The sequence below is a fragment of the Boleophthalmus pectinirostris genome, unplaced genomic scaffold (genome assembly GCF_026225935.1).
Source record: "Boleophthalmus pectinirostris isolate CB_2022bp ecotype Guang Dong unplaced genomic scaffold, ASM2622593v1 HiC_scaffold_7, whole genome shotgun sequence".
NCBI classification, from domain to species: Eukaryota; Metazoa; Chordata; class Actinopteri; order Gobiiformes; family Gobiidae; genus Boleophthalmus; species Boleophthalmus pectinirostris.
Window position 1 is genome coordinate 26,458,131 of NW_026571473.1, and position 144,179 is coordinate 26,602,309.

General features: G+C 38.6%; 3 protein-coding genes across 4 annotated transcripts; 1 reads left to right on the forward strand and 2 right to left on the reverse strand.

Moving 5' to 3' along the window:
- Positions 1-32,640: 32,640 nt before the first annotated feature.
- LOC110154910 (kynurenine--oxoglutarate transaminase 3-like) lies at positions 32,641-40,742 on the reverse strand. The gene is made up of 13 exons (XM_020918957.2): positions 40,615-40,742; positions 37,699-37,760; positions 37,473-37,617; positions 36,531-36,680; positions 36,376-36,462; positions 36,147-36,269; positions 34,946-35,066; positions 34,807-34,883; positions 34,632-34,721; positions 33,466-33,652; positions 33,090-33,160; positions 32,781-32,867; positions 32,641-32,691 (listed from the first exon to the last, which is right to left on the reverse strand). Exons 2-13 carry the CDS (start codon positions 37,752-37,754, stop codon positions 32,641-32,643), a joined length of 1,245 nt encoding a protein of 414 aa, XP_020774616.2. The 5' UTR covers positions 37,755-37,760; positions 40,615-40,742.
- A 3,985-nt stretch (positions 40,743-44,727) lies between these two features.
- On the reverse strand, positions 44,728-55,897 carry LOC110154758 (kynurenine--oxoglutarate transaminase 3-like). 2 transcript variants are annotated; one of them, XM_055165046.1, is made up of 14 exons: positions 55,863-55,897; positions 54,124-54,214; positions 51,733-51,794; positions 51,521-51,665; positions 50,274-50,423; positions 50,119-50,205; positions 49,914-50,036; positions 48,826-48,946; positions 48,683-48,759; positions 47,879-47,968; positions 46,790-46,976; positions 46,190-46,260; positions 45,621-45,707; positions 44,728-45,547 (listed from the first exon to the last, which is right to left on the reverse strand). In XM_055165046.1, coding segments are annotated over exons 1-14 (1,356 nt in total). In that variant the 5' UTR covers positions 55,865-55,897; the 3' UTR covers positions 44,728-45,484. The 2 variants fall into 2 exon arrangements, with proteins under 2 accessions (XP_055021021.1, XP_055021023.1); XM_055165048.1 differs by having other exon boundaries at positions 55,821-55,874.
- A 3,504-nt stretch (positions 55,898-59,401) lies between these two features.
- On the forward strand, positions 59,402-88,323 carry lrrc8db (leucine rich repeat containing 8 VRAC subunit Db). The gene is given in 6 exon segments (XM_020918854.2): positions 59,402-59,514; positions 68,102-68,244; positions 78,502-80,730; positions 84,800-84,803; positions 85,767-86,457; positions 86,459-88,323. Coding segments are annotated over 5 exon segments (4,908 nt in total). The 5' UTR covers positions 59,402-59,514; positions 68,102-68,106; the 3' UTR covers positions 88,305-88,323.
- Positions 88,324-144,179: the final 55,856 nt, after the last annotated feature.

Below are 144,179 nucleotides of genomic sequence, written 5' to 3' on the forward strand. Positions count from 1 at the left end.
TCAATAGAGGCTCACAAGCAGAGGGCACTGACGGGAAGAGAGCATATCAATGTGCTACGGGGCTATTTTAGAGAACAGCTAAGTTATGTCATAGCCCACTCTGCTGCTATCATTTATTCTGGATCATTATTAGTTAGTACCTCAGCCATAACGACTCTTCCTGGGGTGCTACATCGTTATATTTAAGTGCTTATAAAAATGTAAAATTCTCATAATTTGGAGACGTTATCGCTTACCAGGATTATTCCAAAATATGGCTCTAAAGCAGAACTAAACACAAACTTTTCCACTACTAGTCTGTGTATGGTGTTTTAATAGAATTATCTACAGTTCCTAGCAACTTTAGTACAAACATTTGCAGCTTTCTGGTCAAAAAAACGACTAAATCGAAGTTTGTGGTGTCTTCAGTGGCCTCTGCAATTACAAGTAGTTGGTGACATCACGCAAAACTACCCTGATTACCTGGCTGCAGTTTCAGGCTATGTTTATATGATGACACTCTGAACAGAAGACACAAAAGTAGCGTCACGTCTTCACTTTTTATTCAATGTTTATATGAGTGTTTTTGGGAGGAAATCTGCGCGTATACGGTGACTCAAAAGTGTGGAATTTGATTGGGTATGCATGCAAGGCTCAGATTTTTGTGTTTTTAAGCCCCAAAAACACTGACACCGTCTAAATGAAAGACACTTCTGATAAAATATTTAGTTGTTTTTACCCACAAGCAAGTTTAGGTGTTTAGCCTTACTATAAACTTATATTTTTTTCAATTGCAGGTGCTGTTATTTAAAAAAAAAAAAAGTACAGTACAGCACCACACCCGTCCATTAAAGGTTGTATAGAGGATTTTTTTAAGGGAAGAGAAATACAGCGACAGTCCTTGTGCACATTCAGAATTACTGTTGAAGTTTCCTGTCTAGAAGTAATTCAGCGAAAGACGCGTCAGTTTTTAGACCCTTCGTCTGCTTCGGTCGCGCCATCGCTGGACGAGATCTCCAAGAATCACCTCAGTTTGGCTTTGCTCCTTTTCCTCTTCTCTTCTTCTTTCAGCGACCTCAAAAACGGACTTTCTTTTGCGGCGAACCAGTCGTAGATTCTCGTCCGCCATCGCGACAAACTTTGTGCGAAATGCGAGGAAGCGACAGTTCGAAAAATCCTTTAAGAACCGCTGCGTAAACCACGTAATCCCTGCGCTCCGACGAGTCAGTTATACTAGGGAGTTTGATTAACAACCTAACAGCCAATAGAAAATGAGGGAGCCTCGTTTTCTATTGGCTGATGTTTATCTGGCCTCAACACGTCCACAGTTGATAGATTTTCGTTCTTTTTTTTTTGGTCATCATAATTACAAAGCTGCTGCGTCTCTGTAATGGTATTTTAATCTTTCACTGACAGTTTGAAACTAAAAAAAATCCTCCATACAACCTTTAACACGTGATTAACATTCTACCCCTTACCGGCCTGTGCCTGTGATATATCGGGGTCAGCCCATTAGTCCAACAGCCCAATAGTCCAGGACTAAACCAGGACTAAACCAGGACTAAACCAGGACTGAACCTACGTCGTGTCATTAGTGAATTATAAACATATATATACGCCGCAACCGCAGAGCAGAGGGCCAGGACTATACCAGGACTGAACCAGGACTGAAGCAGGACTGAAGTAGGACTAAACCAGGTCTAAACCAGGACTTAACCTGGACTACACAAGGACTACACCAGGATTGAATCAGGTCTAAACCAGGACTAAACCAGTGTCATTAGCTTAAATATATACACGCCGCAACCACTGAGCCGATTGCCAGGACTACACCAGGACTGGACCAGGACTAAACCAGGACTGGGCCAGGACTGGACCAGGACTAAACCAGGACTGGACAAGGACTAAACCAGAACTGGACCAGGACTGGACCAGGACTACACCAGGACTGGACCAGGACTAAACCAGGACTAAACCAGTACTGGACCAGGACTGGGCCAGGACTGAACCAGGAGCGTAGTCACTGAGACGATCACCTGTAGTTAAAATAAATGCACTAGACTCTCTCTCAGCCTGGTCCATTGTTTCGGGAAAAGACCGGGAAATGTCACTCGTTTCCAGGGCAACGGACGTCCTGGACACACGTCAGGTATTTTTCTCCCGCTTGTCGTTCATTTGATTCACCTGACCCGCCCGTGTGTAATCACTACCCGCCAGCACACCCGCCGTAAAATTCAAGAACGTTAAAACCTGCCTGTTTCAGCAACTATTTGCGGGTACCCGATCTGCTACAAGACTGAACAAAAATCTGATTTATTGACTTGTTCCACTGTTGTGAAGCTTCGCCCAATCAGCCTCACATATTCATTTGAACGTTTTGCCTTTTTTTTCCCCCTGATCTGATGTAAACTTTAAAGGTTCTATATTAAACAAATATAGTCTGGCTTCCTGTTAATTTTAGAATTGATTTTAAGATTTTATTATTGGTTCTTAAAGCTCTGAATGGACTGGCTCCACAATACATCTCGGACCTCATCCAAATTTACACCCCTGCATGCGCTCTGAGGTCCGAGGGCCAGCTTCAGCTCGTGGTCCCCAAAACTTAAAGACTTAAAACCAGGGGGGACAGGGCCTTCTCTGTGGCCGGCCCCAAACTCTGGAACGTTCTGCCCCCCCACGTCCGAACAGCCCCCACAGTGGAGTGTTTTAAGTCTCGTCTTTTATTCTCTGGCTTTTAATACTGTGTGAGTTTATTTTATTTACTTATTTATTTATTTATTGTTTTTATCTATTTTATTTTTTAGTACTGCTTTTATGTATTGATTTTATTATTTTAGTTCATTGATTTTATTATTATTGTTTTATTTATTTTTCTATTAGTGTCTTTATTAAACATAATTCTGCAGATTTTTTTTTTTGATTTTTTTATTTTTTTTAAGTATGTTGTTGCATTGCTATGTGAAGCACTTTGGAAACTGTTTTGTTTGTAAAATGTGCTACACAAATAAAGTTTCGAGTTTTTAGATGAGTTAGAATGTTGTTACCTCGTCAAAAACATACCAGAGTTGTGTTTGTTTCACTCACATATGTTTGAGTAGCCCTTTATTATTAGTCTGTCTGCATCTCCAAAGCTCAAAAATGTTTTCGGTTTGAGAGAAAAAATCTGCTTAAATATGCATGATTTGTGTGTTAAACGTGTGAATGAAACAAAAAACAACTCTGGGTAAGTAAGACAATTTTGATGGGGAAACAACATTGTAACAATAAACAAAAAAATCAAAATATGGACCCATTAATCTTGTCAAAGCTACTGAAATCAAGACTAACCCTATATTTTTAGTATATACAGTGTGTTTTGTCACCATTATTACCTCTATTTGACACACAGAGGCTAATGTATGCGGATCGGTGCCAGAACGAGGTGCTTATGTTACCATTGGAGTCCTGCTGTTCTGTGAGTGGCGCCATGAGCTCATAGCTAATGACTGAAGATCGATAGATAGGGACTTGACTGTGGTTTCCTCCGTGTTATGTTTACCATACAGCGGCTGAGGCGGTACCACGGACACATGCCACCCCTGGGAGAAGGAGCGCAGACATACCAACACATATTGCGATGGTCTACTTATTCTTAATGACAATCCTGGAATACATTAGTGGAGCAAGACAGGATCGAACGTAGACAGTGCCATTAGGTCTAGCTTTAAGGTTTGACCTAGGTTTCTGACATGGTATTATTTACAAGGCTCCCTGAAGTCCTGAATAAACTTTAGTATGTAGGATATACAAAGAAAATGTTTAAGGTAAGTTATTGTGCTAAATGTTTTTGGTTTTAGCCGTCCTTTAATGTCACTTGAGAAAACTGTCAGTAGAAATGTTTGTGTCGATGATCAAAATTCCTTATTAACAGAGGGGGGAGGGGCATTGCACCTCCTCAGCTCTTTTACCGCATTTTCTTAAGACATTCAGTCTCGACTAGATATGTTCATATGGCAACCAGTGTCCAAAATGAGACTACAATAAAACAATAAATCCATATTAGGTTTTATAAATTACTACAGGGGCTAACTAGTAGGGATGGGGGTGTGCTCACATCCATAAAAGGCTCTAAATCAGGGGTCTCCAACCTTTTACCCCTGGTGAGCTACTTCTAAAAACTGGAAGTGGCAGAGAGCTACTTCTTTTAGACATTGCATGTAGTTGAGCCAATATAACTGCCTTTAGATGGGATGTATTTAGATGCCTGTAAACATAAATCATAAATCAATATATCAGTGCACAATATTAGACAATTATTCTATGATAACAGACATGTGATTGATCAGATTTAATTTATTCAGTGTAATATTTTTAACTCCTACATCTTTTGGGGAGCTACTTGGAATGGACTGGAGAGCTACTGGTAGCTCCCGTGCTACAGGTTGGAGACCCCTGCCCAAAATGAATTGTTGTACTTTGTGTGATTATTTTATCTTTACAAGACATTTAGTCTTGTAACTAAAACTCACTTGGTTTGTTAGTTAAAGAGTGTGAAAGACCCTTCAGTGTAAACTCTTCCATTCCCTTTTGTTTGCTAATCTTCTCAGGAAGGGACAAATCCGTGTGAACATTCAGATCTCTCTCTCCTTTGAAATATACCACAACTTGTATTGTTTTAACTCCTCATGTAACATCCTGAAGTGAACCAACTCAAGAAGACCAACAGGAGCACACCTCAGTAGGAGTCATCATCTTTTCACTTTAAAATGTATGTCTTCTGGTCATCTCAGTGTATAGAAACCTGGTGCTTTGTATCATTCGGGGTCTGACGTCTGAGGGACATGCTGCTGGTTGTTCTGTTGGACCTATTTCTTGCAAGAAATAAACTCTCTGTCTTTGCTTCAACATCAGTGTCTACAAAAGGAGTCTTTTACCACAACACTCCCATTGAAGAACCTAACACCCCCATAGCTCCTCCAACTAAAAATGTCTGGTGCCACCCCTGCTCACCAGTACTGTATCACACTGTAACAGTTGGGAAGAAGTAATAGGTTGACTTGGACTGGCAATAAAGGGTCTGTTTCAGCTTCTGAGAAATAACATGATTCATGATGAACTCTCAGGCTACATTCAGACTGCAGGGCTTAATGCTCAATTCGGATTTATTTGTTGGGATTGTGAGGTTGTTCACATTTCCAATTAAATGTGACTTGTATGATCCCCAATGTAAACTTTAAATGCCCCAAAAGTGTCCCGCATGCACACTGGAGGACACGACGACATCACATGAGCGAGCATGCTCATTGTTCACAGAAGTAGCCTAAACATGGACACAAGCACTGAGAACATGGCGATTTTAAAGCTTCTGTTGTACCGGAGCCAGAACATGTACATCTTATTTGTTTTATTTGCTTCGCTGCTTCACTGACACTGAGTTGATACACAATTTCCATATGACAAGAAGAACTTTTGTGTACATTTGTGAGCTTGCTGATAACGTGTAGGTGGGATGAGTGTGACCTGGCCGTTCAGACTGAAGTCGCACGTTAAAAGATTGGATATGTGTCAGTTTTAGAAGCACATATCCAAGTGGCCTGGGTCACATTTGAAAAAATCAGATTTGTGTCGTTCAGACTGTCATTAAAAGACCAGATGCAGGTCGCATAGGGGTGAAAAAATTTGGATTTGGGTCACTTCAGGCTGCAGTCTGACTGTAGCCTTAGACCCGGTACATTTTGTAACCCTTCTTTCAATCTGATGTGGTTACAGACTGTTGTTTCTACATATTTTTCAACAAACATCATCTCTAATGAAATACAATTGTCTCAAGTGTTTTAGGTGCTGTATTGTTGGTTTTCAGATGTGATGGTCACACTCTCAGAGGAGGGAAAAAAGGGGGGATTTTCCTTACACTGTACTTTTCCATGAAATATCTAAAAAGTGAAAGCACAAATGTTGAAGCTGTTAATTTCTGCTAGTGATCCAAGAACTCACTGTATGACAACAAATATCTGCATTTTAACAATATTATTTTAGCTGCCCCATCTCTGTTACACATTACCTATATATATAAAATGTTATGATCAAAATTGTAAAGGTTTTTTTTTGTTTTCCTTTTCTATACAGAGCTACTTAAAGGGTTGCCAGCAGATCAGATGTACAGCCAAATGGCAAGTCGTTATGTCCTTGTGTAGTAAAGGACAATCAATCACTGGTCCAGACAGGTTTCCTTGGTGGCTTTGAAAGATGGGTCAAATGTAGATAACCTTCAAGGGCCCATATTATGATGTTTTATGATCTATTTTACAATCAGTTTTATGATCTGTTTTATTATGTTGTTTCCTCATTGTTGTGTTTTGGTTCATTCAGACACGATTCACATACAAAACCTGCTTATTTAGCCTGAGTTCTTCTCTCAAACGCTGAAACCACTCTGTTCCACCTTGTGATGACAGCGTTTTTAAACTTAATACATCTTCACTAGAATAATTTGGATAAGTTCAGCCTTGGAATTGTCAGTCTCCACAAAACAAAAGTTAATACGTAGCTGTTAAATTGAAAACTAACTATCACTTCATACACATTTTGAGACTAATAATACAGGTTTACTCAAACACGCACGGTGAATGAAACAAAACACAACTCTGGGTATGTTTTGTGAGGAGGTAAAAACATTTTAACATGTCTTAAAGTCAATCATCATATTGGAAAAACCTTACATTGTTCTTACTGCTTCGAATCGGCGATCTGAAAACTGGTACTTAACAAAGCAGTTTTTAGATCACCAATTATGTGCATGGCTGCTGCTGTAACAAACTTTCCATAGACTTGTCACATACTCCCTCGGGGCTTTATTTAGTAGATGCTGTGTAAGTTTTCGTGCATATTTTCCCTACCTCAATTCAGGTCAGTGTCCTGCTTTCTCCTTCCATACGCTTCACTTTTCTCCGCGTTTAGATTTCCTATAACACAAAAAAGGCACAAATCGCTTTTATTATCCCCGCCGTGTTAAACTCAGAGATAAGATAGATTTGATGACTACAAGCAAAAACGGAATCGGAAAGAAACCACAAGATCGCAGTTAATAAAATAAGCATCAAGGTCCTGTCACTTTAATATCTGAACATGGGTTTTGTAATACATTTTTCCCTCAGTGCGGCGGATAATTGGGTGATTTTGCGCGTTTCTGGGGTATATCGTATAAAATACTCTCTTTCATTAAACTAGAATGACATGATGATTTCAAGTTCTCATTTTAGCAAAAAAGTGGGACTCGGGATGGAGTGCAGTTCAAGCCTGGGGCCAATCGGCAGGTCTTTTATCTGCACTGAGAGAGGGGGATCTAGCTCAGGGTGTCTGGAGCACTGAGGGAGAGGAGGAGGAAGAGGAAGAAGAGAAGTGTGGTGTCTTTTTCTAAGGACATTATTGCATTTTAGTGGCATTTATAACAACACTTTACACATGAGACTGAAGAATAAAAAAAATAATAATAATACAACCAGGAAGAATGAATTATACATCATAACCAATCACAACCTGTGACCTTGTCTATCATCCAATCACGTTGCTGGCCACAGAGCCTTAGGACGGGTACACAGTGACAGACACTCAGGTATTCAAGTATTTGGTCAGGGGAATTATATACATTTTAGCTGCCCTCTTCATAACTTTATTTTCTAATAAAAGCACCCGAATAAACTTCACATTTGAAGTTCTAGCCAAATAGAACTGTCTCTTTTCATTGTGACAGCATCATCTGCTACTGTTGTTTTGTATACTGACTTTTTTTGCACCATAAAAGCATAAAATCAACTTCAGCTTTCTGTTTTACTACAATCAAATGTGTAAACCAGATTTGGAGAGACAAAACCACATCTGAAGAGTCTAAAGCAGAGAGAATTATGTATGAGTTTTTCCCTAAAACAGGTTAAACCATTGTTTCCCAAAGACTGGATCACAACCCTCAGGTGGATTGCAAAAGATTTTTTTGGGGGTCGCTTTGTCACGATCTGCAAGTACGTCTGCAGTATACAGTTCTACAGATTATTTTGTTCCAGTATTGCTGGTTCAATTAAATGTTGAAAAGAAAAAGAAATGGGTTACATTTAATGTTGTAATAGGCGACTTATGGATCCTTTATTGCTGGTTCAATTACTGTTTTTCATTGTTTAAGACTGTTCAGAGACACACAATCACTCAGTCAACAATAAAATATGTTCCAAATATGGTTAAATCCACCTTTATTTCGTGATTTACGAAAAAATGTCTATTGACTTGGGTCGCAAAGGTTTGTGACTTTTAAAATATGGGTCCCCAGAAAAAAACTTTGGGAAACACTGAGTCAGATGACTGTAACATCCTGTTCACTGTAAGAGAGCAGTAGAACATCCAGAACACTGCTGCTCGGGTCCTGACTAGAACCAGGACGTACAAGCACATGTGTCCTATGCCCAGGTGTCTGCACTGGCTCTTGTGGCTCAGAGATCAAACTCTGCAAGTCTCTCAGTTGCCTAGCACCAAAGTCCTCCAAAATAATAAACCAAATCAAGAAAAAAGGTGCCAAGATAAACAATAGGAAATTCGGTTAAGGAAAACACAATTTAAAATATATGAAATAAAAATACATTCATTTGTAAATGAATTTGACATAAACAACAAACAAACTAAGAACTAGTCTTAGAATAAACCAAACTGAGGACCTGAGGGGCCGGCCTCCTGCTGGTGCCCAGAGTCAGGACTAAACATGGGGAGTCAGCGTTTCAGTTTTATGCCTCTAAGGTGTCTACTCTCACAATTTTAAAGTTTGGCTCTGGTTCTGTTTAGATGTACATTTGAGAGGGTTTTATCTGCACTCTCCTCTAAAGTGGGACTAAACGCCTAAACTCCCACCACAGCCACATTTCAAATCGAGCCGCAAACTTTGGCCGAACCTGGAGAACAAAAGGAGAGAGACAGAAGGGTAAGAATGGGCAGGGTCTTAAGGTATGAGAACAGACAAACTGGTCGAACTAGTATCCATATTTTAAGCTTGTAATCAAAAACACTTAGCTGTAATCAGGGCAGTCTTGCATAATGCCACATAGCACTTGAAATGACACTGGCCAAAGTCAGGTTTTGGCCCGTCTTTGACGAGAAAGCTGCAAATGTACCTAGTTTGCATTAAAATAGACAATCCTACAAAGCTGACAAAGTAGATTTAGTGTTTAGTTCCACTTACATGTTGACTATATTTATATTTTTCTTGATTTTACCTATAATCATGATTGTTGTTGTAATTTCAAATGCACTTTAAAACTAAAAAGCACTTAATACATGAGACTGTCCACAAATTGCACCCCAAAAAATAAAATTCATCTGGGTTAATCTGGCCAAATGGTTTTGTAATGGTCAAACAAGGTCAAAAAGAGCCACACCAATTTACAAACACTTTTTTAGACTACTCCACTCCCTAAATACAACCCAGAACCCAGCTAGTATGAATAGTCTTTTCCCTGAGATCTTGTAATGAACCTCTGAATACCAATGAGAAAGGGCCCAGGAAGCGACGGCGTATTTGGGGCAATAAAAGATGTATCCGATGATAAAACGCGCTCCCTCTCTTTGCCCAATCTAAAAAATACAACTTTGTCTCATCCTCACCTGGCATTATTTAAATGATTGCATATTCTCTGCAAAGTAGGACACCGCAAGACTCCTTATCCATTACGCGATTAATTTAGAGACTTAAAACATTGCTGCAAATTGCTAGTGGAAGTAGTTGTACTAGCCAGCTGTAGCATGTATTTTTTCTCACCTAGACGGGGTTAGCACTTGGGGGCAGTCCCTGAACGCATTATGTCTTATGCCAATGCCCCAGCCGTATGGAAAAAAGGTTGGAGAACTTGGCAACGCTCTGGCTACATTGAGATAATGATGTACCTGTCCTTAACAATAACGCTAATCATGTCTCACCTCTAGGGTACGGCTTTAAGGTCATAACAAATTCACTCCCATACGTTAAGCTCCTTGTATTGTTTTAATGAAGTGGTCTGCGGTGCGCTCGCACTTCTAATAGGCTTTTGTGTGTGCGCGGAAAAATGCCAAATTCGTATAGCTCACGCCACGCAACAAAATAGTCCGAGTATTAGATTGTGACATATAAGACCGCGGGCGTGTTTTTAATGAATGTGAAACCTGGTGTAAAATTATGGCCGTGTAACACCTTTCCAGTGAGGGCGGACGCATGCAAAAAAGACAAACTGAGATTCTTGGGTCAACATAAAGTACAAAAAATAAAGAAATAAAAACTTAAGCGGATATTATGACACCAGGATTTTAAAGATTACAGACATGTTTTCAGATATGATGGAAGTTCTCTGTTCATCATTATATAAGTTTATCAATATTCTAACAAACTCTACTTAGTTTTCTAGGGCTACAACTGTGGTTTTGTAATTCAACTGTCACGAGCACTGATAAGATATAACATTTTACCATTACTTCTTTTGTTAATGCTAAGGCTACGTTTACACATAGTCTGGTATGTTGAGAAACAAATATTTCCCTCCCTCTATTTTCCAAAATAACATCGTGCACATAGAATTGTTTTCAAAAAAAGTTTTCGTTTACATCAACCTGCATAAATATGTCATCGAGCGCCATCGTAACTACACCAAGCCTCTGGGCGCCACCTGGATTAGACTCAAACCTGTAGCATTTATTTCATTATATTTGTACGTATTACTCAAAAATACCTTGAAAAACCTGCATTACTGAGGGGGCTCGCCTCTCCACAGATCTGTTAAAGAAGTTGCAAAATTGCTGACCTCCGAGCCTCATTCGTCTCTGGTGATGGACATGACACATCAGCTGTGTGCAAATGCAAACACATGAAAAGTGCAGTTTTCCAGATTCTCAACTCTAGCCAGAGTTTTTAGAAAGATTTGTTTTCAGAGGTGAATTCACCGTTTGGAAAGGGAAATCTCTCTGTTTATAAAAAATACCCATGTACATGTAAACGGTGCCTCAGTCAAGTTCTGCTACTATTGATACTTTGCAGTGAGTTCACACTGGAGGGGTTCTACATGTATGTGTATGGCCATAATGTTACCATGGTGACACATTGCATACATTAGCAAACACTGGCCAAAAAAAAAAAAACTCAAGACAAATTACAAAAAAAAGATTCATACGTTTTCAGGAGACTGTGGTCAAATCAAGTGTTTATGGTCTTGAATTTTGTTAGATTTTTACAGACAAAAGATGAGAGTGACTAAGTGACTTGGCTAATGCTAGCTTGTGACCCTGCATTTTACTGAATGTTGATCGATCAGTTCTCCTGATATCCGTTGTAAATGCGTTCCATTGCAACAGTTGGGGAAAATATGGATGCTCGAGAAAGTTTAATGCAACGTTAACTTCTGCTAATAAATAAAGTCTGTTAGTTAACGTTAGCTGTTGGTGACTCAATTCTGGCAGTTTGACTATTACATGCTCAGAAAAAAACTTCTGTCTATTGTCAAATGATGTGAAAGAAAGTCTAAATGTCACTACAAAGTTTTTGAAGACACTTTCTCTACACAAACACAACGTAACATATCAAAATGACAATTCTCCATGTTTGCGCTGTCATTTTTGCTGTGACGTAAATCCAACCGTCTTGGTCTGCACCGAACCAACTGGATTGGTCATTCCATTGCACATTCTCGAGGTAGAGGTCGGTTTTCCTTGAGTCCTGAGCGCAACAAAATGCAGTATAATATTATTTGAAACAGACTTGTTTATCAGCACAAATCATCTTGCCTGTTGTAGTTCCAGCTAAGTGAGTTCTCTCTGCTCAGACTGTATTAAAATAAAGCTTAGATTAACGTCTAACAAAGACTCAGACAGAGCAGTGCCTGCAGTTAGCATCACAGCATCACCTCCCCCTGGGACTGTATCAATAGGCTGCCTGTTGTAGCTTGAAGTTCAGCAACAACTTACTCCTGCAGTTTAATATCGAACTGAAGGTCATAATTATAAACTGGATGTTGCTGTGTTACGGTCAGATTGCAAATTCCTTCACCTGATTTATGGTTAGTGTCTCTGTAAATACTGCGCTGCCTGTCCACATGAAACAAAAACTGGCACTAAGCTCAAAGTCCTCTCAGTCAACAAAGTGGAGGTGAAATTCTTCAGAAAGTGATGCCATCATTCAACCCCAAATATGTGGCACTTTTTTGGATGCTTCAGCAATTATACTCAATTCATTTATTATCAAAACCAGTAAATCCTCCACAGAGTTACAATATATAGGCCCTTGCCCTCCATCTGAGATATAATGACCTCCTCAAATTCTAGAAAGTGAATGCAACATAATTTATTAAAAGTTCTACGTATATTACATAAAAATTGACTCTTGTGAGCTTTAAGCCATGTTATAATGTTATTACTTCATTCACTCATGACTGAATAATTTATTATTAGTCTGTCTAAATCTCGAAAGCTCAAAATGCTCTGTTTCACCTTGTGATGTCATGTCGTGGTAGTTTTCAAGTTAACAGCTACTTTTCACCTTTTAGTTCAGTAGAGATTGGCAATTGCAGGCCTGAAATCATCCAAATGATTCTAGTGAAAGCGCATGGAGTTTAAAATCACAGTAGCGTGCTTCCTGTATTACCATTTTTTTTTTTTTTTTAAAGACAAAAACTCAGGATTTGTGTGTTAAACATGTGTGAATGAAACAAAATACAACTAAAAGTATATTTTTGATGCAGAAACAATATTATAAGAGATCAGAAAACAGTGTAATATGGGCCTTTTACTACAAAACAAGGCAATACTTTACTAGATCAATCACAACTTTTACTTTAGTTACTACTTCTTTAACTGCTACTAGTAAAAAACGGATAATTAAAATATCCAACTTCGGCCATTCCTGGTATTGCACTACTGCTCTAACTGTAAAATTCCCAAAGTAAGGTTGATTTTTTGACACTTTTTAGGATTTTAGAGGTCGGACCAAGTCGCTGTTTTTCAAGTCTCATGTAAATCTCAAGTCTTTGACCTCAAGTCAGTGGTCGAGTCAAGTCAAATACAGGCAAGTCCAAGTCAAGTCTCGAGTCACTGGCCCATAAGTCCAAGTCAAGTCGTCTGCTTTGAGCTTCAAGTCATTTCAAGTCTTTAAACCAAAGTACCAAATATAGCTAGATTTTTGCAATTTATATGATTTTTAAACTAAACTGGTATATGAGTATTTATATAAGTTGTTATAAGAGTTGTAGAAAGCTTATTTTTCCTTTTTAAATGTCTTGACAAAAGTGCAAATTATTATGGTCAGAACAGAAAGAGTTAAGATTTAAGAGTGCTTAATAACAGTTCATTTGTCAACTAGTCTAAGCATCAAGTCTTCTCAAGTCACAAAGCAAGTCCCAAGTCACTGACGTTCAAGTCCTAAGTCTTAGTCCATTTTATCAAGTCAAGTCTCAAGTCAAAAAAATAGTAACTCAAGTCTGACTCGAGTAAGTCCCCAACATCGCTACTTCCTACATTAACAATTTTTGAAAACAGAACATTTAATAGTGTAATTAATATCTTACAGCATTCACAAATAACCGACGGTAAAGACGGCGCGGAATAGGCCTATCTCTCAACTGATGGCCGACGCAAAGAGGGCACCGAGTCTATGTACATCCCATCTGCGCCGCCGCTTGGCCTGATGGGACTTTCTCATCGCCATATATTTATGTTTCTGCCTCCCATTACCAGAGCTTTAAATAATAAAGTAAAATAAATAGCATCCATTAAAGCGATCACATTGTGCTAACTCAAATTGTGTTTATTATGCTAATGGTACATGAAATTAAGAAAAAGACCTTGATGCCAGTGGATTTAATTAATGGGCTGTGGGAGAGGCGCTCAGACATAATTCATTGCGGAGTAAGTAAGTCTCATTTGGCGTAGCCGGGCTCTGGTGCTGCCGCTGATTGCCTGAGTTATTCTTGCAGATGTGCGACTCACAGCGTGTCCCTCCATTAGAAATGAACACCTCGTTATATAAACTACCTAATTAAACATAATACAGCTCCGCACTGGCTCATTAATGCGTAGCCTGCTTCTTCTCCTTCTTCTGTGCGGAGGAGAGAACAGCGAGGGGGAGGTGGGAGGAGGGAGAGATGAGAGAGGGGAAGTACGGGCGGTCTACTGTAGTTGTGGTTATGGTGGGTGCAATGAGAGAGATGTGTAATAAGCATCTCTGTGGGATGTGGTGATGAGAAAGTAAACTTGCAGTATTTAAATGTCCTACATTACGCATAATTGACTCTTGTGAGGTTTAAGCCGTGTTCTGATGTTGCTGCCTCTTCAAAAACATACCTGGAGTTGTGTTTTGTTTCATTCACACATGTTTGAGTGATCTTTTATTATTAGTCTGGCTCCATCTCCAAAGCTCAAAATGTTCTTTACCTTGTGACGTCATGTTTGCCAATGTCGATATTAAACTTTTAAACTCTAGTACAGACTAATATTCTGTTGAGGTACAGTGAAGTTTACAAATTAACATTGCTTTAGTAAAAATCATAAAATGTGTTCATCTGGGACATAAATTCAGGTTTTCACAAATTTTGGCTACGTCCACAGAACAATGCAGATTTTTTGTTTGTTTGTTTCAGGTTGAAAAAAACTGGCGTCCACACATGTGTCAGATCAATAAATATTCACATCCAGATGACAATGGAGCACAACGGAGTGAAAATGATGTAATACATATGCTACATATATGTGCTATATGTGGCACTGTAAACAGGATATAGCCAGCGCCACTGAACACACAATACTCCAAAGAGCGTGTGCGCATAAGTCCTTCCTCTTCCGCAATAAACAAACCCACGTGGCTATGACGGGATGGTGACGTTATTGTTTTCCAAAAGCTGCGGTTTGCTTGTCCACACGACAGCACAACGCCGACATTCTCGGATTTCTCCACTCTCGAACCTGTCTTCAAACAACACCGTTTTCGTCCACCCAAAACGCCGGCTCTGTGTGGACGAAAGGCCAAAACAAATAAAAACTTCACCGTTTTGATCAAAAAACGTTGTCGTGTGAACAGGCCCTCTGTCTGTTTGTAGTGGGACTGTTTGTTACCGGTGCAAACGTGATAAACCAACATAGACAGTCTTCTTGTATGTTGTTTGCTGTATGTTTCTATTTTACAGATAATTTCCACGACACTACTTATAATTCAATATATGATAGCTGTATTTTGAGCCCTAAATATATTTACTTACTTATTTGTTGCAGCTCAGGCCTGTCGATTTCAAAATTGGTTTTCAAGGTTTTGATCAAAAAACACTGTATGTACACCACCTCAGCCTGCTCTAAAAGACAAATATGATGAAATGACGACAAACTGGGAATAACACATGGGTACAGAGAAACTAGGTGAGTGCAGGGAAAAATATCGGTGCCAAATATCGCAAAATTTCAATATTGAAACAATACCGATATCTGTGGAAATCCTCAGAAAACAGATATATCATTCTCAACGCCAACAATTTTCAAGCTCAAAAATGTACTTAATGAAACTGCATGGGGACCTATCTTTCCCAAAGTCATCAGTATTGTTCTGCATTACATAAATTAAGTCAGAATTCCCAAACAATATGCCTTCTTTAAAAAAAAAAAAAAAAAAAAAGAAAGAAATATAATTGCTACAAAAAGCACAAAATACATAAACCTCTCAGTACTCCCTAATTTGCTGAGCACTGTCAAGTACCGTTTTCCTTGACCTTGACATTCTCTATTGAACTTTTTTTTTTTTTTTTTTTTTTTTGACTGAATAAGATCTCAAAACTATGTCATTTATTGTCAAGTTCAAAATTGGGGCAGTGATTAGCAAACAAATAAACAACTTAACTTTTCCGTGATCCTTGTCTCCGAGTTCCTGCATAGTAACAAGAATCCACAACAACTGCGAATGTAGATAATTAGTCTGCGATTGCTAGAAATTAGGCCATTATGAGAAGTGCAGCCACCCCGCTGTCAGCTCCACTCTGTGATTAACTGTTCATAATGAAACATCTCGCAAAACTACTAAACTACTGTTCCTGTTGGCTCCACCGCCGCCCAGACTAACCACCAGCTCTCCTACTGAAGATCCTGCTCTCATTAAAACACATACTTTTATAAGGTTTGTTCAAAGTGCAAGAAGTTATGATCAACTACTATTTCTATTAAAGTTATCGTGTTTGACCATAGACTGTATGAAGAAGTCGACTAAGGGAGAGTGACATCAATCATTTAGCTCCAGTCAAATGAAGCTCATGAGGATAGCAGTTATAGAGATGAATTTGGAGTCAAGTTGCATTTAAGGGATAGGAATTTATTTATTAATAAACAAAATAGAGAAATAAAAACTTTCGGAGTATGTAAATCTGTGTATCATTCGTTCATTCGTTTTTCAAAATAAAACCAAAAATAAAACAAAAAAACAGCTATTTTCTTCATTATTTGTCTCCAAAACCAAAATGAAAAAACTGAGTCTCAGTTCTTGTCCTGGTTCCAGTTTGGTCCCAGTCTCAGTCCTGGTTTCGTCCTGGTCTCAGTCCCGGTCTCAGTCCCAGTCGGGTCCCGGTCTGGTCCTGGTCTCAGTCCTGACCACCCGAAAGTCTACGCGGACGCACCTCCGGGCCCGTGCCAACACTCAGTCCTGGTTCAGTCCTGGTTTAGTCCTGGATTAGACCTGGTTCAGTCCTGGTTCAGTCCTGGTTTAGACCTGGTTTAGTTCTGGTTGTCCTGGTTTAGACCTGGTTTAGTCCTGGTTTAGACCTGGTTTAGACTAGGTTTAGTCCTGGTTCAGTCCTGGTTCAGTCCGTATGAGGCGCAAAAGTCCAGCATCACAATTTAAGTCACGTAAACGGGAAACGGCCGTTGTCCGTTTTTTCCATTATTAATTTAAACACAAAATGGAAAACTGAAATCTGTTTTGTCATTTTGGTTTTGGAGACAAATAATGAAGAAAATAGTTCTTGGTTCATCATTTATTTTTGGTTTTATTTTTAAAAACGAATGATACACGGATTCACGTAGAGCGGAGTTAAGACTAAAATTTTGAGACCAAAATGACAAGGCTCACTGCAGCAGTTACAGAGAGTGACAATTTTTCAAGGTAAAGTTTAAAATTGGAAAGAGCCAGAAGCGCCCCAATGCTCATTTTCTATTTGGAACATGGTGGCTAGCAGGTTAGTGATGCCCTTTTACATTTCTCTGTATGTTTCTGACACAAAATCCCTCAAAATTCCTTTACAATTTGTCTACACAGGCAACAGGTCTGTAGACATTCCCCATCCAATTTGGTCCTCCACGTCATCCTGCAGCACTCAGACTCCCCAGAGCCTGCGCCAGGATCCTGTTTGTGGACTCCAGCTGTGTGCTCAATGTCACCCTCCTGCTTCTGCTCCAGGAAAAGTTCTCTCTGCCCGGTGTGCCTGAATCAACCTAATCAACCTAGAACCAACTACCTGATGGACCAGTACACGTCCAGTGTACACCAACTACTGCACCTCCATCCATGACTCTGTAAAGCTGACAAAATTTTGATGACACCACTCTCCACTGACTCAGACAGTGATGAATCTGTTACTGGCTGGTGACTTGGTGCACTGGCAACAACCTGGAGCTCAACACCCAGAAGATAGAGAAGATGATGGTGGACTACAGGAATGTCACAGCCGCGCTGCTTACCACCGTGGACTCCTTACGCTTCCTCTGCACCACCATTAGCAAGGACCTCAAGTTGGGCCAAGCTCAGATTCCTCATTACAAAAGCCCTATCATATATGTTACAGATTTTTCTATTATTAAATCACTGGATCATCTTTTATGCAAGTATAGCCATAGCACATTCCTATTTTAGGAATTTTGCTCACCAACAAAGCTTTTCTAGCTTTGCTATTCACTGCTAACACTAGGGGTGTAACGGTCCATGTATTCGTGCCGAACCATTTTGGTACTGGACCTTTAGTTCATGCAGGGCATGCAAGTTGTCTGTGTTTACATTCTGCCACTACATGTGCAGCTGCACTAAGGCTCAGCTCTTTAATATTCATGAGGAAACTCGTCTATGACTGGGGTGGCAGTGTTTCCTGCGGCGCTTTATAGTTAGGGCAGCCGCCTTGACAACAATTGCCCCTTGCCTTGACTATGTCCCTCCAAACCACGTAAATCCTTGCAAAACTACGGTCATCGCGCTCTGGTCCTCACTTTCGCTTTTTGAATTTTCATACATTTGTTGCTTATTTCAGAATATTTTATTTAACTTATTAGTTTTTCCAAGGAGCACTTTGCATTTATTTTATTTTCCTGTTTGTATAAGGTTAAAGCAAATTGTCGGTTTAATAAACACACAAATAAACAACAAGCAAATAGTTTTGCATTTTGTTCCCATATTGTACCGAAAATGAACCAAACCATGACCTTAAAACCGAGGTATGTACCGAACTGTGATTTTTGTGTACCGTTACACCCCTAGTGTAATTGGTGCATTTTTGTTTTTTTTGGTTAGAAAAACATGGCTGTAATCAAAAAGTGTAAGTAATTTTATTTTAATTTAAATATGGGGTTCTAGAAATTGTTGGGATATTCAAAGTAGAGACAAGTAAATACTACCCTAAGTACTGTCCTTCTATGAAACGAGTGACTACTTTGCCATAATGCCGCCTTTTTCTGAACCCAATCAACAGTTTGGACAAAATTGCACACGATTAACAGAAATCCAACGATTACAACACACAAGGGCCTCATCGAAAACTGCACAGGCTGGATGTCATACACGCAGAAAATGGCCGACGCTGTCTGTCTGCTTGACATTGGAGATGATAGACGCCTATATGATGAAATAATCTGGTAATTAGGCTGTGTTTTAATTAGTGCGTATTTTGATTGAGTAAGCCAGTGTTCGTTAAGGCTGTGAATACTGCGGAGAGCGCCTCTGGTCACGGCATGCCAGTCTTTTCAGTGTGAACGCCGGCCCTCTCTCCTACACTCCCCAAAGCTGACAGTGCTTGACATGCTCCGTGTTAATTACAGTAATGGCGCGGATTCTCATTAAGTCATTGTTTACGCGTCCCGGGGCGGTGGGGAGCCAGAACGGTGGTCCGGTTAGCTCTGCCTATGTAAGACTATGGCCCTGCTTGTTAGCGCAGACAGCTGTTCCTCCGAGCCACAGCCGGGACAGGACGAGTGGCGCCCCCCGCTGTACGAGCTGAGGGAGAGCGACCGCAGTTTGAGAAACGGCCAGGAATAAATAGACGCCACAAGGAACAGGGGGAATCATTAATAGATGATAAGCAGGAAATAGAAGCTTTTCTGGTTGGATTTGCCTCTCCCACTCATGACAGTGTCTTATGACTGACATTAAACACGCACGAGATAATTGCCTTCTTTGGATAAGACAGAACTCGTGACGTAAAAGGAATTATCTAAGTAAAGATTTGAGGTTTTGCGTGGTTATTACTCTTAACCGCAGACAGAGGGCATTGGAGGGAAGTCCAGTTTCAGTCTTTTTCATATACATTATCTTTAAGGACACATATCATGCATTATTTTATTATTTTTATAGGCCTTTAAACATGCTCCTGGGTATTTTTGCTTTCATATTTTAGAACTTAAAATAATTCCAATGTACAGAAAATGCATTTTGTATCAGATGCCCTCCTACTGTAAACTGTGCTGTGCTAATATTCACGCTGTTGTAATGAACTCAGTGTGGATTTCTGCCTGTGACGTAACAATCCATGGAGTGATTTCTGAAAAACTGCCTTGTAAACATGATTAACGGACTAAATTACTACTCCAAGTATGTTTTTGATAAGAGAACGGTATCAATGTTGTAAAAAAGCACTTTCAGTTTTACATAATGTCCTTTAAGTTAGAGCCAAAAGAAGCTCAAAAGCCAGCAGGATGTGTAATAAATGTTAAATGGTCACATTTTTATATAACTTTTCCAAATTCAAAGCACTTTACAACAAGAAACGAGACACACATTCACATACACACACTCATACACCAATGTACGCAGACACTAGGAGCGAGGTGGGTTAAGTGTCTTGCCCAAGAACACAATAACAATCTGTGGGAGCTGGAATCACACCGCCAATCTGTGGGTGAGTGGATCTGACTGCTCAACCAGTGATATTTATGTCGAGAGCTACTGTCGATCCATCTAATATAGAACCTAACTAATGGTGAAATTGGATGTATGTAGTGTACAAGTTCAATTGACTGGATTGGTTATCTTATATACTTACACTAAACTTCTGTGTGGACTTTGCATGTTCTTCCTGTGACGTGATGGCTGCTCTTTTTTCCCCAGTAGAAAGCATGCCATTTTACGCTCTGAGGATTTTGCACACAATATCTCCAGGTGTCTGTTGCTGCTGAGATGACAGACGCTTTGTTAAATAGTTAGAGTAAAAGTAAGAGTCAAAATTTGGGTTGTTAAAGTTACATTTTTGGGTTGCCACTATTGAAGTTATTCCACCCCAAACACATTTGCCTCTAAATACTACTAAACCGCATTTTTGTTGTGGCATTTCCAGGTAAGTGGGAATCCCATTCTTTTCAAAATGAGTAAAAAAAGAATTTGGCGGGGAAAAAACATCGCTAAAATGTGATATAAAGTAAGTTGATTTGTGTCAAAATATTTAATGTCCATGTTCACCAAAAAGTCAATGCACTCTCTGGAAGGATTTCAGCAACTTTGTAGACTATATAGAATTTAGCTGTGGTCAAGATTGGGAGCTCCAAGCAAAATAATACAATACAACCAGAATGTAGGGATGTAACGATACCCAAATCTCACGGTACGATAATTATTGCGATATTTTGGAGGGGTTAACAGAACTGTACATATGCCATTTTTTCCTTTTTAAATACCTTGATCAGTCTTCAGTGTGAATCATTGCTGACATATTCCAACGATATAAGATTTAAAAGTGATTAATAAAGTAGTAAAGTAGGTAATGAATCATGGCCTATGCAGTTCATTCTTTTTTTAATACTTTTAAGTGAAAAACCTTGCAATTCCATATATTGTGATGGACCACGATATTATTGTGAGTTCTGACGATAAGATATCACGATATATCAGTTATTGTTACATCCAGAATCAGAATGACAATAGGCTCTATGCGCGCTCACGTCACAAACCAGACAGACGTTTGGAAACATGCGATGACAACTTCCGGTGTAGTTACCAACACTGACTGTGATGAAACCCATTGAAGTAAATGTGATCAGAGGTAAACTGAAGACTGCATGCGTATGTGCTGTTTGGAATCATCTTGAATTTGGCGCCTCATCTCTTCTATTCGCATGTACCCAGTGCGCTCGGAGTTGCGCGTTAGTTGGGAAATGATGAAAACTGAGGTATGGTTGTAAATGTTGATTAGCTGAACATAACAAAATGCTACAATGACATGGAGATGAAGAAAACTGGGCCATTTTCTAGTGATGGGCAAATGAGACGGCGCTCCGGAGCACGTCTCGTTCTTTCCGAAACAAATTGCTCCGAAGCAACTGCCTCGGAGCTCGTCTCGCAGCAGCCGCTCACGTGACCAAAGTGTCGAGGTGTCCATCCCTCCCCCTACTGCTTCGCTCTGCGTGTCAATAGCTTCAGTGTATCGAAGCGTTTCATCGGCTCAGCGAATGTTCCGCTCTGCGATTGGTTCAGAGTGCTTCAGAGTGTTCGGCGCACTTCCGTGGTTTGACAAGCGCTAAACTGCTACAGTATAAAAGATGCACCAATATTTCTTAAAAATGTTGAGTAGTGAGGAGTATTTTGGTGACTTTTGGCGACTTTTGTTTCATTTTCGATGGCGTCTACAAGTGGAAAAAAGCGATCCATGGTTTGGGATCACGTTGATCTAATTCCACCTAACGAGGTAACACCTATTTTCTTATTTACAGCAGCTATTTATGTTGCGCTTTACATATTTTAAATCATCATTATTATTGTTGTTGTTAGGTACAGTGTACGCTCTGGACACAAGTATTGTCTTACACTAACAATACTTCATCGATGCTGAGACACCTGCGTGCCAATGGTTAAATTTGTCCACTAGAGGTCAGTGTTTCTCCAAGGCCTCAGACAATATTGCGACTGGGGTGTCAATGCTTCACGAGGCTCCATTCGCCCATCACTACCATTTTCTAATTTCTCCTAGATTTTGTCAGACTTACTACCGCGAACAGAGCCCGTCGGAAGTTGTCATTGCATGTTTCTTAACATCTTCCTGGTTTGAGACATAAGCGTGAATAGAGCCAACTTCTGGAATAAGGTGAATACGTGAAGTTTTGCCTGATCAAGATGGTAACATGTAGCCAGGCTGGCTCCACCTAGTGCTCCGCTCAATTTCATTTCTCTCCAGGAATCAGAATACACTAGACAGTTCGCAAAAACCCCAGAAGTGCAAGTTCGGACACCAGCCAATCAGCGAAGAGCCATACATTCTCTGTTGCTCTGTGTTCTTCCCGAGATCGAGGATTTAAAGATGGAACAAAGAGAATGTTTGATGAATTTTATCAAGGGGAAAGACGTTATTGCCCTTCTTCCTACGGGATTTGAGAAAAGCTTAATACACCAGTTAGCCCCGTTAGCGGTGCATTATATACGTCACGACCAAATAGCAGCGATTGGTTAAATGATAAAAAGTACCCGCCTACTGTCGAGTGATTAGATTCTAACACTGCGATCAAGACTTGATGAATCAGGCTGGGTAACATGAAACTGACACAGAAAAAAAGTTATACAAAAATTAACTAATAAAAAAATGTAAATATAGTGACCATGTTTAGACGATCTGTAATTATCTTAAACACAGATGTAAAATACGCACATAGAATTTCATAAACCCCTAAACGCACTGTAGAAATCTTCGTAATTATCACGTCAGGTAAAAGCAGCTCTGTGAGACATGGACATCCGCGTGATCCCTGCTCCCCTGTGAACGCGCGCACTATAAAAGCTTTCATTTCTCTATCATCACCAGGATCTAATACCAATCTGTGCTCTTTATTCAACCGTCTGCGCTGCTGCCAGACAAAGCCTTTGAAAAGCCAATTCCTGCAAATTAAAGCAAAGAGATTAAAATATCATTAGGTGCCACATAATTGAATGTCAGTTTTGAATAAACTTGAATTCGATCCCTGGTTATTACACTAGAATGGTCTGTCTTTTTTCCAATCAGACTTTGAGCCACAAGATGAGAGCGCCTTGCTAACTTCACTGGCGTTAAATGGCTGGGGTTTGTTTGGCCTGGGTTTTGATTGAGGCTAGACGAGCAGCTGGAGATGAGCGTGCGCTGAGACAAAGCTGCTAGGGGGAAAATTAAAGGAAAACGTGAGCGTAATAATATTTAATAATTAAATTCACACAAACAATGGCATCGGAATGAAGTAATCTGCGAAAGTGTGCGACGGCATTTGCATAATTGACATAGTCCCCCCCCCCCCCCCCACATCCCCGTCCCCCCTCCTATTTTCCCTCCGTCCCTCCTCCTCCCCCCCGGTTTGAATGATGAAGACAATAAAAGATGTTGCTAAAATTGGGAACAATAACAGCAAAATTTCATCAAGGCCCCGTGCTCTGATTAATCTGGGCTTGCAAATCAGCGCCGGAGAAGAGGTGGGGAGGAAGAGGGGATGAAGGGGGGGGGGCAGGTGATTAAGAGTGGGATCGCGGTGGTGGACAGTGTGGCCCGCTAGCTGTGGGTACATCATTCACTGCTACTGTAGGAAAATGAATATAAAACGTCCCCCCCCCCCCCTTCTAAAATGTAGAAGTTTGCCATTCCAGGTAATATTGGTTGATTTTGAAATTGTTAATTGCAATTGCATTTTCATCGCAAATTGTTCATCAAGAAACACGTGGTAGGCAATTAGAAAGGCTTATGACAACAAATGTAAAAGTAAAATGTGCTTTACTTCATATGATAGTTATTTTATTCTTAGGTGGTGATACAAAGAAGAACTATAAAGATTTTTAAATAGCACTTCAACTCACTCTCTTTTTACACGTTTATTGTTAGTAGGTGACCTGGTAGTTTTTTTCTTTTTTTTCTATTTTTGTTTATTTATTATTATTATTTATTATTATTATTATTATTATTATTATTATTATATAATAATAATAATAATAATAATAATAATAATAATAATAATAATAATAATTTATTTTATTTTTTTTAATTGAGGGGGTGTTTGTTTTACTTAGCTTTTTGTCTTTATTTTAATATTTTATCCTGACAATGCTGATATTTGGAAATTGTAATTAAAGTTTGGGGAAAAAAAGTAGTACTCCAAATGCAACTTAAATCCAAAATGATTTTCTTTATTCAAGTTAAATTCGCACCAAAATAAGTACAAAATAAAACTAGAAAAGCACTCAGAGAGCGCAGACCTCCGCCAAGGACTACCCCCATTTTTTATATAAATTGCGATAAAATCAGTCTTCTGGATCAGATCTGGATCAGCCTTTGGAATATGAAAGAGGATCCCATTGTCCATCCCTGAGTCAAATTTCATGGGGTTTGGTCAATAATTAACCGAGATATTGAGAAACAAAATTTTTGGCCCCATTTACCACAATGTTAACTAAAATTTCAAAGTGATCCAGAATCCAGGATTTCTTCCGGATCACCCCCAAAATGAAATCAGTTCTTCCTTTTCACATGTCCAACTAATTCTGAAAATTTCATCAAAATCGGTCCATAACTTTTTGAGTTATGTTGCTAACAGACAAACAAACAAACAAACAAACAAACAGACAAACTCCGGCAAAAACATAACCTCCTTGGCGGACTTAACAATATGTTTTGAAATGTACTCCAGCTTCAAAGATGGACCTTCTGTATACTCCAACAAGGAGAAGCCCACTACTGGCCACCTGAAGTATTGCACAATCATAGTAAACAGGGCTGGTATCATTAAGAAGTTGCCAATACGATACATACCTCGATACATAGGCCATGACACAATACATATCTCGATACAATGGACTTTTGATTCAATACGATATATTTCAAAGAGATTTGATACAGTTTAATAAAAACAAAATAAAGGCTAAATCATGGCTCTGATACTAAAAGTCTTTGTTAAACCATTTCTTGTGCAAAGTTCATATCTACGCACATTTAAATCATCAAAACAGTGAAAATGTCAAATGTGTCGCATAAACAAGTTTCCTTCCTCTAAACAACAAAACTGTAGTGCTGTGACAAAATAATTTTGTAAAATATACGAAAAAATACTCTTATATTGATACAGTAGCCCACGATATCAATACTGTATCATCACATTAAACGCTACAATATATCGATATTTTGATATTTTTGCACACCACTAATAGTAACTGAATACCAACAGAACTTAAAAGGTCCTATATTACACAAATTTGACTCTTGGGAGCTTTAAGTCATGTTAGAATGTTGTTACCTTCTCAAAAACAGACCTGGGCTTGTTTCATTCACAGGTTTGAGTAACCTTTTATTGTTATGAGTCTGTCTATATCTCCAAAGCTCAAAATGCACTGTTCCACCTTGTGATGTCATGTAGTGGCAGTTTTCAAGTTAACTCCTCCAGCTCCTTTAGTTCTGTAGAGATTAGCAAGTCTAAAGATGAAATTATCCAAATGATTCTAGTGTTTTTAAACTTCATACACCTTCACAAGGGAACACTTTCTGTATTACAACATGACATCACCAGGTGGAATAGAGTGTTTTCAGTTTGAGAGAAGAACTCAGCAAGAATCCATCCATCCATTTTCTTCCACTTATCCGGGGCCGGGTAGCGGGGCAGCAGTCTAAGCAGGGACTCCCAGACTTCCTTCACCCCAGACACGTCCTCCAGCTCCTCCGGGGGGACCCCGAGGCGTTCCCAGGCCAGTCGAGAGACATAGTCCCTCCAGCGTGTCCTGGGTCTTCCCCGGTGCCTCCTCCCGGTGGGACATGCCCAGAATACCTCCCCAGGGAGGCGCCCAGGAGGCATCCAGAACAGATGCCCGAGCCACCTCAACTGGCTCCTCTCGACGTGGAGGAGCAGCGGCTCTATTCTGAGCTCCTCCAGTGTGAGTGAGATCCTCACCCTATCTCTAAGGGAGCGCCCAGCCACCCTGCGGAGGAAACTCATTTCGAGCGCTTGTATCTGTGAATTCGTCCTTTTGGTCACTATCCAGAGCTCATGACCATAGGTGAGAGTAGGAACGAAGACTGACCGGTAAAATCTCTTCACCACAATGGTCTGATACAGCGACCACATCACTGCAGACGCTGCACCGATCCGCCTGTCTCAACAAGAATATACAATGTTTATGAGTGAAACAAAAGTGTCAGTCAAACAAAACCCAAATCTAAGTATGTTTTTGATGAGAAAACAACATTATAACAGATCAGAAAATAGCGTAATATGGGCCCTTTTAGTTTATGACAAATTGCTTTTAATGGTTGAGGGGGGGTTTGCTGGGGGGGGTTTGCAATGAAAAACTCTGAGCGGGCTTGCATCTCCACAAACCTGACTCTTATTTTGTCTGGACGAGGGCTACAATCTCCCACAGTATTGCATAAAACGTATCCAGCTCCATGAAGATTTTTCTGAAAGTATGGTTTTAACTTTCTGTTTCCATGGAATCCTGCAGGAAACATGCCACCTCCACAAAGTTACACACTGTACCTTTAATGCGTGTGGCCTTCAGCGGAGCCCTCATCTGTTTTGACCTGGTTTAAAACATTAGAAAACAAGAAATCAAGACACATAGCGGATGCCTTAAAAAATCTATATACACGCCGTTTGCCAACATCAGCCATCCCTGACTCTAACCATTGTAAACACATCCATAGAAACCTAATGACTTTCCTGCGTGCATTCCTCCACAGCCCCCACCCACCAGCAGACAGCCTCTTGTAAATTCCATGCAATTAGTAGCCTTAGAGTACACAGAGACATCCATTTGATTTTAACCTCCTCTGTCCAATTAACAAAATGTAGGTTGGAAAATAAATGGCATAAGCCTAAGCAAATTAATTATGTGTCCACCAAGCTGTTCGGGGGCGTGCTCTGGGCTGCAGATAGGAGCGAGAACACAGCGCCATATGGGCCAGTGACAGAGGAGAGGGGCCGGGGTCGCAGTGGGCCAAGCCTGATATACTCGCAGTACAATTACTCTAGTATATTTAGGCAAACTTGGGCAACTTTGAGAATGAGCAGGTTTATTGTATCAAAGTCGATTGTTTTTAGTAAGACTATGAATTACAAACTGGTCTATTTTCTAAATTTTATGTTGCAAAATAGTGAGTGATAGATTTTATTTTATTTTTTTTCCCAAGATGTTTTTTTGTAGCGGAGAGGACGCCAATTGCTTGTCACCATGGAGAAGTACACAGCATCTCACTGAATTTATTTTATTCTATGTATTTTTGGCATTTTATGGCTAAACATGCCTTCAAAAACATGCATTCTTACTGTGAGTGGGGTCGCCTCTCCACGGATATGACACCTAACTTGTCTCTAAGCGCAATGTCACACTGTGAAAATTCCAGACAAAGCGATTTCATCTCCATGGAGACAAGCAGGTGGCATATCCTCCACCGAAGTTACATACTGCACCTTTAATATTCACGTTTAATGTTTTAAGACTTAAACTTATTTGCTTAGTAATTTATAAATTATTCAGCTTCCTCGGATTTTTCAAGTCATACTTACACGATAGATTTTCAGTAAAGTGATAGTATGGAACTTTTTGTGGGTGGAAAATCACCTACACGATTCCATGGATATAGAAAATTAAAATCAGACTTGGGAACATTCTTCATGGAGATATAGTGTACATTTTATGTCACACTCTGAAAGATTGCAGCCAAATGAATAACATTTCAATGGAGAGTCACGTTTGTGGAGATGCGAGCCCGCTCACAGTAAGGACACATGTTTTTCAGTGCTATAAAAACAATCTATACTGAAAAAAACTTTTATTTTAGTTGTTATTTTGGCTTGTTTATATACTGGGGCATTAGTACTTACTTTAAAAACGTAGTAATAGTATTAGTATAAATCAGTATTAGTAATTTTATCTTGAGTTTGTTGTAGTCCCAAGTGGCAAAGGAATAACATGTCAGTGGAGAATCAGGTTTGTGGAGATGCAAGCCCCCTCACAGTAAGGACATGTTTTTCAGTGCTATGAAAAAAAAAACATCCATACTGATTTTTTTTTTTAGTTGCTATTTTGGCTTGTTTATATAATGGGCTACTTAATGTAGTAATAGTATTAGACAGAGGTGGGACCAAGTCTTTGTTTAGCAAGTCTCAAATAAGTCTCAAGTCTTTGACCGCAAGTCCGAATCAATTCCCAAGTCAAATACAGGAAAGTCCGAGTCGAGTCTTGAGTCACAGGCCCATAAGTCCAAGTCAAGTCCAAGTCGTCTGCTTTGAGCTTCAAGTCATTTCAAGTCTTTAAACCAAAGCACCAAATATAGCTTAGATTTTTTAAATTTATATGAATTTCAAACTAAACTGTAGTTAAAAAGTCATGATATATTTATATATGAGTATTTATAGTTTATATAAGAGTTGTAGAAATTAATTTTGTAATTTTTTTCTTTGTAAATTTAAATTTAAAAGATCTTTGTGTGAATCATTACAGTCAGAATGGAAAGAATTCAGATTCAAAAGTGCTTCTCAAGTCTTCTCAAGTCCCAAGTCAGTGACCTTCAAGTCCAAATCGAGTCCCAAGTCTTAGTCCATTTTAGCAAGTCAAGTCTCAAGTCCTGAAAATAGTGACTCAAGTCTGACTTGAGTCTAAGTCACAACTTGCAAGTCCCCAACTCTGGTATTAGTATAAATCAGTATTAGTAATTTTCATCTTGAGTTTTTTTGTCGTATCATCCATAATCTGTGTGAAAAGTTTTTATGACAAGTGATTTTCTCCACTCTAAGATAATATAGTTTCTTCTTCGTGAATGTTATTTTTATATTACCAATCTAAAATCAAATTGGTTTCACTAAATGAACCTTCAGACTTGTCCGCTATTGAAGATTCACTGAACAGCACATGTTTCCTTCCCTCTTTGAACTTTTAAAACTCTCCAAACTTCAGACTCTCCAAACTCATCTTCTGTCTACAGGCCTTTTGCAGCACAATGTGGTCACTGACGCCATCTAGAGGCCGCAGTTAAAAGCGCAGACATATGGTGGGACTTGATGCCAGTAACCTAATTCCCCGTGAATACCGGGCTGAGGACATGTAGTCACACTCAAATAATTAACATACATTTAAATGAATTGTCCAAATCCTAATCCTTTGTTTAGGCCTTATTTCATAAACAATCCTGAGAACTGCAATTTCACTGTAATCCTAATCAGATTGAACACAGTTGTCATATTCCCAGGCGCTAGTTCTCACACTTTAGAAAAACACAGTGATGCAGATTAACAGAACAGGGATAAACTAAGGAAAAGGCTAAGTTACATGTCAGATCTGTGGAGAGGCAACCCCGCTCACAGTAAATACGCATGTTATTCAAGGTATTTTGTTGCAATACATGATCTTTAATTAAATAAATGCAATATGGACAAGATCAGTGTTACAATTTGCGATGAATAAATGATGTTTATTGCCGTGTGTAATCTCAAAACTGTCCTTTTCGCTCGGTATAGTTACTTTGAAATGTTTATGATAGAAAAATGAGCAACAAATAATTATTTTGTGATGCCAGTGTATTGACAAGGATGTTTTAGACAACAGGCAAGGTACTAGAGTTGGGAACTTCAAGGTTAATTCTGTACTATGGAGCATTCAAGTAAAGCAATAACATTTCTGTGGCAGTGAAGTGACCGTCTACAAGAAAAGTTACATTGTGCATCTTTGAGACTAACAGCTACTGACAAGTGGACAAATGTGCAGGAAAATGTGTTTGATTAATGTTTTGGTTTAGAGTTGCATTCAGGCCTCACATTACGACGCTCCAAGTCCAAATTAGTGTTGATTTTGATACCAAGGAATAGAGTCTATGCTCAATATCGATTCCAATACCACGATGATAATAAAACACTATTTAGACATTAGTACTTTCTTCCATAGTGGTCCATGGGCGTATACTAGTCCATGTGTTGTTATACTTCAAGATCATTCTAAATCTATTCAGAAAAGGTTCATTTCTGTCCTGTAAAAGTGATTTTTTTTTTGTATCGGTACTTGCACATAAGAGTGTCTAGTTTTGATCCTGGTTTTAGTATTTATCTGATTTACAATACTTTTGATAAGCCTGGTTCAAATCCCAGAGAGAATAGGACTTCTTTGTCATATTTGCATGTTTTCTGAATGAAACTGCATCCACTTTTTCAACACCAACTTCACCTCTTCTTTCACCACATCATTCATACACGTCCCCGGATTTTCCTCAAGGCCTCCAACATCTTAGCCTCTGCATTACTCACTAGCACTAACTAGGGTTGCCAAAAGTATTGAAAATCAGATACTAAATCAATACTAAAACTAGTGTTGAATCTAGAAAGTCATTTGAGTAAGTATTGATACAAAAAAGCCACATTCACAGGACAGAAATATTTCCTGAATAGCTTTAGAATGATCTTGAGCTTTATCTGAAGTATGAAACCACAAAAACTAGCAGTGTTGGGAAGGTTACTTTTTAAAATGTATTCCCCTACAGATTACAGATTACATGCCACAAAATGTAGTTTGTAATGGAATCCATTAAATTACTTAAAATGAGTAATGTAATCTGAATACTTTGGATTACTTGGTTTGCTGTAGAGCAGCAAAGACGAGGATATCTTCACATAAGATGGTTTGTCTGCTAAAAGAAAATAAAAAGCCCAGACTTTACCCAACCAAATTAAAAATATTATTGATAGAAGAGGAGGAGGAGACACGTCCGCACAGCATGGTTTAGTCCTGTTAAATCCTGTTAAATCCTGTTTTAGTCCTAGTTTAGTCCTGTTTTAGTCCTACTTTAGTCCTGGTTTAGTCCTAGTTTAGTCCTGGTTTAGTCCTGTTTTAGTCCTGGTTTAGTACTGATTTAGTCCTGGTTTAGTCCTGTTTTAGTCCTACTTTAGTCCTGGTTTAGTCCTGGTTTAGTCCTGGTTTAGTCCTGTTTTAGTCCTACTTTAGTCCTGGTTTAGTCCTGGTTTAGTCCTGTTAAATCCTGTTTTAGTCCTATTTTAGTCCTGTTTTAGTCCTACTTTAGTCCTGGTTTAGTCCTAGTTTAGTCCTGGTTTAGTCCTGTTTTAGTCCTGGTTTAGTTCTGATTTAATCCTGGTTTAGTCCTGGTTTAGTCCTGTTTTAGTCCTACTTTAGTCCTGGTTTAGTCCTATTTTAGTCCTATTTTAGTCCTGTTTTAGTCCTGTTTTAGTCCTGGTTTAGTCCTGGTTTAGTCCTATTTTAGTCCTGGTTTAATCCTGGTTTAGTCCTCTTTTAGTCTTGGTTTTAGCCCTGGTTTTAGCCCTGGTTTTAGACCTGGTTTTAGACCTAGTTTAGTGTCCGGCAATAAATGGAATTACCTAAGGGGAAAAAAAAAAAAAAAAAAAAAAGGGATATATCCCAAAATGTGAAAACAGGAAAATACCGCTGTGTAATCCATTTATTTCAACAATTACCACTCATTCAAACAGTAACTGTAACCGAATACAGTTACTCATAATCAGTATTCTGATTACATAACTCTGGTACAGACTACTGTGCAGACTATGGACATGGACATGGACCATACCTGGACAACTGAGGAATTTTACAGATATAAGGTCACATGGTAATATAAAAGAAAGTTCTATGACATCTATTGTCTAAAAAGAGTTTTATTATCATTGGGGAATAATTATTGAGTATTGAGTCTATTCCTTAATGTCAAACTGAATTAGAATGTTTTGTATCATGGCAAAACTAGTATTAACTTCTATTTTTTAAGGCTGTCCTCATATCCAACATTGTGCTGCACGTGCTTGCTCTTTCTCTTGGCCCACGGAATGCCAAAACATGCTATAACATGTACTAATACAAGAATGGTCACTAAGTTCTTAAATCAGGTGTACATTGTCTCCCCCAAGTGGTTGAACAATTAAGTGCCAAAAATGAGAATAGTCGAATTTATCTGACCAAAGGCGTTATAGACAAACCTGAAATAAGAACCACAAAATCCAACGTTCTTCAGTAGTTTTCCATGGAAAATTTGGAGTCATGGGCAGCGGTCTTCTCACAGGGATAAGACAATACACAAGTCCTTTTTTCAGACACAACACCAAGTTTATATACATCTCTTAGATATTGTTGTGATGTTGCAAAGCCATGACATCTCCTGTTCTGTTCACCCTGACTTACAGTTAAAGTTTTAACCGTCTTTTGGGTCCTTAAATAACTATCCAACCTGTTCTCACAGACATGCTCATATTTTGGCATCAAGTTCATACTCTTATATTAGGAAAAAGTCAAGAAAACAGATTAAATAGGAAGATTTCTTTATAATCGTAAGAAGAAAACTGCAAATGTAAAATGGTCAATGATCTGAAAGTCTCTAAAGTAAATAGTTTAAATTACAGCATGTCTCAAAAAAATAATACCAGAAACCCACAAAAGTGAGTTTCCATCTGATTGTTGGTCGTTACAATCAAACCTCTCCACCTCCAACACCACTGCATTATGTTTTGTCTTCTTAGTTTCTGACAAGTTTAGAGAAGATTCTTAAGAATGACTTCAGCAGCATCTATAGTGCTGTCTTTCTGCAATTACAAAAAATAAAATAAAAATACAAGTTTTAAAGTGAAGGCAAAAAATTACATTGTAAAGACACAAAATATAAAAGTTGTACCTTAATAAAGCAAAAACGAATGTATTTCTCAAAATCTTTTTTCAATTCATTCCCCACAAATGTTGTTGCCGGCATTGGTGCCAATTTCTAAAAAAGGAAAAATGTTCCAAACTGAAACTGCACAGAACAAACTGTTTATAACTAAAAGAGTGGATAAACTGGCATCTAAATCTTATCACTTTTTTAGCATTAACTATACAGAAGTTTTAATGAATCACCATAAATACATTAGCGTTGTCACAGTACGAGATTTTCAAATTTGATTACAATATTAAAGAAAAGGCCACAGTCCCCCGATCTAAAACATACCTTTTCTTTGATCATCCATTTCACAAATTTGATGTCATAAAATTCATCCTCCATATGAGATAGGTCCACGTCTGCATTTAACAAGTACACAAAGTCAGCCCTGAGCATGTGATTAATATTGCCTCACAATGCATTTTTTATTATAAGGAGAACACCTTAAAAATCATAATAACAGAGAAAAATGGCATGTAAGCTCCATCTTCAGGGAATGCCAGGTTCATTTTCCAATCCCTTATTTTGTGCATGACTTTTATTTTATAATATTTCAGTTTTACTATTATTACTTTGTTATGTCGCGCCAGTATCACCAAAACAAATCTTTAGTTTGTGAATTTTGTTCACTGACAATGGTTATAAAGTATTGTGCTAAACTCACTGAGAGGAGAGACATCCACGAGCATGAAGTACCCCCCCTCTGGCAGGACGGGTGTCATCCCCGCAGCCTGCACGATGGAGGCCATGCGGTCCCTCTTGTCCTGGAGCTCCTCTGCCAGAGAGCTGAAGTAACAGTCAGGCTGCCCCATCAGAGCACAGTCGCGCAGCAGACCCTGGGCTACAGCCTCCTGAACACAACAGGTCAATACAGAGTGGATCAGAGACACTCCAGATGTATGACTAAACCCGGACATACACTGTGTGATATTTTCAATCGCCCCAGCTCAAACTGTACAACCTAATCGCAGGATTTAAAAGTTAACAGCTCGTGGAACTACTTCAACAGTGCAAAACCCTCACGAGAGAACTGGATTTTGTGACCTAAGATTGCCGATCGGGAGCTGGTCGTGAGGTATTAATCGGTTCTCGGTACCCCTGTATACTACACGAAGCCACGCGATTGAGCCAAAACTCGGCCTGATCCTAAAAATGGTCACACAAATGAAAAATCAGCTAAAAATCACACAGTGTACACCTGGCTTAAGCGCAATAAGAAACTGATGGTACACTTTACACTCATGTTGGGTTGTTGTAGGTTATTTAAAGCTTTGAATGAGTTCAGTTCAGTTATTTTATTTGAGCAAAATTAAATACTATGATATCAACATGAGATAACACATTGTGCTACATTACAATTATGTGTAAAAAGGAGAAGGAAGAAGTGTAAATTTATAAACTCCTACCCCTCTCACACTGTAAATATTGACAGCTGTGACTAACTAAGTGCTATTAGTAAATTAGGTTGGCGGTTTGTTCCCAGCTCCCTTAGATAAATACTGTCATTGTGTTCTTAGGCAAGACGGTTAACCAACCTCGCTTCAGTGTTTATCTTCACTGGTGTAAGAGGAGGAAAAGTACTATACACTACACATGCATAAACTACAACATTGTGTAACACTGTTTAAATCTTGAATCTAAGCAAGTCATTGTTAATCATGAATCTGAAACTTAACAACTGCATAAAGAAAATGAATGTGAAAATGAAAATGAATATACTTAGTAGATCATGACAACGCTCTGAGAAACAGCTCCAAGCTTTATTTCATGTCCCTGGAGATGGAGAGATGTCGACATAATGGATCAAATGTTAGACAGAAGCTGTGTTACCTGTAGAGGAGTAGGACAGGAGTATGCAGTGTGCTCCATCACAGTCTGCAGGTGCTTGACCAGGTGCTCCGGCCCGATGGACCAGCCAAGCTATAAGTACAAACACAAAACAACATGATAAAATAACATGTAAACAACAAGCAAGATGTATTTAGAGTCGATTAGGTTTCTTCACCCTCCATCCTGTGATGCCAAACGTTTTCCCAGCACTGCCAATTGTAATAGTTCTTTCCCACATCCCTGGTAAGGTGGCTGTAAAAATACAATTTAATTGAGAAACAATCTTTCTGGAAACTAAATTCACATTGGATTACCGATCTTGATGTGCTGGTGTCCTTTGTAGATGAGCCATTCATAAACCTCATCACTGAAGCACAGAGTGTCATGTTTGATACAGAGGTCTGCGATCATCTGCAGCTCCTCTCTGGTGAACACCTGCAGGAGTGCACATACACACTTGAGGACATGTACTGCTTAAAGTGCATATATATATATATAGTACACATTTCACTAAAAGGTAAATAACATCATTGAGTGACTGTGAGATGACATCACTATCACATTTTGATAAAAATTATGATACCGCTTCACGATTACAATATTGTAATATTTCAATTTTCCATTGAATTCGACTGTAAATGACTCCCCTAGCTGAATACTTTACTTATCACTTCTGCAGTATGTACAATTAACCACAAAATGCCAAAGCGTCTCTTAGTAACACTTCTACATGAAGTTATTTTTAACCCAAAAACTTAAATCTTTCACTATAACCTACTGTACATACTATAATCTATGTACCAACATTTCACTTTAACTCCATGAATCTTTCCCTTTAAGACAGATTTTCACAGCTGACACTGGTTTAACTGACCGTATGAGCGGAGACCACCAAACTCCATGTCCTTGGGTAATCTGCTGCTTCATTTCTATGTCAAAAATGCTCTACCTGAGCGCAGGTGATAAGGCACTGGACTTGAGCTCTCACGAAGAGATTGAATCCCACTCAGCACCTACATTTGAACCTCTTTATTACCCAGCATGCCATGTTCTACACAGCTGGCACCAGTTCAACGTGACTGTGTGAGCAGAGAAACCTACTTCAAACAAAACGCTTTGAGAGTTTTGTGCGATTTGTAAGCTGTAAGATGGTGGTGACATGTCTGGGACACCTAAGGTCACTGGTTCAAGACCCAACTCTGCCATTTTCACATCATCACACTACAGTCTACAATATAACTGGACTCATTCTGTCCAGAGTAGATAGATTTAAGAATTTTCCTTGTTACTTCAACATATTCCACTTTTTTATCTATTTGTAAATATTACAAATTCAAATAAATGAACATAAAAATTCAGCTTGTTTTGAGAATATTGAAGTAAACAACAACACAGTGGTTGGCTGCTTTTGTGGCTAGTCTTCATGTGAAACTGCACTTTGAGACCTTAAAGTCTCTCTCACTCTTTCTCTAAAAATAAAATTATTTATTATTCTGACAATGATTTGCACTGTACCTTCCCAATAGGATTGTTGGGTGTGTTTATTATAATGGCCTTTGTCTTTGAGGTAAATTTACTAGAAAGCTCCTCTGGGTCAAGATACCAGTCAGCACTAGTGATGCTCTTCTTTCCGGGTTTCTAGAAGGAAAATAAATAAATAATAAATAAATTGAACAGTTTATTATCATTATCAACATCAATTCAAATTACAGCTAAAATCCTGGGAAAACAGTGGATAACTCACAAGACGTAGTGGTATCATGACAGGTTTCGCACCTGCCATCTGGACCATAGGCTCGTAGCAGATAAAGAAAGGTTCTATTATAATTACCTGATCAGACAATAAAAATTATAAATCAATGAAATTAAGATGTTTCATTAACTGAATTCATGTTTTACCTCATCTCCCTCCTCTACCAGGCCCAGTATCGTACAGAACAAGGAGCCATAGCCCCCCACAGTCACCAGGACGTCTTTGAAAGGGTCTATAGCTCTCCCATAGACTTTCCCGTACACCTGAGACAAAGCCTTCACCAGAGCGGGATGGCCCTACACCAACAGGAACAAGGGTGGTTAGAGGTGCAAAAAACAATTTAGATAAGTCTGAATTACTATGGAGCATTCAAGACAAAGCAATCTTCATGGAGACAAGCTAGAGACAGGCCCTCCATCAGAAAACACATACATAGTTACATAGTGCAACTTTTTTTCACAAAGCTAAAAAAAAGTTGTTCGCTGCTAAAACTCGAGTCTAAATGAAGTAAATGAGCTGTTATGATGCGCACATGTCCATGACACCGCGACACCGACACCCATACGTAAATTTCCCATTCATTTTTCCCATAGACTTTCCGGGAAAAAACATAAAATAAATAAAAAGTGAAGCCAGAGTGGACTCTAAAGTGGGTGCAACTGTTCCACTTCATTAGAGTTGCTATGTTTTTAAATATATATAATAATACGGTATCGTCACAGTATAAACCTCGATATTTATTGCGATATCATGGGAAAGCTCATGATATGGTTGGGAGGCTCACGATTAGGAATGTAACAATATCCAAATCTCTCAGTACAATATTTTCACAATATATATCTCACTACTTATTCCTCTTAAAATGCCTTGACAAGACTTAATCCAAAGAACAAAAACTTTAAAGTGCTTAGAACTATTATTTCTTCATGTAGTCTGCATTGAAATGGAGCAAAGGATCATGACCCTCTGTCGTTTTTGCTGCACCATAACTCTTAAGCAAATGGATATACTGTGATGGCCCACGATATTATTGTGAAAACTTTGATAATAATAAAATAATAATAATATGAGATCATGAGGTTTCTTACAGACACTCTGGTGTACTGGTGGATGTGATCTACAGCTGATGCTTTGGCCAGAGCCTCTTTGACATACGGAGGAGGGGGCAGGTCTGGAAATCCCTCTCCCAGGTTCACTACGGAAGGATCTGCTGCCATTGAAGAAAAGACCACCCTGAAACAATCCACAGTGGATCAGACAGGAGCCAAGTTTGTGAATCTATTCAACATATATACAATGGGGAAAACTACTTACCACATATTTTTGTCCAGTCCCTCAATTCTTTTAGTGTTTGAGTGTTTTGTTGCCATTTTGTTCTGCAAAATATAATCATATTAAATTGCTATAACAGTAGGTACCGTATTTTTTCGAACTATAAGTCGCACTTTTTTTCATGGTTTGGGTGGTCCTGCGACTTATATATTAAAATTTTCAGACTTAAGAGGGCGCTCTAAGCTCGTGTGTCAGTATCAAGTACTACTTTTACTCCTGTACTACTGTCACTTCACACTCTACTGCGCATGCCTCCTGTACAAAGAGCCGCTGTCTTACTGCAAATAGTGAAATATTCTGCTGAAAATGGTAATCCAGCAGCAGAAAAATGTATGGAGTGAGTGAGAAACTTGTGAGGGACTGGCAGAAAGCCGGGATGGAGAACACAGCTTTACGGCAACCTGGAGGATGCACCATGCAACTTTCCTGGAAGTCACTGGATGGATCGACAAAGCCTGAACTTCAATGACAACTGAAGCCATCCTGTCGGGATTCAGAAAGGCTGGAATAATTCTAACTGAAACTGATGCTGAGTCTGACGACAGCTACACAGAAGAGGAAGTGGCACTCCGTTTATGTCATGGATCTACGACTCATCTCCGGAGGTCGCACAGAAGTGACACCGAGGAAGAAGTGGCTTTAGTGATTTGGAGTGAGATCATGAGTTTGGTAAACTTATGTTCTGTTGTTTATGCTATAATTATCTGAATAACTGTTCATATGTTACGTTAACATACTAATGCCTATTCAGCCTGTAATAGGCAAGCCTATAACTTGCCTTTCAAGATGAAATGTTGGTTCCTGGTCTCTGATTTTACAAAATACATTTCCCCAAAAAGTGCGACTTATAGTCCGGTGCCACTTATATATGTTTTTTTCTTCTTCTTTGCACATTTTTTGGCTGATGCGACATACTCCAGAGCGACTTATAGTCTGGAAAATACAGTAGATATGGAGGGCAGAGGCTCTATAGGAGATTCACAGTTTTAAAAGATATATGATATATAACAGAAAACACAGAAATGTTTTAACTTTTCCATAAATGGTTAGGGATTGGATACACATAACCATATTAATCTTATGGTTTGAAGTGCTTTCAACTGGCAACACTCACATCTTTGGAGCGGAATGGCGGCAACGCTTTCTGAAGTCATTGAGAAAACACTTTCATTTTGTTTATTTGTTCTTACAGAGAACATTTTGTGCCAGTTTACTTTAACCATAAACTGGCTCAACAAATTTCAAAGCAAAATCCACCACATAATTCAGACTTGTACTTCACCTCAATTTCCAAGCATAGAGTACAGACTTCTATAGAATATTGTGATCATGTCAGTATAGAGGTTTGGGCATTGAAAATGAAGGTTAACCGAAGTAATTGCATGTTGAATGTCGGCCTGTGTGCGTGCTCCTCATGTGTGTCAGTGTGTGACCCTGTGCTGCTTGGTCAGATCAGAACCTTCAAACATCTGCAACGCTACGGTAACAGCCAATATAACAACATTAATCCAGTTTGAATCGAGAGAGCGAGAGTTATCCTCACATGTGTCTGTTTACATCCACATTGGGGTGAATTTTATTTATTATTAGTAGAAGTAGTATTTTTAATAGATCTATGGTGAAGCTGCAGATTAGTGATAGTGACTGTACTTCCTGTGTACATTATCTCCAACCTTCTGTGTATTAAAATCATGTATCTGAAGTACTGCACCACATTTCACAAATAATAGTAACACAGTTTTGGCAACATCTAATCTAGAAGAGCAGTATTCTGAGCTCTGCAGACATAATCCTGCAGCAGTCTTTGCGATCGGAGATTTAAAATCACATAAGATTCCCCCTGCGTCTGGAGTGCGCTTTTTGTCAGAATAATCCTGGAGTGTGTAGCGGTCTTAAGTCTATATAGTAATTATCGCGACAGGCATACTTGTGTAACAGGGTGGTTAGCAGGGACTATTTTTTTTCGTCCTACTGTAAGGCGTCCGTGAATTCGTCCGCCTGTGCGTCGCTCTGCGTGGCTCTGCGTCGCTCTGCGTGGCTCCTGGCGTCACTGATTAGAAAAGGTGCGCACGCCGTGGGGGGGCAGTCGGGGCTCGTGGCTCGTGAAGGCGGCGAGTGAGTTGTCTGGAGCAGGCGGTGGTCACGGCAGCCGCTCCTAACGCCCACCCTTCCTCTTCTAAAACTTTCGATTGCCACTGTTGCTTGATTCTTGCTCTTTATTCTTCATTCTTATTCTTAGTGTTGATTTTTTGTTGATGAAAGTTGTGGGACAGTAGCTGAGGTCTTGGAGGGAAGTGCAATGCAAGGTTAGGTCTTACGGTTAGCGCAAGTCACTGTAGCCCAGCTAGACCCCGTACACAAGCATTTTTAATATCTCGAACTCTATGCACTTTAATGTAACAAAGCCTATCTCAGCATTCATGCACAGCATTCATGCACAGCATTCATGTTTACGCAGCTCTGATACTTTATCTTATTGTAAATGCAGGTTTTAACTAGTGGTTTGTTTTTCATTAATGCTCGGTTTGTGATTACTAATTTGATCTGTTGTGCTTCAGTTAGGGGTGGGTTGAATCCTGCATTTATGATGGTTGAGCGGTTTGTAGTTGTGTACCAAAAAGGCAACAAGAAAATGAAATAGTTTTTAAATGTCTAGAAGATTAAATAAAGATTCATGACTTTTATACTACTTTGCCCTTGTCCCTTTTTATGCCAGAACAAAGTTTCTGCGAGTAGTTAATAAGGGGACCACTCGGTGGGGAACACCTGAATACAGGAGAATAAAGATTACATGCACAAATCACCCTAAACACAACTTGAGGGTAAATAAAAAGAGGAAATTACTATATCTCCAAAAAGTTTAATTCACATAGTAGATTAAATAATATAAGAACTCACCTGTGACGAACCAAACCTTCTGCAGATGTGGTCTGAACTAAACGGGATGTGAATTTCCTGAAGGCCAAGGCTTATCTCACCACGCCCATCCCTCTCATCCCATCTGCAAATATAAAAGAGTAAATCAACAAAAATATACCCTGTGTTTGATTATCCTTCTGAAACAGTTTTCCGAGGAAGTTGCCTAGCGACACACGTGACACACCCCTTTTCCTGGGACAGCGTAAATTGGACCTCTGTGGCGGAAAAAGTAGACCAAGTGTGGCAAGACCGGCTTTGAGGGTCTAGGCTGCGGGTGCTCTTACCTGGCGTTCCACACCTCTGCTGTTTTTTTGCTGTGTTTTGTTTGCTGTGTTTTGTTTGCTGTGTTTTGTTTGCTGTGTGCTGTTTTGCTGTGTTCTGTTTTGTTGTACCTCTGCTTCACATTTGCTTTGTTTAGTTTTACATCTGTTTCACATTTGCTTTGTTTTGTTTTACGTCTGTTTTGCTGTTTTGTTTTGCTTCAGTTTTGCTTCGGGTTTTGGGGTTTTGTTTTGCATTTTCAATATTGTGCACTCGTTCTCCCACTGTAGTGTTTTACTGTTTGCTGATTTTTATGGATGTAGCTACTTTTAAACCACTTAAATCTGTCTTTTAAAATAGAAAGAAATAAAGATTTGTGTAAATGATGGAACCTGGCTCTCTCTCCCTTAATGATATGCTTACCTGTGTGCCTTACGTTTAGATTTCATTTCCCCAAACTAGATTTGGGGTGGCATTGTTGCAGCAACTCATCATAAAACTTAACATTTCCCGGAGTGATGAACCCCTCGGTTGCCACACAAGGATTGTGAGTCAGAATCCAAGATGGTTACACCCACTGTGACGTGTAAATATGAAGCGTTTTCATTGTGTTTGGAGACTTTGGTGATTTAAATGACAATTTCAGTCACTTGTACTCTGCCTATGGGTGTGGTAACTGCAATGCGTTATTTTATGACTTGTTGCTGTCATTTCAAAGTAATTTGTTACATTACAATATTACTGCATTTAAAATCTAAGGCATTACACGACTATTGCAACACTTTAAGTTACTCTCACCAAAATAACTGCGAAGATGCTGAACTTTTGCACCGTATAAGGACTGAATCAGGACTAAACCAGGACTGAACCCCAGGACTAAACCAAAACTGAACCAGAACTAAAACAGAACTGAACCAGGACTAAAACAGAACTGAACCAGGACTAAACCAGGACTGAACCCTAAGACTGAACCAGGAATAAACCAGGTCTAAACCAGGACTAAACCAAAACTGAACCAGAACTGAACCAGGACTAAACCAGAGCTGAACCAGGACTGAACCAGGACTAAACTAGGCCTAAACAAGAACTGAACTGAGGAGTAAACCAGGACCAAACTAGGTCTAAACCAGGACTGAACCAGGACCAAACTAGGTCTAAACCAGGACTGAACCAGGACCAAACTAGGTCTAAACCAGGTCTAAACTAGGTCTAAACCAGGACTGAACCAGGACCAAACTAGGTCTAAACCAGGACTGAACCAGGACCAAACTAGGTCTAAACCAGGTCTAAACCAGGACTAAACTAGGACTAAACCAGAGCTGAACCAGGACTGAACCAGGTCTAAACTAGGACTAAACCAGGACCAAGCCAGGATTAATCTTGGACTAGAACTTGGGCGTGATCGGGCATCAACTATGATTAACCCCGTGGAGCATGGAGTTCTGCACTGGTCCTTTCGCCCGCAGTCACCTGACAGTCTATGCGGGCGCATCTCCAGCGTTTCATCGCTGCTGATATCGCGGTGATTTTAGCGAAATTGTATGAAGAAAACAAAAAACCCACCACTTCAATCCAGGTTAAAAATGCACTGTAACGCACCTTACTGACATTTGTACAGAGTAAAATATAAAAAATATTTTCGCTGTAATGCCTTACATTAGCTACTGCGTTATAGGAAAACGCAATGGATTACAGTAATTTGTTACTTTTATAATAATTTGTTTTTGTTTAGTTTTTTTTACACCATGCACATTAAAGGAGCATTGTGTAAATTTTCTGGTGGTGAGTCTCTCAAATGCTTTTCTCTGTGGAGTTGTTATTGCTTTAAACCTGTTAAACCTTTCTGTCTTCATGGAGACCAAACCAGACCAAGTTACAGGTCAAATCTGTGGAGAGGCGACCCCGCTCACAGTCAGAATGTCTGTTTTTCTAGGTATTTTTGAGCTATAAAACCACCTTAAATTGAATAAATGTAAGGCAGAGCTGTTTAATGTCATACTATGGAACATTCCTGGCAGAGCAATTATATATCCATAGAAACAAGCAGATGATAGACCCCCAACCAAAAAGTTACATTTACACCTTTTAAAGTGTGAAAAAAAAGGTTGGAATTCTTTATCCGTCACGTGGGCTTTGTCTCCCCCAAGTGGCTGAATGATTAAATGCATCATGAATAGTAGTTAATCCATGAGGCCTTTTGTCACAGACTTTTTTTTTTTTTTTACTATAAAACAAAATGAAATTAGAGCACTTGTTTTTGAAAGTTATAAGATCAATTTTGACCATAAAATCCAACTTCTTCTGTAGTTTTCCAGTTCATCTTAGACAGAGCTGAGCCAATACAAAAGTCCTTTTCAGACTGATTGAACACTCATGTCGTTTCTACAGAACTCTAATTCTTACCCTGATGTTGCAAAAACCTTGCTAAGCTATTACATGTTTTAGTCACTCAAGTTTAAAGGTGCATTGTGTAACTTTTCTGATGGAGGGTCTGTCAAAGACTCTGTGAAGATGTTTTTTCTTTGTCTGGGATGTTTTACAGTATGGTATTAAACCTGTCTATTTTTATGGAGACCAAACCAGACCAAGTGGCAGGTCAGATCTGTGGAGAGGCAACCCCACACAGTCAGAATGCCTGTTTTTCTTGGTATTTTTGAGCTATAAAACCACATGTAATTGAATAAATGTAAGGTAGAGCTGTTTAATGTCACACTGTGGAATATTCCAGGCAGATAGAAAGTGAGACAAAGCCTGCACACTTACTAACAAACTACATTTAATGAAAGACAATGTGGATCTTGATCCACTGATTGAAAGGTTGTGCAGTTTGGGAGTAAGTGTGCAGGCTTTGTCTCACTTTCTACGTTCACTGTAATAGCCTTCCACCTGTGATGTGACATATCCATGGAAACAAGCAGGTGACAGACCCCCAAAAAGTTACACAGTGCACCTTTAATATCTTACATAATAAAGTGGGAACAAACACCTAAACTCCACCCAAAAGCACATTTCAGATGGAGCTGCTAAACTGGGCAGTAGCTGGAGGACTAAAGAGGAGAGAAGGGGTGGAGTCTGAGGGGTATAAGGAGCAGAGTGACTCGTCTAACAGGAATCCGCACGTCAAACTCTGCCCCTGCAGCCAAATGTTTAATCAGAAACACCAATCTGTAATCAAGGCAGTCCCTGAACATTTCATGTCAACTAATGGAAATTGGCAGAGGGCACTGGACACCCATTTTTATAAATTTTTGTCCAGAAAGCTAAGAATTTACCTAGTTTGCACTAAAATTGCCAAAAAATCACTAGGAACAGCAGACAATGCTATTATCACACCATATACCAGGAGTCTTCAGCCTTTTTCCTTCGGTGAGCTACTTTTACAAAACAAAAATGCCAAAGAGCTACTAGATTTAGCAGTCACAAGAAACTGAATAAATATAAAAGCCATGGCCAAAGCCTTAGATAGCGTACAGTTAGATGTCTATAAAACATAAATCATTATCCATTTGTTCTTGTACAACGTTAGGCATCAAAATTATACATTTACAATGAATTTTAATTATTAAGCACAATATGTATAATTCAGAAATCCTTGGTGAGCTACTTGGAAGAGGGTTGAGAGTTACCAGTTGCTCCCGAGATACAGGTTGGAGAGCCCTGCCATATATAATTTAGTAGCAACTTTAAGGTTTTAATATTCTTTTGGACTTCAAATAACTCTTATGCAGATGTGTTATGGATTCAAGCTAAAAAAAAAAAAAAAACAAAAAAAAACAATTCAACAGATTAAATAAGAAAATATTTTAATCATCTTGACAAGAAAACTACACAAATGGTCAACTGCTTTGAAAAAAATCTCAACTCATATTAGTAAATATATTACTTTTTTCAAAACAAACAAAACTGTGGGTATGAGGAGTTTTAATGAGTTCCAGTCTGTGAGTCATTATGACAAGAGATGCAGTTCCAATACCAATTTCGATATTCTTTAAGTAATATCAACAGATGCCAGCGCAAAGACTGATTTTTATTTTTTTTTTATTTTCAGAAAAAAATTGAAACAAGACCAAAATTGGTCAAAATGTGTGTTGTGTTTGTGATGAAGAAACAAGATTAAAACTGATTTTTAAAAATCAACATTAAATAAATGTGGAACCAGAATATTTGGACGCACTGATTTTTGAAAACCGATATCCGATCCAGCAAGTATTGGCTTCGATATCTGATACCGATATTGGAAAGGTGCATCCCTAATCATTACCAAATCTCTCCACCTCCATGATATTCGGAATAAAAGCAATAGCAGTTCACAAAAAATGTTAGTGTATCTTGTTAAATCTATGGAAAGGCAACCCCGCTCACAGTCAGAAAGCCTTTTTTTTTTTTTTTTAGGTATTTTTGAGCACCTGTAACTGAATAAATGTAAGGTATAGCTGTTTAATGTCATATTGTGGAACACTGTAAGCAGAGCAAAGACATATCCATAGAAACAAGAAGGTGACAGACCCCCAACAACAACCAAAAAGTTACACAGTACACATTTTACAGTAGTCTTCATCTTTTTTGTCAAGTTTAGAGGAGTTTGTCTTCAGGAGTGTGCTTTGCTGCAGTTTTTGAGAATGACTTCTGCAGCATCAATAGTGCTGTCTTGCTGCAATTACAAAAAAGCCAAAGTTTCAGACAGAAATTCACTCAATGCAAGAGAAAATATGTAAAAGTTGTACCTTAATAAAGCAAAAACGAATGTACTTCTCGAAATCTTTCTTCGATTCATTCCCCACAAATGCTGTTACTGGTATTGACGCCAGTTTCTAAAAAAGACAGCGCAGAATGTTTGGGTTTAAAATTACAAAAGTGGATAATGTGGCTTATGGAGACTTGCAGTGACATCATGCTGGGGTGTTGTACATGTATCTCTATGGTGGAACAGTTACCATAGTGACACAAAGCACACAGTAGCAAACACTGTCCAAAACGATTTAAGCCTGAAAACTCAATGAAAAAACACAAAATGGATTTAAACATCACATCTTCAGGAATCTGTGATCAATAAAAGTGCTCATAGTCTCACATTTAGCTCAGATTTAAGTCTAATTTGAGCAACTTCACACAGAGCATCACACCCCCAGGGAATAGCGGCAAAGTCGATAACTCATATTTTTTATTTTATCATATCACTTTTTTTTCCATTACATATAGGTCTAATGCGTCACCATAAATACATTACCATTCTCGCAAAATGACAATTTCAGTACTAAAGAAAAGGCCCCAACCGTCCCGATCTAAAACATACCTTTTCTTTCATCAGCCATTTCACAAATTTGTAATCATAAGCTTCATCCTCCATATGTGATAGGTCCAGGTCTGCATTTAACCACAAAAAAGTACGCAAAGTCAGCATGGATACTTCATATTATTTCCTTAAGATCCTCCTAAGTATAGCTTCAATGCGCCAACATATCAAAATTTGATACACGTATAAATTAAATGCATTTTAGTTTTGCCTCGATATTGTGATTAATAGTGCAGGACAATGCATTTTTTTATGGAGCTCAATTGTGACCACCCACTCCATGGTTTTCAAAATTCCAAAATATTAAAACTTAAATTTTATGTAAAATATGTCTCTGAAACTACTAAAACTACTCTGTTATTAAAACATTTTGCAGAATCTAAATCTCTAAACATGTTATTTGGATTTAAAACAATCGTGTTATGGATATAAGTTAGTCCCAGGCATCCGCAGAGTATATTTTGTATTTATATTTAGAAAAGGTCAGTTTCCAATACTTTATTTTATGCAACATGTCTTCTGTGGCCCCATTATTATCAAAATTCATTCCTGTTCCTAATTTTGACGATAGCAGTGGCAAAAGTATTGTGCTAAACTCACTGAGAGGAGAGACATCCACGAGCATGAAGTACCCCCCCTCTGGCAGGACGGGTGTCATCCCCGCAGCCTGCACGATGGAGGCCATGCGGTCCCTCTTGTCCTGGAGCTCCTCTGCCAGAGAGCTGAAGTAACAGTCAGGCTGCCCCATCAGAGCACAGTCGCGCAGCAGACCCTGGGCTACAGCCTCCTGAACACAACAGGTCAATACAGAGTGGATCAGAGACACTCCAGATGTATGACTGAGAGAAATGAGGAACTGATGGTCCACTGTGCGCTCATGCTGGGCTGTTGTTGGGTTGTATTTAAGGCTCTGAAGTTTTAGGAGCAAAATCAAACTGAAGATTTGAGCTGGTAGAGTGCTCGTCGAATCCAGCTCCTGGCATGAAGATCCACTGACTATTTTCCCTGCTCTCACAAGTGAATGCTGGCATTGTGTCCTTGGGCAAGACTCTTCACCTCGTTCACTTCAACTATCTGTGTACACTGATTTATAAGTGTGTGTGTGAATAGGCGAGTGGTTCCTTGATATAAAGCACTTGACGTTGGACAATGCTGTGTATATAAAAACTATGATGATGTTTTTGTTCCTCATCTCCTTTGGTGTAGTGTCAAACAGCAGTTCATACCTGCCTGTCATCATTTCTGCAATTTATAACATCTTATTGAAACTAAAGGTGGCACTTATGCTCTTACCTGCCTGTCTGAAATATTATGAAAAATAACCACTACATAAAAAAGAGTGTTCTTAGTAGATAAGTCATGGCAATGTTCTGAGTTGGCTCCAATCTTTATTTCATTGACACATGTTTAAACCCACACGTCTTGATACAAAAAAACGTATCCTGGAAGTTCTCATTATTTTCTGAATGATGAGATTTTTCGAAAAGAGACATACGTGATACAAATTAGCAGTGGTGGTTTGACTGTTTCACGTTAGGACAGAGATTTTCACCCTTCTGGATTCAAACTACAAAACAAAAGAATGTTGAAGGGACTGGCTGGTCAGGTAATTAGTGTCATTGCAGATGTAGACACAGAAGGATTATGTAGTACCACAACAGCTCAAATGTTAAATAGAAGCTGTGTTACCTGTAGAGGAGTGGGGCAGGTGTACAGTGAGTTCTGCATCACAGTCTGCAGGTGCTTGACCAGGTGCTCCGGGCCAATGGACCAGCCAAGCTACAAGTACAAACATTAAGTAAATAAGGGGGTAAAACATAACATATTTAGATCCATGTTACATGTTATTGTTTTGAAAAAGCTTTATTCAAGATAAACTAACGTCACAAACCCACGAGTTGTTTGGAAACGTGCGGATAACGACTTCCTTTGGACTCTGTTGGCAATGAGGCGGCCTGTTTTCTTCATTTAGACGTCATTGTATTCTTTCTTTTTTCCTTTTATAAATTGCCTACTAATTTGTGTATTATAATTTGTCAAAAAAAAAAAAAAAAAAAGTTATTGCAGCGTCCTGTTATGTTACGACCAGCTGCCTGTAAGTCACATCGAAGGTGCGATTAGAGTCCCGTCCCCCATGGAAAGCTTTGACAGATTGAAAACCGCTGCTGATGAATCCACGGTTTTATCACATGTCGAGTGTCAGGAACTACACTGAAAGTCGTCATCCGCATGTTTCCAAACGTCTTCTGGTAAGCGTGAATAGAGCCTATTGGCGTGCATTCTGCTAATAAAACTACTGCACATTGGATCAAGTTGTGCTATATTTTTTTTGGACCATGTTTTTTTATATTTATGGAAACCTACTAAATTACTCAATCATGCATGGATGACATCTAAAACCCCTTCAGGCATGTTTGATGAGGGAACATTATAACACGGTAGTAAGTAGATTTCCCATAATACCCTTCTTTTAAGACGATTAGGATTCCTCACCTTCCATCCTGTGACGCTATACGTTTTCCCAGCACTCCCAACCGTAATGGTTCTTTCCCACATTCCGGGTAACGTGGCTGTAAAAGTACGATGTAATTGAGAGATAATTCAGAATCATTTTCGACATCCTTGTTTAACATTACCGATCTTGATGTGCTGGTGTCCTTTGTAGATGAGCCACTCGTAAACCTCATCACTGAAGCACAGCGTGTCATGTTTGATACAGAGGTCTGCGATCATCTGCAGCTCCTCTCTGGTGAACACCTGGAGGGCAGAGGAAGTACTCACTGAAGTAGAAGTATGGCCGAGACTGTGGTGGCACATGCGACCCTTCATTTGAAATAGAGCTGCACAACATCACAATCAAATCTAATCTCCATTTGAGTTGACACAATCAGATCACAGAGGATACAGTTATAGAGAACAGAACTAAATATTCTTTTTTGTTAGAATAATTGTGTATATGTTATCCCATATTTTGTATGTATTGTTTTTTGTGTGAAATAATGTTTGTGCTTATAACTATGCAGTGACTTGTCAGCCACTCTGCACACCGCTAAAACAATGACTTAGTCAGCTCTTTTCTGAGAAAGAGGACGGCTCTCACTTTGCTGGGAAAGAGGGCAGCTCTTAAGGATGGCAGAAAGAAGGGGACGTGCTGGAGGGGACGTGCTGTTCCTAAAGATGCTACAACAAAGATGCTACACCTTATGGGCCACCTGCTGCTGAATATACATATTTGCACAATGAAATCATGTCTGATGTTTCTACTGTTTTTTGCTGTTTTCAACCCCTCCCCTTAGAGAAACACCCACTGTAACTAGGGACTCCCTTATGGCAATAAAAAGAGGAGACGCAGGGAGTGCATCAGGGCGGGTGGAGACTGCTGTAACTGATCGCACTCTCTGTCCGTCCTCCTCGCGAGTAAATCCTCATTAATCTCTTGTCTTTCTTCTTACTTTTACAATGTTTAGGTGGGCTTAAACCTGACATTTTTATAATATTAATAGTCCAGATTTTAGTCTTCTCTCAAATGTTATTACTCTTGGAGCTGTGTGCTATAAACAGAATCCTACTTTTAAAAATATATCAAATCTAAACATAGAGTGAACCTGCCCTGCCCATCATCATTACTAAAACTGCAGAATATTTTTATTGCAGTTATTTAAAAATGTAATGTTACTTGTTATAGCTGAATTAATTTAAAAACAATGTATGATTGGCACTGTACCTTCCCAATAGGATTGTTGGGTGTGTTTATTATAATGGCCTTTGTCTTTGAGGTAAATTTACTAGAAAGCTCCTCTGGGTCAAGATACCAGTCAGCACTAGTGATGCTCTTCTTTCCAGGTTTCTAGAAGGACAAAATCAAATCAGTTTTTTAATCAGTTCAAATCACAGCTACAACTAGTGGTAAAAAACACTGGATAACTCACAAGACGTAGTGGTATCAGGACAGGTTTAGCTCCTGCCATCCGGATCATAGGCTCATAGCAGTCAAAGAAAGGCTCGATTATAATGACCTGATCAGACAATTAACACTATAAATCGATGAAATTAAGATGTTTCATTAACTGAATTCGTGTTTCACCTCATCTCCCTCCTCCACCAGACCCTGTATCGCACAGAACAAGGAGCCGTAACCCCCCACAGTGACCAGGATGTCTTTGAAAGGGTCTATAGCTCTCCCATAGACTTTCCCGTACACCTGAGACAAAGCCTTCACCAGAGCGGGATGGCCCTACACCAACAGGAACAAGGATGATTAGGGGTGCAAAGATTTAAGATAAATAATAAAAGTCAGAGAAAAAAAGAAGAAACAGAAGAATCAGGTTTATTCTGGAGCCTTCTGCCCACTCAACAAAGTGTTGGTCAGCTACAAGAGCTCATTCAGCCATGAACAGTGACGGCCACGCTGCTCCATTGAGAGACACACAAAGTAAAACTGTATATAAGATGTACATATGTTATGAGGGCACAATATGTATTATAATTAAAGTTAAAGTGCAATGTAATTTTATTTTTATTGGGTTCTGGTTGATAAAGACTTACTGCACTTGTTTTCTTTATGTTAATGACATTTAAATTGCCTTTATTCTTCTGCTGGTCGGCTGCAGGTCTGTAACAGAAATAATTTCCCCTTGGAGATGAATAAAAGTAATTTAGATTCTGTATAGTTTAAAGATTACATTGATTAATATTACAGAGGGGAATGGTGAGGTGGAAGTGAACTACACAGGGGTAGCAAACAGGTACGGTCAGAAAAGAGTATTAAACATCAAATTAAAAAGTAAGATGTATTATGTAAGGTGCATTATGTAACTTTTCTGGCCGCCCACTCAGACATGTCTCTCACTTGTCTCTCTGAAGATGTTTGTTTGGCCTTGAATTTTCCACATTATGGCATTTAAAGTCTCAGTCAAGGATTTTTGTGTTGTAATCAATACATACATAAATAAATAAAATTCTTACTCCTGCTTGTAGCTATGGAAATAGATAAACCAAGTGCCATACTGGGGAACACTATAGGCAAACCTATAACATCTTAAAGGAGACAAACACATGGCGGATCCTTCCTTTGTTTTATGAAAATTACATATATGGTATATTTAAGTTTAAAAAAAGGCAATAAAATATGTATTATTGCAATATTGTAATAAAAATCTCTCCCTGCTTCTTTACAATTTTTATGTTTAAACTGGAGTCTAAATGAATATGAAGAAAATAAGATGTTATAATGCATTTGTTGTCTATTGGTAACACAACAGCATACACACATTTTCATTTAAATTTGCTGTGTTTATACAAAAATATGAAAAACACAATCATGTTTCTTACAAATCCTCTGGTGTACTGGTTGAGTCGGTCCACACTTGATGCTTTGGCCAGAGCCTCTTTGACATAGGGAGGAGGGGGCAGGTCTGGGAGTCCCTGCCCCAGGTTCACGATGGAGGGATCTGCTGCCACTGAAGAAAAGGCCACCCTGAAACAATCCACAGCGGGTCACACAGGAGCCTAAGATCACTCTATATAAATGAAAAACTACTTACCACACATTTTTGTCCAATCCCTCGATTCTTTTAGCATTTGTGTGTCTGGTTGCCATTTTGTGCTGCAACATATAATCATTACTACAGCAGTCAGTAAATCCACTGGTTTACTATTCACTAAGATTCTGTTAAGATTTGGGTTCTCTGGGTGCTGCACTGCATCACTTCTGTTGTCCAAGATACACTGTAAGAAGTGATAAAAGCCACACTATTGTTTGTCTAATCCTTTAATCTCACAGAAGGCCTTTGTGTACCCTTGTGTTTGCTATTTATGTGTCTTCTGTTTATTTCTTTTGTCTTTTGTTTGATCATCCTTGTACTCAAATGCTAATGGTAAGGTATTACCTGTTTGGGCGCTAAAGAACAAACGGCCGGACTGACCTAAAGGCAAACTGTTCTTGGGGAAGAGCTTGGACCTCAGACAGTTTTTAAGTGTTTGCTCTGGGCTCACTGCAGCAGAAACTTTGGGTATGTCCACACGACAGCGCTCCTGGATTTTTATTTTTTATTTTTTTTGTGGGTTGAAAAAAATTTGTGTCCCCACACGTGGACACATATCCAGACGATAACGGAGCACTGAGTGAAAACGATGTAATACATATGCCACACTTGTATGTGGCGCTGTTAACAATGATAGTAATATTTAATAATGCTTATCTCATCAGTTTTTTTAAAAGTTGAAGGTAATTTAGCCTGTTTTAGATATATCCCAGAAATATAGCCGTTTTGTTTTGCAGAAGTTATACAAAAGTTTTCCTTTTTACCCATAAGATTTGGATGAGAATTATTAGAATAACTTGGTCTCCAAATCCAAAAATAAAATTACCCATGTGTAATCTTTGTTATTGATCTGTGTGCAGCGTATTCGGTTGCTGGGCAACAGGAGCTGCTCCGTAGGCTACACATGGATCTACACCTGTCCCATTTCAGCAACGGCCTTGTGGTCCGTGGAGGCTAGTACGAGAGCTGCGACGGGGTCACAACGACATCGTTATCCAAAAGCTGCGATTTTGCTTGTCCACATGACAACCAACGTAGGTTTCTTCACTCTGGAACCTGTTCTCAAAAAACACAGTTTTTGCCCACCCGAAATGCCGGCTCCGTGTGGACGAAAGGCCAAAAAGAATAAAAACTTCACTGTTTCAACCAAAAAATGTCGTGTGGACAGGCCCTCTGTCTGTCTGTAGTGGGACCATTTGTTGCCGGTGCAAATGTGATAAACCAACATAGACAGTCTTCTTGTATGTTGTTTGTTGTATGTTTGTATTTTACAGATAATTTCCACGACACTACTAATAATTCAATATATGATAGCTGAAGCAATATATTCAGGGCTCAAAATTGATGTATGTAAACTTTCTTGGGGTAGTTTCATTTTAATAAAATAACATTTGAGCTGTTAAATAAGTGATTTCTATGGTTAATCATTGGTTCATTCTGTTACTTATTTGTTGCAGCTCAGGCCTTTTAATGATACTGTTGATTTCAAAATTTGTTTTCAAGGATTGTCTTGCATTATTGTTACTGTGTCAGTGGCATAAACTAGTTTCAATATAATTGTTTATCGCAATAAATCTCTGTAGCAATATATCGTGCTTCAAAATGTGTTATCGTAACAGGATTAAGACATCATCGCATTCTAGGATCTGTAAACCGCCAAAACTGTTAACCACTGATGTTGGCTGAAAATAAAAGTAAGTTAACACTTTCCACGATAGTTGAACTTTGATCAGTGATCAGTCACTTGCTTGTTCAAGCTGGTACTGATAAAACATAAAAAATTTGAGGAATAGTACGGAATCACTTAACTCAATTTATTTTCACTGTAAACACAATACATTCAAACTGTATTTTTATTAGTATTTGTTTTGCTTTCCAAACCAACACTGTAACACTAGGGACTAAGGAATACATTTAAACTGCAATGATACTTGTGTAACCTTTGATTTATTTTGATGCATATTATTTTATTTATTAATATAAATTTGTGTGATTATTATTTTATATATTGCTTGGATAATTAATTAATATTATTTAGCATTTATTTTATTAACAGTTCATTGTTGCATTGTGTTGGGTTCTGTTATGTTGTTTAGTTGTTTCAGTGGAGCGTTTCTGGGCAGCGCACCGGTGTGGATAGAAGAGAACGTGCACTGCGCGCAGATAGAGAGAAGTGTTGCTCAATAAAGCATATTGGACACTGTCCTGCCGTGTTGGTTTTTTGTAGCAAGGAAACCTACAAGAACTTACAATTATAACATCTCAGTGTAACCCAACACACCCACAGCCTTAAGAGACTGGTAACAACAACATTTTAGGGTTACACTTGCATAAAGAAGAATAACTGATTAAAATGAAATGTATAATTAATGAGCAGCATTAAGGACTCACCTGTGAAGAACCAAACCTCCTGCAAAATGCAGTTTGAACTAAGCTCGATGTGAATTTGGAGATGTTCAGGGCTTGTCTCAGCACTCCCATCCTGCATAAATAAGTAAAATGAACAGTTAACACCATAAACATCTAAGTTATGTCAGTAGTACATAGGTGATGCTTGGTTGACCTTAATATATAAACGCATCTGTGATTGTCCTGGATTAGAAAATGATCTGACACTGTTTATTATTTTACAACATAGTTACAGCCCTTTACACTGTATGACCTCTGTGTTGAAGCAGTTAAAAATACACTTACAATTACATGCATTTTAGAACAGGTTTGCATGACTTTAAAAATTACTACATTATTTAGCTGTTAGAAGATTACATATAGGCCTATTTGTTCATTGCAACCATTTGATTTGATTAATTTTGATCCAGTTATGAATTTGTGATTACTCTTGCATTCTTTGGTGGAAAAGAAACAAAATCCAAGTGGTACACTCAATTCATCTTGGCAAGCACAGACAAGTGTCATTTAGTTTAAAGTGACTACCAGACGTCCCTATTTACCCAAGATAGTCCCAGTTTTGAGCCCTGTGTCCCCTGTCCCAGCAGATTTATCCAAAACCATTGATTTGTCCTAGTTTTATACAAGAAATGTCCCAGGTTTCCCTATTTTTGACTAGTTTGATCCTTGCAACAGTAAAGAGACACATAAATTGTCATTTGTTTAGGTAAAATACAGAAAAGCTGCTTAAAAATGACCAAAACACAAAGAAAATGTGACTATACTAACACAAATGTTGGTCATGAATGGTCTCTACATAACAATTTTCCTTAATTAAGCACTCGTTTCACAATTTTATTATTACCAACCAGCAAAAAAGTGTGAATGAATGTCCTAATTTTTTTTATTGTGAAATTCTGTTCACCCGAAGTTAGTCAGCACTCATGAGCAGCACAGATGATTAACCGATTACCAAGAAAGTATTTGATTCCAAGAAAGCTGTTTTTGGACTGTACAATGTATCACAATCGAATCTAAATCACCTTTATGCTCAAATGCAAATACTGTGTAGTTACACTTAAAAATCATAGAAGTTACTCAGTACTGTAAAAGTTTTTCACTTTCACTTTTAGGTTGATCAAGTTTTGTGTAAAAGTGTGAACTAAAATTGCATTAAAAAAGTAAATAGTAACTTAAGTACAATTCTGGCATCAACATTTGTACTTATAATTGAGTACATTATTAGTCAAGTAACTGCAGCCTACTTTTACTTGAAAACAAATTTTCTGTTCCCTTTCCAGGACTGCCAGAACTACAATTTAAAATAAGCTATAATTATTTAACAAGGTGTGTCTGCAAGAAATGTCCACCGTAAACAACAAAATATTACTTTTTTTTTTTTAGATCTCTGAAAAAATTATAGAATGCATTGAATGGCCGAATTACTTTATTGGTCCAGAATGCTATTTTTTAAACATATATCGCAAATCTAATCGCAAAAAGTATTCCTGACCCCTTGGAGCAGCTCTGTGCTTTGCCCAGTCTGCAAACAACCTCTAAAAGCAGCTCCACATGTACAACACTGCTACTACACACACTACTATTCTATAACCTAGCTTTGCGCTGTTTTTTTGGATTCCCCGCCTTAAAATTTTTGTGCACTTAGATAAGCTACAAAATAAATAAAAATGTCCTCGTACCATAAACTGTTAAACGATCAGAGAGGAGGCAGCAGAACTTACATGAAATCGGAGGATCCTGTGTAGTTTTGTTTGGTCCGGACTTCCGCTGTGGGAGGCGTGCGCGACGTCAGCCAATCAGAAGGCGCGCAACGTTCACGGTCATCGGATTTCACACCGCTCAACTGATTTCCGTGTATTCCATTGCAACAAAATTTTAATGTATTATGAGCAAGTTACAGCAAAGTATATTGTTAAAAGAAGTAAGCAAGACAAATTAGAAGCTTATAGTGTGTCATAATTTTGAATGTATTGTTTTTTATATTTTTTCTCGACCAAAAAAAGTTTACGAATTCACATTTCATGCAAGCTATATTTGAACGTAGCATCTCTCATTCAATCTGTAATACTGTACTGGAATTATTAATAGGTTTGTAATTGAGGACAAGCGGTGGAAAATAACTAATTACAAATGCACATGTTATTGTAATTGAGTAGATTTTTAAACTGTACAACAACTCACCCTAATGTAAAGGATAACCCAATGTCCTGGCAATAATCATATCACTGTTGCACAGTTTCCTTATGACCTCTTGTATATAGCTGAGATTTTATATTGTATTACTTATTTTTCTATTTTATTTTGACTTGTACAAAAACATTTACATAATTATGTCTCTTGCTATCTTTTTAGAACGTATTTAGATTTTTTTTTTTGTTACCATTTATATTTTTTTACTCTTTGTTATTATATTATATTGTGATGTGTGAGCTACTGTGTCCAAATTATTTCCCTTGTGGATCAATAAAGTTTGTCTAAGTCTAAGTTTAAGTCTTAGTGTAGTTGAACGTGTAACTAAGTATAACCCTACCCATGTACTTGTGATAGTTACATAGATGCAACTATAATTGTGTCGTTATGTTTAAAAATCATAGAAGTTACTCAGTATTGTACAAGTTCCAATTGTTGTAATCCACCGTCTCTGTTATTTTCTTTACCGACATACAAACAGAGCTCAGAGAATATGCAGATTGTAGTTTAAAGTGACTAAATTCAAATTTCACTTTTTGATTAATCAAGTTTTGTATAAAAGTGTGATCTAAAATTGCATTAAAAAAGTAATTAGTACAATTTTGTCATCAATGCTTGTACTTATAGTTGAGAACATTATTAATCAAGTAACTGTAGCCTATTTTCACTTGAGGAAACAGTTTCAGTACACTTCCCAGGGCTGCTGGAACTACTATTTAATACAGGCTAAAATGTGTAGGGTTCATTGTGTAACTACAGGAATAAAGAAATGTCCTTCATAAACAAACAATTTCTATATAAACAAAACGAAAATAAGACCATATGTAGCCTTTATGACTGTAATAGTGCAAAGCTTGAACCTATGTTTAACAGGCACATTTGTACAGTCACACTTATTTAATTATCAATCGGTCTTGCATTTTTAAAGAGGACTCACTCAGGAACAGATTGTGGCTTTTAGGCACTAAAATAACCAGCGCACTTACTAAAAGCTGATGTCCGCTCATGTTAAAATGTTTTACTTTTTGCCACTGCCATGTTGGATTACTTTTAACAGGTCTATTGATTAACATGGTGTAGACAGCAGAGGTGCAGTAGGTTAATCTTAAAATAACAGTTAAAATACAGAATTGAAGGTGAGACCAAATTTTTATAATTAAGATTTGCATAAATATGATATAGGTGCACTCTGTGTTTGATATTATTAGATAGTAAATACACAATTAACATCCCATGATACGTGAATCAACATGAGACCTTTTCAATATAAAGGAGCACTGCCTAACTTTTCTGATACTCCACATTAAAAATACATGTATTATTTTATTTTTGCATATTATTTTAGAATCATAGCCTACTGTGGCAAATTCTAGACAATGTAATATCATTTTCATCCACTAGATTATGCAGTGCACCTCATAAACATGACATTGTGACCGACATGATCTGTTCCCTTTATGCTCCTGTAATGTAAGTTAGGATCAGTGCTGGGAAGTAAATGAATACATGCACCAAAAATACATATTCAGAACATAAACTTTGAGGCCTACTTTTTCACTTGGTGGTATTCAGAACGCAGTTCTAAAAGGACTACATGGCAGTGGCCTACATGATTACACTATTTTGACTATGAACTGTGCAGTCTTTGTGAGAAAAAAAGCTCTTGCAATGTACATGTGTGCAATTTTTACTTCTCTAATAGGACATACATTAAAGCCGTTTGTAATTATGTGACATGATTTCACTAAAATTTAATACAACTTGATGTAAAAGTATTCAAAGTTTTCAGAAAACAATAGGTACTCTGATGAACTCTAATGCAGGTATTCTGTATTCTGTAAGTAAATTAGGTTAGCCATGCTGGTGCCGCCTCCGCTCAATTTCATTTCTCTCCAGTGACTAGTCAGGAATCAGAATACACTAGATGGTTTGCAAGAACCACAGAAGTTGTAGACCGCGCACCAGCCAGTCAGTAAAGAGCCGTGAAGCCATGACTGGGTCCCTTTTGTGGTATAGTACAACAGTAAACAAAGCAGTTCGAGTTGGATGTAGACGAAGCCATACATTCTGTGTTGGCAACGATTCCTGAGATGGAGGATTTGAAGTCGGAACAAAGAATGTTTGGTGAATTTTATTGCCCTTCTTCCTATGGGATTTTGGGAAAAGCAGTGATTGGCCAATGAAAAAAGTACCTGTCTACCGTCAAGCAAACGAATCCTAATGCTGCGAGGTCAGACGGTTTCTATGAAGTGAAAGTGGCTGATGAATCAGGCTACACTCATATTGGAATGGTCTGTAAAAGTGTCTTTGTATGTGAAAAGCGCTATATAAATAAAAACTTACTTACTAACTTACTCATGAACTTACTAACTAAATTACTAACTTACTCACTTATAAATATAATTGTGAAAAGCATTTGTAACATTGTAGATTCTCACGTCTGTCATAATGGGAGAGACTTCAGACACTGCATTTATTTATTTTTTTTTTTTTGCTTTACTGTCGTTTGCAAACATGGTTTTGTCTATTTTGGTTAAACAGATAATAATTTAAGCTCCTTTTTACTGCTGGCAAGGATCTGATTAGTTAAAAAATGTGATAGTCCTGTTTAGACCTGATGTAGTCCTGGTTTAGTCTTAGTTTAATCCTGGTTTAGATCAAAATGGTCAAATATAAGGACACTTGGGATATTTCTTGTACAAAACTGGGACAAATCACTGGTTTTGGGTAAATCTGCTGGGACAAAGGGCTCAAAACTGGGACTGTCCTGGGTAAATAGGGACACCTGGTCACCGTAAACTAAATACATTTTCATTTTCAAAGTAGGTCTAGTTTTGAGGATAAATAGGGTCTAATATTCATCCTCAAAAACCCTCCCAGAGCTACCAGCGGCCCTGCACAACGCCACTACGAGGGTGTAATCTGCTCACCCACACTGAGCAGTAGCTTGGTCTCTCCCTCTGCCCTCCATAAACAACATTACTCAGCCTCCTGCTTCATCCCAAACACAAGGCACGCCCCCGTGACGTGCGCTCAGACGTGCCTGTGCAGAGTGTGGCAGAGGCTCCGTGGACGAGTAGCGGAGCGCACGGAGCATGAACCCGGGAATCAGCGCCTGAAAGCGGACACCGACACGCGGACGCTCCATCGATTCTCTCTGGATCTGGCACGTCTCAAAACAAGGTAAAATGAATGAAGTGTTTGGATTTATTTGAAAAGTGATCGGGTTTTGTTTCAGGCACATTTGGGTTTTCCGACTTCTTGGACTTGAGTTCTTGCGCCCACCTGGTTTGACCTATCAGCGTGGTCCCAAATCTCTGTAGTTTAAGATGTCGAGGAAGATGGCTCACTTTCACGTATTTTTAGTTCTGTTATTAGGGAAACTCCACCTCCTTGTGAATGACTTAGCGATGCAAAGTAGCGACAAAACCACTTGCTTTGATTTCGCTTACTTTCCGTTGCCAAAATTGTGCGCGTGTTTCTTTTTTTTCTTCTTTCCTGCACTGCGGTCTGTTCTTTTCCACTTAGTGCCTTCAGAGAGCTGAGACGGGACTCATGTCTCCTAAAGGCTGGGTGTGTTCCAAACAGTTCTGTTTTTGGAAATCAGGGATTCAGACAAATTTCCTGTCAGGAAGAGGCAAGGATACGACCCGGTCAGCTCCTCAATGGCTGACTCATCCAGAGGAAACGCGCTGGACCTCTGCTTATAGTCTCTGAGCAGTCTGTGTGTCTATAGGAAGAAGGGACAGTGTTTTTTGTTTTTTTTTAAAGCTTCAAGGTAAATTGAGAGGGTTATGTCACTGTCAAGGCATGGAAAAATAACAGTATAGCGCTGAGCATATAGACCTACATGTATGTCAAACCCTTGAACCAACTGGTGGTTTAATGTGGGGTCACTAAGAATAGTTCCAAGTGTCCCTGTTTGGACCAATCTGACACCCGCCAACACATGTAGTGCCTGCAAATTACCATAAGACAAAAGAAATGCTTCAAGATAAATGGAGAGGGTTGTGTCAAGGCATGGAAAAATAACAGCATAGCGTTGAGCATACAGACCTACATGTATACAGGTGTGCAAAAATAACAAAATATCGATATATCTTAATGTTTAACATGATGATACAGTATCAATATCTTGGGCTGCTCTATCGATATATTAGCAAAGCTCGCGCCACCTAGTGCCTCCACTCAATTTAATTTCTCTCCAGCGACTAGGTCAGGAATCGGAATACACTAGACGATTCACAAAAACCCCGGAAGTGTGAGTCCAGGCACCAGCCAATCAGTGAAGAGCCATACATTCTATGTTGGCAAAGATTCTCGAGATTGAGGATTTAAAGCCAGAACAAAGAGAATGTTTGATGAATTTTATCAAGGGGAAAGATGTTATTGCCCTTCTTCTTACAGGATTTGGGAAAAGCTTAATATACCAGTTAGCCCAGTTAGCGGCGCATTACATACGTCATAACCAAATAGCAGTGATTGGTTAAACAAAAAAAGTACCTGCCTATGGTCCAGCAAACAAATCCTAATGCTGTGAGGTCAGATGGTTTCCACAAAGTGAAACCGTCTGATGATTCAGGCTATCGATATAAACCAGCAAGAGCATTTTTTGGTATGTTTTACTAAATTATTTTGTTTTGTTGCTTGTTTAGAGGAAGGAAACTCGTTTATGCGACACATTTGACATTTTTACTGTTTTGATGATTAAAATCTGTGTGCGTATTTCATATTCACTTTGCACAAGAAGTGGTTTAACAAAGACTTTTATTAAACAGCCATGATTTAGCCTTTATTTTTTATTGAACCGTATCGAATTGATTTGAAATATATTGCATTGAATCGAAAGTGCACTATATCGTGATATGTATCGTATTGTGGCCTACATATCAAGGTATGTATCGTATCTGCAACTTCTTAATGATACTCAGCCCTATACGTGTATGTCAAACCCTTGAACCAACTGGTGGTCTAATATGAAGTGACCAGGAAAAGTCCCAAGTGTCCCTATTTGAACCAATTTGACACCTGCCAGCTCTAAAGAGGGCAATACAGTCCCAGAAAATGACCATAAGACAAAAAAAAAAAAAAATGCTTCAAGATACTGTAAATGGAGAGGGTTGTGTCAAGGAAGGCATAGAAAAAATAACAGTATAGCATTGAGCACAGACCTATATGGCAAACTCTTGAACCAACTGATGTGTTGTGACCAGGAAATGTGCAAAAGAAGAAAGAGTTCTCAGTTCTTTGAAGCTCCCAAATCTCCCAATTTATTAGTATATAAATTGTAACCAGTAATATAATAGTGATAGTAATATTTTTGGCTGTGGTAAACCAATGCACCACTTTAAAACTGAGTAAACACCTTTTCTGTACTAAAGATTCCATTTAACAATTGCAAATTTCTCTTATTGGCACTGATCACATGGTGGGTCAGGTGAATAGACTTGGGCCTATATATATTACAGATATGAAACTTAAGCTTTCATGTCTGAAGAAGGGCTTGACCCAAAATGTCACATTGTGGTGTCATTGTGGTGTAATTATGGTGTCATTATGGTGTCATTGAAATAAAAATTTGAGACCTTCAAAGAACTGCAGTGCGGGTCTCTTTTTTCTTTTGCACAATTTTTGTCTTTGGACTCACCACGCAGTTTTTGCTGGATGTGCATGTCTCTATCTACCAGAATTGTGACCAGGAAATGTCCCAAGTGTCCCTATTTGGACCAATTTGACACCCAACAACACTAAAACGGGCAATATAGTGCTTGGAAATGACCATAAGGCAAAAGAAATGCAGAGAGAGATGTCTTTCAGATTATATAACCTAATGACCCACAAGTGAGTCGAGAATGACATGTTACACACTCATACATTTTATTTCTATGAACCGTACCAATCCGGGTGTGTCCCACTTTTGACTTTTGAAAATGTGGTCATCCTATGTTCAAATAAGTCTGAGCATTGACATATGAAGTATTACATATGAGGGGACAATGTGGTGATAAAAATAACCATGAGTGCATCTATGTTTTTGATAAAATCTTACATTGTGACTCACAGATTTTCTCTTGAACGCAGCTCTATGTGCTGACAAAACCGTTTTTCCTCTCATAATACAACTTGTATTAGTCATCCCACAGCAGTACCCTGAACTGAGGGACTGGATTTGTACAATTGTAATGACGCGTGAACTCTTGGAAGAATAACATGACTTGTAGTTACAATGAAATCGTAATATGACACTTAAGACAATTCTGATATAGTTCTTTAATATAGCGCTCACCTTGTTTGAAAAGAGTAATGCAAAAATTATTTGCTCAAGCCTCCAATTCCAAAAAGGTGTGCAATTAGCAGAACAATTTCTTACCAAATGAAATCATAAAAACCGGTCAGACATGGGTTAACTGAGTATTTTGTCAACAGAATAATTCATCGTGCAATGAAGCTGAAGGATGAATGGATAAATGTCCTATATTACACAACACTGACTCTTGTGAGATTTAAGCCATGTTAGAATCAACATTCTATCTCAGGGGTCATCAAACTAAGACCCGTGGGCCAACTCTGGTCCTCCACGCCTCTTTGACCGGACCCCCAGCCCCTTTGCCCCCCACCACTTGAACTGGCCCTATGAGGCGATCCTCAAAAGTTGTCATGACCTTTTACTTTTTGGCAAATAATAACACGTTTGCATCTTGTATTTTGTTGATTTTTTCAATTACAAAATGATATTCATATGAAGTATTTATATTTAAATAATTATATGATGTATTTACATTTGCCACCGAATTTGCTGCCTAATTTTTGTCACCTGACAATCTCGAGATCAAACGTATGTAAAGAAAGTGCGGCGGTTTTCAAACAATATAATCTGTGTCATTAGGGTCATACACTTCTGTGATATGGCCAACCCAACCCGGTCCCCCATCACAGTCAGGAGTGAGAATGTGGCCCCCAGAGAAAATAGTTTGGTGACCCCTGCTCTAGCTCATCAAAAAATGCCTTGAGTTGTGTTTTGTTTCATTCACACATTTGAGTAATCCTGAATTATTAGTCTGTCTACATCTCCAAAACTCAAAATGCTCTGTTCCACCTTGTGACGTCATGAATGAAGCTGTAGTTTTCAAGTTAACATCTATTTTTATTTATTATTTTTATTTACCTTTTGTTCAGCAGAGATTGTCAATTCCAGCTGAAGTCATCCAAATAATTCTAGTGGAAGTGGGGTTTCAGTTTCAGAAAAGATCTCAGCCTAAACCTGTGTGAATGAAACAAAACACAACTCCATGTTTTTGACGAGGACACAACATAACAAATCAGAAAATAGCGTAAATCATGAATCGTTACAAACCACACTGACATTGACTCACTGCTGTACACACTTGACTGCACTTTTGACTGGAGAGCTCTTTGGCATTATGTGAATCTACAATGTGTGATATTTCATCTGGCCCATAAACCAGCCTTAATGTGATCTCTAAGCATTAGCAGACCGCTCCATAAACATCGGTAAATGGGCTCTTCCTGTCACTGATGTGGAACAAATGTCAAGGTATAATTATAGCTGCCATCGTACCAAATATTTTCACTAAAAGCTCCGTGCGATAAGGATAACATCATTAATAATGGAGTGGAGCTTGTTGTATATTAATATGTTCACTCATTCATTAGGCTAAGAGTTTATCGGGAAACAAGAATGATGTGTGTCCGCTGTAGTGGAGTCTCAATCTTGGACTGAAAGCAGGACTAAAGCACGTCTAAACAATGACTAAACGGAAAATGACTAAGCTTTTTTTTTTCTCGCAGTCGACTAGTCAAACGATTGTTTTCATTGTACGCAGAGATTTTTCAAACGCATTATCACCCAAATAAAGGTTGAAATATGAAGAGGTTGTCAAAACTATTGAAAACCACATGCTGATACTAAAACTAGTATCGGAATTAGATACTTATTTGAGCAGGTATCGATACGAAAAAGCTGCACTCACACATTTTCGTAAATAGAATGATCTTGAGCTGTATCAGAACAAGTATAAGAGCATGGACCACTGAGGGATTACACAGATATAAGGTCACACTGTAATATAATGAAAGTACTGTTATTTAATATTGAAAATTAAATTCTGTTGTCATTATGGTATCGGTGTGGCTATTCCTTAGTGTTGAAAAATCAAGTTTGAAATGTTAGTATCTTGACAACACTAATGGCGAGTGAAGGCTTCTGTGCAGAAAACACTTACGAATAAAGTGTATCATTTAGAGAGGGAGAGAAAGAGAGAGATACTTTAATGATCACGAGGGATCAATAAAGTTTGGAGATGCACCAATCCCATACTAGTTGAGCGTATAAATTGATGTAATAAAACTATTTCCTGATTGTAATTTGCCCAGAAAGTATCATAATTTTATTTATATAGTGCTGTTCTGTGGGTATATGAGCGATAAATAACAGCGACATTACACATTTAGATCGGTTCTGTCTTATTTTATTTTTGTTTTAAAGAAATAAATACTGTTTTCAGGCTCTGCAGTGGTATCGGTTTATATCAGGTATCGGCAGATAATCAAAGCTGTACTATTGAAATCAGAATCGGAACTGAAAAAGTTTGGTTGCTGTATCTCTAGTGTCATTGTGCAAAATGAATCCTCTTGATTATTATTTTTTTCTTTTTGCTGTTGTTATTTCTATTATGATTTCACTAATGTCACATGTTCCGTTGTATAAGAATGTAAATCTCTTACTTGCCCAAAATAAACAGATAAATAAGAAAAATAAAACCCAACCATATCATTGACGATTAGAAATGACTGAATCTTCAAACTTGATTATTTGCACAGACCTAACTTGGACACTACTACAAACGACTAACACTACCTTATGCATTCTGTGCTTTTCACAGTTTTCCGGGAGCAGAGCGGAGTTTTGCAGCGATGGTAAAGCAATCAGCAACTAACGTGCACTTTCCTAATTAGCGGACAATAAAACGCTTTATTTTTAGATACAGACAGCCTGCAGCAGACTTATTTTAACCTCAAGACCTGCTTATACAAAATATATGTACTGGGGCAAGACGCATTTTACCTAAGTATGGGAAAAATCATGATACATCACCTCTTAATTAGGCATAAACTGATTTAAAGCGGACTTAAACAAGTTGAGGAATGAAATAAGACCGCTTGAGAAACATTCTTCACGAGCAAATTCCAGAGTGTTAAATGAGAGTGCCAAAAGTAACAGGACACTAGAGTGAATGACACAAGGAGACAACAGAGGACAGGCACAAAGCTCGGTCATCAAACAGTAGTTACAAGGCTATAGTAGTGGAAGCAGTAAGAGTTTGGGTTTACAGAGGCCATTCAGTGTGATCAATAAAGCTTTGAAGTTTCTAACAATACCTGTCTGAGGCGCTATCACCCGTTTGGTTATCTTCTCATCAGATATATGCTATTCTTGAGTTTTGGCTTCCTGTTATGGGTGATGCTTTGAGGACTTTGACCATTCAAAATAGGACTGTCATTTGAATTTTAGATTTGCATTTTATCTTTTAGTAATTCTAATTCTGTTCAGAGTTCACACTGTAAACACGTCCAGAAGAATTGACAAAAAATAAACAACAGAGTTAGCAGTTTTTATGCAGGATAAAACCAGATATTTTTTTGTTTGTGGAGGAAATTACAATACTACAAAAATAATTCCTTTGTGATTTGCAAATTCTGTCCAAATTCTGTTTAAATGTGCAACCCTAATTCAAAAGTTATATAATATTTTGTCTTAAAGGGCTCATATTAAGCTATTTTTTGATCTATGTTAGAATGTTGTTACCTCAAAAACATACCTCGAGTTGTGTTTTGTTTTGTCCTGCATAATCTGAATTCTTCTCGCAGAAACGTTGGAGACTAATAATAAAAAATTTACTGAAACATGTGTGAATGAAACAAAACATGTAAGGGATGTAACAATAACCGAAATATCATGATATCGTATCATCAAAAGTCTCACAATAATATCGTGGGGCGTCACAATATATCAAATCACAAGTTCCTTTGCTTAAATGCATGGTTTTACAGTAGCAACAGCTGATAAACACAGGGAACTACATATCCCATGATTCATTTCAGTGCAGACAACATGAAGAGACATTTTTTTACTTGAATTCTTGGGATTTTGACGGTAATAATTCACCCAAAAATCTTATCAGGGTATTTTAAAAGCAAGACAGCATCCTATCTACAACTATATCAGCCTCTTCAAAATATCACAGTAAATATCGTATCGTGAGAATATTCTACCGAGAGATTTGGATATCGTTACATCTCTAGTGGTATAGTATTAGGAGTAGAAGTAATTGTTGTGAAAGTTTCATAATCGGTATTTAGGTGGTGATTTTTTAATTCTTGGGATTATGACGGAAATAATTCACACCAAAATCTTGTCAAGGTATTTGAAAAGCAAAAAAGTGTCCCATCTACAATTATATCAGCCTCTCTAAAATATCGCAATAAATATTGTACCGTGAGATTTGGATATCGTTACATCCCTAGTAACAGTATTATGTGGCTAAAAGCTCACAGGAATCAATTTTGCATAATATAGGACCTTTAAAATGTGAATGTGAAATGTGAAACCGTTTTTCCTCATTCTGAAACCATGAAGAGGCAGCCACTGGTCTACTAAAAAGGGGCAAGTCCTTGAAGTCCTTGAAGTATTACAGCCATTACGATCTTTCCAATGTGCACTGATCTGATTTGTATTGGGTTTAGTAGAATAAGAGTTTTTAGTCACTCTAATGGAATATTTTCTTTCCGGTCACTACTGTTTTTACGTTTTTGATCCTCCTTGATGGATATTACTATAGATATAAATACAGACAGTTTGGTCCTTGTGAATTAAAACCTTGACGACCAAATGAGGGGAGAGTGGCACAGTGGGTTAAGCATATACCCTCTAACAGTTTTATCAGACGATTCTAGTCTAGACACAACTACTGCCATGTCTTTATTTTGGTTCATATTAGAGCTTAAGTAATCAAATTTCTATTGAGGATGAGATCCAGTCATGTCTAATTGTCAATTACTTTGGGTAATTTTATTTGAGAGGTCTGCAGCCAAAACTCTGTTAGTGACAGCATGTGTTTTGGAGCAGAGTTTAAACTTTGGAGGAAGCAATGTGAATTTATTTTGTCATACAAGGTTAAATGTTTGACTTGCTTATGTTCATGAAATCAGTGCTTAATGCTTTATTTGTTTTTTTGAGACGAAAAAATGACATATCAGAGTACATATTCCTGTTGCCAAATTCTGCCATCCAACAGAATATCAATATTTAAACAAGATCTCACGAGACAAAATTGCCACTAGATTGTAATGTGCACACAACAGAAAAATTATCTTGTGAGATTTTTTCATGTGCTTACATTTCTTACACTACAAATTGGACAAAAATTGTCATGTGTTGGTAAATTACATCTCTTTCAGTCGGTACTAGAATGGAAACAAAACTATGAACTATGAATAAATAAAAAATTGGGAGGTCAAAACTGGAAACTGAACCGTGAAATTTATATATTAGGAAATATGTTAAAATCTCGTCTTTTCTCATTCTTGTGGGCTCAATCTCACATCTCATCTCGCCTGAAATTGTGTCTCGTCCCATCCCTTTTAAAACTTACAGTATAGCTAATATATAATATCTTACCTTGACTCCATTTAAATTGCTGTTACCATTTGATTGTGCTTTGTCACTGACTGCAGTCTTGTGTGTGTGCAGCCATCATGATTCCTGTGATGGAGTTTCGTCAGTTCTCGGAGCAGCAGCCGGCGTTCCGGGTCCTGAAGCCGTGGTGGGACGTGTTCACGGATTATCTGTCAGTCATCATGCTCATGATCGGAGTGTTCGGCTGCACCCTGCAGGTAGTAACAAGATTTATAATTGCTGCTTTTCAGATTCTGGAGCTTGATTATGTCATACTTACAGATAGAGAAAGACGTATTGGTTGGCTGATACAGCAGGCTGATATTTGCACTTTTTAGCATATCTGCTTTTAACATCTCCAGCAAGGCAGATATTTTGTTTTTGTGTTTTCTGCCTAAAGAATATGGATAAAACCTTGTTAGAACACTTAAGTACACAAATTTACTACACATCTCTCGTAAAGGTTGGCATTAAAAAAGGCGATGGGTGAGTTTTTAGTAAATTTAAATGACATAGTTTGCAGAAATTATATAAATCTGCCCTACATACCTGTCCAAAAATATCGACAGACCTTATCGTACTTTGTAAACAACCTGTATCGGTATCAGCAATGAAAAAAATCTGTTTCTCTCTACTCCCAGATGATAAAATGGTATTTTCATAAGAAATAACTAAAAGTAAAAAACACAAATATTGCATCTGATCATTTCTTTCAGTAATTGGACCCTAGAACTATCAAGATAAATCAGTAGTTTAACAATATTAATTTTAGCTGCCCCCATCTGTACTCAGGGTCCTATATTACACAAAATTAACTCTGAGCTTTACACCATGTTATTATTAATAATTCAAAACATACCTGGAGTTGTGTTTTGTTTCATTCGCACATGTAATCCTGGTTTAAATGCTCTGTTCCACCTTGTGATGTCATGAAGTGGTAGTTTTCAAGTCAATAGCTGCGTTTTACCTTTTGTTCAGTTGACAATTCCAGGTCTGAAATTATCCAAATGATTCTAGTGAAGGTGTACAGAGTTTACAAACACAACGGAGCACTTCTTGTATTATTACATGACATCACAAGGTGGAACAGTGTGTTTTCCATCTGAGTAAAAGAACTCAGCCTAAATATGCAGGGTTTGTGTGTTGAATGTGTGAATGAAACAAAACACAACTCCAGGTCTGTTTTTGATGAGGAAACATTATAACAAAAATCAGAACATAGTGTGATATAGGGCCTTTAAATGTTATTTGTTCTATTGAATGTTGAAAATCCAATACATTTTGAAGGTATATACATTTTTGAGCCTTAAGAGAAATTACTTTGACATAGTGACTCACAAATAGTTCTTATAACATAGCACATTAAATGGTTAAAAAATGAAACTAGTCAAATTTAAATATTCACTAAGACTAAATCAGGACTAAGAAAAGGCTTCATCATGACCAAAACTGCCTCAAATATGATCAGCCACTTCACATTTTCTATTTTTAACACTGCTAGGACTTTATGGTATTTAAATTGCGTTTCTTGCCTAATCATTTCCACTGCAACTGTCTCTATTTCAAGTGTTTTATTGTGCTGACATGTCTGTTTGAGGGATGGGAAAGAAGTGATATTTGAAAACCAGAGTCGCCCTACAGTCATTCTACTAATATGTAACGGCTTCTAAGGAAGTCTGGGCTCCGGTGATGGAAACTCCAATGAATCTTTGCCATAACATTAAGTTTATTCAAAGTTGATACTTTGCAGTGACATCACGCTGGGGGTGTTCTACATGTATGTGTATGGCAGAATGTTTAGACGTTACCATGGAGACACAATGCACACATTAACAAACACAGCCCAAGGTTTTTGATTGTGTTGAAGAAAATGGATTTAAAAAGCAGATTTTCAGGAGCTGGTAATTCATATGAGCTTTCATGGTCCTGTTCAGGAGTTTGATATTCAACAAAAAGCTCTTTCTGGTCAGATAGCATTAAATTAAAGCTCACATTAAGTCTAACTTTTGTAACAGCTTCAGACAGAGCAGTCCTTTTTGTTAGCATCACACCCCCACAGACCGTTTATGACATCAGCAGCAAAGTATCAAGTGTCATTAGGCTTTTATTTGCCTGTTTGTTGTTACAGTTTCTGCAAAGTAGAGATTTTGAAAAGAACCCATTTGCGGCCCCATTCTGCTTACATAGCTGTTTCTTAATAAAATATATTTAGCAGCAGATAAAAATGCCTCTGACATTTGGTGCAGCAGCTGTAAAAGGGTAAACAGTTATGTCAGCTGCAGTCTGTTTGTCCATGTGCATCCACAAGCAAGTCAAAATAACTGCAAATACTTACACTTAGCATGCACTATAAGTTGCAGGTAATATACTTACCTCAATACATAGGCCACAATACGATACATATCTGAATACAGTGCACTTTCGATTCAGTGTAATATATTTCAAATCAATTCAGTACAATTCAATAAAAGATGGCTGTGATACTAAAAGTCTTTGTTAAACCAGTTCTTGTGCAAAGTTCATATGAAACGCAAACATTTTAATCATCAAAACAGAGAAAAAGTCAAATGTGTCACATAAATGAGTTTCCTTCCTCTGAACAAGCAACAAAACTGTAGCTCTGTAACAAAATCATTGAGTAAAATATACCAAAAAATACTCTTGGTGATATATTGACACAGCAGAACATGATACTGATACTGTATCATCACAATAAACTATACAATATATCAATATTTTTATATTTTTATATTTTTGCACATCCCTAGCCATAACATAACATACTCCTCCTCCTCCCTTACATACATATATACTGTTTTATTCACGTTTTTTGTTCACATTTTCACACATTTGTTAATAGGGATGTGCAAAAATACTGAAATATCGATATACTGTATCATTTAATGTAATGATACTGTATCGATATTGGGGACTGTGTATTGATATATATGACCAAGACAGTTTTTTGGTATATTTTACTAAACAGTTTTGTTGCTTGTTCAGAGGAAGGAAACTCGTTTATGCAACACATTTGACATTTTCACTGTTTTGATGATTAAAATGTGTGTGTTTCATAACTTTGCACAAGAAGTGGTTTAACAAAGACTTTTAGTATCACAGCCATGATTTAGGCTTTATTTTTTATTAAACCGTATTGAATTGATTTGAAATAAATCATATTGAATCAAAAGTGCACTGTATCCAAATATATATCATATCATGGCCTATGTATGGAGGTATGTATCGTATCAGCAACTTCTTAATGATACCCAGCCCTCTTTGTGTATGGAGGGTTTAGGGTAGGGGTTAGTTTCAGTTTTACTTTTGATGCTTTGAGTCCCTCCCTTTGTTCCTGCGCTAAGTCACTCCCCCTTCGGAGCACCGTCACAACACAATCAGCGCGCATTCCGCTAATGAAACTACGGCACCTCGAATCAAGTTTGTGAAATTCTAGTGTATTGTTTTGTATCCTGTTTTTGTATATTTATGGAAAATTGTCACTCGGGAGCACGTAGGCTTGTGAGAGGAGTCTTGGACAGGATTGTACTGCAAACCGTAAAGAGGTATTCGAATAGTGCCCCGGAGATATCGCAAGATTACGCAAGCATGCATGGATGTTTTTGAAAAGGGAACAATGTTATAACAAGGTACAAAGCTCCAATGAGTCAATTTTGCATAATACATCCTTTTTAAGATATTGGAAGAGGATGAAAGCAAAATATAGAAATCTTTTGTATTAAAAAATATAAAAAATGCTGGAGAAATAGCATCAAAGCAGGAAAATTTGCAATAAAAATCTATTTGTATTAATTGAAATGTGCTGTTAGTCAAATCCTGATAACGTAAAAGTAAACATACATACAACATACAACTGATGTCCCTTTATGTGTGTAGAAGTAGAAGAAATAAACAAATTATTATCAAAGTGACTAAATAGTGAAATCGGTTTTAAAATACAGCTCCTACTTAGTCCCTTTTCATAAACCAAAACAGGTTAATCAGCAGTTGAGTTGTAAGAGTAACAAGTATCTGTGAGCACTTTTTTATCTATATAATTCAGCTAAATCGACAAAAACAACTTAACTTAAAATTGCGCAGCTTTAAGCAGGTAAACAAGCATCTCTAAATACCTACTTGGCACTAAAAATAAAGCCATTTGAGTCGGTGAGATTAACTACAGTTTCAGTATAGGGACATACCAGTTCTGCCCTTACACACTGGCGCTGCTCCGAGCCACAAATTCTCTGCTTTTACAACCTCGGGCCTGTGAGTGGTAAAAAGAGAAGCATTCAGAGGGGAGCGCTCCAACGGAAACTATGACCCACCCGGCCGGGACAGCCCTCAGTAAACAGCAGCCTCCAAACCAGGCTATACTGACGAACAGGGCTGTCATTTGGCTCTAGTAGCGTAAATACAGGGAGAAAGCAGCATCATAGTAAAAGTGCAAAATGTAATCAGAAATGGGATGGAATGAGATGGGATGTTTATGGGGTGATATGGGTAGAGTGCTTGGTTGGGTTCAGTCCTTGTTTAGTCATTAAATTGTCTGGTTTAAATTGGATTTGAAACCAGACATTTTTGGGGTATGGAAACATTTAGGCATTACACAACACTACCAAGAGAGTTTTGATGTAGTTTAGTGTGGGTTGGTCCCTTTTTAGTTCTGGTTTTAATCTGAATTGGTTTGAACATCTTTTATTAGGGATTGTGTATTGGTTACCAGTGATACTGTAGCCTGATTCATCAAGCTGGTTTCACTTCGTGGAAACCGTCTGACCTTGCAGCATTAAGATTTGTTCTCTTGACGGTAGACAAGTACTTTTTTAATTTAACCAGTCACTGCTATTTGGTCGTGACATATGTAATGTGCAGCTAACGGGGTTAACTGTTATATTAAGCTTTTCCCAAATCCCGTAGGAAGGAGGGCAATAACGTCTTTCCAGTTGATAAAATTCACCAAACGTTGTCTTTGTTCCGGCTTTAAATCCTCAATCTCGGAAACTATCGCCAACACAGAATGTATGGCTCTTCGCTGATTGACTGGTGCCTGAACTCACACTTCCAGGGTTCTTGCGAACCGTCTAGTGCAGGCACGTCCAAACTATGGCCTGGGGGCCAAATGCGGCCCTCAGACAAGTTGTTCTTGGCCCTCAGACTTCTAGGTGAATTGGCCTAAATTACCTTGCATCAATTCAAAAATTATTTTTTACTGCAAGTTTTTTGAAAATCTACCTTGATAAAGCTAATATTTCATATTTAGTGTGTGGTTTTAAGGATCTTAGCATGAATAAAGACTGATGGCTCATTCTAACGTGTTAAACATGCACATATTTCAATTATTCCCTGTATTGGGCATCAGTCTGCAGCCTTCAATCGGCCCTCTGCTTCGTCTGTGTTTAAATATGTGGCCCTTGATGAAAAAAATTTGGACACCCCTGGTCTAGTGTATTCCGATTCCTGACCTAGTCACTGGAGAGAAATGAATTTGAGCAGAGGCACTAGGTGGCGCCAGCCTGGCTAGTGAGATTGGTGATATCGAAGGACTTCTCCAGATATCAGTATCGGTCCGATATAGAAAACTGAGCCAATATTTATTGCACTACCCTGATCTATGTGACCATGTGATTCCTAGTCTGTCCTCAGTGTGTCACACTTGTCTTTTTTTCAGCAGACTATATTAGTGAAAATATGAATTTATTTCCCAGATTTAAAAAAATGTTGCCGACCAACATATATCGGTATGATGGATCAATAACAAGAACTGGAGAAGACATTCCCTCTCTAATCTGGGGCAAGGCTAGTGGCCGCTCTACTGGTTCTGCAGCTCCTGGGAGCTTGGGCCCAAAAAGAATTCTAACATAGGACACAATGTATTTTGGGGGGAATTCAATCTGTTGCATGTTTGGCTGACAGGACATCGACAACTTTCACAAACATGGGATTTTGTAGGGATTCTTCTCTATTTTCACAACATGATTTTTTTTTTAAATGTTTAAATCCTCAAAACACCTAAAAGTTATCTCTGTAAGATTTAGACTAGCCCCGCTCTGAGCCTGCACTAGCTCCGCTCTAGCAGCTCTCGCTCAAATTGCACCACGCCGTGCACGTTACTGATGCTACACAGGTGGGAGGGGCTTGTCCATATTGTGGAAGTAATTCAGAAAAGAACATAATTTTTGGGCCCATGCACCAATGAGCACAGACCATTGAAAACAATACAACGCCATCTTGTGTTCACCTTCCAGACTTGATTATACTTCCGTGATTGATCAGTATCAGCTCCAAAACTCCAAATATGCCCCTCCTTTACACACATATGGCAAATATGGATGATTAGCTGTGACTATTGAACAGGAGAAAGAAAAAGTCATAGGTACAGTCTCCAAACTCACAGTTGCTTAGTAATATTAACAAACAAGGCAGTGATTTGGCAGCAACAAAACAATACAGTTAGAAGCAGAGTCATAGTTAAGTGCTAATGTAATGCGTTTGTTTTCTGGGGGTCTTACTGAGTGCTGCGTAAAGCACTTAGTTGGGTTCAGTTCAGGCCATTATTGAATTGCCTGGTTTCCGCTGAATATTGCATAGATCCAGAGCTGGTTTAGTCATAATTTTCCCCTAGATTATTTCAGCTTTGACCTTCTTTGGATATGGAAAAGTCTAGTGTAGAGACAGGATAGAGAAAGCTGAGGTTAGGTGGGGTTCACTGTAGATTCCTCCCTGTGTAGTCACGGTTTTCATGTGGATAGGTTCAGTCCTGGTGCAGTTATAATTTAGGATAGTTCTGGTCTATGAAGCCTGTCACATGAAAAGCACTTAAACACTTAACTACTACTTAAGCACTTATCACTACTGTTTAAAGAGGGAGTAGTACACACAATTGATTTTTGGAGCTTTCTACCATGCTATAAACTTGTTCCCTCTTCAAAAACATGTCTGAAGATGGTTAGCTATTCTTAGTGGACAAGCCCACATCACCCATGCTCCCGCTTGACAATTTTCCATAACTGTACAAAAACATGAGACAAAACGGTGCACTATAGCTTCACAAACCTGACACGATGTGCAGTAGTTTGATTAGAGAGCACACCACTGTGATACTACTGTGACTTAACGTGGACAGCCAAGGGGTGGTGATCTAAATATGTTATGTGTCACCAGTTATTACCCCATGGAAGTAAAATACCCCCAACCCAAAATAATTCCAGTAAACACTTTTCTAAATGTGCAATATCATTAAAAAGATGGGATGCAACAATTAACACTGAAATAGTCTGTTAGTATTTATAACTAGAAAAGCACTCAGAGAGCGCAGACCTCCGCCAAGGACTACCCCCATTTTTTATATAAATTGCGATAAAATCAGTCTTCTGGATCAGATCCGGATCAGCCTTTGGAATATGAAAGAGGATCCCATTGTCCATCCCTGAGTCAAATTTCATGGGGTTTGGTCAATAATTTAACCGAGATATTGAGAAACAAAATTTTTGACCCCATTTACCACAATGTTAACTAAAATTTCAAAGTGATCCAGAATCCAGGATTTCTTCCGGATCACCCCCAAAATGAAATCAGTTCTTCCTTTTCACATTTCCAACAAATCCTGAAAAGTTCATCAAAATCGGTCCATAACTTTTTGAGTTATGTTGCTAACAGACAAACAAACAAACAAACAAACAAACAAACAGACAAACGCTGGCAAAAACATAACCTCCTTGGCGGAGGTAATGAGCCAAAGAAGTTACTTATTAGACTGTACAAATCACAGTTAGCAGGACCCATAGCTGTTAAAATTGTTCCGTTAACAATGTATACATTAGCAAAAGTGTTCTTCAAACTATCTAAACCAGTGTTTCCCAAACTTTTTTTCTGGGGACCCACACTTTAAAAGTCTTAAACCTTCGCAACTCAAGTCAATAGATGTTATTTGTAAATCACAAAATAGGTGGATTTGACCATTATTGAAAATTAATCAGGATATTTTATTGTTGACTGAGTGATCGTGTCTCCCTGAACAATTAGTATTACTGAAGTTTTAATGAAAAACAGTAATTGAACCAGTAATAAATGGGTCCATAAAGTCGCCTATTTGGACATTAAATGTAGCCCATTTCTTTTTCTTTTCAACCTTCAATTGAACCAGCAATATTGGAACAAAATAGTCAATATAATAATTACAAAAATATAAGAAATTATACGAAATGTGTCTTAACATTTCAACATTTTTACTGAGATAGTTGGGCCTGTCTGCGTTTATGTAGCATGTTCCAGTCCGGGGTGCAGGAGGAGAGAGCAACAGCAGATCAGGAGCAGCATTCAGTCTGTTTTTGTGCTTTGTCTTCATTTTTGTGAGCACAGAAAATCCCAGTTCACACATATATGTAGTAGTGAAAGGCATAAGCATAGAAATAGTGGCCCTACTGAGGACATACTTATCCAGAATGACGATAAGGTCACAGATCCATGTATACACCTGTATATTGCAAACCTACATGCAGATAGTGACAAGGCGACCCCAAAGCAAATCTCTCGCAACCCACCTGAGGGGCGCAACCCAGTCTTTGGGAAACAAAGATCTGCACCAAGTCAAAGCATCACCTATGTTGTTACTGCAAAATTAAATTAATTATATAAACTTAAGATCAATAGCAACCACCATGAAAGCCCGCAAGATTCCAGCGGGGCCAGAGATAAAAGGCCTTGGGATAAAAAGCATTATTTTGATTGCTCTACTTGAACTGATTCTCTAAACAAATTAGGCCTCTAGTGCTGACTAATCACAATATTTCACAGTAGCAGATTTATGTAAGGATGCTTTTACTGAATATAAGAAACAAAATGGTTGCACTTTAGGAATGCCATAGAATCTACTGTAAGTGCCCATTTCCTGTTCTCTGCATCTGTTAGTCATTATTTATGCTGGCATCACATTAAACGTTGTGGCTTGTATCAGAACGCTGCTGTTCCACTGGCTTCTTCTGATGGTTCTCGGGATTCGTTTATGAGTTACTGTTTAGCTTTCTTGTTTTCACTGCTCTGCACTGATGCTGCACATACAGAACGGGCACTTTATGGGTCAGATTTGGTCTGCACTGCTCAGCTTGGCCTAGGCATGGTTAAGTTCTTATTTAATCCTGATTGATGTCTGATTTTGCGCTGTCTGTACTCTTGTACTCTTGTCCTGATTTGACCTGATTTCACTTGCTCTTGAATGCAAATTTAAAGCATCACGTCACTTTTCTGGTCTGCTTTTCTCCATAGAGATGTTGTTATGTTACCTGGAATGTTAATGTTAAAATAACCTATGTTGAATTTACTCTATTATGTATTTTATCTCCAAAAATACACTGAAAAACATGCATTCAGTTCTTACTATAATTTGGCCTTAACTGTTTTCCCCACAGAGATGTTATTGTTCTACCTGAAATGTTTTGCAATGCGGCATTAAAATATTCTATCTTGCATTTACTCTATTACTTATTTTACCACTGAAAATACATAGAAACACGTGCATTCTTCTTACTACAATTTAGCCTTAACTGACCTGTAATTTGGCCTAGAGGCGACTCCTGCTTGTCTTCAGGGAGAAATTCAATGCCGTACTGTGGAAGATTCTTTGCAAAGTAATTACATTTCCATGGAGACAAACGACTGAACGATTTAGAAAGTATGTCCAGTTGTGATTTTCAGACAAGCCTTACGATTATACTTTAAAAATAGGATTCTGTTCAAAGTTCACATTTTAAACGCATTCAGAAGAAAAGACAAAATTATGAACTGACAAACTAATACAAGAATCACATTTCAGAATATATTTGTGCAGATCTAAACTACAGCGTTAGCAGTTTTATGCATTGGGTATTGTGTTTGTGAAGGAAATTGTTGTACTGATTTTCTAATTGCGTCCATTCAAATTGCAATTTTGATTTTCGATTAATGTTGCAGCTCTAGGTGGCAGTAAAGTTACACAGAGCATAGTTATAATGTTGTTTTCCTCATTACAAATGTACCTGGAGTTGTGTTTGTTTCATTGACACATGTTTAACACACAAATCCTGCATATTTAGGCTGTTTTTTTCTTGCAAACTGTTCCACCTTGTGATGTCATGTGGTATTACAAGAAGAACTTTACTGTGTTTTTAAAATCTATGTGCCTTCACTGTAATATTTGGACATTTTCAGCCCTGGAATTTAAAATCTCTACTAAACAAAAGGCAAAACATCACAAGGTGGAACAGAACATTTTCAGATTTGGAGAAGTAGACAGACTAATAATGCAGGATTACTCAAATATCTGTGAATGAAACAAAACTCCAAGTATGTTTTTGATGAGGTAACAACATAACATGGCTTAAAGTTCACAAAAGTTTTAACGCTTTAACATTAGACTGACAAAAAATATTTCCAGTTACACTTGCATTGTATTACCATCAGTTGAAGAAATCTAAATTCTGTCTTTTTTTGTCACATTTCAGGTCATGCAGGACAAAATCATCTGCCTTCCTCGAAGAATCACTTCAGAAAACACAAGCGAGGTGGAAGTGCTACATTTGGAGTCTAATATTTCAACTGTGCTAAGAGAAATGAAAGGCCTGAAAACTGATCTCGACCTCCAACAATACAGCTTCATCAATCAAATGTGTTATGAAAAGGCCCTGCACTGGTACGCCAAATATTTCCCATATTTGGTCCTCATCCACACTGTCATCTTTATGGTGTGTAGCAATTTCTGGTTCAAATTTCCCGGATCGAGCTCCAAAATAGAGCATTTCATCTCAATGCTCGGAAAGTGTTTTGATTCACCGTGGACGACCCGAGCTTTGTCCGAAGTGTCCGGAGAAAACCCTGAAGATAGCGAGAACCAAAAGAGCAGCATTGCAAGATCTAATATTGCGATGTCGCCGGGAGAGGGCAGCCTGGAGAAGACCCAATCTCTCCGCTCGATACCTGAAAAGATAGTAGTTGACAAAGCGGCTAGTGTGCTGGACAAAAAGGAGGGCGAACAAGCAAAAGCGCTCTTCGAAAAAGTCAAAAAATTCCGATTGCATGTCGAAGAAGGTGATATTCTCTACCTCATGTACGTGAGACAAACTGTTTTCAAAGTGATCAAATTCCTACTCATCATCGCGTACAACAGCACTCTTGTGAATAAAGTCCAAAATAAAATCCGTTGCGAGGTTGAGATTCAAGACATGACTGGCTACAAGTTGTTCCAGTGCAATCATACGATGGCGCACTTATTTTCGAAGCTATCCTATTGCTATCTGTGCCTTGTGGCCGTCTACGGATTAACAAGTCTCTACACGTCTTACTGGTTGTTTTATCGATCTCTGAAAGAATACTCCTTTGAATACGTACGCCAAGAAACAGGGATCAGTGACATTCCGGACGTTAAAAATGACTTTGCTTTTATGCTGCACATGATTGACCAGTACGACCCGCTGTATTCGAAAAGATTTGCAGTTTTTCTTTCAGAAGTCAGCGAAAACAAATTGAAACAGCTGAACTTGAACCACGAATGGACTGCGGAGAAGCTACGGCAGAGACTTCAAACCAACGCCAATAACAGGCTCGAACTTCAGCTGTTCATGCTACCCGGTCTGCCTGACACCGTTTTTGAGTTGACAGAGTTGCAGTCGCTCAAACTGGAAATCATCAACAACGTCACGGTATCGGCGTCAATCTCGCAACTGGAAGATCTTCAGGAGCTATCTCTTTGCCAATGCTCTTTAAAGATGCACACGGCGGCCGTCTCCTTCCTCAAAGAGAACCTGAAAGTGTTACGCGTCAAGTTCGATGACAGCAGAGAGTTTCCAAACTGGATGTATTGTCTGCGCAACTTGGAGGAACTTTACCTTACCGGACCTTTGAGCACGGACGCATCAAAGAATATCATCCTGGAGTCTTTGCGAGAAATGAAATGTCTCAAAATCCTCTCCGTAAAAAGCAACTTGACCAAAATACCCCAATCGATTGTTGATGTTTCAAGCCATTTGTTGAGGCTGTACTTGCACAATGATGGCACCAAGTTGGTCATGCTCAATAATTTGAAGAAAATGACAAACCTGACAGAGTTGGAAATCGTGCGATGCGATCTAGAAAGGATTCCACATGCGATATTTAGCCTTACAAGTCTACAAGAGCTGGATCTGAAAGAAAACAACCTTCGCTCCATTGAAGAAATCATCAGTTTTCAACACCTACGTAAACTAACTTGCCTTAAACTTTGGTATAACAGCATCGCGTATATTCCAGAGCACATCAAGAAGCTAAGTAGTCTCGAACGCCTCAACTTCAGCCATAACAAGATCGAGGTTTTGCCTTCGCACTTGTTCCTATGCAACAAGCTCCGCTACCTGGATGTGTCCAACAATGACATCCGATTCATTCCTCCAGAAGTCGGCGTGCTACAAAGTCTACAGTACTTCTCAGTCACGTGTAACAAAATTGAAACTCTACCAGACGAACTGTTCTTTTGCAAGAAACTCAAAACGTTAAAGTTAGGGAAGAACTCTCTATCAATATTATCGCCAAAGATTTCATACCTATCTGCGCTGACTTACCTGGATTTAAAAGGGAACCATTTTGAGATGCTTCCACAGGACTTGGGGTACTGCCGGGCTTTGAAGCGAAGTGGACTCATCGTGGAAGAGACTCTTTTTGAAACTTTGCCTTCAGATATTAGGGACCAAATGAAGGCGGAGTGAAGCGCCTTAGTGTAGCCATAGTGTAGCCATAGTGCCTGCTGCCTTCAATGCCTCCTCAGCATTCATTTTACTGCATAGTATTACACACTACTGCTCTTTCTAACTCCAGTATAGTGTTATTTTAGTATTAGTAAGTGTTACTTATTGTTTTATTCAGTATTTTATTTATTTGTTAATTATGAAACGTAAAGTTGCAGTTTTGTTGTCTGAAAGGACTGTGTTGAATTTTAACCGAAGCTAACTTACATAAAGTCAAAAATAACAGTTGTACAAAGCCCTCCAATATTTTGACACCCCAGACAAATATGAACAAATTATAAACTTTTGAAATGAAAAAAGATGGAGTGTCCTTCAGATGTCTACATGGAGATGTTATTGTTTCACAGTGCGATATTAAACCTTTTTATCTTCATGGAGACGAAACCAGACCAAAGTTACAGGTCAGATCTGTGGAGACTCAAGCCCGCTCTCACAGTCAGATTGCCTGTTTTTCTAGGTATAATTTAGCAATAAAACCACCTATAATTTAATAAAGATGGATCTGTTTAATGTCATACTGTGGAACATTCAAGGGAGAGCAAAGACATATCCACAGAAACAATCAGGTGACGGATGCTCCACCAGAAACGTTATATAATACACCTTTAAAAAATAGAAATACATAAACAAAATGTACCATATGTCCATTCAGACTTCACATTTAGTTTTGTTTTATTTCAGTCCAGAGAATACAGAACAATGGGCAGGATACTGATCCTATCTTGACTTTCCAACATCAGAGGAATGGATGCCAGTCAGCCTGGAAAAGGATGTGTCATGGGCATCTATTCATGGTTTTCAGAGTTATGAAAATCTAGCACAGTTGCCCTAGCAATTAAACAGTTCAAAACAAAATTGTATATATTTTGAATGAGCAAAATTACTGAGATACCGCCTCTTAAAAGGAAACTGAAAATCGTTAATCTTCTAAATTCTAATCCACTAAAAGTGTGACAAAAATATTCTTTGTTTCCCCACATCACTACTTTTTTTTTTTTTTTTTTTTAAGTGGAGCAATTATTGGGGGGCACTGTAAAACAAAAAAATCAGAATAAGCTGTAAATGTACCATAATAATAGATACATTAAAATGTGGTTGATATATTTTAGATTATATCCAACTGCACTTCTGCTCTCCTCCAGTAGGTGGGGCTGCTGCTTGATATAACCAGTCCTTTCCGCAACCCTGCAAAAACACCTCCATGAATGCACTAGAACTAGAGCTGTATTTTTCTGTCCTGCTAAACATTTGCATTGCTGTTTCAATACATTTGACTTAAGACTGTTACAACAAAACTAAATAGAAAAAGATGATTGCACTTTTAGACGTATGCCTTAGCTACTATATCCAAAGAAACTGCACTAGACTTGAAGCAATGTATCCGTGTTAAATTTCATAATGTGTAGCCTATTATTATGCATTATGTTTTTATTTTAATTAACTTTATTAACTAGATATATTTACTAATGCCATCTGATTAAACATGACTCATTATGTCAGTATTTTATCTCGACTGTCATTGTTTATTTCCGTTTATCTGATTGAAAATAACAGGAAAGATTTAGGCCTTCTGTGATCTTTCAGTCATGTTATAATGTTGTTACCTCCGCAAAAACATACCTGGAGTTGTGTTTTGTTTCATTCACACATGTTTGAGTAACCATTTGTTATTAGTCTGTGTACATCTCCAAAGCTTAAAATGCTCTGTTCCACCTTGTGATGTCATGAAGCGATAGTTTTGAAGTTAACACCTAACTTTTATTTTTAGTTCGGCAGAGATTGGCAGTTCCAGAGTTGAAATCATCCAAATTAATCAAGAGAAAGTGCATGGAGTTTAAAAATACAGCAGAGCACTTCCTGTATTACCACATGACACCACAAGGTGAAACAGAGTGTTTTCAGTTTGAGAGAAGAGCTCAGTTTACGGTAAATATGAAGGATTTGTGTGTTAAATAGGGCTGTGCAAAAATATAAAAATACCCATGTATCGTATCGTTTAATGTGATGATACATTATCGATATCATGGTCTGCTGTATTGATACATCATCAAGAGTATTTTGTGGTATATTTGATGATTATTTTATTTAGTATTTTGTTACAGTTCTACAGTTTTGTTGCTTTAGTGGAAGGAAATTCGTTTATGCAACACATTTGACATTTTCACTGTTTTGGTGATTGAAATGGGCGTGTTTCATATGAAGTGGTTTAACAAAGACTTTTAGCATCACAGCCATGATTTAGCCATTATTTTTTATTGAACCATCTCAAACCGATTTGAAATATATCGTATCGAATTGAAAGTGCACTGTATCAAGCTATGTACTGTATCATGGCCAGTGTATCGATGTATGCATCATATCGGCAACCTCTTAATGATACTCAGCCCTAGTGTTAAACGTGTGTGAATGAAACAAAATACAACTCAGTGGATGTTTTTGATGAGTAAACAACATAACATTGATCAGAAAATAGCACAATATGAACCCTTTAATATCTCTTACAGGAAATCCTTATTTGAATATGCAGGCTTATGTTTGTTTTTTTATAGAATTTGTCAATGTTGGAGTAAAAAAAAAAAAAAAAATTACATGTATTTAATCTTTAAACTATACTTTTAGCAGTACAGTTAGGCTGCTTTTGGTTCAGCAAGCAAAAAGAGTAACTTGAAGTACAGATTTATTGTTCAGCTTGTTTTTTATAATCTAGTATGAGGACAATACAGTCTTGTTTCTATTCAGGGGATACCCTGTAGTAGAAGCAATAATAGTAGTAGTCGCATTAGTGATGGTGGTCATTATAGTAAGTACCAGTGTTGTGAATGTGAGCACTAGGCTATCCCTTTAACGACTGTGCCCAGGATGTAGGCTACGGTCTCATCCCAGACGCTGCACATACAGAACGGGCATTTTATGAGTCACATTTGGTCTTATTCCGTGTTAGAAACCAACAGAAAGCAGAAATGAGAAAGTGACACGCTTTGTTCCTGTGCGTCCGTGTGCTGAATTGAGCTGAGCGTAGCTTGGGCACTGGCAGCTGTCTGTGTCGCTAGTCACAAGGAGGAACCGACCATCTGAGGCAGTGATGGGGGTAGTGGATGCACGCTAAGCCGCTTTACATCCTGCTCACACGGCCCGCTGTGGTGACTATGGGGAAGAATAAACACACTCCGAGACTCAAGCATGACAAATAAACGAGAGATTCTGCGGTAGCGACATTGTCCACACCGGACGGACATCCCGAAGGTACGTTATCCTGGTTATTGTGCGCATATTATGTCTGTTTTACGCAGCTGGTAAATGTCGAATCGTTCAAGTGAAGGGTCATGTGGCCACTGGAGCACAGGAAACATAACAAAGGAATTATAAAACAGGTGCCCATGAACCACGACGGGACAGGGGCTGCCTCTCTACGGGGCGGTCCTGCTCCAGAACGCGTCGCTGGCCCACCTTTTTCCTGAGCGCGGATGGATGCGCCGGGCTGCCAAAGCCGGTCTCAGCCTGTTATGTATAGTCTTTTTGAAATAGTGTAGACTCATTGTAAACAGTGACCTTCTTCTATAAAAGAACACTGCAGCATCCAAACATAGCACAAACGTGAGGTAAAGTGATATTTTATTCTAATTTGTTTTGATTTATGGGCTAAATCGGAGAGGCTTCATCTGCCACAGTAGGTTATAGGTGCACTTTGTTTACAGTCCACACGAGATGGTTTCACTTGGCCTGTGTGTTATCAACATTTATTTTGTACTCAAAATACTGTCTCAACGACCAGTATGATGTGAAGTTATCCTATGTATTGTGTAGATTTGTACGCATGAACGCATGATGCAGTCTGAGACACAGTTGTGCGTTGCAGTGCTGGCTGGACATGTGTGCTCACTGACCCAATGTACATTAGTTCAAGGGCAGTATTTTCACTGTAGCCTGCTCTCTGTACATCGATGTGCAGGCCTATACACTATCTACATGGTCATATAGGTCTTGTAATAGACTTACAATAAGTAATATCATAAAATTTGACCCATAGGAAGGTATAGGTTAAATTATTCATCAGTACTAAAGATGCGGGCTTGACATTTATTTTGTACACTAAACAAGCTAAAGCTATACTGCAGTACAAAATGTACCATGTTGTGGCCTACTTCTACTGTTGTGAGATGAAAGAAGAACATACATTAAAAAAATGTAAAGACACTTGTGTAATCATCAATACATTGATGAATACAAAATCTATTCTGATTCATTAGAACAGCTGCACACTGGCGCAGGAAATGGGTCATGGCTGTTATAGTTGCGGCATAATCATTTTATTATCCAGCCACAGGGGACACACAAGTCACTAAAGCCTACCCTTTGTGCTGACCCTAAGACTGGATAAATACTGCGAGTTCCTGAATAACAGGGATTCAAATTTAAAACATGTTCTGAATCAATTTGCAAAAATAGGAACAGAGAGGGAGAAGCTTGTCATCTTTATACCCAGGGACTACAGTTGCACATTGGCTAAGTAGCAATAACACATACATAAAATAAAAATAAAGGATTTGCATTGGTGGTCCTGATGTTACCGCTGAAAATGAAAAGCATAGTTGAATATTTTCACTGGTTTAGAGCATGATGTTTACAGAACTATTTACAGAAAAAAGTTCTGCCATCTTGAATCCTGTTCTATATGTTAATAGGGTTTGGCAAAACAAGTCTTAAGCTTCAGCCTAAACCCCTTCGGTCTATAGAATAACCTTATTGATATACATTAACTGAATAATTAGTTTTTTGTTAAATCATTGTTACATGATGCATGATTATGTTAATTGACCGAAGAAAATAAACTACTACTACTACTATGTTTATTTAACATTACACATGACAAGAATCATCAACCACATCATTGCAATATTTTGACATATTTCAAAATGTATTTTAATAACTGCTACAACAAAACAATGTTAATCTTTCTCAAAACTATATTTTTTGTTTGACTTCTTTTTCTGCAGGAATGTTTACCCTCACAGAAGTCGCCTCTCTGAACGACATCCAGCCGACGTACCGCATCCTCAAACCATGGTGGGACGTTTTCATGGACTACCTGGGCATCGTCATGCTCATGTTAGCCATCTTCTCCGGGACCATGCAGATCACCAAGGACCAGGTGGTTTGTCTTCCGGTTCTCGAGCCAAACCCAGAGGAGTCCGGAGGTGTTATCAGACCCGAGCCCACCGAAAGCAACACCGGATTTTGGAACCGTGAGAACGCAATGGGTGAACAGGCAGCCCCCCTCATCGCTAGGAGACTTCCGAGAGCCGTAGATCACCAAGAATACGTGGGACAGCCCAATCCAACCGGCGTACGAACCAAGTTGGATTTCCAGCAATACGTTTTCGTCAACCAGATGTGTTACCATGTTGCGCTTCCGTGGTATTCTAAGTATTTTCCATACCTCGCTCTTATCCACACCATCATTTTAATGGTTAGCAGCAATTTCTGGTTCAAATACCCCAAAACGAGTTCCAAAGTCGAGCATTTTGTCTCTATTCTTGGAAAATGTTTTGAATCTCCATGGACGACGAAAGCGTTATCTGAAACCGCCTGTGAGGATTCGGAGGAAAACAAGCAAAGGTTAGCGGGTGCGTCAACTTTACTCAAACATTTATCAACCAGCAGTGAAGAGGGGAGTCCGAACCAAAGCGCCGGTGCTGACCAAATCCGGTGTCACGTTTTCGGTCGAGAAGCTAGTTAGCGAAATCCCATCCATGACCATTTTGGACAAGAAGGACGGCGAGCAAGCGAAGGCGTTGTTCGAAAAAGTACGCAAGTTTCGCGCGCACGTTGAGGACAGTGACTTGATTTATAGATTGTACGCCATTCAAACAGTCATCAAAACGGTTAAATTTATCCTCATTCTATGCTACACCATGACGTTTGTCGCATCCATTGACTTCGATCACGTGTGCGAGCCTGAAATCAAACACCTCACTGGGTACGCTAAGTTCCAGTGCACACACAACATGGCGTTCATGTTGAAGAAGCTACTTGTAAGCTACATAGCAATAATATGCGTTTACGGAGTCATATGCATATACACGCTTTTCTGGCTTTTCCGTCGGCCGCTTAAAGAGTATTCGTTTGAGAAAGTTCGAGAAGAAAGCAGTTTTAGCGATATCCCCGATGTTAAGAATGACTTTGCGTTTCTACTTCACATGGTCGACCAGTATGACCAGTTGTACTCGAAGCGATTTGGGGTGTTCTTGTCCGAAGTGAGTGAAAATAAACTTCGAGAGATCAGTTTGAACAATGAATGGACTTTTGAGAAATTAAGGCAACACGTGACCCGCAATCCCCAAGACAAGCTAGAACTTCATCTTTTCATGCTATCAGGAGTGCCGGACGCTGTTTTCGATTTGACCGATCTGGAGATACTAAAACTAGAACTTATCCCAGAAGCGAGGATAACTGCAAAAATTTCACAAATGGTTAATCTACAAGAGCTGCATTTCTACCATTGCCCAGCGAAAGTCGAGCAAACCGCTTTCATTTTCCTACGAGACCACCTCCGATGCCTTCACGTCAAATTTACAGATGTTGCAGAGATCCCGAGCTGGTTGTACATGCTGAAGAATTTAAGAGAACTGTACTTAGTTGGGAACTTGAACTCGGAAAACAACAAATTGATCGGACTTGAATCTTTGCGCGATCTAAGGCATTTGAAAATCCTTCATCTTAAAAGCAACCTGACAAAAATCCCGACCAACATCACGGATCTGTCGCCACATCTGCTGAAGTTGGTGGTCCACAATGACGGCACGAAACTGCTCGTTCTGAACAGTTTGAAGAAAATGATTAATCTTGCCGAACTGGAGCTACACAACTGTGAACTGGAGCGTATCCCGCACGCCATTTTCAGCCTGACCAACCTGCAAGAACTCGATCTGAAATCCAATAACATTCGCTCCATTGAAGAAATCATCAGTTTTCAACACCTCAAAAGACTCACTTGTCTCAAACTATGGCACAACAAAATCATTACCATCCCCATTTCCATTAGCCACGTCAAAAATCTGGAATCGCTTTACCTCTCTCATAACAAACTCGAATCTATCCCAGCTTCTTTATTCAGTCTTCTCAAACTACGCTACCTGGATCTCAGCCACAACACCATATCCTCAATACCGTTAGAAGTTGGTTTTCTTCAAAACCTTCAACACTTCGCCATCACCGCCAACAAAGTGGAAGTAATCCCCAAGCAGCTCTTCAAGTGCGCCAAATTACGGACGTTGTGCCTTGGGAACAATTGCGTTTCCTTCATTCCGGAGAAAATTGGTCAGCTGACGCAACTCACGCACTTGGAGTTAAAAGGGAACTGTCTGGACCGTCTGCCGGCTCAGCTTGGACAGTGCAGCCTCCTCAGAAAGAGCTGTTTCATTGTAGAAGACCACCTTTTCGATTCACTCCCCATAGAGGTGAAGGAGAGCGTTAACCAGGAGTCCAGTGTGGCTATGGTCAATGGCTGCAAGTGCTTCAGTGACAGTCGATAGATACAAACTGTGTGTGTTCTATTTTCTTGCCATGTTTAGGTTTTTACTTGTTACCATTTTACCATTATATGTATTACTGGAATAGTTCTATTATAGATACAGTGACTGAATGAATGCACAGTATTAAGTGATACAATGAAGGTATTCTGTGCAAACAAATGCATTGTGTAGGCTTACACATGAAGTATAGGTTTGGGCAGAGTTGGAGACTTGCAAGTCGTGACTTGGACTCGAGTCAGACTTGAGTCACTAATTTTAGGACTTCAGACTTGACTTGATAAAATGGACTAAGACTTGGGCCTCAACTTGGACTTGAAGGTCAGTGACTTGGGACTTGACTTGAACTTGAGGCTTGTAACTTGAGAAGATTTGATGCTTCTCCTAGGCAAGGCAAGTTTATTTGTATAGCACAATTCGTACACAAAGTAATTCAAAGTGCTTTACAGAATAAGAAATACATTAAAATCATAATAAAAACAAATCAAAACATAAATATCTCCTAAGAAAATATATGTTTTTTAGAAAATACTTTTCTCTTTACAGTTGATAAATGCAGTGCTTAATTTGACAGGAACAAACTGGAACATGTCCCTCCCACTTCTTTATTTGTAACTATGGCAACAGGAACTGAAGTACTGTGATTTAGTATCCTCAAATGTACTACAGTAATATACAGTACAATACAGTAAAACAGAGGGAACTACATAGAACATGATCCTTCTACTTCAGTGCAGACTACATGACAAAATAACTTATTTAGCACTTTTAAATCTGAATTCTTTCTATTCTGACCGTAATGATTCACAAAAAGATCTTGTCAAGACATTTAAAAAGGAAAAAATTGCATTTAAACAAATCTCAATATGCACATATAAATATACTATGACTTTTTAAGTACAATTTAGTTTAAAATTCATACAAGTTGCAAAAATCTAAGCTACATTTGGTTTAAAGACTTGAAGCTCAAAAACGACGACTTGGACTTGACTTGGACTTATGAGCCAGTGACTCGAGACTCGACTTGGACTTGCCTGTATTTGACTTGGGACTTGACTCGGACTTGAGGTCAAAGACTTGAGACTTACTTGAGACTTGCAAAACAACGACTTGATCCCACATCTGGGTTTGGGCACTGATGTTCACAAAAAACATGTTAATTAAAGGTACACCAAGTCACTTTTCTGCTGGGGGTCCACCACTTGCTTGTGTCATTGAGATGTTATTGTTTTGCCAACAATGTTCCGCAGTATGGCATTAAACTTGGCTGTGTACATTTTGTGTGGCGCGGTGGCAAAGCAGTTAGCACTCTCGCCTCATAGCAAGAAGGTCCTAGGTGCAAAACATGCAGAACGTTTGTATGTTCTCCCCATCACTGCGTAGGTTTCCTCTGAGTTACAATAGGGCAAACAAAGCTCAATAAATAAATACTATAAATACATTTATTATTGCTAAAATTCATAACCTTGAAAAACATGTCTTCTTACTGTGAGCCTCTCCACAGATCTGACTGATAACTTGGCATGTTGACATCAACTGCTTGGCTCCATGGGGATACTGTATATGAGTTTAATGCCATACTGTGGGAAATTCTTGGCAAAGTACTGACATTTCCATAAAGAAAAGTAAGTGACATACCGTCCATTAGATAAGTCACAAAGCTCACCTTTAAATAAAAATTTTTAAAAAGAGGAAAATACTGCGGGCTGTGATTCATTTTAGATTATATATAGAAAGTTTACCACTAGCAAAATGTGATTGTTTTTCTAGCTTCACTGCCCTCTTCTGGGACTATCCTGTACTGCACCACTGCTCAAAAATGTGAACATCAATTAAATATAAAAGGGCAACTCAAAAACACAAATAATACTGGTCAATTTCAACCTGCTGAACTGTTTTGGACCTAAAACTTTAAAAAAAAAGTAATGTTACTATATTGTTTGACCAAAATACTGCACAATATATTCGCATCGCAGTGTATTTATACCCTATTTATAACAATATGATAGTATGAAAGCAACTGCAAGTGTATTCCAGTATATGTCATGCACTATTTATGAAAGACGTGAATTTTGTTTTTATTTAATGTTCTACTTTCACATTGTGTGTTTACATCTGGGCCACGCAGCTTAAATTATTTTTATATGCATTCTATTATGTCTTGTCAGCAGCTATTTTTGTGTATGATTTTTTTTTTTTTTTTTTCAAACTGATTTACTTGTCACTTTTATTTATTTTATTTTATTTTTATTTTTTGCAACAATCTACCTGTAATGAACTGTGGACTCCAATGCCCATTTGGCTGTTATAGTAGTATATAGTATTTTTTTTAAATACATTTACTTGAAGTAGTTAAGTCTAGAATTTTTATTAATTTTCTATTGTTTATTTATAATGCAACAAATATAACTCACAATATACCTGCTTGTTTCTATAGATACAGTATATTGCAATGAAGTAGTCACAAAAGTATTTTCACCTACTATGAGATGTATTATTAGAGGCCTGTTTCCCACTGTTATAACGTCTGATATATGCGTATATGAGAATGCAATGGGAGTGATGTTGATGATGAAAAATACACTCAATTTTTGTACAATGTTCTTTTTTTGTGTGTCTTATTTGATCTCCACAATCACATTCACATGCAGATTTAAAACAGTGTTGCTTGTAGTTACTTGCGTAGTGCTGCCCTCTTGTGGAAGTAAAAGGGAAGTACAAAAACAGTGTAATAAGCTGCATAACCCAGTGCCAATTTAGATTTTTTTTCTACACCATAAATTCTTAAGTGATAATTTCATTTCACATTTGCTTGAAAATAAAGTGAAAAGTCAATTTAGGTCAAAATATTTAGCAATTTAGTTATATTATATAATTATAGTGTGGTATTTTGACGTTAACTTTTTTAACTTTTACTACTACTACTACTAAAAGGATAGGCCCAACTAGTAGGCCTTTTACAAGATGAATGAGTATGTAAAATAATAAAAATATTGAAAAAAGGCAAACTGTTAGTGAATTAAATCAGTAATAATTTATTTAAAACCAATTACCAAACAATTACAAAAATCAGAAAACGTAGAAATAAATCTTATGTATTTCAAATTAATAAATATAATGAAGTCTAAACGAAAACTCCAATATTTTTGTAAAATGCAGAATCAAATACTATAATAAAAAAAAAAAAATCTGTGCAAATCTGTTGAAGTGCAGTTTTGAGCATGGAAACACAGATTGGCTGCAAATCCAGAGCTAAATTAATTTGAAAAAGTCAATAGACATAATTTATCTCCTGTTTATAAACCATAGGGGTGTAACGATATCCAAGTCTCTCGATACGATATCGTCACGGTATGAACCTCACGGTACCTCACAGTATGATATTAAAGCTCACGATATTGTGGGGAGGCTCATGATTAGGGATGTAACAATATCCAAATCTCTGGGTACAATATTTTCACGATATACATCTCACGGTATGATATTTATTGCAATGTTTTCCTCTTAAAATGCCTTGACTTAATCCGAAAAACTAAGACGTAAAAGTGCTTAGAACTGTTATTTCTTCTTGCAGTTTACACTGAAATGGAGCAAAGGATCATGGTAGTTCCCTCTGCTGTTTTTGCTGCTATTGCTGCCTAACTGAAGAGACTTGTGATTCGATATATCGTGATGGTCCACGATATTACTGTGAGAACTTTGACGATACAATATCTGATATTTCGGTTATTGTTACATATTGAACCATCATCAGACCTAAATAAAAACAGGGAAAACAGTTATGACAGCCAATATAATAATGCAAACAGACACTGTAAACAAGTAGGTATGTTAGTTTCAGAGTAGTTTCATTGTAGTTAGCTCCTCCGTTCAGACAGAAAGAAGGAAGTGTCCACCAGTGTCTGACCAGAACTGAAGAAGCAGCTTAGACAAGCTTTGAGATGTCTTCACTCTAAAACGTTTGTCCAGTTGACAGTCCAGTTGGGGGATTACACAGATATTTTTAAACATCCTCACTAATGACTTAAAATGTAAAATACTCGCTCTTCTGTATCCATCTGAAAAAAGCATCATTACGTTAAAAAACAAATTTAACAACTTGCTGCTTAAGTTCTTCACATGTAAAACAAACGTGTGCCATTGGATATATCCGAACCGAGCTGTATTCTAAAAAGGGCATCACGTGAGCCTTCCTCCCCCTCCTCCCCCTCCTCCTCCTCGCTGGGTGCCCATGGGTGCCCGTGAGTGAGGGGCCTTGTCACTTCTTAAGGGGCAGAGCGCTGAAGTGACAGTTGTCCTGATGAGCCGTGTCAGTGGCGCCGGCCTCCGTCTGTCTCGTGAGCGCACACAGTGAGGATGGTGTGAGGACGGGGCTCTGTGCTTTCATATATGCTAAATGTATCCGAGGCTGAGACCACATCCCCCGGCAATGTCAACAACACTGGCTTTTTGTTTGGTGCCAATACTGGATAAACAAGAGGCGTTTATAGCCAAATAGAGCTGCAAAAATAGAGAATATTTCTGTCAAAGGAGCTATTACACTATCTTAAGTCAATATGTTTTTATCTCGTCAAAAACATACCTGGAGTTGTGTTTTGTTTCATTCACACATGTCTGAGTAATCCTCTATTATCAGTCTGTTTACATCTCCAAAGCTCAAAATGCTCTGTTCCACCTTGTGATGTCATGTAGCAGTAGTTTTTGAGTTATCAGCTACATTTTACCTTTTGTTAAGAAGACATTGGCACATCCATAGCTGGAATTATGAATAATATCAATCAGTAATCAATTAACAACACAATTATTACAACACAATTAACATTTGAAAAGCTCTATAACATGCCTTATCTGTGCAATTAAGCTGGTGTATTCTAGTGTATGAGGAGAAATGTCTTTGCTTAGCATTGTTTTATTCACCGCTCCAGCTCCATCTGCTGGTGAACTCTTGAACTGTGGGGTGAATGAATCTTGACTACAGCAGCTGCTAGTCCTGAAGTTCTTTGTTTAATATAAGGTACAAAGAAAACAAATGGCTTCTGCATTCGATCCATCCAACAAAAGTACTGGGGCAACCTGTCAGCAATTTTTTTCTTTCTTTTTTTTTTAACCTATGGCACATGTCTTGGGAAATTTATTTATTTATTTATTTTATGTATTTATTTATTTAGCACATATAACATAATAAATAAAAAAACATAGGTGCTGGAAGAGGCAAAAAACCCAAAAGAGCTTATATTAAAGCCTCCACCTTATGAATACATTAAAAAATTGAACATTATCGCTGTGCATAGACAAAAACTGAAAATTACACTTAAACACCATTTCATTTGATTCAAACAGATTAAAACACAATGAAACATCCACAACTGAATGATTATCAAAGATTATCATGAAATAGCAAACATTTCCTCACACTCTTTTTAAATAGCGCCTCTGATATATCATCACTAACCAGATGTGAAAACTGGCTCCAGAATTTACAGCTTCTGGATCGTAGCAAAGCTGAGCTCTTGATGTGACACATTTTGGAAATGATGAAAATTATGATTTTGATGAGTTTTGTATCTATGAATCTCTGCACTGGTTTTGAAGTAAAATGTGAAATGTTTGTGGATCGTTGTTGAATTAGAAAGAATTTTATACATAAAAATAGAAATGTGATAAATATTAATCTCATAAATGTTAAGAAAGTTAAGTTTGATGAATACATGAGCAGACTTGGAATGAGTTGCAATTTGAACAAAAACGTTTTTTGCACCAATAATATTTTGTTCAGCGTGGTAGAGAAAGTGCTTGGCCAGACTATATTACAGTATGACAGACAGGGATAAATTAAACTATAGTATAATGTAAGTATAGATTTTGAGTCCAGAAATTACAAACTTTTCTTATAATACCAAGAGATTTGTCAATTTTTCTATATTATTATCGATGATGACGCCAAGAAATTTGGTGCATGAGACACGAGTTATTTCATTTGAATCTATTTTGATTTTAGGCTTAGTTGGAAATTATTTTTGCCACAGAAAAATCATATAATTAATTTTTTGATATTCAGAGATAATTAAGCCGGAGAGCCTGCAGGAAACCCACCCAGACACAGGGGGAACACGCAAACTAAAAAAGACCCTGGGAGCCGAACCTGGAACATTTTTGCTGTGAGGCTGAATTAGGAGACTAAATTAAAGGTTCTAAATTATTATTACGTTATTATTATGATGTTTGCAGCAATCTTCTACATTTCGTTCAATAGAGACGGGCAATTCCAGGGTTGAAATTGTCCAAATGATTCTAGTGAAGGTGCATAGAGTTTAAAAACACAGTCGACTGAGCCTAAATATCCAGGATTTGTGTGTTAAGCATGTGTGAATGAAACAAAACACAACTCCAGGTCTGTTTTTGATGAGGAAACATTATAACATAGAAGAAAATAGCATAATATTGACCCTTTAAGAAAATGCAGCTCTATTTTTTTATTCGGAAACTGTCAAACACTCAAAAAAGTCTTACCATAACACAAGATTTGGAAGTAGAATTTTAAGACTTTTTGTATGTTAGCTGTACATCTCTTATTCTGTCTGCACTAGGAGACAGTTTCTCCCCTGACTCTCCTCCATCCATCCCTCAGTCTCTCTCCCTCTCTCCTTCCACTTTCTCTCCCTCTCTCTGTCTCTCCTCGCCTGCTCCAGTGTTTCTGCTTTGGTTTGCGGGCCCCCAGTGCTCCGGGTTCACCGCCACTGAACCGGCTCTGAATCTCCATCCCTCCTCCTCCTCCCTCTCTTCTTCCTCCTCTTCCTCACCCCTTGTTTGGCTCCTCAACATTAGGGCCCAGTGTCTACCTCTCACACCGCAGCCCTCCTCCGAGATTCAAATCCTTTTAGCTTCTTCCTCAGGTAAAATTGCCAAGGACCTTGTGAGCCCTGGGTTCCCCTGGAGGTAAAATCTATAATGGAGTTTTGATTTGAGCCAGAACAGCCTTGAAAATGGACTTGTTTAAGCAGGAGCGGGCTGGCAGAAGGTCAGCGGTGGTCCAGGTGGAGACAACATGCCACAGCGGTGTTAGAAAAAGGCAGAACAAAGGAACAGTTTTACTCCAAAGACGGCGACCCGGAGAAGGGCTGTAAATAAAGAATCAAAGAGGAGCACACAACTGCAGCTCGCGATGAGACACAAGCTCTTTAATGGAGGGGGAGTTATTCACGAGGACGCATGAATATGACACAATATTAAATGATCAAACATGGAGAGATGGATTAGCAATGCGCTGTATGGAATTTATGAAAAAAAATGCTAAATTATTGGAATATTGTTACGAATAGAGGTGCAAATTATACAAAATTTTAAAATATGTAAAGCAAAACTGCTGCAAAAAGAGCTTATTAAAATTGCTGAACACTTCCACTTAAGGGTATGATACATAAAACTGCTCTGGAATGAATGAATTATGCATTAAATTTTGTTTGTTTTAATTTATATTTTGTCTCTTATATATACAGTAAGTCGTAGGTGAAATTGTAAATGCAAACTTGCTGTTCATTCGCTGCTTTTTTTTCTTGGAATTCTGTCGTTGTTGTCAGGGTTTGGCGTTTTAAGTACTTTTTACTTCAACCTAAACCTTTTCGGTCATGGGGTTTGTAGTCTATGTTTTGTTTTGTTTTGTTTTATTTTGTAGTGCTGCAAAATGACCAAATAAAAAAACTACTACTAAAACTCAACAAATACATTAAAACATATTTCTGCGTACTTTTTTACTTTACAGAATTTTGTCTAAATATTGTTGCAGTACTTAATGAGTAGAGTATGTAACTTTCTGGAGGTGGTATATTTCCAGGAGAATTCTTTGGAAAAAGAAAGTTAAATCAAAATTTTCCATGGAGATACATACGTTTTACTGTGGACAAAGAAGAAGATCCTCTGGGTCAAAGAAGAGTCAGGTCTGTGGAGATGCAAGCTCACTCACAATAACGATGCAATGTTTTTTCAATGCAATAAAAAATTAATACAATTTTGTCTACTTTGTGGCTTAAAAGTGACATACTGTGGTTTACAAAAATGACTTTTTTGGACAGAATTACCCTTAGTTGTGTGCAAAATAAATATTGGGAAAGAAGAAGAAGAAAAAATGAACTATACAACTACAGTGGGAACAGCTATTTATGTTCATATTACACTGAACAAATTATTTATATCATTATTTCCTTACTCATTAAACTTTATCTGACCGGCCTCGTTACAAATTTAATCCAACTTTATGTTTTAAATCGCTGGATTCTCTGAAATTGATGTGATTTTATTTTTCCAGTAGAGGGCGACAGATCCTTAGTTATGAAATGTTGCTTTGTAAAACAAGACTGTGAAGCTTCACTTTTTATCATTATCATTATTTAATTTAGTTTGATTTTAATCCATGGTACAAATTTGAATCAGGATCAAAGCATATGCATTTCCCATTACATTTTGAACATACGGTTTCAGAAGGCTGTTTGCATATTTTGTTAAATTATAAGATTATTTCAGATTAATCAGAATAATTCACACTTAATTACATTTACATTTCAGCCGAGCAGATCCGATAGTTTACTGAGCAACATTTTCAGATATCCTTCATCACCACTTTATCGACGTAGCCTCTTCTAACACATCAATAATTCACGAACCACTCCAAAAGTTTGTCAGTGTATGCTCAAAACAGAAATCTAATCATATAGTCTCAGCTAATGACCCTTTTACTGCATTTAGCTCCTCCATTTTCCAATCCAAATAGTTCAAAAACAGCCAGTCCCGCTTCTCATCGACATTGGGTGGGTTTTGGATCCAGTGACGCAAGCGGTCATTACCCCGGCCTAGACGTAATTCAGCCTGACAGTTTGGATTCCAGCTCTGACAGCCCAGAACTTGTTGAGTTTTCTCTAAATACTCGCCATTGCAATGAGTTAAACATCCCCCGGAGGCAGCGATGAGCTCTCCTTTTGAACAGACCCCAGGGACGGCGGGCTGGGACTGCAGAAGAAAGCGGAGGTCTTACGGAGAGGCTGTTTGGGTTGATCTAATGCTACACTGTGTAATTTCTCCCACCAGTGAAGAGGGGAGAGGGGGAACTGACGGAAGCTTCGTTGTTCAACTTGTGGCGAGTAATAAAGCGGCGCATGTGGGCTGTGTGTTCTGCTTTGAGAAATGAAAGGTCCTATATTACACTAAGCGGATTTTCGTAAGCTTTAAAGGTGCATCGTGTAACTTTTCTGGTTTTCTGGAGATGTTCTTGCTTTGTCTGGAATGTTTCACAGTATGGCATTAAACCGTTCTATCTTCAAGTTACAGGTCAGATCTGCGGAGAGGCGATGCAGCTCACAGACAGAATTCCTGTTTTTCTAGGTATTTTTGAGAAGTAAAACCACCGATAATTAAAAAAAGGTAAGGTAGAGCTGTTTAAAGTCATACTGTGGAACATTCCATGAAGGGCAAAAACATACAAAGGTGAAACAAGCAGGTGATGGACGGACCCCCAGCCAAAAAGTTACACAGTGCATCTTTAAACAATGTTATAACGTTGCTACCTCATCAAAAACAGACCTGGAATTGTGTTTTGCTTCATTCACACATGTTTGAATTATTAGTTTTTCTACATTTTTAAAGCTCAAAATGCTCAGTTCCACCTTGTGATGTCATGTAGTGGTAGTTTTCAGGTTAACAGCTGCCTTAACAGTCTGGATACACGTCTCAAGCTGTGCCAAAATATCCATAAAACCAAGTTGTTATATAAACATATGGTCTGGTCACAGTACAGACAGTGTGGGTCTTAATATTAGAACAATACTTCCTTCTGTAGTGCTGCTTTATGTTTATTCTGTTTCCAGTTTCTTGTATCTGTTGTCTGTTACCATTGTTCGTTTTCTTATGTATTATTGCAATATGATGAAAATTATGTTACCAAGCTATAATAGTTACTCATTGTCCACATTTGTAAGTAGTTCATATAGTTTAATGCAAAGTGTCTGGGGGATTAAATAAATTATCTTCTTTCCACTCCTTTTTGGGCAATTTTTAATTTATTTATTTTGTTGGTGGTTATTTCTATTATGATTTCACTAATGTTACATGTTCGATTGTATAAAAATGTAAATCTCTTACTGGCCCAAAAATAATTACATAAAAAAATAAATGATGATCACTTTCTCTTTATTATTTATATTTATATATTGTGCATGACCAGAGATGTGCGAACTGAATTGCCCTTTAGGATTAATAAAGTTGTTGATTGATTGATTGATTGATTGATTGAAAAATAAATAAATAAATATTTTACCTTTTTTTTAGTAGAGAGTGGAAATTCCAGGGCTGCAATCATCCAAATGTTTCTAGTGAAGCTGTATGGAGTTTATAAACACAGTAGAGCACTTCTGTATTATCACATGACATCACAAGGTGGGACAGTATGTTTTCTGTTTCTGTTTTCTTAAAGAAGAACTCAGGGTTTGTGTGTTAAATGTGTGAATGAAAAACCACAACTCCAAGTATGTTTGTGATAAGAAAACAACTTTATAACAGAGATTAGAATAACTAAATAAATATATAAATAGCATAATATGGGCCCTTTAAATTATACTATTATTTATTTATGTGTTTGTTTATTTCCTTTATAAAATATCAAAAGACAAAAATATAAGAAATGAATGAAAAGGAGCAGAAAGAAGAGTAATCGACTATTAGGCTTGTGACAGTAGCAAATGTTCAAGTGTGATGTACTGCTGTAGAAAAAAAGCATTATAAAAGCTCAAATTTAAACTACTTTTACATTTAAGAATATGAAAAAAAACACATAAATTGTATCTATAATGAGTCATAGAGCTACTTTTTAGATTATCCACAGCTCAAACTGAACTGTAGAACGAATATTTCAAGTACAAAAAATGTACACGTAATAAAAATTGCCACCCAAAAAAGTCTTGCATCTATCGTGAAAGATTGAAGTCAAAATAGTGACAAAAATTAGATATGATCAGAATATCCAGCTGAGTTGTTTTCAAATATATGCACAAGAGCAACATAATCATAATTACAAGAAAATGTATCTGTTTTTTGAGGACACGGCACTCCAGTAACGCTAGAATCATGTTTTTAGGTCTAGTTTTGTGATGTAAGCTATAGAGCCTATTGCAACAGTGTTTAGTGTTTAAAATCAGAGAGACTTTATCCATAAAAGAATTACAATACGGTAAGAGCATTTAATCCCCCCAGTGAGACAAAGTGGTAAGTGAAGCCACAGTATCAAAGAGTTGCATCAAGTCACATTATTATCCATTATAAGTGGACTGAATGTACATGCGCGTTTCAGTGACTGGGGAGTTAAGATGTACGATGTGACTGCAGCTTATTATAGTACAATAAATAATGAATATGATTGTGAGAAAATGTTCTGTATCCACTATACAAGGTCACAGCATGTTCAGTTTTCAGTCCGTCTCCAATCCCAGTGTACTTTCATATGATATATCCAAAAGGTAAAGGCACAAATGATGATTTTTATGAATGACTAGACCTGGATTCCAACAAAAATCAGCATTTTTGTAACATTTGTTTTAGCTGTCCTCATCTGTATTAAAGCTAAAATCCAAATTTCAGAGCTTTTATCCGTGTTAAAGTTGTTTCACCTTCTCATTTACCCTCTCCAAGTTGTTTTTGGAGTGATTCGTGCATGTTTGAGTCATCTTTATTCACTTATTTTCAAGATACTGCTCTGTACTTACTTTGTTTTCATTTTAATTTAGTTAATCGGTGATACATGTAAGATTCTGCAGGGTTGCGTAGTCATTTTGGTACATTTTATTTTAATTGTTAGCTAATTTTGCAAGCGTGATGTGCTGCTATCCATCGCAGTTGCAGATGCTTGGTTGTGTTGACTTTTACGGTGATATCAACTCCCACTGGGCACCACACTTTTCTGACGCAAAAGTCATTGAATTTGTTTATTTTATTAAGTCGTTTTAGATGATTTAAAATGTGTAGATTCTAAAATAAGGATCTCCAGGTGTCAGGACGAGGTCAGGAATCAGAATACACTAGACGGTTCGCAAAAACCCCAGAAGTGCAAGTTCAGGCACCAGCCAATCAGCCAAAGAGCCATGTTTGGTGAATTTTATCAAGAGGAAAGGCGTTATTACCCTTCTTCCTATGGGATTTGGGAAAAGCTTAATATACCAGTTAGCCCCATTAGCTGCGCATTACATATATCACAACCAAATAGCTGCGTTTGGTTAAATAAAAAAAGTACCCGCCTACTGTTGAGTGAACGAATCCTAATGCTGTGAGGTCAGACGGTTTCCACAAAGTGAAACCAGCTGATGAATCAGGCCAGATTATAAGTATATAGCAGAAAAATGCACAACAGGTCTTTTTAAATAATAGTGGGATGTAGATTGTTGTCATCTGTAAACCCAGCTTTACGATTTATGTCTGATAAGCACATACTGTTTGAATCACATTTACAGCGCGCAGAACAATCCAGACTACGTTCTACTACTGAAAGCAGAGGCAGAGGTGTAAGTGTACGTCTGAGCACTCTTTATCCGGGCTGTATTTGCGATGCTGCAGCAGAGTGGTTCTTTTAGCTGTGCGCTGATCTGTGATGTCAGACCCGCTGAAGACCCACAGGCACCAGGAGAACACAGCGCTTTACCATCACCTTCTCCTGCTCCCGGCCTCTGTGTGAGGAGAGAGCAGAGCGTTTAGAAATCTCAGGTTTGTCTGAGAAAACAGAGTAAGACTTTTGGTTTGGGTTTGAAAGGATTTGTGACGACGTAATTGTTGTGAGCACAAACATGAGTTGAACACTTGCATGCTTAATATGGCTGTTGTGAAAGGTAAGAACTGAATATGATATCAACACAAGACTCATAAGTGCACATTTAAACACTAAAGGTTTACTACTAAGGATATAACAATATCCACATCTCTCGATACAATATTTTCATGATATGCATCTCACGGTACGATATTTATTGCGATATTTTGTGGAAAATGCTTTGAGAGTCCTTTGCTTTGCCATAATCCAAAGAATTGAGATTTAAACGTGCTTATAAATGTTATTTCGTCATGTCAAGTCGGCACTGAGATGAGGCAAAGGATCATTGTCTAGTAGTTCTCTCTTTTTGTTCTCTCTTTTCTCTCTATTGCTGCATCAGAACTACTAATTAAATCAAAGAGACTTTTAATTCAATATATTGTGATGGTCTACGATATTATTGTGAGGCTTTTGACGATACGATATCACGATATTTCAGTCACTGTGACATCCCTATTTACTACTAATATGTAACTTGTCTGATGGAGATAATGTTCCACTGTGTGACAATAAAAATATTCTTATTTTACATTTATTCACTTCACAGTGAAATGAAATATCTTGAAAAACTAGATTTCTTGCAATGACCTGTAACCCGGTGGGATCCCCAGTTTGTCCCCAAAGATACAGACAGGCTTGAATGCAACATTATAGACCACTTTAATATAGCAAAAATAATCTTTTTAGAGCTTTCTACTGTGTTATAACTAGGGATGTAACAATAACCGAAATATCGTGATATCGTATCGTCAAAAGTCTCTCAATAATATCGTGGGCTGTCACAATATATCGAATCACAATTTCCTTTGCTTAAATGCATGGTTTTATAGTAGAAACTGCTTATAAACATCGAGAACTACATATCCCATGATTCATAATAACATAACATAATCCCAAGAATTCAAGTAAAAAGCACATAAGAGATATGCTTTTTTACTTGAATTCTTGGGATTATGATGGTAACAATTACATTATCCTCTTCAAAATATCGCAATAAATATCATACCATGAGATTTGGTTATCATTACATCCCTAGTTATAACTTTGTTCCTACATCAAAAACACGCCTGAAGAGGATTTATATGTCATCTATACATGCTTGAGTGATTTTACAATCTCTCCAGTGTCCACTGTTAGAACTCTTATACGCTGAGAAGTACAAAGCTCAGCCCACAAGTCTACATGACCCATGCTCCTTCACAGCAGTTTATCATAAATATTAGGGATGTAACAATAACCGAAATATTGTGATATCGTGTCGTCAAAGTTATCACAATAATATCATGGACCCTCACAATTTATTGAATTGCAAGTCTCTTTGCTTAAATTAAGAGTTATGGACCAACAGCTAAAAAAAGACAGAGGGAACTACATAAACCATGATCCTTTGCTCCCTTTCAGTGTAGACTTTTAAGCACTTTTAAGTCTTACTTCTTTGGATTAAGTCTTGTCAAGACATTTTAAGAGGAAAAAGTCGCATATTAACAGTTTTGTTAACTTCACAAAATATTGCAATAAATATCGTACTGTGAGATGTACATCGTGAAAATACTGTACAGAGAGATTTGGATATTGTTACATGCCTAATCGCGAGCCTCCCCACCATATTGTGAGCTTTCCCACGATATCGCAATAAATATCGTACCGTGAGGTTCATACCGTGGTGATATTGTATTGTGAGACTTGGATATTGTTACACCTCTAACAAATATACAAAAGCATGATGCAAAACAATACACTACAACTCCACAAACCTGATGTGATGTGCAGTAGTTTCATTAGAATCATACACGCTGATTGTGTTATGACGGTGCTCTGAAGCGGGAGTGAGGAAAGTGAGCATCAGAGCATCAAAAACATACTGAAACTCACCATATTTAACATGTTGTTTTCAAAGTATATAGCATTTTCAGAAAAGGTAACATGGCCATCTAAATATGTAATATGTAAAGAATTAATACTACCTCTTTAACAAAATATTTTCAATCATATGTCAGCAGATTCAAGGAGAAATTGACCAAAATGTCTGATGCAGTTATAATAATTTAGATATAATAAGAGTTTGTTTTTAGGGTCTGAAATTGTGATATTCAACATAACCATGAAAAAGCTACTACTATACACTTTCCCCTTGATACTAAAGCACTTCCGATCTCCTAAGGCCTCTGCACTTTGCGATGGATAAACCGACCACGCGCTGCACTCATCTTTGTCAAAAAAAAAAAAAAAAAAAAAGAGAGAAAAAAAAGCAGTAGTGCACGAGACGCCTGGGACCACGGAAAGGTGCTGCTGGTGAAAACAAGAGGTGAGTGGAACAAGCTGGGTCCCGGGGCGCCCTGCCAGTGATGACCACAGTGTCCATCAGCCCGGCTCCCATGGGTGCTACCTCGAAACAGCCGCGCACGCAGAACACGGAGCCCCAACGCCCAGGAAAGAGCTTTTTCTCCCGCCAGACGCCTGTGATGGATTGGGCTGGCCACTGAGCACAATGCATTTGTAGCAAACAGAGAAAGAGAGAGATGGGGGGGAGAGCTGGAGAGAAAAAAGAAGACAAAAAAACAGGTCTGTCAGAAAAACACTTCCACTTTACTCCTCGAACGCTCTGAAATATTTAGGAGTTTGATATTTATTTCATTATTGGGCACGTCCGATGTGAGGATGGATGGAAGCACAACAAAGGTTCACTTTAAGATACACTTCCACAGTATTGTCCTCGGTCAGAACCACCGGCCTGAAAAATAGTGAGGAGCTATTTCTGCTCCTGTTTTATTTACAAAATGCCCTAAAATGGAAACAGTGGAACAATTCAAAACCACAAACGAGGAGAAGTGTCCCGTTTGCTTTGAAAATATATAGGTATTTTACTTTGGATCCTTGAGATTGAGACATTATATTAACACTTTAAAACATGGTTAGGATTCAGATGTATGTTTTTTATTTTAACTTCCATAAACATTACTATCTATGTCCAAAAATCAGAAGAAGAGATAAACATGTTAAGATAAAGTATAGCTTTTACTGATAACAGTTGCAAAAACTAGAAGTAAAGTTAAAGTGCGTTTTATTGTCCTTTGCAGAGGACATCGTGTAAATCATTGTAATGCTGATTTATTCCTAATTACAAAAATAAGAGCCATGTTGTAAATGTTATAATTTGTTGTTTTGGTGCTGAAGATGATTATTGGACTGTTATGACCAAATTTTAGCAATTTACCTTTTTGTGGTCTTAAAGGTTGTATAGAGGATTTTTTTAAGGGAAGAGAACTACTGCGACAGTTCTTTTTCAAATGTTCCTCCTCCACAGCTCCCTCAGTAGAAACATCTCCTCCCGCCTCCTTACTCTAGAAATCACACGTTTACAGCCAGTGGGCGTTCGGAATTACAGTCGAAGTGACCGGTTCTAGAAACAATTTAGCGACCTTCGTCTACTTGAGTCGCGCCATCGCTGGAAGGGATCTCCAAGAATCACCTCAGTTTGTCTTTGCTCCTTTTCCTCTTCTCTTCTTCTTTCAGCGATCTCGAAAACGGACTTTCTTTTCGCGGCGAACTGGTCGTGGATTCTCGTCCACCGTCGCAACAAACTTTGTGCGAATTGCGATGAAGCTGCAGTTTGAAAAAGTCTCTAAGAACAGCCGCATAAACCATGTAATCCCAGCGCGCCGCCGAGTCAGTTACACTAGAAATGTAGGGAGTTTGATTGACGACCTAACAGCCAATAGAAAATGAGGGAGCCTCGTTTTCTATTGGCTGATGTTTATCTGGCCTCAACATGTCCACATTTGATAGATTTCCATTCTTTTTTTTTTGGTCATCATAATTACAAGGCTGCTGCATCTCTGTAATGTTATTTTAACCTATCATTGACAATCTGAAACAAAACAAAAATCCTCCATACAACCTTTAATTTTATGATCTCTGTGCAGCACTTTGGAAACTGCTTTGTTTGTAAAATGTGCTATAGAAATAAAGTGGATTTGGATTATCAAATCAGAAAGTAGAATGAGGCGCACAAGGGTCTCTAATTTGGCTCACTAGATTCAATGCTGAAATCCAGTTTGTTTAAAAAGACTAAAATTTCTCTCTCTGATCTGAATGGTCACTACCTAAACCCAGCACCTACAGCAGGTCATAAATCAGTGCTAGTGCAGCCTCTGCAGCTCAGTGAGGGAATTCTGGAGGTTCTGAGCTTTCATCTGAGGCATTTCCAGTCCATACACTTAGAGTCGGACTGGGACCAAAAAAAAAACAAACGCTCTGGCAGTTTCCCCCACAAATTGGCCCATGGTGGAAATCGAGGAGGTTGACGCTCAGATCGGGACGGTGAAAATCTGCTGTTAGTACCACAATGGCCCAAATGTGGTGTGAGGTGGACCGGCCCAACGGGCATTTCCCCACTAGTTCAGATTACCAGTCTGAGTCTGCATATACTGAGAATGAAAGAAATTGATCTATCTATATTTATCTCTATCTACAGGTTAACAAACTGACAACCCAGGTTCAGTTGTGATTGTACTTTTTTTTTTTTAAACAGTAAGAGAACAGTCTGTACTCTACATTTAAAGTTGATATAAGACTGACGAGTGTAAACAAACATCATGACTAGTTTTAACTCCAGAGCTTTAGAGTTACACCACTGTCAATAAAACACTGAACGCAACTGAAAGACATTTGTACATCCCCTGTGACATAACGAACTACTCACTCATTGCCTGCTCCAATCAGACTATACGGCCATGTCAGGTATATGGAAGGTAATTTGTTTCATCAGATTTTGAATTTTAAATGCTGTTCAATCTCTCACTTTGAAATGTTTTACTCTGAAAAAACATACATTTTTGTTTGCTGAAATTTTAAGTGTACATATTCAGTGTATAAAATTCAATATTAAAAAATGACCTTTTAAATATTCAGCACAAATATTTTCAAGCCTTCAAATTCAGCAGTCAAAATTCAGAGTGTAAAATTCCCAGTGAAGAAAATTCACAGTAAAGATCCGAGATGCCAAGGCAGAAGCAATCGATCCAACGTGTTTCGATCAAACTTAGTAAGAAACAGGAGATGTTGCAGTGATGCGATCTGATCGGTCAAAATTTGTCTTATCGAAACCTCATCTCTTTGATTTGTTAAGTGTAAACCCCGCCCACAGATGAGAACAGCCAATAAGAAATGGCCTCTGTCCTCCTCGCTCACATGATCGATTGCTTCTGCCTTGGCATCTTGGATTTTTGCTGCGAAATTTTTCACAGCCAATTTTGCACTCTGAATTTCGACTGGTGAATTTGAATTTTTGTTTATTTTGAATTGAAAGTAAACTTCAAATTTCAGCCATTAAAATTCAGAATAAAAACAATTCAAACATCTTTTTTCAGAGTAAAAAAAATTCAAAGTGAGAAATTCAGTCGTATTTAAAATTCAAAATCTGATGGAACAAATTATCTTCCGTACAGGTAGGACATCTGGCATAAAAAAAACAATGCAATTCTTGTTTAATAAATGATTATAAACCTTAGTAAAGTGTATCACTGGTCTCATGTTCACCCACAAACCCCTAAGGATAAGTCGTTCAATCCCTGCGTACCGTTGTATCACTGGGCCAGACACTCCGCCCACCTTCCCCATGTCTGAGCATTGTACTGTGTTAATATTTTCATTTGCTCGGTTACATCGCCTATCCTGTAGTGAACTGACCTAGTTTCGGATGTTCATTTGGATAGCGATGACGGATTACTCCCTCGCCAACACGCCACCGGTTAATTGAACTAGCCTGAAACCTTCGAAACAATCGCGCTCATTCCCTTCAAGACGGCAGCCCCCTCGGTGGATATATAGTGCAACCGCTGTGACACTTTTAAAGGGGAAAACTGCGAGGATTAGCTCTGATTAAACACTCGCGATGAGGGTCTTGGGAAGCTCGTATCCGCCGTGGCCATCCCGGCTTTTCCTCTGCACCTGCCGACCTCTGCTGGCTAACAATATCGATCTCGGCATTCTCAAATCCTCCCCCATTTCCTTTGAAGGCCGAAACCCTGCCTGATTTGTGCCAACCGCTAGCTTACTTAGGGATTTCTCGATCTAGGTTGTATTAATTAACGTTAGCTTTTCTTAAATTAGCCCTCTGAGGAGCCTTAACTCAAATTCCTGTATTTATGGAAGTAATAGGTTGGGAAAAAAATGCTAAACTGAGATAATTATGCAGTCCAACATGGAGCTTGGAGAATAAACGGCAAGAAAGATGATGAAATATAGATGTGCGTTGGGTGCGAAGATGGTTAAATATTTAGAAAGCAGTGTTAGTCCACAACTACAGTAAAGACACTCGTCAACTGTAATAATTGCTCCTGCAGTTAAACTTTGCAGTTCATTTATGGATTTGGTGTTATACAAGTTAGCCATGTTGGGTTTTTTTTTCTTCAAAGTGGAGCCTTGTGATAAATATTTCAGAAATGCTAGCTAGCGTGTAGTTGTGATGGTGCAGTTGGTTGTAAGGCCTGCAGTAAAATGCCACTTAACATGCATGTCTCTGTGCTGATATGAAATGCAAGTGTTTTCAAGGGCTATAATGATGTAGGGGTTTTTATTTTATTTTTTATTTTACGAGTTACAATGGGTGGTTGCGCGGTAAATAATGGTAAGGTATCATTCAGAAGTTGCTGATACGTACCTTGATGTATAGGCCGCGATACAATACATATCTCGATACATAGACCACAATATGATACATATTTCGATATACAGGCCACGACACGATACATGTCTTGATACAGTGAGCTTACGATATATTTCAAATCAATTCAATACGGTTCAATAAAAAATAAAGGCAAAATCATGTCTGTGATACTAAAAGTCTTTGTTAAACCACTTCTTGTGCAATGTTCATAAGAAACACGCTCATTTTAATCACCATAACAGTTAAAATATCAAATGTGTTGCATAAATGAGTTTCCTTTTGCAACAAAACTGTAGCTCTGTAACAAAATAACTGAGTAAAATATACCTAAAAATACTCTTGACGATATATATCAATACAGCAGTCCACGATGTCCATACTGTATCATCATATTAAACAATACGATATAACGATATTTTTGTATTTTTGCACACCCCGAGTAAGATCAGTGCATTGCTGCTTTGGCTCTATCTTGGAATGTTTCAGAAGTCGGGGTGTAACGATATCCAAGTCTCATGATAAGATATCGTCACGGTATGAACCTCACAGTACGATATTTATTGCGATACTTCGTGGAGATTAACAAAACTGTTAAAATGCCTTGACAAGACTTAATCCAAAGAACTAAAACTTAAAAGTGCTTAGAACTGTTATTTCTTCTTGTAGTCTACACTGAAATGGAGTAAAGGATCATGGTCTATGTAGTTCCCTCTGTCTTTTTTTAGCTATTGCTGCACCATAACTCTTAATTTAAGGAAAGAGATTTGTGATTCGATGTATTGTGATGGTCCACGATATTATTGTGAGAACTTTGACGATACAATATCACGATATTTCGGTTATTGTTACATCCCTATTCAGAAGCCAAAAAATAAGTCCATAAATAAATAAAATCAATAATAAATAATAAATAAATACATACATACATAAGTACATACAAATAAAAGTCATATTAAAATAACATAAAAATAAGAAAAATAGTATGAAATAAAAAATTATAAAACAAAACTTTGGTGGTGGGCCTGTCTTCATGGAAATTTTATTGTTTTAATGTTCCACAGTACGGCATTAAACTTACTACATCTACTGTACATCCATGGAGACATAATGGTGACGCCATTAAGCCAAGTTACGGGTCCGATCTGTGGAGAGGCGACCTCATTCACCGTAAGAATGCATGTTTTGGTACTGACTAAACGCAATATAAAAACATTTAATACCTTATAATACTATGGAAAATTGTAGACAAAGCAATAACGTTTCCATGGAGACAAGGAGGTGGGGAATTCTCCAAACAGAAAAGTTACATAGCGTACCTTTAGTTATCATTAGTGCACTAGAAAAATATGAACGCGCTTCCTCGGGTTTCAGAGGACAGACCACTTTTATGACTTATTTATATATTTATTCATGTTTATTTATCTCTCAGGTCCGAGTGGCCCAGCTCTACCCTCAGCCCGCTCTCCTAATGTAATGCAATCAGACAGGTAGTGGCATATTAAGCAGCGGTCCGGCGTTAGGGGCCGCGGAGTGGGCCCCTGGAGGCAGCGATCTTATATCCGGAGTCTGGGTTTTCCACTGCTAAAGAGGCTATTCCAACCCAGAGGCCCCTGAATTATTAAAGCCACTGTATGTTTCCCAAAGACTCGACTTAACCACTTCTTAGCCAGATAGCGAGAGGAGGGGCCCGGTCTGTCGGTCCCGCTAAAATGTCCTAACCACGCTTTTACTGCCTCTGAAAGCTTACTATATTTTGATGAAAAAGATACTGAACCTCAGCTATTCACAAGGTTGTTGAATACTTTCCGTCCAGTTTGCCTTATAAATTTATCATCAGTAAAGCACACCGCCGGTCTCATGCCTCCGCGCGGTATCCCATGGCTAAGTGGTGAAGAACGGAGATCAAAAAATAGCCAGGAAAAACGCACAAGAAGAAGAGGAGGAAACTGCTTATCGCCAGTGGAGTGTGCCTTGGTTTTACGACATTTAAAGTCACAAATTGGCTTTAGCGATGGTTCTCTTGATTCTGAAATAATGTACAGAGGCCTGGCTTGTTAGCAGCAAGTATTTTAATGACTTATATTAGAAATTATCAATGTATTTTAAATTATCAGCTTAGAAATATGAGCATGAGCTACTGTGTCACAATAATTTCACTTGTGGATGAATAAAATTTGTTTAAGATTAATGAGAAAGTCCACTTCTTTGCACAGTCTATTGATAAAATGGTTAATGGTCACATTTTTATGGCACTCAAAGCACTTTACATCAAGAAACCACTCACCCATTCACACACACATTCATTCAACAGTGGTTAAGTGTCTTGCCCCAGGGACACAATGACAGCATTTATCTGTGGGAGCTGGGATTGCACTGCCAACCTGTGGGTCAATGGATCTGACCGCTCAACCAATGATGTTTACGTCGAGAAAGTCACTCATAGAGCGGCTCCAGTCAAATAAAGCTCATAGAGGCTAGCAGTTATATGGGGCAAATTTAGAGATGATTTCCATGTTAGGAATATGAATTTACAGTATCGGTCAAAAGTTTTAGAACACCCTAATTTTTCCAGTTATTTATTGCAATTCAAGTCGTGCAAGTCCAATGAAAAGCTTGAAATGGTACAAAGGTAAGAACTGAACAGCCAGAGGTTAAAAAAATAAAATAAAAAAAACAAAACACATGTCCAAATTATGTCAAAACTACCTCAGGAAAACATGAACAAGATGGTAAGCTTGCAAACATGGAGTGGCCAGCACAGTCTCCAGACTTAAACCCCATCGAGAAGAGTGAAAGCCAAGCAACCTACAAGTGCCACACATTTACGGGAACTTCTGCAACAGACTTGGGGAGAACTTCCTGAAGAATATTTGATTTCTATTGTAAAAAGAACGAGCCACGAGTGTGTTCAGCTGTTACATCTGCCAAAGGTGGACACTTTCATGAATCAAAAGTTTAGAATACGTTTTGGGCAACAGTAAACAGTAAAAAACTGGAAAAAGTGTGGTGTTCTAAAAAGCGAAATAAAAACACCAGCATTGCATAGAGTGCGTTAATACGAACATTTTAAGAATAAAATGACGAGGTTCCCGGCAGCAGTTGACAATGTAAAGTCAACTGGAGCCAGAGTTGATGGAGCCAGAAGCGCCCCCATGCTCACTTCCTATTTGGAACGCAGTGACTAGAAGGTTAGTTAAGTCCCTCTGCCAGGAAAAAGCCAGGAAAAACGCACAAGAAGAAGAGGAGGAATCTGGTTAACGCCGGTGGAGCGCGCCCTGGTTTTAAGACATTAAAAGTCCCAAATTGGCTGTATCGATGGTTCTCTTGATTCTGAGATAATGTACAGAGGCCTGGCTTGTTAACAGCGTGTATGTTAATGACTTGTATTAGAACTGATCAATCGGACTCCGAGTGCTGCCGTTTCCCATGGCTTTGAACTCAGCGGCATTGATTGGGGAGAATAGCAAAGAATTAAACTATTGGTTGTCCTAAATGGAGCTCAGATGCCGGAGAGGTGCTCACTTGCACTGGGCTAATCTGCATGTACTGGTACACTGGACGAGGCAGCAGTATCCAAGGACGGGGTAATGCATAAAAAATAAGTGTAGATTTTATAATGAATTATTGCTTGTGATATTGATTTGAAAAAAATATATCTCTTAAGCATGAAGTCTGTGGTGGCTGCGGAATACACAGGCACGGATCATCACATTTTGAAGCGCGAAATACTGCTGAAGTAAATATAAACGATTAGTGAAAATATTGAAACCAAAACCTAAAGCAGAATTATCCCTAAAACAATTATATATGTACAATATTGTTAAAAATATGAACCAAAGTAGTTAGACGGTATCTATAATGAGTCACAGAAGCTCATAATTCTTCATAATTCTTCCACAGTTCAAATCTTGCAGGAAAAAATAACCAAAAATTTCCAACTGGTACAAAGAAAAGGTTCACATGATAAATATTGACCCTAAAAAATAATTGTTCTATCTGTCATGTATTGAAGTCGATGTAGTATTTATCATGACAGGTCTGATCACTGGCAATCAGTTATATCTTCACGCTCAAATTTGTAAATATGTAATTTGTCTAAAGAGGTTTATCCAGACTTGGGGACATCTACAGCCACACCAATGAAACAAACAAGCTGCATGTCCAAATAGAATTAAAGTAAAACATAACGTAACTATGAAAGATAACAGCAGATTTTGTAGAAAAATGGGTCTCTGCAGTTTACGAACCCAATTAGTATCTTACTGATTTTAGAATTCCAACTAAATTGTAAAATTCAAAACAAACAGCTTCGTCAGTATTAGTTAAACCAAATAAAATTCTGATACAAGTGCTTTGTCCAAACATGAAAGAAGAAGAGAAGTCTGGGAAATCAGACTTTTAGACATTCTTGGATGATTTATTCAAACATGCACTATGTAAGTTTTTGGCTTGTTTCCATGTAGATCGTATTGATTTTGGATTGGATTGGATTGTTCCCACAGTATGGTATTAAACGTATGTGTCTTTTATTTCATTACAGGTGTTTTTTTGTTTGTTTTGTTTTTGCAGTGCACTGAGTGGGCTCGGCTCTCCTCAAGGTGGGCTGATGACATAATATGGAACATTTTTGACAAAGCAATGATATCTATTGCCCATATATAGTGGCCCTTTCAGTATTGGTAATGTTATTTTGGCACTGAATCACCCAAAGTTTGTTTGTCTTAATATTCTTGTAAGACAAAAGGCACTTAAAAAGCACACCAGCCCAGTTTTGTAGATGTTAAATACAGTGCTTATTACACACAGTATGCCGGCGTGAAAACGGGTCTGGAGTGAAAAGGGTGAGAAGGGTGTTTTTGTTTTTGTTTTTTTGGCACTGGGACATCTATTTTGGATTAATAAATCTAAATATGCACTAGTGTAGCCAAGACTGCACTAATCGAGACCAAATCCTGTCCACAAGACCACAGGGCCCCGAGACCGAGACAAGACCAAGACCTCTGATGATCAAGACCGAGACAAGACCAAGGCCTCTGTGATCAAGACCGAGACAAGACCAAGGCCTCTGATGGTCAAGGCCAAGACAAGACCAAGGCCTCTGATGGTCAAGGCCAAGACAAGACCAAGACCTCTGATGGTCAAGACCGAGACAAGACCAAGACCTCTAATGATCAAGACCGAGACAAGACCAAGGCCTCTGATGGTCAAGACCGAGACAAGACCAAGACCTCTGATGGTCAAGACCGAGACAAGACCAAGACCTCTGATGGTCGAGACCGAGACAAGCCCAAGACCTCTGATGGTTGAGACCGAGACAAGCCCAAGATCTCTGATGATCGAGACCGAGTCAAGACCAAGACCTCTAATGATCAAGACTGAGACAAGACCGAGACAAGACCAAGACCTCTGATGGTCAAGACCGAGACAAGACCAAGACCTCTGATGGTCGAGACCGAGACAAGACCAAGACCTCTGATGATCGAGACCGAGACAAGCCCAAGACCTCTGATGATCGAGACCGAGACAAGACCAAGACCTCTGCTGATCAAGACCGAGACAAGACCAAGACCTCTGCTGGTCAAGACCGAAACAAGACCAAGACCTCTGATGATCAAGACCGAAACAAGACCAAAACCTCTGATGATCAAGACCAAGACCTCTGATGGTCAAGACCGAAACAAGACCAAGACCTCTGATGATCAAGACCGAAACAAGACCAAAACCTCTGATGATCAAGACCAAGACAAGACCAAGACCTCTGATGATCAAGACCGAGACAAGACCAAGACCTCTGATGATCAAGGCCAAGACAAGACCAAGGCCTCTGATGGTCAAGACCGAGACAAGACCAAGACCTCTGATGGTCGAGACCGAGACAAGCCCAAGACCTCTGATGATCGAGACCGAGTCAAGACCAAGACCTCTGATGATCAAGACCGAGACAAGACCAAGACCTCTGATGATCAAGACCGAAACAAGACCAAAACCTCTGATGATCAAGACCAAGACCTCTGATGGTCAAGACCGAAACAAGACCAAGACCTCTGATGATCAAGACCGAAACAAGACCAAAACCTCTGATGATCAAGACCAAGACAAGACCAAGACCTCTGATGATCAAGACCGAAACAAGACCAAAACCTCTGATGATCAAGACCAAGACCTCTGATGGTCAAGACCGAGACAAGACCAAGACCTCTGGTGATCAAGACCGAGACAAGACTAAGACCTCTGATGGTCAAGACCGAGACAAGACCAAGGCCTCTGATGATCGAGACCAAATCGAGACCATGTTTGTCATTTTCCACATTTATTTGTATTTTACAGTTACTTTGGCACATATATATCAATGTTTTTTTTATAAATATATCTCCATTTTATCTGATTAATGTTAATTTAGGCATAAAATAGGCCAAGAAAACTGTACTGCACTTAAACACTCCTCACCCACAGTTTGAGAACCCCTTCCTTAAGAGAACTTCCACTGGCACATAACAGAAAACTGCTTCTTTTTCTTAACGGTGTGGAATGGAATCTCAATAACATTACAACAATCTAAAATGTACCACTGTAAACACAACCATAATTACTAAACTTACCACAACCTCCTCATACTCCCAGCCAAACGTTGTACCATATTTCAATAATCAGTTCCCATTCCCATTGCACAAAACAACAGAAAGCTCGGCCTGTCTCCCGCCTCTACCATACCTTTGTGAACTCACCTGCTCAGTCTGAGAGCTGCTGTAAATGAAGCTAAAAACATGAAATCCTGAACAAACATGGCCAACCTCATCATTAGCCACTCCGCTCGCCCCGGTCTGGTCTCTTTTCAGGGCCCTCTGCTTAACCATGCACTCCCAGGTGGAATATTGCCTGCGTATTACCTACCAAACAGATGTCTCTACTGAATTACTTACCACCTCATCTTCTCTGAATACCCAATCACCAAAACAAATACCCCACGATTTGGTATGGAAGTTTACGCAGTCCGTGGGTAGGGATAATAACGTCCATGGAAACTCAATGAAAACAGTGGATAAAAGGCGTTTATAGCTTTGTTGGGAGCATAAAATTGGATAATAGACATAAGAGGTCGATGTTTTATTGATTGGCGGTCTCAAGGATATCACAGGTAAATAAATGATACAGCCTTGAATTAAAAGTTGTTTTGACACCGGTGCCGAGGTGAGTGGAGGGGAGGTTGTCTGAGAGGAATTGGCAATAAGATTTCATTCAGATAACATTCACGAGATGGTGGGGAGTTGCAGCTATGAGTAAATATTTGGGAGTAAACCAGTCTAGGTCTCGGAAAATAATGCAATTACTTTTGACAATGATTTTGGGTGTTTGCTTTGGGAGAGTCAAGATATAAAACGGTGTTATTCTCTGTGTTTTAAGTTAGCAGTTTGCAACTATGAGCATGAGATAGTACTCATTTTTTTTAGATGGTATTAAAAAGTGGACTAAAGGAGTGTAACATCACCCATAGTGTTCAGTTCCAGTCAAATGAAGCTCAAGAGGCTTGCAGTTACAGGAGCGATGTTGGTGCCGAGTTCCATATTAGAAATAGGAATTTATTTAAGGACAAAATACTGAAATAAAAACAGAAGAATCATGTAGAGCGGGTTAATACGAACATTTTAAGACCAAAATGTCAAGGCTCACTCACAGTTACAGAGAAAAGGGTGGCAGTTTTTCAATGTAAAGTCAATAGGAGCCACAGTCGATGGAGCCGGAAGTGCACCCATGCTCACTTCCTATTTGGGATGTGGCGGCTATCAAGGTAGCTATGTCCATTTATATAGAGAGTCTCTGTTCAATCTATGATGCAGCCAAATAAAATAGAATTAAGTTTAATCATAGAAGCAAGGGAACTTCACATTATTTATTTAATTTATGTTATTAGGTTCTTTTTTCAGACCAAGAGTTTGTTTTCATACCTGACAGTTGTGACTGTTCACTAGCGCTCTTCCTCAGAGTGGTCATGTGATGTTGTTGTGACGTGTCCAGTCAGCTGATTTATACAGGTTTTGGTGCTGTCTTCCTATTGGTGGAGGCAGGATGACAGCGCCATCTGCAGTCCAACTTCCTCAGGACAATATTCCAGGTGTGTGAGTGTAAAAAAGCCCCCTCGTCCAGGTTCATAGTTCCGTGGGTATAAATCAGTTGACCCTTGCTGACAGTAAGATCATGTTGCAGTGACATCAGGTATGTAATCAACTCCTGGTCTGTAAAAAGAACTGAATAACATAAGTTATCAGAAGACCAAATCTCAATATCAGAATCAGAATATTGTTATTGTCATTTTAACAAATACAACAAAATTAAGTGAAGTCCTCATTCAAGAGTCTCTATGGACATTAAAAAAAAAAAAAAAGTACATAAAAACCTCACACACCCACACATATCCCAGCCATACACATCCACATTTGTAAATGTAAAATGTAAAAACAATTGGATTTGGTAGCAAAATTTTATGAAATAATGGGTGTTGGATCAAAATGTACCCCACTGGACTATTATTTACTTAAGTTGTAAGTTTGACAGAATACTTTGGGTTTCATGCTATGTATGATAAGGTTTGATTTGATTGGAAATAACCAAAATGTCGATTCACTGTAGGCCTATAATTTATAAGTTTATAATAACTACACCTACATGGGCCTTAATAAAGCATGAAGAAAGACATAACTTTTAACTAACAAATAGTTTATAGAGAATGATTCAAGCTTAATCACTACTTTAATAATATCCCAACTCCTAAAGCACTCTCTCCTCACACCAAGAAGGTCCCAGGCTGCATGGAGACCATCTTTCTCTGTATACTTTGCATGTCTGTGAAGGTTTCCTTAAGGTACTCCAGTTTCCCCTAACCCCAAATCATGCACAATAGGCTATAGGCTATAATTAATAATAACTCTAACACCTTATACAGTTAGTAAGAATGACAGAATAATTTTCAACTCTTTGGTAAGTCTTTTTTCATGCTTTATCATAAGGTGAAGTTGTGAATTTAAAAAAACTTAAACTAAATAACCTTTCTTTATGTTGTTTTTATGACTATGCAGAAAGCTTGAACTCTCTTACATCACTTCCTGTCCGACAAAGACACCCTCCGCCGTCCCAAACCCTTCTCTGACCACACGCCCAGAGCCGCTCGTTATTGACAGAGCAATGGCTGACAAAGCAGGCTAATTAAAGCAATAGCGCGCGGTGCTGGTTTCATTGATAAAGATTGGAGTGGATGGTCTCTGCGCCGTGTGTCAGCCCCCGTCCCCAGGATCCTGCTGCTGCTTTCATCTCCCCCGCTCTCACATGAAATATTTATCCAGGACCTCCAGAAATATTTATTGTAAAATCTTAGGCAGAAGTGGTAGCACTGAAAAATTCATGGCCGCATGCGCCTCCAACAGCTGTGGAGCCCGTAATTAATTTGATAGCTCACATTACACAATAAATTCATTTATACAATATTTATCTGTCCTCTCGCTCAACCAGGCCTGCTGTAGACTGCTTTGGTTTGTGTCGTTTTATGTTAATGAGGAAGCTGTTATGATAATGCCATTGTGTTATCATATTAGGAGCAATAGAAGAGTCATTACTAGAATAGACTCAGCATACGCAGCTCTGTACCATAAAACTGGAACTTACTTGGCTCATAAGTGCGGTAAAAAGGTGTGTGTGGTGAGAATAACACTTTTGTAAACATTGTTCACAGTCACCACATCAAAACTGGAACTAAACCCAGAACTAAACCTGTACAAGATTAGGAATAAACCAGAATTAGAACATCATAAAATCTACACACCCTCAATATTAAACCAAAATATAGTAAATGAAATAATTCTTAAAAAAAAATAAAAAAAAAAAATTTTTTTAATTTTATTTGTCTCCAAAATCAAAATGAAAAAAACTGATAACGTGGATAATGGCCATTTCCCGTTTACGTGCTTTAAACTGCGATGCCGGACTAAACCAGGACTAAACCGTTTTCAGTTCTGGTTTGGTCCCACTCTCAGTCATGGTCTCAGCTCTGATCTGGTCCTGGTCTGACTCCCGGTCTCAGTCCTGATCCTGGTCCTGGTCTAAGTCCCAGTCTAAGTCCTGGTCTCAGTCCCGGTCTCAGTCCCAGTCTGGTTCCTGTCTGGTCCCGGACCTGTTTTAGTCCTGGTTTAGTCCTGGTTCAGTCCAAATGTGGCGCAAAAGTCCAGCATCGCAGTTTAAGTCATGGAAAAGGGAAACGGCCTTTATCAGTTTTTTCCATTATTCATTTAAACACAAAATCGAAAACTGAAAAATCGAATCACTATCCGTTTTTTCATTTTGGTTTTGGAGAAAATAGCTGTTTTTTCATTTTCTTATTTTTGGTTTTAATTTTGAAAAAACAAGTGAATGAGTGATACACGGATTGCTAACAAAATATCACTTTTTTTTTTTTTTACCTGAGATAGAATAGTTTGGTGCTTCAAGTGTTAATTCTGAGAAAATCTGTGTCTCAGTCTTCGTTTTTTAAGCAGCCAGTATATGTTTCGGATTCACTCGTCTTTATAAAGATTGGTCAAAGCATGTGGTTTGGGCTGGCCAGGTAACTACATCTCTAGCCACAGTTTCCGTAGGCCAGACTGATGAAAACGTGGTCTACTGTACCTAACACTTCTTCTTATTTGGTTCTGTTTGGTCCTGATGTAGATTTGGTTTGGTCCTGTTTCTGTCCTGGTTTAGTCCTGGTCTAGGTATCAGTTTACTGTCATTTTTGATTGATTGTGTAAGTATGAACACACCATAAATTTCCCCTTTATCCACTACATTTATACTTTTTTTTTTTTTTTTTTCAATTTCACGCAGACATGTTGGATAAAATATACTGAAAAGGACACAACGACAAATAATTTTGAAAGTCTAGCTGCCTGTTTCCCTACTTTACTTCATTAATTTGCTATAAACACTGAATAGTTACTTCACCAATAGTCTTATAGTCAACAGTCAGTCATTTAGTAAGCAAAAAAATAAACAAATCTAGATTAAACTTATAGAAGGTTCTGAGATTTCTAGAACATTCTGCGTGTTTCTTGGCATTTTTCTCTTTGTGTCTGGACAGTGTTGGGAAGTACCAAAAATATGCATTCAGAATACTAATTTTGAGTAACTGCTTTCCTAAATTAAAAGAAATACATTACGTAACTTCATCATGCAGTTTTGGCTTTGAACTGCACAGTATTAGTGAGAATAAAGAAAACACAGCTCTTGCAGTGTGTGCATGTGTGATTTTTCATCTCTAATTGGACATAAACAAAGACATAACAAACCAAAAGTGCAACAAAAATAAACCTGTTTGTAATTAGCTGTTATGTTTTTTACACTATAAAATGCAACTTGGTGTAAAAGTATTCAGAATATTCAGAATATTCAGAATATAGCACTCTAATTGAACGATGTATTAGAATATGTTACAAAGTACATTTTAATTTGGGTATTCAATATTCTAAAACTAAGGCTACGCTCAGACTGCAGGGCTTAATGCTCGATTCGGATTTTTGTGAATTAAACGCAACTTGTATGTGATCTCCAGTGTGAACTTTAAACTCCCCAAAAGTGTCCCACGTGTGCACTGGAGGACACGACGACATCACAAGCAGCGAGAGTGCTCAGTGTTTATGGAAGTCGTCTAAACGCTGAGCTTGTCTCCCAAAATACGGTCCAGTTCTTTGTAAAATGGACAGGTTACACATCCGCAGCTGCTTCGTTTGTTTGAGTCTTTAGCCTCCTTGTATTTGTCTCGCAGGCTCTTTATTTTTCATTGACACTGGAGCCAGGACCATCTGTAGCCGCGCTCTGACATTTCTTTGGCAATCATTTCAAAAACCACCCGGTTCTGATAAAACTCCTCCAATTTGGCCTGAATACAGCGATCCCCCCAAATATGAATGAACTCACTAACCTCGCTTTCCCTCCACTGACTAGACTCTGAGCCTGACGTGTAGGTGGGATGAATGCGACCTGGCCGTTCAGACTGAAGTCGCATGTCAAAAGATCAGATATGTTGAATTTACTGTAGGATTGCTGAATTTGTCACAGAATGGAGAGTTTTTGTTCAGAGGAAAGCGTCCTGGCATTGGAGGTGTATTCTTTTGCCAATGAGTCGATTTATGATTTAAGATCTTCTGTGCATTGATCAAGATATCTCATCAAAGTAAAGTTTCTCTGCAATTCAAAGGGCAAGTTTTCTATACTGTCTAAATAATGTTCTAGGTACATCCCAGCCGCCATCTTGAAAATGTATCGGTTTTAGGAGCACATATCCAAGTGGCCTGGGTCTCATTTGAAAATATCGGATCTGTGTCGTGGAGATTGTCATTAAAAGATCAGATACAGGTCGCATAGGGGTGAAAAATTGGATTTAGGTCACTTAAGGCTGTAGTCTGAACATAATCTAGTAGTATTCTTCTCATCACTGTGTCTGGGTGGATGATTTACAAGCGCCCCGGTTTCCGCCATCAACCCAAATCATGGACAATGGGTAAAATTTTCTAGCTCTGGTAATCCTAACCAAGCCTAACTCAAGATCTGGAGATGCATCCCCATGTGGTTTACTATACTATTTTACGTTTTTAATAAATATTCTGTAATTATACTTTGTTATGAATCGCTATATCCTAAACCAAAGCTGTAAAAGTATGGTCCATGTAAAAGACACGACTCCGTTTGACAGATGTTGATAATGACCATCATGTCTACATCGCCGTCCACTGGGATGTCCGAGTCGACTGCACATTTCATATTTCAAACGCGGGACTTGACACACATCTGTGAGGCTACCGCTATAATGGTGACTGCTGACTATCAACTCCCTTTGCTCGTGCGTATAAATATGCCACCGCACGTAATTTAACGCTAACATGCGGCGTATAAAAAACATCACAACTGCTCAATTATCCTCAGTGACAACACACGACGTTGAATGCGGTGATTTGCAGTTGCCAGGATGATCCAAATCTCGCTTTTTCTGTCTGTAATTCGCCATTTGTTTACGAATCGGGTATGTTTTTTTTTTCTCCCATAGACACAAAGGAGACACATGTGCTTTGTCATTTACTATAGGCATTTGTATGAGAAGCAGCCAATCTGTAGCCAGCCCTGACAGCTCGTAGCATCGCCGCGTGACAGGTGTCTTCTCCGCCGTGTAATCACTAGCAGAGGACTCATGCTGGGCCAAACACACAACAACAACGCCTATAATGACTGAGAATGCGCGGCGTCGGAGCGCACTTAAAACGGGGGGAGAGAGAGAGATAGAGTCGGGGAAGGCATCTGACGCACTTTTGAGTCGCATTTTTTATGTCAAAGGCAGTAAAAGAATCCGCACAACCTCCGACCAGCCTCACAGAACGCTCATTACCGATTCATGTCTCCAGGAGGAACATAACAAAGAGTGTTTAGAGTTTAGAATAAGAGGGAAACAGAAGGAATCACATATTTCTAAGAAGTATATTTGTGTAATGGAGAGGCAGGTGATCAGATACTAGACTAGAGCAACAAATTAAAGCGAAAACAGTTAAGATGACAATTTTGTTTACTCTGTGTTGGAGTATTTACAACGTTCAGACTACGACTATTACTATTACTTCTGTGTACTACTGAGATTAAGGTAAACATTAAAGCTCCTATATTAAGCAAAATTGAGTCCTGTGAGGTTTAAGCCATGTTAAAATGGTATTACCTCATCAAAAACATCTGGAGTTGTGCTTTGTTTCTTTCACTGTTTGAGTAATCCTGCATTATTGGTCCATCTGCATAGCCTGATTCATCAGTCAGATTCACTTTGTGGAAACTGTCTGACCTTGCAGCATTAGGATTTGTTCACTTGACAGTAGACATGTGCTTTTTTTATCTAACCAATCGCTGCTATTTGGTCGTGATGTATGTAATGTGCCGAAATGCTCAGTGGTGTCCAAGTAATTGCCAGCACAGCAGCAAACAAAGCAGAGAGTGAACATGTCTGTCAATGATGATTGTCGTTAGTGTGAGACGAACTTGCGAATTAAAGGTGCAATAAAAAATGCTAAGTTTGTTTTTGACAAAGGAAGTCCAAACGAGGATAGTGTATGGAGTCTGCACTCGCAAATCGGGTTGGTTCAACTCTTCACTGATTGGCCGAACCACGGTCTACAACTTCTGGGGTTCTTGCAAACTGTCTAGTATATTCCAATTCCTGACCTAGTTGCTGGAGAGAAATGAAATTGAGTGGGGGCACTAGGTGGCGCCAGCTTGGCTACTGTCTGCATCCCCATCAACACTCAAAATGCTCTGTTCCACCTCGTGATGTCATGAAGCGGTAGATTTCAACTAAACAGCTACTATTTACTTCCCATTTAATTCAGTAGAGGGTTTAAAAACACAGTGGAGCACTTCCTGTATTACCACATGACATCAGATGGTGAGATTGTTTTCAGTTTGAGAGAAGGACTGAACTTAAATATGGAGACTTTGTGTGTTAAACATGAGGGAATGAAACAAAACACCACTCCAGGTATGTTTTTGACGAGGATACAACATTATAACATAGATCAGAAAATAGCGTAATATGGGTCCTTTAGTGCTTCCGATATTACATTTGACCAAGGTTAAACTTCATTACTTGTCTCCAAAACCAAAATAAAAAAGCAGATAACTGATAATGATTCTGGTCTCAGTCCTGGTCTCAGTTAGGGATCTGGTCCCAATCTGTCTCGGTCTGGTCCCGGTCTCAATTCCAGTCTCAGTCCCGATGGTCCCAGTTCTGGTCTCAGTTCTGGTCTGGTCCCGGTCTCAGTCCTGATCACCCGACAGTCTACGCAGGCGCACCTCCAGGCCCGTCCTGACACTCAGTCCTGGTTTAGTTCTGTTTTAGTCTTGGTTCAGTCCTGGTTTAGTCCTGGTTCAGTCCTGGTTCAGTTTGGTATCACAGTTTAAGTCACATAAACAGTTTTTTTCCATTATTAGTTTAAACACAAAATTGAAAACTGAAAAAAAAAAAAAAAAAAAAAAAACGACTCGTTATCCATTTTTAATAATTTTGTTTTGGAGACAGATAATGAAGAAAATTGTTGATTTCTTGTTTTCTTATTTTTGGTTTTATTTTGAAAAACAAATGAACGAATGATACACGGATTCAGCGAAATTCTAAATGGCATGTTTTTGAGTGCTAAGAGGGTGTGGATTTATCAAATGGACATGAATAAAAGCTAAATACAGGTATATTTTTGATGAGGAATATAACATGATATATCAAAAGGTCAGTTTCACGTAATATGCATCTTTTAAAACTTTTTACTTAACAGCTAATATAAAAATACTACATTTTCGGTATTTCAAATGAAGTTCTATTCTCGCCTTGTCTGTTGAAGGTTGAAGGTACAGCGAGGGCACATGAAAGCATAATGTGCCTTAATTAGCCATGGGCCCTGGTATTTAGTCTTGTAGCCCACGGAGACTTGGTTTGGGTCCAGTCCTGGAGCAGATGTGATCCTGGGGGGAGCGGGGCGGGGTTAATGGCTGTAGCGCAGAATCATGTTAAACACTGTGGAAGTCCGGCATTCGCCCTGCCCAGAGGCCCAGAGGTCAGGCGGGACAGCAGGCCCAGAGCTAGCCTTCATTAGCCTCACTAATCACAGGGCGCGCTACAGGGGAGGGAGGAGCCGAGTGGGACCGGGACTGTTCTTATGCCTCCTGCCTGGAAGAGCGGCTGTTACCTCCAAAAAGTGCACTGGAGCTGTCCTGAGTGTTATTTTTAACGTGTGGATATGTTATAATTATTGTGTTTTTGAATGTGACGATATAAAAAAGCAAAAGCCCAGGATTATAGAGGCTGTTTAGGTAAGACAAAACACAAAACTACCAGAGAATTCACTTATATTGAAACTAGAATATCTGTACTTGGCATCACTACAGTATTTGTCTCATGGTTTACGTATTGGTAGTCTAAAAACAAGCAATTTCAACTAAGAATAAGGCTTGACAGAACCAAATTTGATACCATAATTATATTTTACAATCAATTTTACATACAATACAATGTAATTGTCAAAACAAAATATCCACAGTTTCTTTAATATGTCCATGTGGACCATCTGATATTCTAAAACTACAAACTACAGGTGTGAATTTGTCCTATATGTAATATCATTAAATAAGTTTTCATAATAGTTTTTGCCGGACCAGCCAGTCCTTTCTACATTCTGTTCAAATCTAGAAGGGCAAATGCAGAAGACATCTCCTCTCGAAAATTCTCATAACATTCAGAACTAAATATATAACTTCTTTGACGCGAAATGAGTAATAGTTTGGTGCTTCGATTGTTGATTCTATAAAAATCCACACTGTTTCTCAGTATCTAGTCTATTTTTTTGACAACTATACAGTGCTTTTCAATATTTCACCTATTTTTTATCTTGAATATGTTATTTCATTTCATTTTTGAGATGTGGATAGGTTGCATAAAACCCTATATATTTTTATACTGTATTTTTTGGACAATAAGGCGCAATATCAATAATGTTGAATTCTCGCATCTATTTTCATACATAAGGCGCATTAAGCAAAACAAAGCAGTCAGATAAGTCAGACTTTATTCAACTCATTCACAATAACTCAACATTGTTCAGCTATAACACATAAAATACAAAACAATACACTCACTTTTTCACTTCATTCCTTTTCCACAAATCTATCAAATTCTTCATCTTGAGCATCTGAGTTTAATAGTCGGGCGATTTCGATATCAAGCATGCCCGGATCCATTTTGTCATTATCCGAGTCAGTCGCGTCGCTGTTACTTAGCTGTTCAGTGATCATTTTGGCCTTCGTGAAAGCTCGGACGACACTTGACATTGATTCCTTAGCCCAGGCGTCCATGATCCATTGGCAGAACGTGGAGCAACTCGTGCGGCATTGCCTCCCCGTCTTGATGAATGTGTAGCTGTAATGCTGAAAACAATCCATCAAGCGGTGTGGCTTCGTAGTTTACCAAAGTCATACTAAAACATTTTGAGAGATTTTTGAGCACCGTGTACCACATAAAATCGGTTCGAGGTCAGTAAGCACAATCAGAATTAATACATAAATTGCACTGGATTATAAGGCGCACTGTCGATTTTTGAGGAAATTAAAGGATTTTAAGTGCGCCTTATAGTCCAAAAAATACGGTATACTAAGCAATTCATAATATCTCCATGAGCAAAGCACTTGACCCACATTGATTGTATGAATGTTTGTATGACTTTTGGAGAGATTCCTGGCACAGAATGACTGCCAGATATCGTCCAATCAGCCCCAGGGCACCATGACTCCTGAGGTAATCGCAAATAAGCACAGCACAAAAATAGGTTTGATTTTACTCTATTGAATCACGCTGCGTCTGAATGTGCCTCATATCAGTACACCACCGCCTATATTCAAGGTGTGAATGGTCACCAGCACATATCGCCGACGGTGTTCACCCCTTGTCTCCTACATCTCTACCCTGTTTGGACACATGTCAGCTCTCCGTCCGCACATCCCCGAACGAGGCTTCCTTTTGTGCCCTGAGAAAGCTCTGTTACCGCTGCTTTGCGCTGTTATCGATGGAGAGGTGGCCCGTGACATTGCCTTTGGCCTCTCTCTCGCCTGGCGTTGTTATGTGTAAGACAGCTCTTGTGGCTAACCGCGCTCGGAGCTCCAGCCGCCGCCTGCTGGGCTAGGTGTCAGGACGATGATTGCTTTGTGACCTTGGTCGTCTCTCCATTACATCCATAATGAAAGTGTGGCTTCCTCTGCAGCTGCCTCTAAATGGTAAAAGGTGTGCGCCCGTATATGTCTTCGCCTTTGATTCGCCGTACTTGTTGGCATTTGATCCTTAGCGCGGTTCCTCTTTCTGTGACCGGGCACCCAAGGGAGCGTGGCACGGTGGCTCCGTACTTGGGTGCGCCGGTGCTTGTCTCATCTGGAGCTCTTTGATAGGGCTCAGTGACAGTGGAGGAGGGACATTTGACAAAAGAAAGGCGTCACCCCAGATGCCGAGAAGTAACCCCAGCGTGATTCAAAGGGAGTAAAAATGTTAGCAGGGTCCGCGCGGGTCAAAGATTTAAGGAGAGAAATATCACTGCAGTTATAGCCTGGGTGTTGCTATTACCTTCTTCTACTGCACGCAAACTCTGAAAGACAACCTGGTTTATCCTCCCATACTATGTTAAATTTACCTTTTGAAGTGTTAAATGACCAACAAAACATCTATTTGTTAGTGTTACTCTGCTTATATTGTATACTGCTATTGTTTTTTTACCACCTGCCGCCATATCGGTTCTAGTTGCTAATGTAAACAAACTTTTTTTTTTGAGATTTTGAGATTTTGCGCTTAAGCCCTATTCGTACGAGATAAATACAACCTGGGGACGTCTGGTAGTTTGCAAATTACCGTTCCATCTCTGTGTTACTTGCAGCGCATTTACACGCGATAAGCAAAGTCTGTAAATTACTCGATTTTACTGGCATTGAATCAGAGACTTAAAAAAAACACGGAAAGAAAAGAAAGAGATAGTAAAGGTGCGGAATTACAACAATAAACTCTGAGATGCAGATTCGCACGGGACTAGTATTATCACCGGACGTCTGCGTTTGGACAAATATAGTAGGTCACTTGCAGCGGAATTTTAACTTTACAAATTACAGACGTGACGCGTTCGGACGGGATTAATTATTACAAATCACCAAAGGTCCACAGGTAACACTAGTCCTGTGCGAATAAGGCTTTAGATTAATAACGTCTTCTTCTGTTTAAGTCGATGAAAGGCCACAGAAAAATATTTGATAGAACCAATATCTATACATTTACTGCAATGACGTGTGTGATGTTGGTTAGAAAAAAGCGATTCATGATTGATTCAAGACATTTCAACATGCTCCTCTCATTTCATCATGTTTCTCTGTCCAATATTGTCAAGCACAGGGAGGCAAAGCAATTTTATTCACTAAAAGTAATAATGCATTTGTCTCATATAGCGTTTTTCCAAATGGTCAAAGTCACTTTACAAATTTTGTTCATCATTCATTCACTCCAAGGACTAGGGATGTAACAATAACCGAAACATTGTGATATCGTAGTGTCAAAAGTCTCACAATAATATCGTGGACCATCACAATATATCAAATCACAATTTCTTTGCTTAAATTCATTGTTATGGTGCAGCAAAAACAGACAGAACTACAAAGACCATAATCCTTTGCTCTGTTTTAGTCCAATCTACATGATAAAACAACTGTTATTTAGCACTTTTAAATCTTAATTATTTGGATAATGCCAGAAAAGTGGCATATTCACAATTCTGTCAGCTTCCGCAATAATATCGCAATAAATATCGTACCATGAGATGCATATCATGAAAATGGTAGCACCTGGTATTCCAGTATTCCAGTCTCACGAGATCAGGTTTCAAGGTTTATTCTTTATTTGGAGGAACGTTTTTTTCTTTTGAGTTGTAGCGTAAATATATGTAGATGTAGACAACCATGAATAACAACGTTCTTGACATCAGTATAGCCAACAAACACAAAAAAAATTCATACAATATGCAAGGTTAATATTTGTAATTGTCCATCCAAAATCCATGAAAGTGAAAGAGAGAACTGAAATCCTAGACCATAATGTAACTAAAATCATCCCTAATCATGGGCAAGAAACATATTACCATGAATGTAGCAGAAAAAGCCAAGGGATCACCTGTCAAATCTGCTCTGTCAGTATTCTACTCATTGATAGACTCATTCCTTGTGTTTTCCAACACACTTGAACGTAGCTGTCTATAGCAGAGCATTATAGTCATCAAACTGTAGCAGGTTATGGCTGTGACCTGATCATTCATATTTAAAAGCGTTTCAAATCCGACTAGCGTTGGTGAAAGGTGAGCTGACAGTTCTGCTGCTTCAGCTTACACAGGCGGTGACTTCAGCGATCACGTCCTCAGGAACTTCTCTCTCAAACGCCATTTTACTTTTTTACAGCGTAAGTTTAGTTTAGAGTGGATTTTCTTTAAGGGCAGAAAGTAAAATTTAACAGTGCATGGACAGCAGAAATGTGATGCTTTTGAGTCAGTATCATACCAATATGTTCCTGTGTATATAAAGAAATATATGGGTAAAAGTTGAATTCTGTTGACTGGACAAAGTTTAAGAGTGAATACATTTTGCCCACTCATGTTGACTCTCTGGTAAACTATTGAGAACTGCTAAATTATATAGTTAATGAGATAATTACAGTACTGTGTGACAGTGACAGTGATCATTGCAATATCATTGGTCTAATAACACCATTTTGAAGTGTAAAAGTGCATAGTGTACATATGGACTTCAGCAATCGAAGCTCAAACTTTGAAAAAATAAATTACCTATTAATTTCCCCCAAAGACTTTTTGAAAAATTCGAATTCGGTCTCAGTCTCAGTCTCAGTCCTGGTCCATGTCCCGGTCTGGTCCCAGGCTCAGTCCTGGTCTCGGTCCTGTTCTGGTCCCGGTCCTGTTCTGGTCCCGGTTTCAGTTCTGATCTGGTCCTGTCTCAGTCCTGGTCTGGTCATGGTCAGGTCCCGGTCTGGTCCTGGTCTCAGTCCCAGGCTCGTCCCGGTGTCAGTCCTGGTCTGGTCCCGTCTCTGTCCTGGTCTGGTCCCAGTCTGGTCCTGGTCATAGTCCCGGTCTGGTCCCGGTCTGGCCTCGATTTAAAGTCCTGATCACCCGACAGTGTACGCCAGCGCACTTTCGGGCCCGTCCCAACACTCAGTACTGGTTCGATCCTGGTTCATTCCTCATTTAGTCCTGGTTTAGTCCTGGTTCAGTCCTGGTTCAGTCCTGGTTCAGTCCTGGTTCAGTCCTAGTTCAGTCCGGCATCACAGTTTAAGTCACGGAAACGAGAAATGGCTGTTATCCATTTTTTCATTATTCATTTAACAAAATTACAAAATCGAAATCTGAAAAAAAAAACGAACCATTATCCATTTTTTCATATTCGTTTGGAAAACAAATAGTTGTTTTTCCATTTTCTTATTTTTGGTTTTATTTTGAAAAACAAATAAAGGAATGATTGGGTTGCCCTTCCTGCTGCAACAACCCACTAACTGTGCAGTACAAACAGACGGGGTTCGAACCAATGACTCTCCAGTTGCTGCGTAAACACTATAAAATATTCTCATTACATTTTTCAAACTCATTTCTTCAAAACTATCATTTCTCCCGTTACAAATCCACCCGCAGCTTACAGTGTATAATTGGTCTGCAGGTCAGTATCGTCAGCTGTCATCCCTCTGTCTCTGCGCGCGCCCTAAAAGTGAAGAGTGTCTTTTACTGCAAACCCAGACAGTGCTATGAGCCTCTCGGAGCTCCCATCCCATAACTCCACCTCACATCGGGGCCTGTCTGAACGCCCCATTGATCAGCCCCTTGTTCAGCACTAACCGCTATCCCTCATCCCAAAATGTCACCCAGCCATCAAGATCAAATCCCCCTCCGCCTGTGCTCGCCTCCTCTGATACCCCGACCGAGAGACATGGGAGCAATGCTAGACGCCCAGCAGCGGAGATACTCAAAAACTACCTACGCGTCTTTGCCAACCATTACTGGCTTTTCTTTTCTCGTGACAGGCTATTTGATGTGTCACCTTCTCATCTCTGGGTTCAGGAGGGGCGCGGGTCTCGGCTCTCGGAGAAGTAGCGGAGAAAACGAGCACTTTACATTCAATTGTTCCCCCGTTTGCTACTTCTTCTGAGGAGACAAACAGATCTCTGGCGCGCCCTCTCCTCTTTTTTCATGGCCGTTGTCAAGTTAATTTACAGCGTGGTCTTCCCGGATGCGGCCTGCCACGTGCGATATTGATTATTTTCTCCCGCGGATGTCGTTGGGAGGGTTGATGGAACAATAACTGGGTAAGGGAGGGGGAGAGAAGACGAAGGGTTGGATTTCGGAGAGGAGACTGTCCCAAAGGGGGTCCATGTACAACTCGGTACACGCCACTTTACACTTGTATTCACTATCGGGGGTGTACAGGAGAATTCAATTTACACCGCGTTTAGACAAATGTAAACACAGCTCCGGCGTAAATCTCAGATGGGTGATGAGGTCAGTCAACGAGCGGCTCCGGTCCCACTGAAGCATGTGTCGATAAGGTATGTTTATGGAAAGGAAATTTGGGAAACAATAGCTGTGAAAACACTTTTGGGGTGCTATAACAAAATGTGATTATCAAAATTTGGATAAAAACTACAGCTATGCGAAAATATTGTAATAGAGCAGTTCACAAAATAGCAGCTGTAAAAGTAATGCTGATGTGTTTACTCATTCAACCAGGAGGGGTTCAGGAGTGTTTAGATGACTACCTTTAAAATCGTATGATGTAATAAGAATTTTACTGATAATACAACTTTGGCCCCATCCTCACTAGTTCGTATTCAAGTCGTTTTGATTGCAGATGCCGTGTTCGTCCACACTATTCCGATGGAAAATGGCTCCAGAGACGGAACGATTTGGTGCCGCCAGCTCCCACGAAATCATCTGAGTCTGATGCCTGAAAACGTTGATACGCTGACGTAGGAGCTCTAGTTGCCGTCCTTATTGGACCAGGTCACCATGACTTGCACCTTCCTGATTCGCTGGGCTCGTGACATCGGTCATGTGGTAATATTGCGAAAAACAGTTTTGAACAATCCAATCTTAAAATCCAGTGTGTGCTCGTCATCGGTCCATGAAAAAACTGTTTTCACGCTTGCCATCTTCTTCAGCTCGAAATCAGCTGCTGCATCTTCAGACATCTTCAGGTGCTCCTCTTCCTTGTTTTTACCACCCACGTGACATCGTGACGACGTGATGCCAGTCTAGTCATGTGACTAGCACTTCAGGAGGTTTCGCATTCCTGTGTGGAGGGAAGACTTTGATTGCGGACACAGAAACAACGTGTCTGGACGCAAATCATTTCCGATACATTGATTAGTTTCAGTGTAAATGTTACCTTTAACTAAGCAGTATAACTAATATCCCACTTACTTTACATAAATTCTAGCAAATGTGTTAATGTTTTTGATTGTAGTTGCTTCTGTGGCTCTTCCCCTAAATTGGAAATATACTAAAAAGCACAAAAAATATTCACATCACTTGGTTTGATCCAATTTCTCCATGTATGCACATTTTACTCTTTGAAATACTTTTCAGATTATGACACACTAAGACTGAACTTCTTGGATGGCTTAGTGGTTAGTGCGTCCATAAAATTGACGCTACTGGTTTGAGACTGGACTGAGGCAGTATTTGTCAAATTGTGGTACACAAGACCCTCTGCAGTTTGACTGTTTGTTTTATTTAAAGCCTATATTATGCAAAATCGATTCTTGAGAGCTTTAAACCATGTTTTAATGCTGTTACCTGACCAAAAACACACCTGGTGTCTGTCTACATCTCCAAAGCTCAGAATGCCCTTTTCCAACTTGTGATGTCATGAAGTAGTAGTTTTCAAGTTAACAGCTCCTTTTACCTTTAGTTTAGCATCCATTATCCAAATGATTCTAATGAAGGTGCATGGATTAAAATCATGGTCAAGCACTTTCTGTATGGACACTCTGTTCTTGTGTGGAACAGAGTGTTTTCTGTTTGAGAGAAGAACATACTTTAAAGTTGCAGAGTTTATGTGTTAAACATGTATGAATGAAACAAAACAAACTCTGGGTATGAGGAAACAGATTATAACAGATCAAAAAATATGGTCCCTTTAAATAACAAATCCATTCATGCTTTTTTCCTCCTTTGGCTTAATCAGTATTTAGAACCATTGTATATTGCTATTTTAGACCATGTTTAACCATAATCTGATAAAGTCTGGGTTTAGGCGTGGTGGTTCTCCAAAAGCCAAATTTCAGATGTAAATTGCTGTAAAAAGTTTTCCAAGGTTTTAATTCTTAAGGCTAAAGTACCTGATCAGTTAAGGTGTAAAGTTGTCTTATAGCCTCAAGCAGCAGGGACTTACATAATTCAGTTGTGTTTTGGTAACAATAAAAAGTTACAATTCTTCCATCAGACTTCTGCCTACACTCATCCATCTTTAATACCGGCGCTGACTGTTTATGCGCTCATTTCCATTCTCGATTAATTACGTCGCGTTGGCTTGATTGTGTCTGTAGGCTACGCTCCGCACAGTGTTTACAACAGTTGGCGGGATCCATTTTCTACAGTGTCATCAGAAGAAAATCAAACAGAGGGATTGTTGCTTTTGATGTGAACAGATTAAACCATCAAAGATTTTAATTGTTCCTAAAACGCTTTCAGATCTTTAGTATTCCCTTTGCAGAGAGCGTCTTCCATCTGGCTCCCAGTCGCTGTAGCATGAAAGGCAGAGGAGCGCGCATAAACAAAACAATGGGCTAATCAGGCTTTAGAGCGGCCAATCAAAGCCCCGCTCCAGGTTTTGATTCTCTGAGATATATATAGTTCAGTGCATTACACATCAAAGATCAAACTTTTCGCGAATTTGAGTTTTTGAAAAGTCAATGTATGAACTCACCGAACCTTGACCAGTGGTGAGTCAAAAGACCGAAAAGTGAAAATGATTGAAAATGAAAACCCTTTCTGAGTACATACCTAGTAGATAGTTCATATGATGTTTTTTTGGATCAATATTTCCTTTTTGGACAATTGGACAGAAAGAACCAAAGCTCCAGGTAGTCTTGAGCTTGACCCCGTCTCGAGATCTATAAACTGTGCTAAACTCTTGTTGTCGGCTGCTGCTGGCAGGCTGCCCACAGGCACGGGTTGAAGGATGGGTCAAATGCAGTGAACAAATGTCTCTATGGGGCACTAAATGACTGCAAGTTTCAGTAGTATAGTCAGAGTGAAATACTTCATGATGTTTGACCTTTATGAACTTTGTATTCATGGATGACTGTAGAACAAATTCAAAGAAATACCCACGAAAAGTACTGAAAGAAAATGAAAAGAATTTACTTTGTGCACTTGCCTAGAAGTGTCCCGTTAAATACTGAGTATCATTAACCTTACCATTGTTAGTATGCTTATGTTATACTACCAAGCTGTAACAGTGACTCTCTGTCCACACTTGTACGTAGTTCTTATAGTTTAATGCAAAATGTCTGAAAAATACAAAGGAAAGTTCATTGTGTTAGATTAGAAGGAGTGGGGGTGGGATTAAATAATTTTTTTCTTCTCATTCTGTTTTGGGTACATTTTTTGTTGTGGTTATTTTCATTTCTATCATGATTTCACTTATGTTACATGTTCCATTGTATAAGAATGTACATCTTTACTTGCCCAAAATAAATAAATAAAATAAAAATAGATGCTGTAAAATTAATATACATGTTTAGTAAAATTCCTTCAGTCAAAAAATGTGTAAATGTTATATTCATTTATGGCTGGACCTCTTCGTCAAAGGCTGATCTCAGAAGCTAAGCAGGGTGGGGCCGGGTTAAAAGAGGCGACTGGGAATATCAAGTGCCACAGTGAGGCGCCAGTGGAAGAAAATAGTTATGCCCTCAGGCAAGACACTTCTCCCATATAGCCCAGTATGAATGTGGTGTGTGAGTGTTGGTGGTCAAGGGGCCTATGGTGTTTCCGTCAGTCTGCCCCAGGGCAGCTGTGGCTACAACAGTAGCTTACCACCACTGACTTTGAGCATCTGGAAAAGTGTTATAGAATACATTATCGTATTATTATTAATACGGTGCTATATTGCAGTACCCTATTTAGATGGGATCACATTAAAATATGGTTGAATTATGTTTAAAATTTTAGCATGGTAAACTCCCATTATTTACCCTTTTAAATAAGACAATTAACTCTTTGCTTTTAATTACTGCTGGCGCGGGTTACTTCATTTAAATTCTCCGTTCCTCCTGCCTGTCCTCCCCCGGTAACTGTCTGTCAGATTGACCATTATCCACAGTGAACTTCTCCGAGTGGCGTAACTTGGCTCTGGCAGTGTTTCCAGCCTCACAGCAGGCCCTGCCCTCAGCCTCAACCTCCGCCTTTTATCTGGTCTTTGTTGGCTTTGCGGACGCATTTTGACACATCCCCACCCCTCCTCTCCTCGCACCAAGATGGAGATTGCCTTCTAGTAACAAGCCTCCTCTACCTCCTCGCCCCACCTCTCCACCTCCTCTCCTCTGTCCTCCCCTTGTTCCCTCGCTCCGTGCTTATCAAACATCAAAAGGGCCCATCAAATACCCCAGCGATTTAAATCTTTTAACAGGGAATAACAGCCGCGGTACATGCAGACCCCTCGCGTCCCACCGTCTTGTCACCATCGCCAGGGGAGAGGGCTGCCGTTCTCTCCCCAGGACGGTGCAGCGTGAGCGGGGTGGAGAGGGGAGGCGAAGGGGGGTGCGGGTGGTGGTGGTGGTGGTGGATGGAGGGAGGGGGTCCACTGTGATCACGGGCCAGGCCGAATTCTGTTTGAAATGTTGAATGGGTTAATTTTCGTCAGGCGCTATAGGGGAGGTCCCAGGTGCCACAGCACGCCAAGGGTCATCATTATAGAAGACTGGCTGCCTTCAAAAAACACAACATAAAAACCAGGCATTGCATCTTGTGGCAATGTTTTCTCTTTTATTCTTTTATTACGGCTTTGGAACATTCAAACATTAATAAAGCCTCTGTCCCCATGACCTCTTTCTTACTTTGCAACAAGCGGCAAAAGTTACATTCTCATACAACATGCAGCATCTGGATCATGCCTCCAAATCTTCCAAATAAGATTGGTCCTTGGGTTATTTAAATTTCTTTTTTGAGTGATTATGAGAGTTCAAGGCAGAATGTATGACGATGATATATAATAACAATAAGTTGTGCATGAATTAAGGATCAATAGAAATCAACAGGACTACAATTACTGCAAATCTGAGTTTCACAGGGTCCCCAAGTCTTAAATTGTGTAGATTGTTGCAAATACAAGGAAATATCATTTATTAAATATAAAACTTGTTTCTTGTTACAAGCTCAACAAAATATCCGATTTCTAGACCTTTAAAATGACTTAGTGGAAATGCAAACTCCACAATGTTATGCAACTAATTATAGGGCCCATAATCAGAAAGAAATAATTTGATTTTGCTGTTTACATGCCATTTTAATCATGTATTATCTCCAGAAATCTGATAATGGTGGTATGATTTAGTAGCCTGATTCATCAGCCGGTTTCACTTTGTAGAAACCATCTGACCTCTCAGCATTTGGATTCGTTCGCTCAACGGTAGGCAGGTACTTTTTTCATTTTTCACTTTTTTTCATTTAACCAATCGCTGCTATTTGGTCGTGACGTATGTAATGCACCACTAACAGGGCTAACTGGTGTATTAAGTTTTTCCAAAATCTCGTAGGAAGAATTGCAATAACGTCTTTCCCCTTAATAAAATTCACCAAACATTCTCTTTGTTCCGGCTTTAAATTCTCGATCTCGGGAATCGTTGCCAACACAGAATGTATGGCTCTTTGCTGATTGGCTGGTGCCTGAACTCACGCTTCCGGGGTTTTTGCGAACCATCTAGTGTATTCTGATTCCTGACCTAGTCGCTGGAGAGAAATGGCAATGGTGGATTTGAATGCACATATAACCATAGCAAGTGATTCTAGTATCTAATGTCCAAAAAGTGCTATATAAATTGAATGCATTATATGTCACTGATAGTATAGTGATCGATCATGACCTTCAGAAATCAGGAAATTATAACTGGTCAGCCAAGTCTGGTAGTAGTAGTCACTTACAAGTGCTCTACCATGTTTTTAAACTCCACAAACTTCACCAGAATAATTTGGATAATTACATCCCTGGAGTTGCCAATTTCTAATGGACTGAAAGTAAAATGGAGCTGCAAGGCAAAAAACAAAATCTAGTCAAGTTAAGATGACATGAATTAAGAAATTTTTATCATGACTTGAGTAAATTTCCCTTGACAAAAAAAATTTGCCAGTGGAATAAGACTTTTCCGTACTTAAAATATGAAAATACATCTTGCTACACTTAAAATAAGAAAAACAACAACTTTTTGCACTTAAAATGAGTAAGACAATTGAATGTTGCTTAAATTAGAAGAAAAACACACTTCATTCATTTGTAGATAATTTTACTTGTCAAGTTGAATCGACTCAAATAAAATATTTAAAGTTTTAACTCACCTAGATATTGTTTTTTTCCCACTGTGTTAACTTGAAAATGACCGCCTCATGACATCACAAGGTGGTAATAGAGCATTTTGAGCTTTGGAGAATATGTCTGAATGAAACAAAACACAGCTCTTGTTATGTTTTTGATGAGATAACGACATTCCAACATGACTTAAAGCTAACAAGAGCCATTTGCCTAACATAGGACCTTTAAAATTGCACATATTACTACCTTATTTATTCACCACATCCAAGACCGTCCACAAACCCTTTTTCTATTACCACTTCCTTACTTCTCCAGCGATTTTCTCATCCCTCCCGTATAAACAAATAAAAAACGCGACTGTAAATGCGGCGCCGACCTCGCTGCGGAGACGAGGGGGTGTCTGAGAGGGGGGGCTCCGATCTGATTTCAAATTCAGACGGATGGCGTGATCAAAGACTGCTCAATATCTCCGCGCTGTTCAAAGGGACGAGTATAAAACAAATGTGATGTGACCCGGTGTAGAGGAGCACTCATTAGGAGCTAAAGCAGATGACGACAGGTAAGAAGAACCAGCTCTCCCCCCCCAACCGAACGGGCCAATCCTGCGTAGTTCCTCCATCCCGTTTGATATTGATTAGGGAGGGAATAGCGAGGAAAAAGGTGCCGGAGTCCCTTTTGTCAAAACGCCTCTTGAGTTCTCACTGTTTGTCGAGATTGGAGTTTGGGTACCCCTCTACAAACAGTCATACGCAAGCTAAATGTCTGGCTTTTTAGGGTCCACAGGGTATAAACCGTGCTTTTCGCTTTTGTGTTAAGAGAATATTACGCTCACCTCGCCACAAAACGCTATAAGAAAATAAGCTTTGTGCATTTATGAACTACATCAGTCTAATGAACCGCTCCAGAGAGAAAGGGTCTCCGTTGTGGCGCTGTTTGAAAGTAATCCGTGTTGTTGATCTTCTAAGGCGGAGGAGTCAAGCGCGGGGCCCTCGGGTGGAGCGGGGCCCTTGGCAAATTTGTATCTGTGGTGTAAATACGTTTCAGTTGGTACACACAAGCGTTTTGCATAAAGCTTTTGCCCGTTTGTTCAGTTATGGATGTCTTAATGGAAATGTGTGTGTGTATTGAGACACAAGAGTCACAGTCAGTTGCAGGGTCAACTTGCAGGAAAGTAACGAGAAGGAATTTTTTTTTTGCAATGGCATGGTCATTGTTTACGTGGTTGAAAACCTATATGGTCATAAAATAAAGTTGGCAGTTTAAACGTAACTATAATCTTTAATTTAGGGTAAATGGGTCCTTGAAATAAAGTGCATTAATGATTAGGAATGTAACGATATCCAAATTTCTCGGTACGATATTATCACAATATGCATCTCACGGTACGATATTTATTTCTGATAGGCTTGGAGAGGCTAATATAATTGTAGATAGGACATGTTTCTGCTTTTAAAATACCTTGACAAGATTTTGGTGTGAATTATTTCCATCATAATCTCAAGAATTCAAGTGAAAAACATGTTTCTTCATGTTGTCTGCGCTGAAATGAATCATGGGATAAGATGTTCATAAGCTGTTGCTATTATAAAACCATGCATTTAAGCAAAATAACTTCAACACAACTTCAAAACAGTCCACGATATTATTGTGAGCCTTTTGACGATACTGTATCACGATATTTCCATTATGGTTACATCCTTATTAATGATACATTTGAGTCATTTGCTTCGATCGTGCTAGTTTCCTGATATTTTACTATTTTCCTCGTCAGAAACTGTTAAACATTGTGATCAGTCCGTTATAGCTTGAATGAGTTTGCAAATAAAGTAGAGATGCACCAATAACATTACTGGTATCAAATATCGGCACTGATACTGAACAATGAGCTGGATTGTGTATTGGGTCCATGTATTAGGGTATTGGGCTTTTAATTGGATGTAATGTCTCTTTATGTTTGAATTTTTTGTTGTACAAAGCTGTTCAGTTGTGAAGTGATGTTACACATAGCAATTTCAAAACACAAATGGATCTCTTGTGTAATGAGTTTTAATTAAAGAAATGCCATTTTCCACTTCTACACTGGTATTGGTTAATATTGGGTATTGGCAGATTCAAAGTACCCAGTCAAAGTAAAAGTACCCATATCAGAATCGTAGCTGAAAAAGCTGGATTGGTGCATCCCTCAAAGAAAGCTTCATAATGTTTTAGATAAAGATATGTATTTAAATATCATTCTTGTCAAGTCACCAAAAAATGTCAACATATGAGTTGGCCTTGATGTTTCTCTATGAATACTGATCTGTTTGCTCAGGTTTATTACCAGTTAAATGTTGTGTTTTCACATTTGGCTGATATGTAATGCAAATATAAATGTTTAAAGAGCAAAAGAAATTGACGGCATATTAGATGTATCAGTATCCATTTATGCAGTAAGTGACCAATGATTGTGTGCTTGCCCAGAAGCCTCTGTGCAGATTGTATTCTGATGCAAATTAAAGGTCCAGTATTACGCATAATTGACTCATGTGAGCTTTAAGCCATGTTAGCCATCAAAAACATACCTGGAGTTGTGTTTTGTTTCATTCAAACATCAAAAATCAAGATAAAATAAGGCACTCAAAATTCAGTTCTGACTCAAATTGGGGAATCACAGCGGTATTGGAGGTTGAACTATTTGTTGAAACAATGCATTTGTTGTTTTTCTTGTTCAAATTCTACTGCCATACCACCACCTGTAGGCATGGGAGCTACATTTCACAGTTCTCCGCACCTTTGGCTCCATTAATCCTGCCGTGTAAATACTGTATGTCTTCACTATAATAAACTTTCAGTGTAAACATGCTCTAAGTTCACCACTACTATGCCTAAGTTATGGCCTGTTATTTAGCCTGAGACATGGATCATATTTGGACTTTCGTCTCTCCCCGTGTTTGGGGGTCCTGACCTTCACCGAGCGCACATCTCCAAATGAGCCAGTCCAGTTTTGTAGTCTTTTTGAGCTCGGAGGATCCATGAAATATTCAAGATTACTGCTTCCCTGAGACCTGGCTGGTGGCTGTGGCTTTGTGTTAGACCCTGGTCCGGTGTCCAGCCTATCCCCGCAACCACCATCTCTTCTGGGGGGGAGAGTCTGAGCAGCAGCAGCAGCAGCGTGGGCACCCCCTCTCCGAAATATAATGTGCCATTTTCTGCACATACGAACCGTCTACCGATTCCTCCCACCTCATTTCGTGATCGCACCATACCGGCTCCATGGCTATTTCCAGCAGGTGAGGGCGCTGGATATAGCTCGGCTCGGACTTTGTCAATTCATGTCCATTGGCGAGGTCCTGAATTATACACTAAGTCGAGCAGGAGAGCAGGTTTGTTTTATTCACAACCTTGTGGATTCAAACACATTGCACAGACTGGGGAATTGAGCCAGATACTCTCAAACAAGTCCAAGACGCGGAGAAAGAACAGGTAGGAATAAACTATGTATAAAAGCACTGGTAAGCTGCAGCCCCAGGCAAAGCTACACGGGCTACCATGTTACCCTCCCGAAAGCCACAATCAATTTCTGGCTTCACCGTATCCAAATGTTTATTTTTGCCAGCCCGCGATGTAATGACAAGTCTTTCGGAGATGCAATGGTACCCTTGGCTCTGTGCAGGTATTACAGACTTCTGCTCAGATTTACCTTGGCGTACTGGCTTCAGACCTGATCAAATCTAAACAGCGATGCTTAGAGGAGCGCTCACTCTTTCGTCCTTGTTTATCACCCAAACAGGAAGTACCGGGGATTTGTCTTTTTTCGAAAACCTATTCCAGAATTGAGCCCACGCATATCATTTTAACATCCTCGCTGTCGTAGAGCAATTTCGACGATTCCGAATCACTCCACCTCGCAAATCCGCCGTGGCAGGTGTAACAGCTTGGACATATTACCGCGTGTATCCCTCCTCGACGGAAGCGTGACCCGTTGCATCCCCCTAAAAAAATTTGCATCTGATTCAAATTCAAAACACTGACAATGTTCAAGCGTCGTCTATATAATCCCGCTATCATTTCCCAACGCGGCGGCGGTCGCAAAAAATGGGCGAATCCTTAAAAATAAAAAGGTTGCATGTATGGCCATCTCTCTCCTGACATGGTCCCTAATCCGGCCTGACGAAGGGATTGCCTATTTCGGTTAGAGACCAAATCCCAGCGGTGGAGACACTCACTACATCCATAAGTATACCATTAACCTTAGCCGTTCTTTCAGCGGAGCACGGTTAAATCAATGAGAGGCGTACAGTTTGTGCTTTGTGCCTGGACTATATGGTAATAATATAAGGTGATATACAAACCAGGGATGCGATTCCAGACTTCTTACTTCGGCATTCGTTTCAGACGTCGGTTAGAAATATAGGCCTGTTGAAGCATTGCAATGAAGTGGGCCTGCTATAGTGAATATTAAATTGTAAACTTTCACTCTCCACTTGTGCATTACCTATATACAGAACCTGTCTGTTATTTAGTTGTTGCATTTCAGGCTTCGTAACTTCTTACTTAAAGGGTTAGGAGTTAGAGTTTGGGAATAATTAAGTAGTTATTAAGCCTGAACTATTCTCAAGATAAGAATTACGTCTCATTTATTGATGCTAATGTGTTATTAAGTGTTACCGTGGGTTCAGAAACTTCAAGCGAGGTGAGATAAGTGTTTTGTTCAATGATTAAACTGCGGGGGATGCGAGAATCAAACCCCCGACCAGGCTCATTTGCACATGAACTGCGCAACGAACTCATGCGCAAAAGATTCTATTTCATGTAGTTCAGTTTATACAAACTCTTATCATTTTACAAACTTGAAAAACAGAATGTAAATGGTTTGCAGTGGTCCAAAGTTGTTTCTTATTTATCTAAGGCAATCCTAGCATCACAAATTATTACGTGATGAGTTCAGAAGCGCTTTTCACGCCATTTAGAGGTCAGAGTTTCGACTGCTGACAGCAACTAGAATGCTAACAGCCTACTTTCTGATTCTCTGACGTCAAAAAAACATAAAAAAATGGATTAATACCGTCATATTTACAGTAGATAAATGGTTTGAGGCATCTATTATCCAGACAAATCAAAGAAATCCACAGTATCTACAGTAAGCGTATGTACAGTCAGCGCTGTTTAAACCTATTGTGTTATTAGAAGTGTAGCTGTGCGTTGCGTCTCGTCTTATGGGCCCGTGTGATATGGCCCCCCGCTGAACAGAGGGGGTCCCAGGCAGCGAGGGGGGGAGGTGGGAGGGGGGAGGAGGTGGGACTTGAGGGAGGGAGGGAGGGAGGGAAGGGGGGGGGGGTTCACCTGCTCAGAGCGGCGTTCACCTGGGGGGCTCCGAGAGAAGAGAGGAGCACTTTACAAACAATGCTGCGCACAGCGTCTAGACGTATGCATAAATCAACAACAGCATAAAGGGAACAAAACTTAGATCTAGGTACAACTCTCTAATGGTTAGTATCCTATGGAGAAATCCTTTGTGCGTGTTTTAGCTATAGAGACGCGTTTTAATTGAGGATTTTGTGTCATAATCCTTATTTTAATCGGTGGTGCAAAGGTTGAAGTGGCTGTGCTTTTTGTAATAATTCGATTTTTTTGTAATAAAGTACAAATTTTCTTGCAGTACACGTATATTGTAAAAGCAGCTCTTGATGTTAAAACGAAACCACTCTGTGTTTTAAGTGTTTTATTGTCTGCGAACCAGGAAGTAAGGCTTGTTGTTGGTTTCTAGAAATTGTGAAAAGCGCTACTAAACTCATCACTGCGAATAATTACATTGTTAGGAATGCCACGGAATATGTTTGGAAAATTGTGTCAGATTAATTGAAAAAAATGTTAAAATCACAACTGGAGTGGCGTTGCAAAGCTGTATTTACCATTAAGTATTGTCTATAATAAAAATAACAATAAATACTATTAAAATTAGGAATGTAACAATAACCAAAATATTGTGATATCATATCGTCAGAAGTCTCGCAATAATATTAAGAGTTGTCCCAATATATCGAATTATATGTTCCTTTACTTAAATGCACTGTTGTTTAGTAGGAACAGCAAATAAACAATGGGAACTACGTGTCCCATGATTCATTTCAGCGCAGACAACAAGAAGAAATATGTTTTTAACTTGAACTCTTGAGATTCTGACCGTAATAATTCACACCAAAATCGCGTCAACGTATTTTAAAAGCAAAAAAGTGTTCTATCTAGAATTATATTTGAAACTCCAAAATATCGCAATAAATATCGTACCAAGAGATTTGGATGTTGTTACATCCCTAATTAAAATACAGTCCTTTCAAATAAGGATAAATAAGGTGATATATTCTGAACTTTTGTGGATAATTTTTCAGTTCATTTATGTTTGCAGAATATTTGAACCTACAAAATTTATGGTTTTAGGACTATTCTGATGGACGACCAAAATGTTGTCCATATACTGTAATAGTGTAATTTTATTTATTTACTTATTCATTAAACACTCAGTTGTCATTGTCATTGTCCAGATGCTGCACTGTACATAGTCATAGATGGTACATAATAGTTTGTGTAGCATATTTTTTACTCTACTTGCATACTAGTGTTGTGTCTCGTTTTATTACCAGTATTATTGAACTCCATTTTGCATTACCTTTAAAGTATATATCAGGGCTGTATCCAACTACATTTTCCTGAGGGCAAGATTTTACAGAGGGCCATGGCCGGATGTGTAGAACGCACCATCTGTTTCAGTAATAATAACAACAACAACAACAACTGCAGAACCATCCAGGTCTGAACCAGGTCTAATACAAAACTAGCACTAACCCAGAACTAAACCAGGACTAAACCAGGATTAACTAAACTGGTAAACAAGTGAAAATATTTAGAACGTAGGCCACAGTTAGATAATTTGCTTCAGAACATATTTGTATAAGTAAAAGTCACATTATGAGACTTTCTGGGCCAATAACAATCAGTAAATCAAATTATATCAATTTATATGTTCAACCACGATATTGGCTGAATCGATATTCGGAAGCCGATATCCGATCCAGCTACATTACTAGGCTCTTTACAAGCTCAAAAGGCTCTATTCCAAGTTAACAGCTTCCTTTTACCCCCTGTTTAATAGAAATTGGTGTTTCCAGGTCTAAAATTATCCAAATTATTCAAATGAAAATGTATGATTCCTGTATTACCACATGACATCACAAGGTGGAACAGGGTGTTTTTTTGTTTAAGAGAATAATTAAGTCTAAATTTGCAGTATCCAGGTATGTTTGTGATGAGGGAAGAAGATTATAACATAGAAAACATAGCATAATATAGGCCCTTTAAGATTCCAGATTTGTTAAAACTGAATATTATGTTTTGTTGCTTTGAAATATTTAATCTCTTATATAAATTCAATGTATGTTTAAGATCTATTCAAGGAGATAATTTGGATAACCAACTTCAATCAGCTCAGCATTATTCCTATCCATTCCTGGAGGGTGAATGAAAAACCCAGATTTACCCCTGACGTCCCGCTCACTTGCACTAGGGGGCAGTGTTTGACCAAAAACCTCCCGCGTCGACATCCCTGACAGACCCACGTGAGCGAAGCACAAATTAATGAAAATTTAAAGTCAAATTGATGTGATCCCGTTTGAAAGCCCGATCCTCCGAGCACACATCAGCAGCAGCAGCTTCAGCGGCGGCGGCGGCGTTCAGACGTTCAAACGTGGACAGAATTCAGCAGCTTCTAAATAATAATAACGACGCAATTAAGCGAGCGACGCAGGCTTCAGAGAGATCCAATATGGCACTGAAGTCTGTTAGCAGCCTAAGTGGAGAGTTAGTTAGAATATAAGACAGATAGTTTTATTTCTCACATTTAAGATCATTTGTAATCCAGGAATACACAGAACGGCAGCGGATGTTTGCATGCTGAAATGAACGGTGTAAATATGAATCGATATGCAGTTATTTTAGTAATATTTTAGCTGTAATTAAGAGAATATTTTCCATAATTAAAATTCATTAGTGTTTTTAATATATATACCAAATCAATGACTTTTTTCAGTAATAATTTTCACATATTTTGTTGGTTTGGGTACAATTTGTAAGATAAATTGTAATGTTTTGGTGTTTAATATATCAGAATTTTACACATTTTACTGATTTATTTGCATAGTTTTAGGACTTGGTGCATTTCTTTCTGATTTATTTTTTTATATAAATGACAAAATGTAAA

Bases quoted from the DNA above. Each gene is read 5' to 3' on its own strand.
- LOC110154910 (XM_020918957.2), bottom strand. From the start codon at position 37,754: ATGGCAACAAAACACTCAAACACTAAAAGAATTGAGGGACTGGACAAA. The intron at 34,722-34,806 runs GTGAAGAAACCT...TTGTACTTATAG, and splicing joins TTGGCATCACAGGATGGAGG to CTTGGCTGGTCCATCGGGCC. The intron at 33,161-33,465 runs GTGAGTTTAGCA...TGTTAAATGCAG, and splicing joins CGTGGATGTCTCTCCTCTCA to ACGTGGACCTATCTCATATG.
- LOC110154758 (XM_055165046.1), bottom strand. The intron at 48,760-48,825 runs GTAATGTTAAAC...GTACTTTTACAG, and splicing joins ACACCAGCACATCAAGATCG to CCACGTTACCCGGAATGTGG. The intron at 46,261-46,789 runs GTGAGTTTAGCA...GGTTAAATGCAG, and splicing joins CGTGGATGTCTCTCCTCTCA to ACCTGGACCTATCACATATG.